Genomic DNA, 144,179 nt, shown 5'->3' on the forward strand with positions numbered 1-144,179 from the left:
AAACTACCAGGACGCACTCAAACATAATGACAGATACTGACACAACAGTCGATGTCATCGACTTTTACACCGAGATGCTGCAGAGATGCATAGGCCTACTTATTCCCCACCGAAAAACAACAAAAGGACATAAAACGGCTATATATATATATATATATATATATATATATATATATATATATATATATATATATATACACAAAATGTTGCCAAAATAATAATAATAATAATAACCCCCACATCACGCATAAATTCCCCTTTTGGTCTACAAAATAATTTCTTAATTTTTCTGAATCGAAATATTAAAATCTATTAAGATAAATGTTATGCATCCACACCTCTGGACCTTATTAAAAAATCGAAACGAACGTGCTGAGATCATTTAGATTCTAAATAAAAGTGGCGTAAGAAAAACCTTATATATCAATAACTTACGTTTAAAGGAGGAAAAAAATTAAAACCATATATTTACTAAACATAGAATTATGTTTATTTAATTCTGTCAAATAATTTTCAGGGTTTTTTTGTGAATAAGAGCCTGTTTTTGCATTGAAGCCTCGACAAATAGACCAAAAGCGATAATTTCTCCTTAGTATACTATTCGCAAGCATCCTTATAGTATTGCTATTATTATGATTATTATGAGAGCTTTGAATGTTGCGAAAAAGCCATGTTGCCATTATTGTGGAGAAGATTATATTAATCTATTGGGGAAATGCACGGATTAATGTGTATTTTTTTCTGAACATATATAGGCTACTATTGTCAAAAATGTTGTTGTACTACAAGTTCGTTAAAAAAATAAAAAAATAAAAATAAAAAAATCATTTGTAGGCTTTTTTAAAATGTATTGCTCAGAGCTTTTCAGCTGCATCTATACCTGCGCAGACTGACATTATTCATTGTCCACCCCTAATTGTTATTATTATCATCATTATTATTATTATTATTATTATTATTATTATTATTATTATTATTACCTCCGCCAAGGAGGTTATGTTTTTGCCAGGGTTTGTTTGTTTGTCTGTTTGTTTGTTTGTTTGTTTGTCTGTCCGTTAGTGTGCAACATAACTCAAAAAGTTATGGACAGATTTGGATGAAATTTTCAGGGTTTGTTGGAAATGGGATAAGGAAGAAATGATTAAATTTTGGTGGTGATCGGGGGTGGGGGGGCCCACGGGGGTGGGGGGGTGGGGGGCACTGATCAGCCTTGGCGGAGGTCTGCGCTCTCCGAGTGCTTCTAGTTGTTATTATTATTATTATTATTATTATTATTATTGTTGTTGTTGTTGTTGTTGTTGTTATTATTATTGCAATTACACAGTATTTTTATGTGATTATTTTCAGGAGATAGTCTACTACACCATTAATAGGTAATGCTGGTTTTTCCAACGTGCGGAAATGAGGGTTGACCTTCCAGACTTGGTGATGATCATCTCGGTGCCCAGCTCGTGGAACTTGTCCCACAGCTCCTTGGTCTCGAGGCTACAAGAGATCTTGGCCATCTCCTCGCTGGGGATGCCGGGATTGGTGGGGATGAGCGGTTCTGTGCACACGGCGAGCGCGCTCCCTCCGCTGCAGTCCCCGGGTCCGTGTGAGTCCAGAGTGGACAGATCCGCCAGAGCCTGCTGGTTACACGACGACTTCTCCACGAACTGCTCTGTTTTATTTTTATGGGTGAAACACACGAAAACAGGGACACAACAGAATATGTAAGTAGGATTTATTTTAATGACTTTTAGATAATAAATAATATTAAGTCAAAGAAAGAGCTCAATGTGTAACCATCAGCACGGGCTAATATTTTAAACTGATAAAATTGTTTTATTATTTTGATTATTAAAACAGTTATTCCTATTAATAGTCATAAACTTATGAAACATTTTAATAATGTTTGTCGACATTGTTCATCCTTTATTTGAATCCTCACTAGTTCTGTTTCTTGTCATTAGAAAGAAAAGGGAATATTAACATTATTAAAATGTGACGTTTATTTAAATTTACGGTGATTTTTAATGGGGATAAACCTAATCTTTTCATATATTTTTTAACAATGTTATAGTTTCAAATGTATAAAAACTTATATTAATTGATAAAATCTCAGTTAAAGCAAAGAAACCATCTTTAAATATATTATTTCTACATATAAATGCCACAAAATGCAAACGCCATAGAGTTTTGTAGTTTTTAAGACGACGATGAAGAAAAAAAAAGAACAAATAACATAATGTTTAGTATGGAAATTGTTTTTGTTAAAAAATAGAAATCACTCTCAAAAAATCCCTCCCTACATTAAAGGATTATTATTTTTCTTTTGTATCCTATATGAGCAGAAAGTTCTTTTCTTTTCTTTCTTTTTTTTGTTTTTTGTTAATCTATTTCATTTTTAACCAAACTTCCTTTCAAATACTAAAAACGACGAGCTGAAGCGACCAGGAGTTGCATGACAGAATGTTTAGCTCTTGTCACATTCATCTGACTATTCCTCTCTGCCCTGCATATTTTAAATGGGCATGTTTATCTTGTTAAAGCACATGTACTTTTACCATATTTGCGCTAATATGACCCGTTTTTTTCCACCGCGTTTGCTCCAACCCTCCTGCTTTCCGTGCCTCCCACAGTACTTCTCCCTTAACTCTACTGTGCGCTTCGTAAAACTTTCACTTTTATATTTTTACGCACTAGTAAATCAGAATTACGTACTGTATTTCCCCGACTTTGCGACACTTTTGGAACTCACCGAGAGGTTTGATGGTGTTCTCCTCCGACTCTTTCTCCTTGGGCTTCCCGCTGGACATAAGGGCGGCTATGGAGAAAGCGTTGGCCCGGGATGACAGCTGCGGTTTCGGGGATGAAGTGTACTCCATGTCGGTAAGAAGATATATTTATATGTATATATATATATATATATGTATATATTTATTTATTTTTTTTTAAGAAGAAGAAGCCGCTGACCAAAATATTCCCTCTCAGATAAAAACAAAATCCTCTGCTGCTGACTCCCACCGGAGGGAAGAAAGAAGGGGAGACAGAAAACGGGCAAAAGTTGTCGCTCTTTACGCACAAACAGTGTTTCTTGTGGAGCGTGCACTTGTCTCTAACGGCGTCTTGTTGGACTTGTTGGATTCATCGCTCAAGTCCATCTGAGAAGTAATGCCAGATATCCGAGGCCGGCTGGCTGCTGTTTGGGAAGCTTCAGTCCTGCTTGCCCTCCCCTTATATTATTTCACTGTGCCCTCCAATCACTGCCTCGGCTTCCACGTCACGCACCCCCTGTCCCGCAGGAAAAACGGGAGATCTCATACTGGAGCAGCCAATTAAATATCCCGGAGCTCGCAGTTTTTGGGTTGTTTATTTTTTTAGTGCCAAAGACCCCAAACTGAGACATCTAAAGGAGAATATTATCAGGTGTGTGGTGTGATGGGAGATAAAATATTTAAGTTGTATTACTAGCACAAAATAGATTTTTTTGGGGGGGGGGGATAATTTTTGAGACCTTTAAAGGATTCCTTGGGGCCCCAGTCCACACTGACAATGTTAACAGCAGGAATCTGATTTCCATGTCGATGTATGCCCAATAATTTGCAATATCATTTGCGTCATACATGGAGCCAACTATTTTAGAATTTTGACACTTAGAGCGTGTTTATAAAATTCAGATTTCCCAAATGTAAAAGGTAATTTCCAAATATCACAATTGAACAGGAGTTGAATTACTGAATATGTTGTATTTCAATGACAAAAGCGCATGGCTTAAATGCCACAATTAGCCCAAGTGTTTTTGCAGAGAAAGGAACTGCTACCCACATATTTTTCATCCTCATATTATGAATACTTGCATTTCTGCAAAATTCTACATGATGGTCATTTTTATTTTTCCAGAAGGGGAAATGTTTTATGTACTAAGGATAGCATAGAAATAAAAGACAACATCATTAATAATAAAGCAAAAAAATGGCAGAACATAGTGTAAAGGACAATTCGAATGGATTTATTTAGCATTAAGGCACAGTGACCATTGATAAATCTCTGTATAGAAATAAATCAAGATGTAATAAACATGATGAATTCCAGCAAAAACATTAAAAGTTTATATATATGTGTGTGTGTGTGCGTATATATATATATATATATATATATATATATATATATATATATATATATATATATATATATATATATATATAACATTGGATGAAACAAAAAAAGGAACATTCAAAATACATGTTCCTCAGCAAAATTGCCTTCAGTTCAAACAGGCAGAAAGTGTTACATGGGAAGTCAAAATAAATATCAGACAGACTGAATATGTCAAACCTCTCCTTTTTCCATCATTATGTGATGTGAAATCCACTAGATCCTCAGTGACTGTGAGAAATGCCATTGCAACACACACACACACACACACACACACACACACACACACACACACACACACTCACTCACCACACACTGCCCTTATTGAGTACAGGGGCAGCAGTCTTGGGTTAATCCGTTCTATGACACACACCAGTGAGCCCCTAATCTTTCCCTCTCTCACACACATGTTGTGTTTCCATGGGTAGCGCTGTTCATTTGTGGAAGACTTAAACTTAAATTAATTTACATCTTACTTTACTTTAACTGTAAGAAACTCTTGACTTTCAGGTTTAGTTTATGAGGACTACATTTTTGACAAAATAATATATTACCTGTAAACACACTCACTGACCAGAGGCATGAAGTTTTTTATTATTATTTTTCTAACTGGACTAAGTGCAGCTGTGTTGGTTGCTGCTGGTGAAAGTGGTGACAGCAGAACAGGCTGCCGTCTGGTGCAGTGTTTCCAGGTGCAGGGCTTCTGTTTTTTCATCTCATTACGATCCTGAGTCAGTCATTCATTTTGATATCAAAGAAAAAAGCTTTCAAGACTGATTAAAGAAATTTCTTTTTATATCCTCTGCTTTTAAGTTGATAGGGTCTAAAATCCGGTCTGGATGTCACCTAAGGCAGAGTCTCTATCAAGACAAACTGTTTTTCCTTCCTCACTCAGTGATATGACAGACATACACAGCTTGATTCATAACAGCCAATGGAAATAAACCACCTTGACTACTGAATGCTGCGTCCTGACAGCAGCTTTCACAGTCTGAAAACCGAATGGGCTTTAACAAGGAACACCTGAATGCATCATGTTTATAAAGTGCTAACTTCAGCGATTTTGTGGATGTGTGTTGGACAGAGGGGGGCCTGCTCTCATCCTCAATAGGTCACTCTCTCTCTCTCTCTCTCTCACAGAAAAACAGAGCCAGAGATCGGCCAAGCCGCTAAACCTATTAGGAGACTCCTGAATGCAAATCCGCTGCAGCAGATATTTAATAAGAGACCTGCATTGACGAATTAGATTACCTTGCAATTGCCAGTGGATAATGTGCTAAAAGCTTTCCCACTTCAGCGTTACCCGTTACTGAATATTATTCACACTTTGAGGGGCTGCTGGAGCCTTAAAGAAACAGCTAGTTGGAAGGAAACACTGTGGTTAGAGTTGGTACCTTTCACTCCTGAACACTGCATGAGTCACACACAAAACAGTAAAGCAAAGAAAGAACATTTTTTCTGATTTTGGGCTGAGGCCATTTTTTTTTTATGGTTTAGAACTAAATGACATGGGAATAGTAGCAGGTTTACTGGGATTATTTGAGCCTTAAACTCTAGGTTAGTCAATTTCATAAACTGTGCAGAATTAGTGGACGAAGTCTGTGTGACAGCAACCACTGGTAGATGGCTTTTTGGCATTCACAATCTTTTTTTTTTTTTTTATGACAATGGAGACCATGATTGGGTGGAGCTGGAAGAGAGCGGGGACTGAAACTTGCTAATGTAATGCTTCCTTACAGAAATCATCAACCCAACTCAATTCAATTCAGTTCAATTTAATTCAGTTCAATTTTAGTCAATTTGTAGAGCCCTATATCACAACAAGGTTGCCTCACAGAGCTTTACAGAATCAGTTGAGTATGAAAATAAAAAACAGCCAAATCAACAGTAGATGAAGAAAACTGATTAATGTCCCGGGCATCCTCTGTCCTTAGATCCTCATTGGCAAGGAAAAGCTCCAAAAACCCAGTAGGAAAAGAGCAACCTCAGGGAGAACCACAGTGAAGGAGAGATCCACTCCCATGGACGGACAGGCTGTAGATGAAACCAGGACTGATGCAGATGTAGTTCTGTAAAGATGCAGTAGGGTGGGTGCACATGAGGGGGTTCATCTGGTCAGTTCAGGGTGAGGAGGTCCATCCAGACAGGTGAGAGTGGGGGAGGAGGTCACAGGTCAGGACAGGGCACAGATGAGTCACCTCAGATCCCGTCGTCATTGGGCCCCAGGTGGCTACATCTGAAACAGTAGCCACTCCCCCAGAGGGGAGTGGGGAAAAGGGACACTGGGTGAATAGTGATGAACAGACTAAGTAAACTATACAGTATATTGGAAATTATAAGTACAGACAAAAGTGGTACCATACAGACAAAGTAGGGCCAGAAACAGGTCAACTAACACTGTCATGTTAACCCTTAGATGCATAACTGAGTCAAAAATGACCAAATGAGGTTGTTTTCTTCCAATATCATTGTAAAAAAACATCATGCCATTTAAATTTTTAATTTACCTTTTGTAGATTTTATGAAATTGCAGTTTTTGTATTACTACCCCAAGCTTCCATAAGTGGGTCAAAAATGACAATCATTTTCAATGGAATTTCATCTAAAGTTTTGATTCATCCTACATTCCACACTCATTCATTCTACATTCATTCTACATTCATTCTACATTCCACAGCAAGACCAAAGGAGGAGACACCGTGGATCAGATGGTTTACCATATTATAGCATATGAGCCACTACACTTGACATTGGCACCCTGAATGCCTATACTTTTTTCATGGCTCAGCACTGTGAATTCACGATTGGTACCACCACTGCACAATGACTCTTCCTTAATAAGTTCTCAAAGGAGCTTGTCACATCGTACATGAGAAGGCCACTGAAAGTTGCCCCAACTGTAAAACCCGATCACTGAAGGGAAGGTGGGAAGGTGTGGGCTGATAAAAGCCACAACTCAGCCACAGAAAAGCATCAGATAGAGTCAACCAAAGAGAAAGAGATGTCAGATCTGCCCAAGTTACAAAGATGGTAAAGTCAGCGGTCGGTATGGGAATGCAATGTACCTGTGTGGAATGATCACCAGAAACAGGTAGTTTATCACAGCTGTATACAGTGGTGAGCAGGGCCCATTTTAGCCAGTCATATTAGGGTGGGCTGGTTGAAATAACAGGTGGGCAACTTGGTTGGTACGTACAGATGATAGCGAAGCCAAATAGTGGCCCTTTTCAAACCATGTGTTTAGCTGTTTGTCAAGTTGTCATCTGTTACTAGTTACACTGTGTTAACAGATGTGTAATAAACATGTGAACTGAACTGAACTGGAGGCTGACAATTTGAATTGCAGTCCTGACGGCACTGAAAAGAAGTGGTTTGGGGGTTTATTTATGTATAAGAATCACTTTAATGATTTCCAAAGAGAAATTCAATTGTCGGGCAGCTCATCTGTGTTCATTTACTCTTTAATATAAAATAAAAATGATTTTAAAAGTCCTTCATGAATATTTATTTTCATTGGATGAGCTTGAAAGATAAAAGAATGAATACTAAATACTAATAAAATTAATTATTCTCACTATGGCCAGAATTTATACAAGAAGAAGGCAATCCACTCTTGTTCAAACTCAGACTGAAAAGTGACACAACAGAACAATTGCACAAACAACTGAAACTTAGCCAAAAGTAAAAAATAAAATAACTAAATTATATTTTTTTCATATTTCACAAACCAAAAAAAGTCTTATTTAAATTCAATCTCAAAATTGACAAATGACAAAGAAAACAAAAAATCTTTCTTTTTCCATCTGAAACCCTAAACTTTAGACTCAAATGTCAGTAGATCTATATACATATAAACCAACCGGACAAAATTATTAAAATGATTAATACAATTTAGTGACGGAGATCTTTTGCCCCACACCCGGTTTTGCCCTTCCTTGGGCAACGATTGAGAGACCATGTGTGTGTTTCACTGGCGTTGTGTTGCCCAATGTGTGTGTTCTACTGGCGTTGCTTTAGTCAGTTTGTGCAAATATAAGGTGATGCCGCTGCACCGGGCCGACTGCTCTGCAGGAACACAGAGACGGTGCTCAGCTCAAGAGAACGTCAAAAAGTCACAGATACAGTGAAATTCTGATAGAGAGAATCGCGGTATTGAACAGAAACCCCGACAGGTGCAGCAGAGACCGAGGAGGGTCGTTTATTTCTCCGCAGCTCAGAAACGGATGACAGTCCATGAGCTGCAGTGTGAACGAATGAAGCGCTTAGGGAATGCAAAACAACGATGACAACCAATCACTGACGGAATAGGGCGGGCTGTTGGCTGCCCACCCATTCGCAAATAAGAGCCAATAGTAGTGTAGTCTGTTATACATATATATATATATATATATATATATATATATATATATATATATATATATATATATATATATATTTTTTTTTTTTTTTTTTTTTTTTTTTTTTAATTGGATAAACGTTTTCCATTAACTTTCGATTGGGTGGGCAAGACGGACATGGCTACCGCTGGCCTCGGCGATGAGAAAGAAGGCAAGAAGAGAGAGAGGAACTGTACAGTGTCTGCCTGTCAGTCAGTCAGTCAGTCAGTCACTCACTCACTCATATATTATATACTATATATATAGTTTCAGTGGTGTAGTCTAGTTTATTCTAGTGGGTATACTCTGATTTTTCCCCTCCCAGCCTCATACACCCCCATCCTGGAGCAACATCTGTACCACAGCACCCCTCCCAGAGCAGCAGCTACTCCAAAACGGCCCCACACAAGAACCACCACACTCATTAATGCATAAAGTATACATCCACACATAAGTGAGATCATGAAAGACTGGTTATGTATTATCTAAATGTAAATGTAATGTAAGCAAGACAAGATGTGTAACTGTCATTAGCAGCTGGACTTTAATTAACTATTCAACAGCCATAGATGACAAGACATAGATGTTTCAAATCAAGAAGAGTGAATGAATAAATAATATAACCTGGAGGTAAACAAAAACCTGGAGGTAAACAAAACATCAGTAATTAACATTAAGTATAACACAAGTTGTCTTTTTTGTATCTATGTTAGCATTAAGACCTACTGAACAGGGTCAAAACCTATTAGTGAACTGTTTACAATCTTCAGCCATGTCTAAGAAAATGCATGAAAAATAAACAACAGGAGGCAAAAATTCCACTCTTTCAAGGGCTCGAATTATGTTATTATCTAACATATCAGTCATTTAATGGTGTACATGGTGTCTTAATTAATGGACTGTTAAGATGCCAAAGGGGCAAGATCAAGCAAAAGTGAACATCAGTGTCATAAATTGAAGTTTCACCTATCATTTCTTAAATAGGCTCATTTTTACTACAATTCTGATTGATTTCAAACTTGGTATACAGCTTATTTATGATGATGTCAACAAAAGTTAGTGAAATTATTTGGATCCGCATCTGATTCTGGATTTAGTGCGACTTTGAAAAATTTCCCCATTACAACAGATAGGAAGCGGATCAATGCAATAACTCAGGAAAAATATAAATGATATCAAGTTGAAATTTCTACAGTGTAGCCCTGATGGGAAGATGACCAAAACATAATGGCCACATGCTGATCAGGATCTTCTTCTGAATCTGGGAACTTACGGAAAATTTAACATGGGCTCTTATGGGGAAAACATTTTAATCGTCTTATTCTCCGCAACTACTGTTCTGATTGACTTCAAACTTGGTATACAGCTTCTTTATGATGATGTCAACACAAGGTATTGAAATTATTTCAATTCAGATCTGATTCTGAATTTGGTGCGACTTTGAAAAATTTTCCCATTTTAAGAGATAGGAGGTGGATTGATACAATTAATCAGTAACTTTCAATGATATCAAGTTAGAATTTGAATTGTTTACAGATCTGATTGGAATATGACCAAAACATGGCCTATTTCTGTAATATAATAAATACACATAACTGGGTGATAATAAATGGCATCTGGATACATTTCCCAAAGCTTTTAATTTGGCCGGTAAGCTACAGGGTCATTGGTCCTATTTTTAACTTAAGAACTCTAATTTATTGAACTGTTTACAAAATTTCAGTATCACTTGTAGAAAAAAAGAAAGATAAAATCAATATAAAATTAACCTAAAAAGGACTAAAATATGTAAATGCACTATTAACTTTAATAATATTTGTTCTTGCTTGTATCAGTGATATTTTAAGTCTGTAAATCTGAAGGAACTAACAATTCAACAGTACAATAATATAGAAAGGCTCAATCAAATTAGTCAAATATGCTCTGCTATTATCTGTATATATCACTACAGTTGGAATATGTATGTAAATAAACGTTTATTAGCATATTTGTAGTGCTTTAGTTAGTTTAGTTTAGTCTTGTACTCTGACTACCGAACAAAGGTACAAATTGATGTCCCTGTGTCACAACATACTAGCATTCATAAAAACTTGTCATTTCAATATTTTTATCCAATATTGATTACAATTGTACTTCAACATCATAGCTTAAGCCCTATGATTCATTTAGGATCCATTTCTTATGAGACTATCATGTTTTGTACATACGTTTGTGAAAGGTGAAAAAAAAAAAAACATATTAATTTTGAGTCCCCATGTCACACTCAGTAATTTTAAGTATTTTTACCCAAAATTTTCTTTATGTAAATTACAACATGTCATGTGAAAGTACGTACTCAGACCTATTCATACATGTATTAAACATGGAGATGAGTTATTTAGTTTTCAACACAGAGACAATTGAACAGGAAATGTGTCCCTGTGGCACAGCTGGCTCTAGTCCAATGAATTAATTTAATTTTTATTAACAATTTTATGAATTAACTATATTAACATTTGAATATAGCATTAACTTTGTACATTTACATGGTTTCTACCAGCTTTATATGTTGTCTAATATTTACCCAACTTTCCGTGAATTCCCTTACCTGACTCTCACTCCACAAGGATGACCAGGTCCAGTTTTCATCTACAACACACACACACACACACACACACACACACACACACACACACACACACACACAGAGAGAGAGAGAGAGAGAGAGAGAAAGAGAGAGAGAGAGAGAGAGAGAGAGAGAGAGAGAGAGAGAGAGAGAGAGAGAGAGAGGAGAGAGAGAGAGAGAGAGAGAGAGAGCAGCAGCCGCACCTCATTGATTTCAACCAAACCACCAGTTAGCTAGTGTTCGATGTAATTCAATGTGCCAATCACTTGCTGTTACAATAGCTTTTACTATTTTTATAATAACATACATGAGTTACACTTACCAGGTAGGACGATGGCGTCTGCAGACTGTCCTTCTGTACCATCAGGTAAAGCTGCTGTGGCCTCTGCAGTCATCAGGCTCTCTTACAGTAATACTAGCATTAGCAGCAGCCACAGCACAGCTGTACTGTCCCCTGAAGCGGCAGTAGTAATGGTGGACTTACTGAAACAGTGTCATTTGGCTTTGTTTTCTTTTCATTTTTTTCAACACAATCCTTCACTGACTAGTGTTAGACCAGTCGTTCCCGCCGTACAATTTGACTACTTCCTTAGTAGTAAATGTCAGGTAATGTTACGCTTGACGGAAGCCCCATATGGTCCAAAAGTGTCTGCTTTGTAACACAGAGAAGTGGAATTTATGAACGGTAAAGTGAAAGTTATGTCACAAAACTGTGCCGATACATATCTTTGAGCATTTTCAGTGGTTATACAGAAATTTGGGACCTTTTGTAGTGGGTATACGGTGTATACCTGTGTATCACATAGACTACACCACTGTATAGTTTGCTTTTCAAACTTTCCAAAAAAAAAAAAAAAAAAAAAAAAAAACCAAACATTTTTAAATTGTTAAAAATGGCAAAACGTAAGAAATATATTTAAAACATGAAATCATTCTTTTGTGGACCAAAATATAGTACAAATGATTATTTTTAACATGACAGAATGACAAATTGCCATTAAAATACATTGATTTTTCATTTTTGACCCATTTATGGAAGTGTGTAGGGCAGTGTTTTTCAACCTTGGGGTCGGAACCCCATGTGGGGTCGCCTGGAATTGAAATGGGGTCACCTGAAACTTTTAGTAATTGATGAAAAAAAACTCAAAAACTTACTACTAAAAAAATGTATGGTGAGTTGAGAGAAACATTCACAATACATAAAAGACATGACACAACTGTGAAGCTGAAACTGAAGCACTGTTGTACTGTTTATCTTTCAAATCTTCATTGTGGCTGGTTTAAGATGCTGCAGCTCTTTCATAATTCATAGTTTAAGATATTGTTTGTTCAGTATTAATTTGCAGCCTTGTAAATCCAAGCTGGACTGACTGTACATAACCTGACCAAGGAAAATAAAATTCTCACTTTGTGCCATTATCTGAACCTGGCATTTCTGCCTCCGTCCATAATAATATGCATTATATATGCATTATATACTAATGACGTCTAAAATTAACATTTATTTGCAGCATAGTATAGCAAAATATTATATGATCAAAAACAAATAAATTTTTGCAAAAAAAAAAAAAAAAGTCTCTGTTTTGAATGTCTGGGGTTGCCAGAAATTTGTGATGTCAAAGTAAAACTGGGAAGTCAATTGTGTTAAAAGGCTAAGTAAAATCAGCCAGTCACATCACCGCATTTGGTGGAACAGTGAACTACATGAACCAATCAGATGTATCATCTTGTGACACCTGATTGTTGTTGTAAATAGTTGTGTGTAGTTTTCTGAGTGGTAATAATGATTCATTGAACATGTTTGTCCGTCATATTGTGACATCAGGTTGTTTTGTATATAGATGTATAATAGTTATTACTATTATAATATTACTATTATAATAGTATATAGCTTTCTTAAAAAATGCCTCAGGCCTCTTTTGTGAGATTTTAGGTTCAGTGTGTTAATACGGGATGTCAAATGGAAAAAAAAAACAAAACTGTAAAGTCACACAGGTGAGGTTGTGCTGAGAAAATGATACCAAACAAGGCAACGTAAACAGTTTTGTTTAATAAGAAATATAAAGGCAAAATCAAAAGTGTTTAAAAACAGCCTAAATACAGTCAGACTCCTAAGGGTTAATTCTAAAATTAGCTAATTAGCTAAATTACATTAACAAAAGCTGTATTGTTATGAAGTATTGTTAAATGTAATGAAAACACTTTTAATCATCTTTAACTGTAAAAAAAAAAACAAGAAGAAGAAGAAGAAGAAGGAACAATTGTGATCCAAATGCAAAACCATTGCCCCATCTTCAGAATTCAAATGACAGGATTTGAATCTGCTCTCCAAGTGGTTGACAGGTCTTTGCATACACAGACAGCAGCCACCTGACAACATCTAATGCATTTTACAAATGTGTAATCATTTGTTTTTGTTCTATCATGTAGTCCATTTGCAGTTTGCATTACAGTTTTTCTGAATCGTTAAAACACTAAACCCCATTCTCTGGCTCAATTACTTAGTTACGCAAACTCATTTATCAAATCAATCACTCTTTTGGCACAACTTTAAGATGATTCTCATATTTACACACTTGTAACACACTTTTTGTACAACTCTGCACACATTCTCACTCTCTACAACACATTTCTCACTGTGATGCCCATGAGCTATAAAATAGTGAAAACAGGAGACAAACAATAAACACAAATACAGCACAGTTGTCAACAAGTAGACTCAAAATTGAAAACATTACTTTCAAACCAACAGCACATAATATAAGCCACTTCAGAGTGCACCGGACACCAACAACGGATGGAAACAACCTGAGAGGCAGGGGATTCTGTCAGTGTTGCGATTTGGGACAATGTTCAGATACAGGAGTGGTTCAATATCAGCCAGTTTCCTAAATGTATGCCTTCCACCATACAGCCCTTTCCTGAACAAATAGAAGAATGTTTCTCTGCATGGCAGTGGAAGGCCTATGACCAAAACCCATATACCAAATCTGTTACAACTAATGGAGATGGCCTGTAGTGACATAAGTGTGGAGTGTTGTTAAGTTGTTAAGACTCATCTCCATCCAAGATGAGCCTGACTATGGTGGTATCATCCATAAATTTAATGATGGTGTTGGAGGGATGGGTTGGTGTGCTGGCGTATTTATACAGAGAGTACTATAAAATACTCAAAAATCTTGTACATCTTCAAATTAAACTGATGACAGATTAATTCTGCCTCAACATCATGTCTTTGTGATTAAGGCTGGATCTGGATTCCATTGTCTGGAAAAAGACTATATAGCCTGTGATATGAATGTAGTCCTATGGCCAGATAGTGCACAAAGACTGAGGCTGAGGCTGAATTAATCTGTCATAGTAGTAGTATTAGTAGTAGTAGTAGTGTAGTTTTATTTCGAACAGATAGAATCATCAGCTAACAAAGAATCATACAACATGGTGAAACAAATTTTTTCTGCACTCGAAAAGGAGTGAGAAGAAGTATAACTTATTGAGTCCCACCTCTTTTTTACAAACTAATAATTACATTAATTCCGCTTCCTTTGCTTTATTACAGTTTTTCCCAATTGCTAAAACACAAAACCCAATTCTCTAAACCAAATGACCAGTCCTCTAAACACATTTATTAAAAGAAGCCCCTGTTTGCCAAAACCATAAACACATTTCACATGAAAACACAATTCACAAAACACAATCCTCCTTTTTTCATAAATCTAAACACATTTTGTCTTGCTAAAACACAAGTTGCAAAAAACTGCTGAAATTCTCAAATTAAAGCTCATGTGATGCAAAATACTTGCCACAGTCAGCACAATTTGAACACAATGAACACACCTGGCTTCATTCATTAAACACAACGACTCAAAATTGAAGACACTTGTTGCAAATGATGTGATTACACCTATAAAAGCCAGTTCAGAGTGCACAGTTTGCTGAAGGTTCAAACAAACACAATGGACAGAGGCAGAGTCAGAGGAAGAGGAGTTCCAGTGAGAGGAGGGAGAGGAGCAGGCCCGGGAAGGAGAGCAAGACAAACTCACACCACCATTACAGACGAGATGCGAGCAACAGTCATTGATCATGTCATTGTCCCTGGCCTGACAATGACTGAAGCAGGACTAAGAGTTCATCCAAACCTGGATATGTTCTCAGTGGCCACCATTATCCGGGCATTCAGAGAACACAGCAGATATTGTACTGTATTGCTGTGTTGGTCACTACAATACATTTTTACAGTATAGTGGACAATTGGTTTCATTTCAGTTGCTATATTGCAGAGCATGTCCACTGATGCTTCTACTGATGTAGATGCATGTTTTTTTTTACAGTAGAGTACATACAAGTCAGTACTGTAATGCATGTTTGTTTCTCTAGAGTTGAAAGAATGCCACATGGAGGTGGGAGAGTTGCCATATTTACACCAGCACAAGAAACCCTCATTGTGGATATGGTACAGGAGAACAACACTATCAGACTCCGAGAAATCAGGGACAGTCATTGCTGACAATGTCAACTCAAGGTGTTTTTCCCACTTTTAGGGTTTAGGAAAGGACTGCATGGTGGAAGGCAAACATTTATGAAACTCTGGTTGATACTGAACCACTCCTGTACATTGTCCCAAACCACAGTATAGACACAACCCTCTGCCTTGTAGTAGATTGATTACATTCATTTTGTCGTTTTCTTATATTAGATTAACAATTCTTCTTTGCGACAAAGTTAGTAAGGATGACATAGTCGAAACATGTCAGCAACGTAAAACACTCACCCTTACTAACTTTGTCGCAAAGAAGAATTGTTAATTTAAAATCCTCTGCATCTCAGGTTGTTTCCATCCACTGTTGGTGTCTGGTGCACTCTGAACTGGCTTATATCATATATAGTTGGTTTGATCACATCATTTGAAAGTAGTGTGTTCAGTGAGTGGTGGTGTGTACTTGTTGACAACTGTGCTGTATTTGTGTTTAACGTTTGCCTCCTGTGTTCCCCATTTTGCAGCTCATGTGCACCACAGTGAGAAAAGTGTGTGAAGTTGTGCAAAAAGTGTGAAAATTGGGTCTAAGTATGAGAATCAGCTTAAGGTTGTGCCAAAAGAGTGTTTGATTTGAAAACTGCATTTAGGCCACTGAGAATTTGGTTCAGAGAATGGGGTTTAGTGTTTTAGCATCTGAGAAAAACTGTTATATCAAAACACTCAGGCAGTTAATCACATAATAGACCCACACACGCTAATGTTCTACATACATAGAATTTACAAACAGTCTATGTCTAAAAGGCACAGGAAAAATGGCAGTTTTAGTACACTGCATTTGTTGTACTTGGTGTGTTATCATCAAAGAGCCTTTTTTTTAATCTTATCCTCAGTTTAGTAAAGCCAAACGTCATGAGGTAAATCTAGCACTGCTACTTTGTGTTGATCCTGGTGTCATGTTCATCACAATAACCGTCTGTGTGAAACACAAACAGCAGAACCAGTGATTAGTGGCAGCAAAATTAAGGACAGGAATTTTCAGTTTATTTAAATTGTAATCGAACAATTTTTTAAGCGATTCAAGTCGATTAATCGAAGACTGGGAACATATCTCCTGAATTATGTAAGTATTAGCTAAATTAGCTCAAATTAAAGCTCATGTGATGCAAAATACTTGCCACAGTCAGCAAAATTTGAACACAGTGAACACATCTGGCTTCATTCATTAAATGCAATGACTCAAAATTGAAGACACTTGTTGCAAATGATGTGATTACACCTATAAAAGCCAGTTCAGAGTGCACAGTTTGCTGAAGGTTCAAACAAACACAATGGACAGAGGCAGAGTCAGAGGAAGAGGAGTGCAATGACGTGATGCCACATAATATATGTGTGTGTGGGATAAATACTGTAAATAAACAAGAAAAGCACTCAGAGAGCGCAGACTTCCACCAAGTCAGATCTAACTCCCCCCATGTTTGTTTGTTTGTTTGTTAGCAAGATAACTCAAAAAGTTATGGACAGTTTTTCATGAAATTTTCAGGAAATGTTGATACTGGCACAAGGAAGAAATGATTAAATTTTGGTGGGGATCAGGGGTGGGGGGGTCCACGGGGGGGCCCCACCGATCTGCCTTGGCGGAGGTCTGCACTGTCTTTTCTAGAAAAGCACTTGGAGAGCACAGACCTCCGCCAAGGCAGATCGGTGGGGCCCCCCCGTGGACCCCCCCACCCCTGATCCCCACCAAAATTTAATCATTTCTTCCTTGTGCCAGTATCAACATTTCCTGAAAATTTCATGAAAAGCCATCCATAACTTTTTGAGTTATCTTGCTAACAAACAAACAAACAAACAAACAAACACGCACGCAAGCACATAAAGCAAAGCGATCACAATTTTTACCTCCACTAGGAGGTAAAAATATCACACCCTGAACATTGTTTTCAGTGAGTATTGTTGTGTGTACTGGATCCTCTGTAGTGTTTGCATAGAGTTGTGATACAGTACAGTAGTGTACATACTGTATTTTCTGTAGATTTACGTACTGTTCATATGAAAAACATCTACGAAGGCCCAATACTTTACAGTGATATATTCTGACAACAGATGCTGTAAGGTTTCTAAAAATATGCTTTGGCAGTTGTGGGGAAAAAAGAGAACATTCTTACACACTGAACACTGTGTTTTCAGTTGTTTTTTTGTAGTGTGTAATGATGTGTACAGTGTTTAAATTTTTGCAGGCTTGAGCAGCTGTTTTGAGTGAAAGTTTGAATTTTGAAGAGAGAAGGTGTAGTTTTATTCATGTAGCTTTAGAAAAGTGTGCTGTGTTTAGAGTTTTGGAAAAATGGAGGAAAATTTTGTGAAATTTGTTTTAGCAGTTGAGAAAAACTGTAATATACAGTATGCAAGAAAAGGAAATGATCTCTTACTGGTGCAAAAACTCGAGAGCTAATATTCTTATGACGGATTTTTGTTTTTGCAGTTGTCCATTACTCTAACTGATGTACCTTAATCCAGTTTTTCTCTCCGATTGGCTCTGAAAATGTTGAAAACCTCATCCTTTTTTTCTGAAAACACTTCGCAGCAAATGATGATCAGGCTTGCATCTGCTCTAGATTACAAATCTATAAAAGCTAAATTACACATTACAATCAGCACATTTAGTAGAATAATAGCACAGAGTACTGTTGCAGCCATACATCAGTATTTTAGGAGCAGTGGGAGATAACAGGATAGTTCTAATGGCCCACTACACTTACAGCCTACAAGGCCCAGCACTCAAGGATATGACGATGAAACGATCAGAACAATTATTCCCCGGGATAAATGGCCACAGTGTGAAAAGGTCAGCGACAAATGACAGCCAATTCCCAGCAGAGTGGAAACAGAGGGAGAATAATCGCCACTTGATTGAATTGAATACTGGGACATTTTAGCCACAGTAATGAAATGGCTGTTGTTGTGACCCGACCCTTGCACCTCCTTGGCAATTTTTTACCAGATTACAGAGCAGACAGCAAGGGCGAATATTTGCCTACAGGAATATATTCCACACATGTGCATAGGTTTGTTTTGCCAATGTAAATCCCCATTAGAACAGCTACTTGTGCATATTACATGGCAGTGCTCACCTGCAAGGCTGACAGGGCAACAAATGCATGTTTTCAAGCAGCACTATTTAATAGAGCTCCATGTTTAAGCCTGTTGTACTCGCTGCTCCTCAAATATGCAGCAGTACAATTTGCTTTAACTCCCAAATTTTTAGTACTAAAGGCAAGCAAACAAAGGTCAGAGGTCACAAAATGTGTGCAAGTTTTAGTAAGTCAAAATTCCAAAATGAAATGTCTTTCCTCTAAGAGTATGTGCTTGCAGACTCAAAGTAAAATTCAACAATATAAAAGCTCATTGAACATTTGTCAATGTTCACATTCTCAGTCCAATATTGGAAATTGAATTGTCCTTTTAGCTGAAAGAAAAAATGTTAATAAATTGAAAAAGTGATTACAGTTTTTACAGGGCCAGTGGACTAGCTTGGAAAACCAGGAGCATCATAAGCTCACGTGGAGTGACCTGTGGGAGATGGAAGGAAGCCGGATCAGCTTCTTTATCAGAGCCACCTACGATGTGCTTCCTTCACCCAAGAACCTACACCAGTGGCTAGGAGCGGATCCATCATGTGCTCTCTGCGAAACCCCTGCAACACTCAAGCACATTCTCACCGGATGCGAAACCAGTTTGTCCCAAGGCTGGTACACCTGGAGACACAACCAGGTCTTACGACAACTGGCGATCTTCCTGGAAGGAAGAAGAACAACTAACAACGCCCTTCCTCCTCCAGTGCCCGGACAGCCGAACACCATCCCGTTCATAAGGGCAGGGCAACTCTCAGCAACAACAGCTGCTGACTTAGAGTGGAAACGACCTTCCTGGCCAATGCCCGGGATTGGAAAATGCAGGTTGATCTAGACCAGAAGCTCATCTTTCCACCTGAGATAATTACAACTAATCTCAGACCAGACCTGGTCTTATGGTCAACATCGCAGAAGTCACTGCTCATCATAGAACGGACTGTACCATGGGAGGCTGCAGTCAGTGAAGCATACGAACGCAAACGCCTGAAATACTCTGACATAACAGCAGAGGCAGAACAACATGGCTGGCGTGCCCATGTGCTTCCCGTAGAGGTCGGATGCAGAGGCTTTGTCGCTGGATCCACAACCAAGCTTCTGAAGGGGATGGGAGTGCGAGGACAGGTCCTTCAGCAAGCCATCAGATCACTGCTGGAAGCCGCCGTGCGCAGCACCAGCTGGCTATGGATAAAGAGGAAGGACCCTCGGCTTTTACTGGGGGTAAAAGCCGAGGGGGGCACACCAGGGACGCTTGGTGTCGCCGTTGAGCCCTGTGGAGATGTAGTGGGCCTATCAACGAAACATAAGTGAAGCAGGGTGCCCACCTGAAGACCCCAGTGAAGCTTTTACCCCTACCCCACTCATCACCAAGTGCCATTCAATCAGGGATTGTAATACCAAGTCCTATGTGCTCAACAGATCTATGCATGCGTCTGTCAAACCGCTGGGGCAACTTTTTTTTTTTTTTCTTTTTTTTCTTTACAGCACCATCAACCCAAACCGCCATCAAGGCAGGTAAGTATTCTCCAACAACCCAATCAACCCAAACTGCCATCAAGCCAGGTTAAGTAGTCGCCATCGATCCAAACCGCCATTGTGCGCCTATCAACGAAACATCAACGAAGCAGGGTGCACACCTGAAGACCCCAGTGAAGCTTCTACCCCTACCCCACTCATCACCAAGTGCTGATCAATTAGGGAGTGTAATACCAAGTCCTATTAGCTCAACTTTTCTCAACTGCTAAAACACATTTCACAAAATTTTCCTCCATTTTTCCAAAACTCTAAATACAGCACATTTTTCTAAAGCTACATAAACAAAACTACACCTTCTCTCTTCAAAATTCAGACTTTCACTCCAAAACAGCTCCTCAAAGCCTGCAAAAGTTTAAACACTATACACATCATTACACACTACAAAAAAACAACTGAAAACATAGTGTTCAGTGTGTGAGAATGTTCTTTTTTTCCTACAACTGCCAAAGCATATTTTTAGAAACCTTACAGCATCTGTTCTCAGAATATATCGCTGTAAAGTATTGGGCCTCCATAGACGTGTGTTTCATATGAACAGTATGTAAATCTACAGAAAATACAGTATGTACACTACTGTACTGTATCACAACTCTATGCAAACACTACAGAGGATCCAGTACACACAACAATACTCATTGAAAACAATGTTCAGGGTGTGATATTTTTTATTTACAGTATTTATCCCACACACAAATATATTATGCGGCATCACGTCGTTGCACTGGGTCAGGCCACAGGACCTCATCTACATCACAGGCAATATTGTCCCTTGCCAGGCAATGTGGGAAAAATGCCTTGAGTTGACGTTGTCAGCAATGACTCTGTCCCTGATTTCTCGGAGTCTGATAGTGTTGTTCTCCTGTACCATATCCACAATGAGGGTTTCTTGTGCTGGTGTAAATATGGCAACTCTCCCACCTCCATGTGGCATTCTTTCAACTCTACAGGGTGAGTCAGAAAAAACGCTCTTTTCATTTAAAGAAATTGTACCACTGAAATGGAAATGCTTATTTTTCTTTTGATCATACAGTCATATTGATGTGGTCATTGAGCATGTCTGGCGATTGAATCATTGATTTATGGCATAGCATAACAGAGGGAATGTCCATTGTTTATTGTGCACCGAAATATCTGCCAACACAGTTTATGCCACCGTGAATAAAATTGAAATTGTCAACCACTACAGCATGTTTACTCACCATCAAAATGTTTTGTCTCAACGAAGTCGTCCGGCACGACTTTCAACCTGGCTACCATTCAGATTGATGCAAATCTGTGCTCGTTGTCGCATCTCTAACACAGCTCTTCTCGCCATTCGTGTTCGTCGTAGGGCTTGGATTTCTCTGCACATCCGTAAATTGTGGTCTTGCCATGATGAAAACTCCCTGGGCACTGTCATGTAGGCCTATGTCCTGAGCGTGAAAGCAAAGCCCCGACTCCTGTAATTGTTGTCAGTTTCAAGTTTGTTCACTGTGGCATACATTGTGTTGGCAGGTATTTCAGTGCCCAATAAACAATGGACCTTCTCTCTCTTATGCAATGCAATAAATCTATGACTACATCACCAGACATGCTCAATAACCACATCAATATGACTGTATGGTCAAAAGGAAAATCAGTGTTTCCGTTTTAGCAGTACAATTTCTTTAAATGGAAAGAGCGTTTTTTCTGACTCACCCTGTAGAGAAACAAACATGCATTACAGTACTGACGTGTATGTACTCTACTGTAAAAAACATGCATCTACATCAGTAGAAGCATCAGTGGACATGCGCTGCAGTATAGCAACTGAGATGAAGCCAATTGTCCACTATACTGTAAAAATGTACTGTAGTGACCAACACAGCAATACAGTACAATACCTGTTTTGTTCTCTGAAAACCCGGATAATGGTGGCCACTGAGAACCTACTCAGGTTTGGACGAACTCTTAGTCCTGCTTCAGTCATTGTCAGGCCATGGACAATGACATGATCAATGACTGTTGCTTGCATCTCATCTGTAATGATGGTGCGAGTTTGTCTTGCTCTCCCTCCTGGGCCTGCACTGAAAAAAAGAACATGTTGGATTTATTTAATTCAATAGTGGACATTGGTTGCACACAGATGCTTTGCTTTGGCAGCAACTTAAGTAAATAAGTTAAATTAACACAAGTCATTCATATTCAATAAACCTGTTTATTTTGTGTTTATGAAGTGTGATTGAAACATGCTTTGATAAAGTAATTTGAGCTCTTGGAACATTTTAATCCTTCACAATTTTATTACTTTATTCCAACACTATTCAATACTTTTACTCCAGTACTATTTGGTCACTTAAATACTACATGTTATTTTCGCATTACATGTTAGTATTATATTCTAGTGTCAAATACTAAATTTTCCAATGGAGGCCTTAAAAACAGATTGTTTGTATTGTTCTCTTCCAAGATGGTTGCCTGTAACCACTAGTAACCTTTCAAAACAAAATGTCTAATTTCACTGCAGTGACAGTAGGTAAAGAATTGAACTGACATTACTGCTCTACTGCAATACAAATCATCAGTGAATAAGTAATGTCAGTTCTTTAGTGTTTATCGACTCAGTCATGGCATAGAAATTAGACCCTTTCTTTTGGAAAAGGTTACAGGCAACCATCTTGGAAGAGAAAAATACAAACATTCTGTTTAAGGCCTATATTGTCAAGATTAAATTAAATAACAATTGTAATTGTAAACAATTTCATGTAACTATTGAACTGATTTGAAATGCAAAAACATTAGTTACCATAGACATTAAAATAAATGATTGCTGGAATGGCCAACACCTCTTTATTAACTTTCTTAATAACTATCATTACCCATTTTTACCCCAATTAATAAAAATAAACAGTTGCATGAAAAAAACCTTTATTCAAGAGCCACAGGATAAACAGTGACACAATGAGTGTCAAAAATTCCAAAACTGACCTTATTGTGACATCTTGGTTCAAAAAAGCATTCTTAGAAGCATTCAAAATTCTTTACTCTAACTGAAATAAACTAATCATCCCGTTACACACAACCCTGATAGGACTATTTAGACTGTGCACAGTTCTCCATCTCTTCACTTGTAAAGACAAATAGAAACTAAAACTGAAGAATGCTGCCCATCAGAGAACTTGCAGCAGAAGAGGGGAAAAAACTGTCCCCATCCACATGGCAGTTACAGATTAACAGTTACAGAATAAACACTTAACAAAGAACACTATGGTTTGTTGTGGGTTGCTGATTGTTCATCTGGAAATTCAACCTCCAAAATGCAGGAGAGCAAGTGTGAACTTTAAATGTCATCTAACTGGGAGCTAACCACCTCACATGCACAATAACAGTGTGCTCTCCTTACTGAAGCAGTTTTGTCTTTAAGGTTTGGGCTTTTCTCGAGAGTTGAGTCGCATCCAACTCCATTACCACCTTTTGAATCACCTCGAAAGTATAGCGGAGCTGTGATGGGTAGCTTATGTTCAAGGAGTAAAAAAGTCCAAACAGCATGGCTGTTGCAAGGGCCACATTATCCAGATCCTGAAGAACCACCACACCCTTGATGATGATGCCAACATCAGAAAAGTCACTGCCTGGCATCTCTCTGGTGACATAGATTCCCACTGTTGTTTTCTCGATGGCACTGAGTGCAGTGGCTTCAGTCATGTCCTGGTTAAAGATAAAACATTTTTTGAAGATTTCTTTTTTAAACTGACCTCTTTTGAATGCAGTAATTCTAATGCTATGGTTTATTTACACCCATTTAAGCAGCATGGTAGATTACTGTACCCATACCCTGCCATGCTGCCATTCATGGTCTACTGTATTTCTGAGAAAAAAACCAAACAAAACAGAAATAACGTCTAGGTAAAATGAAGAGGTACCTTCAAGCTTTACATGAGTTTTTGTTTGAAAAACACTGTCCCACCAGAAGCCAGGTTATGCCATTCAGAAGATTGACTGGAAAAAGCAGGCTGCATCTGGGGGTCATCAGGTGGCCCCAGGCAGCCTCTTTCAGCTTCACAATTTGGATAGCACAAGTCTGCTTCTGAGCCCACTTGAGCCCACGATCCATCAGCTGACTCCAGGTGAAACACGGACTGGAGTTTGTCTGTCAATCTGCAGCAAAACGGGAAAAAAAGTAGCGAGGGAGAGGACAGAGACAGGGCAGAAGGAGAGGGGGAGATGAAGAGGAGGCGCGTGGTAGCTAACTTAATGCTACCGACAACATTAGCAGATGCTATTCATGGCTAAATCTCACTAACGCTACGGTGCAGTTAACACACAATGTAACCGAACAGTCAGTTGCAAACCAATTCAAACAGAGGACCAAAGTATGCTAGGAGCGCCACAGAGTTAAATGTGACATTAACAGCTCCTGCTCAAAAAAATAAATTCAAATGAAATACGGCGATAAAACAGCGCGAGCAAATACGCTTATGGTACTTGTTTAACGTTAACATTACATGGTGACTCTCAAGACATTAATGTTAGGACTGATGGTACGAGAACCGGACCCAGATGCAAGACCCACAGACGGAAATACAATTAAAGGGGATTTATTGAATACAGTCAGAGTAAATAATTCACACAGGAAAGTAATGGATCTTTCTTCAGTGTGGCTGTGGTGGGGAACCGTCTCGGCTTCGGATTCCAAGAGAACCACTTTACAGCCCTGGTTGGGAGCACACGAGGGGAACCCGACTAGGAAGAAACACAGAAGAGTCAGGGGACAGACCAGGTCATACACGGGTGGACAATCAGACAGGCAAACGTACATGGGGATAGGCAGGCTCACGTACCGATAGTCCAGGCAGGGGTCGAAACCAGGATAGGGCACCGAGGCGGATGAACAGACAGGGGTCAGGCGAATTCTCAGGTGTGATAGACGAACCAGGTCGAAGACAGACGAGCAGGCAGACGAGGGACAGGCAGAGACGGTGGTCGAAGGGCAAAACGGGTCACAACAGGCAGGCGAACAAGCAGGATCCAAAAAACGCTGGTAAGTTAACACACCAAAAGGAGGAAAACGAACTGGCAACAAACAGGGGAAAACACAGGGTTTAAATACACAAGAGGGCGGGAAGACAATTGGACACAGGTGGAGACAATCAGGGAGGAGTCAGGTAATCAGAGCAGGTGGACACAGTCAGGGAAGGGAAGTAAAAACACCAGACATGACACATGAGGGAAACTTAACAAAATAAAACAGGAAGTGACACACAAGACAGACAAAACAAGAGAAAGTCCGGGGACTGATATGACAATTAAACTACATTTGGCAGAGATTTTGACAATATTCAATAAATAAATAGAAAATCAAGACTTTCCACCCAAAATAGCTAGGTACTGTACCGAGAGCCGTTGGATTTGAATGAGAATGGTTGCGTCCCTCTACCAATGATGCAGAGCGCACAAGACGAAATTGCGTGCTGTATCACGATAATTAACATTGCTACATTACTGACTCGCATCAGTCCGATGTAACCTGAACAAATTCATGTACCTTCTCTGCATATCATGTAGGTTTTACACTATACAGTTACACTTAAATGTAGAACATGAGGCAATTGCCTTAAATGCACCCAAGATGCTTACATAAATCCAAGAGACGGCCAGTCCCCCTTTTTTCAGTGTGCTCCTCTCCCTCCTCTCACTGGAACTCCTCTTCCTCTGACTCTGTCCATTGTGTTTGTTTGAACCTTCAGCAAACTGTGCACTCTGAACTGGCTTTTATAGGTGTAATCACATCATTTGCCACAAGTGTCTTCAATTTTGAGTCGTTGTGTTTAATGAATGAAACCAGGTGTGTTCATTGTGTTCAAATTTTGCTGACTGTGGCAAGTATTTTGCATCACATGAGCTTTAATTTGAGAATTTGAGCAGAGTTTTGTGCAACTTGTGTTTTAACACAACAAAATGTGTTTAGATTTATGAAAAAAGGAGGATTGTGTTTTGTGAATTGTGTCTTCATGTGAAATGTGTTTATGGTTTTGGCAAACGGGGGCTACTTTTATTAAATGTGTTTAGAGGACTGGTCATTTGGTTTAGAGAATTGGGTTTTGTGTTTTAGCAATTGGGAAAAACTGTAACATACAAAACAAGGCAAATAAGAACCACTGTTTTGTTTTACTGATCAACTTTTTAAAGTTATAATATATTACATTTCTGCATTAAAATATATAAAAATGATGAGGTCCATCGTGCTTATTTTCATCAGGGCATTACTGTAAAAGATTTTAAAGCTCAGTAAGTATTTCCTGGTTAAATAAAAGTTAAATAAAATATAAAATATGTTTTATTGGCCTAACATACTGTAATTACTTAAAATGTTTCCAAATCTGCAAATTTTGACATCTGTAAATATGACCGATTTCATTTGGTCACTTGCTGAGTTTTTTGAAATTTTAATTTGCTTTTCTTTAACTTAGACTGTTTGTTTGTGTTTGATATTTACTTATTTTGAGTTTTATGAGAGCATGAGGGGTTTAATTTTAATAAATGGACTAGTTTTAGTTGAGTTTGTCTTTAGTTTTATGTTTTATGAAGAAAGTCTTAATTTATAGAAGCTGACAAGTCACATGAAAGACCTAGATTTCTTGTTCACCATGAATTACTACCTTCAGTGGCTCATGTTGCATTGTCCTTTGGAGTTTTAACTTCACTTTCTGTTTTTCTGAAAACAGTTGTTTATATTTGTTTTTGTAATAACAATTTGTAATTATTTAATGGATATGCTATTTTGACTCCAAAGAGCTTTCATCGCCATGCAAAACCACACAATAAGACATGGTCACTTTGAAACTCACTACATCATGTAACACTGACATATAAAAAATTAGGTAACAGAAAATTTTGCACAAAAGTAAGACAAATGAAGCAAAGCAAAGAATAGAATAGGTTAGAAAAAGGTTGAAATGTTGAATAAGTAATGACAAATGAAATCAAATTAAATTAATCAAAAAATTACAGAATAGTTGTATTACAATAGCACTGATATTAATTAATAGGTACTGGTATAAAGAGGCAACATATTGATCCAACAAATTCATCCTTGAAAAATAAGAACAGATGTAACAGTAAACATTTATTTCTGAGAATACTTGAATACAATGTGAAAACAAACAAAATTGACAGAGGGATCAAACAATGTAAAAACATATAGAAAAATTTAAAATATATACATGCAGATCTACACATATACAAACCACTCTACCGAATTGGTTGAAATTGCAGTCCCACAATGAAAAACACATTATAAAAAACAATTAAAGGTGGGGTCTGAGATGTTTTCCTGGAGCATTTTTTACTATATTCCTTAAAATCCCCTTCACACCCTGATTACAACTAATTAATTAAATGCTCTAACACAAAAATAAAAAAAATAGTCACCTGTGGAATGGACAGGACTGAAAAAACACCATCCAATCATTTTGAGCGCCCACTTGAAATGATTGAACGGTGATATGTCTATCAAACTCAACTGCTGTTCGCCCCTCCCCCCTTCCCCCCTCTGTGTGTACCCCTCTTCGAGCATGAATCACGTGTTCCCAGAGGCTGGAAGCACTTGTACTGGAAACAAAGCCAGAACCTGGCTATATTAGTTATATTAGGATGGAAAGTTCACTGCCAAACTGTTTTGTCACTAACATAAATCACTAGGAAATGTAATGTTAGTCAGATAGATACGAACTGGGGCTCCTCTGTAAGAGCGGATGTGTTAGAGGAGACTGAATGAGGTATGCATAGATATGCGAGCCAGAGCCTCAGCCAGGGCTGTAGTTGGCGGTGGAGCCTGAGGCGGGGCCGTATGGGACCGGAGCTGGGGACGGAGCCTCAGGCGGGGTCGAATCCAGAACTGGGGCCATAGTCAGAGCTTCAGCCAGTGTTGGAGATGGAGCTGGGGCCGGGCCGGGCTGTAGACGGCGTCGGAGCCCAAACTGGAGCTGGGGCAGAACCTCAGCTGGTGAATTGTTGCTGTGCAGCGCTTGTGAACCCTCAGGAACAAGCATTGCGCGTGCCAGTACTCTGGAGGCATGGCTTCGGAGGGACGTCTGAAGAAAGGGGTTTGGACTTTTGAATTGAGTATTTTCAAAATGTACCTTGCTTGAACCATTTTTCTAAGATCTCATACCCCACCTTTAAGTATTCAGACTTTACATGTGTACAAATATCATATTTTGGTCTAATTAATCACCATACATTAACTGAGGTAATACAAAATTGAATATATTAAAAATAATCCTTTATATGTTACTTCCTATGGGAAGGTGGCCGTCCCAACCTCTAACCCCAGACTTTCAATTGATGAAAATAGTACTTAAATGATTTTTGCCACTTTCCTAAATATTGTTTTTAAATACATCCATTTGATTTCTTTTATAGGGAAGTTGAAATAATTAGATTGATTTTGTGGATTTTTTTAAAATTAAAAACTTAATATCAAAAATGCTATCCCATGTTTTCATGTCACTACCGAAACACAAAGGGCCTGATTTACTAAAGGTTTGCACGTGTAAAAACGTGTGCAAACTTGACTGTGCACACAAAAAAACATTGAAGCTTATCTACAAACAGGACGAAGTTTGCACCTGTCAAATGGGCAAAATAGCTTGCGCAACCCATTTAGTGTGTTTGCCCTGATGAATATGCAGTATGGGCGTTTCTGCCAGAGCAAGCCAAATTATTGGGAGGAGTACATGCAAATGTTTATTTAGTATGTGCAATGTGATTTACAAGACTTGAAACTGATTGTGGTGGCTGATTTTGCGTCTGTATTTAACGCTTCTGAAAGTCAGGTTTTAACTGGCCCAGCTTTGCGCAAAACTGGCTGCAGTTGTTGTGGCGAGGAGGCGGCATGGGCACAACCAAAGGCAACGGAGAGAACAAACTCATTTATCTTACCAATCCTGGGCAGGTAAGTAATTTAAATTGTTTGTAAAAGGCATTTCTATAGAACGCTGTCATAATGCCACTATAAACATCTAAGTTTTTCTTCTTTCTTCTTTGCATTTTGCACCAACACTATTCATTATGGTGAAAGTGTTGCATATGTTATTATTATTTATTTATTTATTTATTTATTTATTTATTTATTATATTTATCAAAGACATTTTGTACACTAGAATGGACACTATTGAGAGACACTGCTGCCAAATAACTGAATGACTTATCGAACCTGTTTACTATTTGCATGGTTTCATAAAGTTTTGTTAAATATGGTAAATGCGTGGTTTGCGGGCACCACTGTTGGTGTTGAAGTTGGTTTCTTATAGTTCAGCTACTCCTCTGTAGAGTGGATTAGTATGAGCCCCTGTTCCCTGTTCTGAGTAAGGGTGGGGGACTTGGAGTCTTATGGGCCAATCACAGGGTTTTGTTTTGTTGTGTTTTTCTTTTCCTTATAAGAACTTCTATGTATTTTGTGTTAATGCAGCATCAGCAATGGGTCTTCGCACATTCACACCACGGAACAAAAACTACCACTTATGGAACAAGTCAATATCCAGAACGTATCTGATATAAACAGAGCCGTCGGGATGACGTAGGCAAGGTAGGCAGCTGCCTAGGGCCCCCTCACTGAAGAGGGCCCCCGAATGGCCGCATGGTCATTTGTCTGTACAACTTATTAAAAACCATCCATTGTAAACAAACCACCACAGTGAGGCAGCACTAACCCTCTCCTGTACTGTTTTGTGACTGGGGCCCCCCAAACTAGAGGGATTCCCCCTATGCAATGACAAAGGCTATGAGGGTCATGTAGAAGTGACCTCCATCCTCGCGCACCCCCCATCCCATCCCCCACTTGCTGTCAGTGGAGGAACAAACGGTCTGTCCACACTGACCACGGCGGCGCGAGCATTTAAAAAGAACACCAATGATGAAGCACTCCTACCCTTCAGGGTTTGCAAAAAGACACAAAAAAAGAAAGAAGAAGAGCAAAAACGCCAATGACAGCGGTAAGTATTAAGTAAACCATTGTTTTCTCCAAATAGGCTACAACTGTGTGATATGTTTGAAAGTGTGCAAACAAAAGCCCTCACATCAGTGACCAAACACACAGATAGATGTTAGCATGAGAGGGAGAGGATTCAGTTCAAGAACTAATCATATACACACAACACAACTGTGTTCTGTTGGAAGAATTTAAGGAGAGAATAAACACAACTTCTCCATCGCCCTTTTCTACTGTTGTACAGCGTTCCAAAACTTCTTTGGAGCTAAATAATTTGGATGTGGAGGACCAAAGTACGACAGCATTAAAAGTATTTAGTCATGAAAAGCCAAAAGCTAAGCCTACTGAAGTGTTTTCACTTACTCTGGACGGTTGTCTGCTCCTGCTGCGGTCACCGACACAACTTTATTCCAAAAAAAATCGTCTGGTCCTTTGAATCCCATCCAGTTTGGACAAATAATCCATCCAGTTCAATGGAGATTTTCGATTAGCTAGCAATTTCTGTTGGTGATCTGTCCATCCCATTAGGAGAAAAATGTCCCTTTTCCATTGTGTTTGTCCATCTCATCCATACGTATGTTCCTTGTGTTGCAGCTGGTTTAGGCACAGAAGAGGATTAGAGTAGGCCTGCAGCAAAAGTTTGTATTTTCAAACCAACATTTGTTCCAGTCCCTCACATCAGCTCTGTGCCCTCACTGCATAACCGAGTTTTTTCTTCACATTCAAGGCAAGCACACATCAACAATACATGAGGTGTTCAGGAACAATTAGAAAAATTGGGAAATTACAACACTTTTCAAAATCATCAAATATTCAGAATATTCAAATACAACATCAAAAAAAATGAATGGCAGTGTCTGTGAACCATGTCTGTGAACCATGTAATCACAATCCTACATTTTAAACTCTAATTATCTATATTTCCCACACTTGCCCATCAACACATCACAACACTTTGCCCCATGTGCTCAGGTAGTTTTGCCGATGAGGTCTGACGTTACATTTTGGTGCATTATGGGAAGTGAAGTTCTTCTCCTGCAAAGTTACTATCAAATCCTCCGCACTTTAATCATATACTTCTAGAATAAGGACAAAAGTAAGCCTACTCACCAAATGCCTTTTTTCCCCCTTTTTTTTAGGTGCTTTGCTTAAATTTCTGTCAGTGCCAATTAATAGTGCCAATTTGTGTCATTCCCATCAACAATGCCTAATTGAAGACACTGTGTCCTTTACTACACTCTCGTGGAAACTCTGTGTTGCGTAATACAGAGTAATTCATGACTCATTAAATGCACCAGAAAACAGGAAATCGCATCTGGATTTTATTTTTCTTCTTCGGTGATTCGACCACCACATCTTTGCATATTAGGGGCCTCACTTTACTTTCTTGCCTTGGGCTCCCAGATATCTTGAAACGGCCCTGGATATAAAAATTGTTACGGTTTGCACCGGTGTTGACCGCCAGCTCCTCCCTCCCCTCATTATTTCTGATCATATTCACCTGTTGTGCGACGTGCGGCTGCGGCTCATCATCAGTTAGCTATTTAAGGCTTGGGGCTGCAGTCGCATGTCACTGGTCCATTGCTTCTCCTCCACCCTTTCCATAACCATTTCCACAGACATTTGCTGACTCAGGACTCTGACCTTGGTTATTGTTTATTCCTTGTTTTCATTGTAATTTATGTTAATAAATTCATTTTTTCCCTTCAGCACCGTGCTTTTGAGTCCACTTCTTTCCACCATCTTGTCAGAATGGACCAGCCATACCTGAACTCAGCCGGTGCTGAAGGGACCTGTTTTTGTTTCTCCGCTTTTGAGTTTTTTATCCCTCGCCTCATTTGCCTTTTTCTGTTTCTCCCTCTGTGCCGTCGCTCAGTGCTTCCTGGTCCCTTACGCAGGCTTTTCCGAGACTTACCTTTGTCTTCGCCCTTGTTCTCAGCACCGGCGGCTCAGTGTCCTCTGTGCCGGTTGGTTTGGGAGGTCCCGGAGCTGTCAGGTGCACACCCCAGTTGTTTTTTCTATCGGTGCATCTGTCTCCCATTTGTTTCCAGCCTCGTGCATCCTGCGTTCCCATGCCATGTGGGGACCCAGGCCATGTGGGGTCCTGCCTCTCTTCCTATGTCTTCTCCCGTGTGTGTCCATTGGTTTCGGTGAATTAATTGGTTCTTGTCTGCCTGTCCATGTGTTAGTTACCCTCTTGTTTTAAGTCTGTTTGATCTGTCTGTTTTTATCGTCCCTCCCTGTCTTTCTCTGTTCATGTGTAAATTTCTCCATCTATGTGTGTTTGTTGCAGTCTATGTGCATTTTTCACAGTTTTTGTGTGTTTTATGTTCCCTGCATTTCTTCAGTCTCTACGTTCTGTACCTTCGGTTATTTTTGTCCTGTTATTCCTTTGTTCTTAAGTTCACTCGGTTCCTGTCTTCCTTTTTTTCCTGCCCTGTTCCCTTTGGTCCTTTTATCTTGTAGTTTTGTCATTTGTTTACTGTTCATGAGGTTTCTATTTTCATGTCATGTTATATCTAATCCTATGGTCTGTTCCATCTTTTTGGTTTTTTTCTTCCTGCGTTCCTTATGTTCTCTGTTTGGAGCCTTTGTCTCGTATCGCTCCAGTCTGTCTGTCATTTCTCTTGGTCCTTTATTTCTCTTTAGCTCATGTCTTTAGCTCATGTCTTTAGCCCATGTCTTTAGCTCATGTCTTTAGCTCATGTCTATAGTTTTTGTCTTTAGCTAATGTCTTTAGTTTTTGTCGTTAGCCAATGTTTTTAGTTTTTGTCTTTAGCTCATGTCTTTAGTTTTTGTTGTTAGCTCATGTTTTTAGTTTTTGTCTTTAGCTCAGGTCTTTAGTTTTTGTCTTTAGCTCATATCCTTTAGTTTTTGTCGTTAGCTCGTGTATTTAGTTTTTGTATTTAGTTTTTGTCTTTAGCTCATGTCTTTAGTTTTTGTCTTTAGCTCATCTCTTTAGTTTTTGTCCTTAGCTCATGTCTTCAGTCTTTGTCTACAGTTCTTGTCTGCAGTTCTTTTCTTGAGTTCAGCTCTTTTCTTCAGATCAGCTCTTCAGTTTTTCCCTTCATGTACTTCAGGTCAGTTTCATCCTTCTGTTCAGTTCAATACTTCAGTTAAGTCCTTCATCTGTCTTCCTGTGTCCCTCCGTCTTCTGTGTTCCTCAGTTTTCCCGTGTTCCTTTGTCTTCCTGTGTCCTTTTGTTTTCCTGAGTCCTTCTGTCTTCCATTTTCCTCTGTTTTCCCGTGTTCCTTTGTATTCCATGTCCCTCTGTTTTTCCAAGTCCTTCTGTCTGCCCATGTTCCTCTGTCGGGCCTCAGTCCGGCAGATTCCTGAAGTCCGGTTCCGTCCGGCAGATTCCCCGAAGTCCGGTTCCATCCTGCAGATTCCCCAAAGTCCGGTTCCGTCCAGCAGTTTCCATGAAGTCCAGTTCCGTCTGGCAGTTTCCACAAAGTCCAGTTCCGTCCTGCAGTTTCCACGAAGTCCGGTTCCGTCTGGAAGATTCTCTGTTCACGGTCATGTTTCTCGCGTTCCCCGTTTACAGTTGCGTCTCTTGCGTTCCGCATTTACGGTCATGTCTCTCGCGTTCCCCGTTTACGGTCATGTTTCTCGCGTTCCCCGTTCATGGTCATGTCTCTCGCGTTCCCCGTTCATGGTCATGTCTCTCGCGTTTCCCATTCATGATCATGCCTCTTGCATTTCCCAGTCTCGGTCTAGTCTTTCATGTTTCCCTGTCTCGGTTTCCTCCCGTGGTTTTTTCTTGTTAGTCCAAAGTTCTGCTTTGTTTCAGTCAGAGTCCATAATCTTGTCTGCCTTTGTCTCAGTCAGTCAGAGTCATGGGTCCAGCCATAAACCAGTTTCAGCCCACGTCTGTAGTCCAGCCATAGTCCTGTCTGCCATAGCCTTGGTATTCCATGAACCAGGGAATTGTTTCATGTCCTGGTCCGGAGGTTTTTTGTCATGTCCCGGTCCAGAGGTTTTTTCATGTCCGGAGGTTTTCATGTCTGGAGGTTTTCATGTCCAGAAGTTTTTTTCATGTCCAGAGGTTTATTCATATCCAGAGGTTTTTTCATGTCCGGACGTTTTTTCATGTGTGGAGGTTTTTTCAGGTCTGGAGGTTTTTTTCATGTCTGGAGGTTTGTTTTCATGTCCTGGTCCGGAGTTTTTTTCCACGTCCCGGTCCTGAGGTTTCTCCACATCCCGGTCCTGAGTTTTCTCCACGTCCCAGTCCTGAGGTTTCTCCACATCCCGGTCCTGAGGTTGCTCCACGTCCCGGTCCTGAGGTTTCTCCACATCCCGGTCCTGAGGTTTTTCCATGTCCCGGTCCTGAGGTTTTTCCACATCCTGTTGCCAAGAGGCTGTCCATGCCCCATTGTCAAGAGGCTGTCCACGCCCCATTGCCAAAAGATCGTCCACGCCAAGAGGTCATCCACGCCGCCCCGTTGCCAGATTGCCCATGTTGCCAGGATACCCTGTTGCCAGGCTGCCCCGTTGCCAGGTTGCCCTGGTCCTCGTGGGTGCACTGGTCTTCGTGGGGGGACTTCTTCTTCAAGGATGTCAGGAGTGGTCCCTTGAGGGGGTGGTCAACACCACCAGCTCCTCCCTCCCCTCATTATTTCTGAACATATTCACCTGTTGTGTGATGTGCGGCTGCAGCTCATCATCAGTTAGCTATTTAAGGCCTGGGGCTGCAGTTTCCCGTCGCTGGTTCATTGCCTCTCCTCCCCCCTTTCCATAACCCAGACATTTGCTGACTCAGGACTCTGACCCAGGTTATTGTTTTTTCCTTGTTTTTGTTGTAATTTATGTCAATAAATTCATTTTTTCCCTTCAGCACCGTGCTTTTGAGTCCACTTCTTTCCACCATCTTGTTGTAACGGGCTAAGTACAAAGGCTGAACCCAAAAGCAAGACCACAGAGTACAAGTAAAGTTGAGTGTTTTTATTAAACACTTTAACAAGTGAAAAAATACAACACAGAGAGAATAGTATTTCTGTGAAGCCACTGAGTCCGGGGATAAATGTCTGGGCTGCGGGTGGTAATGGCTGCCGACCAGCAAGGCCGAGCTGGGAAAACCCCAACGGAATCCCAACTAGGAGCAAACAGAGGGAGGTCAAAAAACAAGCCAGGTCATACACAGGGGAGCAAACAAAGAGGCAACGGTACATGGGGGACAGGCAGAACTCACGGTCAGTAATCCAGGCGAATGGTCGAAGCACAGGTAACCGGTGGAGGCAGAGGTAACAAAGGGAGTAGGCAGAATCAGAGTTGGGTACACAAACCAGGTCATTGATGAGCAGGCAGGATAGGCACAGGCAGAATCAGTGGTCGAGGGACAAAAACGGGTCAAAACGGCAGACAGACTGACAGGATCCAAAAACGCTGGTGAGTGAGCACAACAAGTTGTAGAACACAAACTGGCAAACAAACAGGGGAAGACACAGGGTTTAAATACACAAGAGGGCGGGAAGACAATTGGACACAGGTGGAGACAATCAGGGAGGAGTCAGGTAATCAGCACAGGTGGAAACAATCAGGGAAAGGAAGTAAAGACACCAGACATGACACATGAGGGAAACTTAACAAAATAAAACGGGAAATGACAGACAAAACAGAAAAGACAGAAAAATCCAGACACAGTCTGGGAGCAGACATGACAGTACCCCCCCCTCTAGGGGACGGCACCGGATGGCCCAGGAACCTCCGGGTGGCGCTGATGGAAATCCCGGATCAGGTCCGGGTCTAGGATGAAGGAGGCGGGCACCCAGGAACGCTCTTCAGGGCCGTATCCCTCCCAGTCCACCAAGTACTGGAACCCTCCCCCTCAACGACGGGCTGCAATGAGCCGGCGCACCGTGTAGGCTGGGTCCCCATCGATGAACCGGGGCGGTGGTGGTGGCTGGGTGGGGGAGACCAACGGACTCTCTTTTGCCGGCTTAACTTGACTGACGAGGAACGTTGGGTGAATTCTCATAGTCCTGGGTAATTTAAGGCGCACAGAGACAGGATTACTAACCTTTGAGATAGGGAAAGGGCCCACGAACCTGGGTGCCAGTTTTCGGCTCTCCACCCTCAACGGGAGATGACGGATAGACAGCCACACACGCTGGTCACGCTGGTAGACCGGAGCCGGAGTCCTGTGCCGGTCCGCCACTGTCTTGTAGATGCCAGACGCCTTTAGCAGAGCCTGTCCGGCGCAAATCCAGGTCCTCTTACACCTCCTTATCAGAGCCAGGGCTGACGGTACACTGACGTCCTTTTCCAGGGCTGGGAACAGAGGAGGTTGATAACCATACACGACATGAAATGGAGACAGACCAGAAGAAGCACAGGGTAAAGAATTGTGGGCGTATTCCACCCAGATCAGCTGACGACTCCAGGACGCCGGGTTGTGGGATGCCAACACTCTGAGACCGGCCTCCAACACCTGGTTGAGCCGTTCGGTTTGACCATTAGATTGGGGATGGTAGCCCAAAGACAGACTGACAGAAGCCCCGATGAGGAAGCGAAAAACATGCCAAAAACGTGCAACGAACTGCGGGCCCCTATCTGAAACAATGTCTTTTGGGAACCCATGCAGACGACAGACATGAAATAACACTGCCTCTGCGGTCTCCTTGGCAGAGGGGAGCTTTGGCAACGGGACAAAATGGACCATCTTAGAAAATTGGTCCACAACAGTTAAAACAGTGGTATTACCTTCAGATGGGGGCAGCCCCGTCACAAAGTCTAAAGACACATCAGACCAGGGTCTACTGGGGACGGGTAGTGGATGTAACTGACCAACCGGGGGTTTATTGGAAGTCTTGCACGCCGCACAGACGGGACAGGCTGCGATGTAATCCGCCACCTGCTTCTCCATGGCCGACCACCAAAAGCGCTGTTTAATGACAAACAAGGTCCGCTGGACTCCCGGGTGACAGGACAGCTTGGAGGTATGGGCCAAGTGAATAACCTGTGGGCGGAAGTTAGGGGGAACAAACAGACGGTCTGGCGGGATGCCAGCCGGGATGTCACAATCCTTTAAGGCATCAGAAACAGTCTTTTCAATCTCCCAATGCACCGCCCCCACCACACAGGACTTAGGCAAAATAGCTTCAGGCTCAACATTGGCTGTATCAGGTGCAAACAGTCTGGACAGGGCATCGGGCTTCACATTCTTGGAGCCCGGCCGATAGGAGAGTGAGAAATTGAAACGGGTAAAGAATAATGCCCACCTGGCCTGACGAGAGTTGAGTCTCTTGGTGGTCCGCAGGTACTCCAGGTTCTTGTGGTCAGTCCATATTAGGAATGGCACCTCCGTTCCATCTAGCCAATGTCGCCATTCCTCCAGAGTGACTTTTATGGCTAGCAGCTCTCTGTTGCCGATGTCATAATTACTTTCCGCCTTAGATAGTCTTCTGGACAGGAAGGCGCAAGGGTGGAGTCTGTTGTCCTTAGGAAACCATTGCAAGATGACCGCACCAACCCCCCGGTTAGATGCGTCCACTTCCACGATGAACTGAAGGGCTGGGTCTGGGACAGACAGAACGGGGGCCGAAGTGAAGGCTTCCTTCAGCCTTCTAAAGGCTGTATCAGCTTCGGGACTCCATCTAAAAACAGACTTTGGAGATGTTAGAGCATGCAAGGGGGCAGCCACGCTGCTGAACCCCCTAATGAACTTTCTGTAGAAGTTGGCGAACCCAAGGAATCTCTGGACATCTTTACGACAGCTAGGAGTAGGCCAATCCCTGACAGCACTAACCTTATCCAGGTCCATCTGCACACTTCCCTCTGCAATGATGAACCCCAGAAAAGACACAGACGGCCGGTGGAATTCACATTTTTCTGCCTTTACAAATAACTGATTCTGAAGGAGTCTCTGGAGTACTTGGCGGACATGTTGGACATGTGACTCGACATCCGGGGAAAAAATCAGGATGTCATCTAAATAGACGAATACAAAAACACTGAGCATGTCACGCAATACATCATTTACCAGGGCTTGGAAAACAGCGGGGGCGTTGGTGAGACCAAATGGCATGACCAGGTATTCATAATGCCCGCTAGGGCTGTTAAATGCCGTTTTCCACTCGTCTCCCTCTCTGATTCTGACCAGATGGTAGGGATTACGGAGGTCTAATTTAGTAAAAACTTTGGCACCATGTAAAAGTTCAAATGCAGATGACATGAGTGGCAATGGGTATCTGTTATGGACAGTAATATCATTTAAGCCACGGTAGTCAATACAGGGGCGGAGACTCTTATCTTTTTTATCCACAAAGAAAAACCCAGCTCCTGCTGGAGACGATGAGGGCCGAATTAAACCAGCTGCTAATGACTCGTCGATGTACTTTTTCATGGCTGCTGTCTCTGGGCCTGACAGGGAATACAACCTTCCCTTAGGGGGGCAGGTACCAGGGCGCAGGTCTATGGCACAGTCATACGGTCTGTGGGGAGGCAAAGAAGTGGCACAGGCTTTATTGAAAACTTCCTTAAGGTCATGATAACATTCTGGTACCTTATTCAAGGCAGGAAAATCAGTCTCAGGTTCCCTCAGGGCCTCCACCGAAGCCACAACAGACTGAACGGGAACGGATGGGAGATCCCGGGACCAGTTCTTTCCCCCATGGTCCGCACGACCCTCACCCCAAGACAGAACCTCTCCTGTCTTCCAATCTACCTGAGGGTTATGAAGTATGAGCCACGGGTGACCTAAAATGAGGGGCTGGGTATCAGAATGATATATATGAAAGCTAAGCTTCTCCGAATGGCCATCTTGGAACTGAGGAGAGACTGGTTGAGTGCGCAGCACCACATGACAGATGACATGATTGTCCAAAGCCCGTGCCTCCAGGGGGGCGCTGCACCGGCACCAGATCCAGGTTTAGCTGCTTCGCCAGTCTCTTATCCATAAGGTTAGTGTCTGAGCCAGAGTCTATTAGGACGGAATGCTGAAGAGAGACAGAATCAGAGGACAAACAGACCATAGGCTGCACCCAAGATGTGTTAACCATACACACCGTCCGGCTCAACAGTGAGCCCTCACCAACCGGGGTCTTCGGCTTCAGCGGACAGCTGACGACCCGATGTCCCTCTTGCCCACAGTACAGACACAGCCCAGTAGTCAAACGACGACGATGCTCCTCTGCCGACAGACGTGTACGGCCCAACTGCATCGGCTCCTCCCTCGAGCCTTGGCCAGGTTCCGGTACAGGAAATGGAGGATCTACAGACTTCTTGTCACGACCAGCTGTAGGTGACTGATGGACCCCAGACGGTTCTGACTGCCATAAGGCCCATTGGTCCGAGACCAGGATAGCAGCTGAGATGACGTCATCTAATGAGTGGAGTTCCTGACGAAGTGCCATCTCATGACCAATAGAACGATTCAATCCTGTCTGAAAAGCAGTGATTAATCCCCTCTCGTTCCACCCTGACTCTACTGCCAATGAGCGAAACTCGCTCACATACTGTCTGACAGGACGATCTCCCTGCCTCAGCCTCATTAGTCTCTGTCCAGCCTGTTGTCCTCGTATAGGGTGATCATAAATCCTTTTTAATTCGGCCAAACAAGACGCCGACTGAGCTAGGGGAGAATTCTGCTCCACAAGGGAGTTGAAAAAACTTAGCGGAGGTCCTTCCAATAAACTAGCAACATATGCAATTTTAGCAGACTCACAGGAAAAACGTCGAGGTTGAGAATCAAAAATGAGTCGGACCTGAGTACAAAAGCTTCGACAAGTATCCAGGTTACCTGAGTACTTAGTGGGGGGAGGAATATTGGGCTCCTCCGGGGCTCTCTCAGGTGGTCCTGTGGTAACGGGTTCGACCGGTGGACTCGGGGTGGACGCCTGATTACTGGAGAGTTGGGAAAACTGGGTGGCGAGCTGAATCATTCTGTCCATTAGGGAATGCAGAATCTGCTCATGTCCCCCCAGGCATTGCCCCTGGGAGCAGACTGCTTCCCGGACCTGGTCTAGGTCTGCTGGGTTCATAGTATTGGCCAGTTTGTACTGTAACGGGCTAAGTACAAAGGCTGAACCCAAAAGCAAGACCACAGAGTACAAGTAAAGTTGAGTGTTTTTATTAAACACTTTAACAAGTGAAAAAATACAACACAGAGAGAATAGTATTTCTGTGAAGCCACTGAGTCCGGGGATAAACGTCTGGGCTGCGGGTGGTAATGGCTGACGACCAGCAAGGCCGAGCCGGGAAAACCCCAGCGGAATCCCAACTAGGAGCAAACAGAGGGAGGTCAAAAAACAAGCCTGATCATATACAGGGGAGCAAACAAAGAGGCAACGGTACATGGGGGACAGGCAGAACTCACGGTCAGTAATCCAGGCAAATGGTCGAAGCGCAGGTAACTGGTGGAGGCAGAGGTAACAAAGGGAGTAGGCAGAATCAGAGTTGGGTACACGAACCAGGTCATTGACGAGCAGGCAGGATAGGCACAGGCAGAATCAGTGGTCGAGGGACAAAAACGGGTCAAAACGGCAGACAGACTGACAGGATCCAAAAACGCTGGTGAGTGAGCACAACAAGTTGTAGAACACAAACTGGCAAACAAACAGGGGAAGACACAGGGTTTAAATACACAAGAGGGCGGGAAGACAATTGGACACAGGTGGAGACAATCAGGGAGGAGTCAGGTAATCAGCACAGGTGGAAACAATCAGGGAAAGGAAGTAAAGACACCAGACATGACACATGAGGGAAACTTAACAAAATAAAACAGGAAATGACAGACAAAACAGAAAAGACAGACAAATCCAGACACAGTCTGGGAGCAGACATGACACTTGTCAAAAATCACAAGTTGGAACATCAGGGGACTAAGGATATTGATCAGATTGAAGCAGGTTCTAAACAGGATCAAACAGTTTACATCTAAAATAATTTTCCTTCAGGAAACACATTTGACAAAGTCTGATGTAAAACTTGTAAAGAACAGATGGCCTGGTCAAGTGATACATGCATCATATAATAACTATGCCAGAGGGGTACTTATTCTGATCCACATAACCATACCATTTCAGATGACTAAAACAATCCAAGATCCTGCTGGGAGGTATGTTCAGGGTAATATTCTCTCATTCGCATTAAATCTAGTGAGCATATATGGGCCAAATGAAAATAATCCTAAATTCTTTGAAGACCTCTTTCTTACAATATCAACACTACAAGGATGTTACATAATTAGAGGAGACTTTAATTGCACTCTAAACTCAACTATAGATCATTCAACAGGCTCAGACATTTATAAAGCACAAACTAGACAAGTAATAAATCAATATATATCATATATTAACCTGGTAGAAGTGTGGAGGGAGCCGAATCCAGACAAAATAGAATTCTTCTGTCAATCTGGTATACATTAATCACAATCTTGTATAGATTACTTTTTGGTCTCAAGAGAACTCTTACCAAGGATCAAAAGATGCCAGTATGATAGCATTGTGATTAGCGACCATGCAGCGATTTCATTGAATATTCACATAGAGAAATTTACCCATAATCCTCTTAACTGGCGATTCCAAGCAAGACGGTTACAGAACGCTGACTTTGTTAAATTTGTAGGGGAGAAAATAGATAACTACTTTGAGTTAAATACAGATCAAACTAGTGCCTCAGTGAGATGGGAAGGATTCAAAGCATATGTGGCATGAGAGAGATGGAGGATGAAGTTGGGGGGACAACGCCACCTGGGGAATTGCACCCCAGGAAATTAGTAGGAGGCTCACAGGTTCGAATTAGAAACAATACCACAGGGGCACAGACGGTTTACAATTAAAACAATTTATTGAACAAAATAATTATTAAAAAGACTGCTATTAAAAAAACGAGTAATTAAAAAGCTAGCACGTGGCCCATACGGGTGAACAGGGCCGGGGCTTACCACTATGGCAGGGATCCAACAAAATATAAAAGAAGGGAACCGCAAACCAACACCCGTGAACTGCACACCAACAAAACTGGAAGCTTTGTGAAGAAAATTCCACCACCAGGGATCACGCTGCCACCCTAGGCCCACAGCACCTGTTCAAAAGAGAAGAGAGAACAATTAAAAAAAAAAGAAGGCCACGTGCTGCCCCCAACCCCACAACTAAGGTAAAGAAAAAAACAATTAATCAAACTATAATACAGAAAATTAAACAAAACACAACAACAACTAAGAACAGACAAACACTAAACCAAAAGGAAAAAAATATAAACTAGAAATTCAACTAACACAAAACTTAATAAACAAATGTTACTAAACAAAAAATGTAGTATAATAAACAAATTAACCATACAAAAGAGAAAGGAACACAATAAACCAGGATTCAATGAAACACAATATAACAAATGGAATACATACAGTTATAATAAAAAAACAACCCAATAATACGCTAACACAAAACAAATAAAGATAATGTAACAAAAGATTCAATGGAACTAATTCAATATAACACAAACAAACGAACAAACGAACAACCAAACACACTTAACACAACGGAATACAAATCAACCAAATGAAAAAAAAAGGAAACGCCGAAGAGGGGGGGTGGCGCATCCGTGTCGCTCCACACAGGGATGCGAGATTAAAATAAAATCATAAAATCAGTCAAAACAGCCAGAACAGCAGTGCTTCGGAGGGTGAAGGAAATGGCGGTGGTGGACTCTGGGAATGTCCGCCGGCTCCACAGTCACGTTACGTGCAGAGTGGAACTCTTTTCCTTAAACCCGGCTTCACCACACGGTGTACACACACCCGATGAAACGCCAACAAGGAAACACGCTTCCACACGCTGTTCAGGAAATCAGTTGCACTTCTCAGCCTTGCCGACCAGCCACCAGCGTTGCACTGGATTTTAAAAAGAAACGCCACACAGCCAACGCTGCTGCTGATGAGGAAGAGCGAAAGGGGAGAGAGTAGTTTCACCTGCGTATATATACGGCAGGTAGCGCCTCCCTTCAATCAATGCCGATTTGGCACACGGGGGGAAGGGAGGAGCAAATCCTCCTGCCACACATACATTAGAGGTGAAATTCTCAGTTTCACGAGTACAAAGGCCAAACAACAAAAGAAACAGATGGAAACTCTGGACAAACAGATTAAAGTTTTGGAAGTAGACCTAACCACTGACAATGACCAATTAAAACTAAGTGAACTATTGCGTTTGAGAACTGAATATAATAAACTATCCGGTGACACAGCTGCAAGAAAGTTACCGTGGCTAAAGCTGGTAAACTCTTGGCATGAAGAATTAAGAAAATGCAGAGTGATAGAGTGATTAACAGTATAATTACATCTTCAGGGAACTTAACAGTCGACCCATCTGAAATCAATGATAGCTTTAGAGAGTTTTATCAAATCTATATAAGTCAGAATGCCCTGAAGTTTCGGAGGAATGGGAAACATTCTTCGACCAACTCCAATTCCCGACCCTAGCAGAAGATTCAAAAAAGGAATTAGACAGAGATTTAACTGTTGAAGAAATATCACAGGTCATGAAATATATTAACAGTGGTAAGGCCCCTGGGCCATAAGGATTCATAATTTAATTCTATAAAACTTTTCAAGAAAAATTAATAACCGCACTCTTTAAAATGTTTGAAGAAGCTTATCAAAATGGAAGTCTCCCACCCAATCTGAGACTGGCAATGATCAAACTGATTTTAAAACCTGGTAAGCCGCCGGGAGAATGCTCTTCATTTAGACCAATAAGCCTGATGGGGGTTGATAATAAAATACTCTGTAAAGTCTTACCAAAAATATTAGACCCCTACATCTCACAATTGGTTCATAATGATCAAAATGGCTTTGTACAAAAGCGTCAAGGATTCCAAAATATTAGAAGAGTTTTCAATATAATTTATGAGAAATTTGATGCTAAGGCTACAGCTTTGCTATCGTTGGATGCCTGTCAGGCCTTCGATTGGATAGAATGGCCATATTTATTTAATGTTCTGCTGAGATTCGGATTTGGAAGCAACTTTCTTCAACGGATTCGGAATTTGTATACAGGACCCACGGCCAGTATTTTAACAAACAGTACAGTTTCAAAGCCTATCACATTAGAATGCTCTACACTCTAGGGTTGTCCATTATCACCAATGCTATTCATACTGGCTATAGAACCCTTGGCCATGGCCATAAGAACACAAACAGACCTGTCTGGTATCCATTTAGGAGAACAAAAACACAGATTGGTTCTGTATGCTGATGATTTGATAGTCTTCTTAACAAAGCTGTCTACTAGCATATCAAACCTAATGCAACAAATGGAACTATTTTATTCTCTGGATATACTATAAATGACTCAAAATCTTCCATCCTATTTTTAAATAAGGATGAAAGGCTAAAACCAATCATCCAAACCCCGCTTATTAATGCATACGAAGGATTTATGTATCTCAGAATTAAAAATTTCCCTGACATTAAAACCACAGTTGCAAGAAACTATGATCCTTTGATCAGCGAAGTGAAGGAGACTTTAGATAGATGGATGACAATGCCCATCTCAATAATTGGCTGAATAAACATGATTAAGATGAGTGTGTTACCAAGGTTTTTATACCTCTTTCAGTCACTCCCTCTTCCACCATCAAAATTATTGTTTGATGAATTAAACAGTATCTTTAATGGGTTCATTTGGAATAACAAAAAGTCCAGGCTGAGACTTCGCTTGCTGTACCTGCCATATGAAAGGGGGGGGCTAAAACTTCCAAACCTGAAATGGTATTACTGGTCTGCGCAGTTACACTCAGCCATGTTTTACTTTTCAACTGAGACACCCCCAGCCTGGGTAAATATTGAACAAATATCAGTTCCCAACCTTCCATTAAAACTGTATCTGTACTCTGTAAATCCCAAAAGCCTGAAAAAAATGACAAACAAGCCTCTCCTTAAAAATACCATAGACTGAGGGCTGAGGTGAGGCGGAACATGCTGCTGTGGGGAATTACCGCGAGACGGTGCGAGATCTAAGATGGCAGCGCCCTGCTGCTAGAGTAAACAGCACTGTTGCTTTTCATCCTCCGAAAATCATTCCCTTTTTTTCTGTTTGTTTCTTTTTTTTTTCTTTTCCTTTTTTCCTATTTCTTCTCGCCGTTACATTTTATATTTTTTCTACATACGAAACATACTCAACCCTGGAATCTCTGGAATCGCTTGAGGATTACATAAACCACTACTACTCTCTGTGCGTCATGGACCATGATATCACATCAGCCAACAATGACTCCACTCCTATCAACGACAGAAAGAGACTAACGAATATCTTCATCTCCTGATTCAGGTACCACTCACACAGACAACCCCCCCATTCCCTCATGCTTCCCTGACATTGCCGGCATACTCAGTGCAATCGAACTCAGACTAACCGTTATGGACAATAGGATCTCTCTCATCGAAACACTACTCCGTGAATTCTCCGCACTCCGCGAAAGTTTGGAATTCAGTCAGGCACACATACAAACACTCACCCACGAAAACAAGTCATTAAAAGAATCCGTTAACACCCTCACTGAGCAGCTCACAACAATAGCCACAGATAATAAAACAATGAAGGAAACGATCTTGGACCTACAATGAGGGACAACCTCGTCTTCACTGGCATTCCGGAACAACCGCCTGAGGACACAGAGAAACTGGTAAAGGACTTTCTGGCAACACAACTCAAACTCCCAACAGTGACAGTAAACTCCATCACCTTTCATTGCGTGCATCAGATGGGACCAAAATACACCACAAATGACAATAAACGACCCAGGCCAATTGTCGCCAAATTTGAACATTACAAACAAAAATTGCAAGTACAACACCAAGGCAAGCAATTGAAAGGAACCAACTACGGACTCAACGAACAGTACCCAAAAGAAATAATGCAATGCCGGAGCAAACTTCAGCCTGTACACAAGGAAATGATTGGAAAAGGATAGAAAGCCATACTACTTATGGACAAACTGTATATAAATGGACAACTATACTGCAATGCAGAACCAACCCCATGGCTCTATTAACTTGCCCAATCTATCTTCATATCCATGATGTAAAATAAACATATCCTAGACAGATATACACACTACATTCTGATTCACATATACTTATGCAAGAACTCAGCTTTACTCCCCCTTAATGTTTTCTATACATACACACACACACACACACACACACACACACACACACACATATATATATATATATATATATATATATATATATATATATATATATATATATATATATATATATATATATATATATATATATATATATATACACATGTATACAGGGTGGGGAAGCAAAATTTACAATATTTTGAGGCAGGGATTGAAAGACAGTGTATGACCAATTAGTTTATTGAAAGTCATGAGAATTTATTTGCCACAAGAAAATTGACATAATAGAAAATGTTTTTATTCTATGTGTCCTCCTTCTTTCTCAATAACTGCTTTCACACGCTTCCTGAAACTTGCGCAAGTGTTCCTCAAATATTTGGGTGACAACTTCTCCCATTCTTCTTTAATAGTATCTTCCAGACTTTCTCATAATAGTTTTGCTCATAGTCGTTCTCTTCTTTACATTATAGACAGTCTTTATGGACACTCCAACTATTTTTGAAATCTCCTTTGGTGTGACGAGTGCATTCAGCAAATCACACACTCTTTGACATTTGCTTTCCTGATTACTCATATGGGCAAAAGTTTCTGAAAAGGTATGGATAATAGTGTTAGGTATGATTTTGACATCAATATATGTTTGGTTTCAAAACAACTGATGTAGTGCCTGCTGAGAAAAAACAACTAAATGTTCACTGTAAATTTTGCTTCCCCACCCTGTATGTATATATATATATATATATATATATATATATATATATATATATATATGTCAGGGTAGAGACTGCAATCTGGTAGGATCGGCGATTCTACCAGTAGAGACTCCGATCGTAGTCTCTACCAGTAGAAAGTCCGATCAGAGTCTCTACTGGTAGAAACTCCAATCCGAACCCTAACCCTAACCCTAACCCTAACCCCTAACCCTAACCCTAACCCTAACCCTTCTACTGGCAGGATCGGAGTTTCTACCAGTAGAGACTCTGATCGGAGTTTCTACTGGTAGAGACTACGATCGGAGTCTCTACTGGTAGAATCGCCGATCCTACCAGATCGCAGTCTCTACCCTTACATATGTCTATAAATAAATAAATAAATAAATAAATAAATAAATAAATAAATAAATAAATAAATAAATATATATATATATATATATATATATATATATATATAGTTTTTGTTTTGTTTTGTTACTTTTTTTTGGCAACATGGACACACTCCAGTCTCCTATCAACGCCACCCCTTCTGAACATGGACTATAACACCATTCTTCCCTGTCCCCCTAATCCCCCCGATTACTTTATCTCAATATCACTCATTTTTTGAAATGCACTCTAATTGGTTTATATGTTCTATCTTAGTTGACTCATCTTTCTGTCCTGGTCACACTTATTTCAACCCATATCACACAAACACATGCACACACAAACACAAAATTCATTAACACTTGTCACATGGAATGTGCATGGCATTAGGACACAAACAAAAAGAAACAAAATCTTTAACTATATTCATCAATTAAAACCGGACATATGCTTTCTACAAGAGACACACTTAGCGAATACAGATTTAAACTATCTACAATTTAAAGATTTCACCAATCATCACTCATCCACCTTTAATAGCAGACAGCAAGGAGTATCAATTTTAATACATAATAGACTACTATACAAGCATCTCTCAACCATAACTGATCCGGAGGGGCATTATGTTATCATCAGTGGCAACCTATCCAATCACAACATGACAATAATTAACATATATGGACCTAATAATGACAATCCATCTTTTTTTCATAACATATTTTCCAAAATAAATGAAACATCCAATATAATTTTAGCAGGAGATTTTAATACAGTGTTAGACCCAAACCTTGACCATTCACATACCACTGGAAGTAACAGACACTGGCACTCCACTGACATAATAAAACAATACATGCAGGAATTCGGGCTTGGAGAGTGTCCCATCCATACACAAAACAATACACACATTTCTCACAGGTACACAACTCCTCCTCACGAATTGACTATATACTTTTGAGTAATACTCTTATATCAAATGTAAAAGACACCAAAATTCACCCCATTTCCATCAGCGATCATGCACCAGTTAGCCTCATAATTCAGTTTCAATCCACTACCAAACCCTCTTTCAGATGGCGTCTTAACACCTCACTTCTTAAAGATCCAGTGTTCATTCAGATGATAGAGAGAGAGTGGGCATCCTTCATGGAGCTGAATGATTCCCCAGAGACCACAGCAATAACATTATGGGAAACAGCCAAAGTATACATAAGAGGGAAAATTATTTCATACTCAAGTTATAAAAAGAAAAATCAAACAAAATGCCTGCTTAGGTGGCAATGTGCACCTGTCCAGAGGTTTTGGCTTCAGGTATGTGAGGACCTGTAAACATGGCTCAGATGCAATATTCCAGCCCACCCCACACTGTATTTACTAGGTGACCTGGGCCACACCAACATGGATACTAACACCTCACACATGGTCCTCACTGCTTTATGCATTGCAAAGAAAACTATCCTTGTGAATTGGAAAACAAAAGCCAATCTGAGCATTAACCAGTTTAGGAACCTTCTATTAGATCACATCAGTAATGAGGCAATATCTGCCTCTTCAAACAATCAATTGGACCAGTCTCATTCTCTCTGGACCCCTGTGAATAGCTCTATCACATCACTCTGAGTGTTAGGAGGCCAGCAGGAGGTGCCGCAGGGCTACGGGTTACTAGTGGTCCCTTGGAGTGGGGGTCTGGACTGCCCTGCTCTGGGGGCGGCTAAGTGTTTGTCCCTGTTGGGGCGGGGATGGACCCGCTGCCAGGGTTGCCCTGTGGTGGTGGGGTGGGGGGCTCCAGGTTGGGCCTGAGTCGGTGGCTGGCGTCCCCTGGGTCGGGTGGCTGGACTGGTTGGGGGTGGGGTTCCTGGTGGCTGGTGTTGCCGCTCTGGGCTGCGGTTAGCGCTGGGGCTGCACTCGTGTGCTGCGCCTTGGGGGGACTCGCGGCAGGGCTGCTCACTGCCGGGGTGGGGTGGCGGCGCTCCGGATACACGTGTCTGGTGCGTGCAGGTGGGTGGGAGGGGCTGTTGATGGGTGTGGGTACGTGTGTGTGTGGGTGTGCATGTGGGTAGGTGGGTGTATGGGCATGGGTGGAGGTGTTTGTGCGTGTGGGTGTGTAAATGGTCGAACATGTGGGATGGGTGGTGTGTATTTCTGGGAGTCAGTGGGTGTTTGCGCATATGCTTGTGTGGGTGAGTGAGGGACTAGAGGGTGTGTGGGGTTTGGGGGTAGGGCTTGGTGGGACAGGGGGGAATGGATGGGGGGGTGGGCCTCTGGGCCCACGGGGCACCTGGCCGTGGCATCAGGGTGCGCACCGGCCCGCAGCGGGTGGCTGTCTGGGCCGGCTCGGCTGCCCCATGTGCTGGGTGGGACCCCCTGCCCGGGGAGACGGGTAGCTCCTGGGCTCACGGGGCTTGGGGTCCGGCACCTCACCTGCCCCTGGGTGGCCGGCCCCCGGCAGGGGGAGTGGCGGCTTGCGTCCCTGCCCCCCTGGGGCCTGTGCTTGGCTGCTGTGGGGCCTCTGGCAGGGGCCTCCCTCGACCATCTTCGGGGCGGGCACACTGTTGGCTCTCGGGGGGGTGGGCTGGATCCCCCCTCTCTGTGGTGTCTGCTGGTTGGCCGGGCCTTGGGGCCCTCTTGGTTGGTCCCTGATCCTTGGAGGGGGGGTTGGTTGTGGTTGCATGCCTGTGTTCTTCACCTCAGTCTGTTTGCCTCTCTCTCTCTCTCTCTCTCTCTCTCTCTCTCTCTCTCTCTCTCTCTCTCTCTCTATAAATCTATCTATCTGTCTGTCTCTCTCCTTCTCCTTTCTCCTCATCTCACTCAGCTTCAGCTACCTAATGACTGTATTTGGTAATATCCCTGACTTTTTTTTTCTTTTATTTCTTTCCTTGTCTTTATTTGATTTGATTTGACTTAATTTGATTTTTATTTATTATTATCATTATTAGTCTTTTTTTATTTTTTCTTCTTGAGAAGTCCACATCACAACAGTCACACCACATACACACCTTACACACTGCGCTACACACAGAACATTTACACAACCAGGATAGGACATTGATCTTTACTATTGACTGACATGTGTTTCTTTTGAATATTACATGCCATATATCTTAACCCCCCCACACACACACATTATGATGATGTAATGTAAATATTGTGTAATACTGTACATAATGTCACTTGGTGTCGCTTCAATAATGTCATGTCTGCTCCCAGACTGTGTCTAGATTTTGTCTGTCTTTTCTGTTTTGTCTGTCATTTCCTGTTTTATTTTGTTAAGTTTTCCTCATATGTCATGTCTGGTGTCTTTACTTCCCCTCCTTGATTGTTTCACCTGTGTCTGATTGCCTAACTCCACCCTGATGTGTTCCACCTGTGTCTAATTGTCTTCCCGCCCTCTTGTGTATTTAAACCCTGTGTCTTCCCCTGTTTCTCTGCCAGTTTGTTTGCTACACTTGTTGTGCTTACTCACCAGCGTTTTTGGATCCTGTCAGTCTGTCTGTCTGCCTGTTGTCAGTGGTCGGAAGACAAAAACGGGTCGTTTTTGTCTTCCGACCACTGATTCTGCCTGTTCCTCATCTGCCTGCTCGTCTGGTTCTGACCTGGTTCGTTCATCCGACTTCCGATTCTGCCTTTCCCCTGATTACCTCAGCCTCCAACGTTTTACCTGTGTTTTGACCCTCGCCTGGACTTTGACCGTGAGTAAGCCTTCTCCTCATATCCTGTTGCCACCTGATTTGCTCTCCTGTGTATGACCTGGCCTGTTTTTTGACTGTCCTCTGTTTTGCCCTAGTCGGGTTGCTGTCGGGATTTCTCCGGCTCGGCCGTGCTGACCGCCCGCTGTCCCTGCTCACAGCCCGGACGTCGAGTCCTGAATCACATGCCTTCACAGACGTGTTAATAATTCTGTGCTGTTTTTTCTCCTGTGATTGTGTTTAGTAAACACTCTCAATTCTTATTCTGTGTACTGGTCTTGCATTTGGGTTCAGGCTTTGTACTCAGTCCGTTACAAATAAAGGTGGGGGGAAAAAAAAAATACCATAGACATTTGGTATAGGACTCATCAGCATGTTGGAGATATTCCTCCTGTCTCTCGTCTTTCCCCTGTATGGGGCAACGTATGCTTCAAGGCAGGAAGAGCAGATGGAGGTTTCAAAACCTGGGCAGATAAAGGTGTACAAAAGGTGGCAGACCTTTAGAAGGATGGTAGTTTTCTTACATTTGACCAACTATGTCAAACATGACATTCCAGAGAAACATTTTTTAAAATATTTACATGTAAAACATTACATCGTGTCAAAACACAAACACATTGTATGTGAACTTCCGTTATCAAATTTGGAGAGTCTCGCACTCCAAAACTTAGAGAAGAAAGGTCAAATTTCTTTATTTTATGCAGCTCTGTTGGCACATGATAAGGAAACCACCACAGATGGGCTGGATGCATAGAGATCTGACCTTCAAGAGGATATACATGAGGTAGACTGGGAAAGTGCATGTTTAAAATCCCAAACACCATCAATTAACACAAGGATGAAACTCCTCCAATATAAATGGTTGATGAGAATTTATATCACTCCAATCAAACGGAATCGTTGGTCACCCAACATCCTGGATACCTGCAACAAATGTCTAGAAGGAAAGGGTACTCTGTTTCACTGTCTGGAGCTGTCCAAAATTACAGAAGTTCTGGAAGTCAGTCATACAAACTTTGTCCAAGATTGTTGGTGCCTTTTCAAGCAAAGATGTGTGTGTTGGGTATATTTCCAGACAGCTGTATTTTTACTTAAAGTCAGTCAAGACTCATTGACTTTGGACTCCTGCAGGCCAGGAGGATGATATCTTTATACTGGAAGAAAATGGACATACCCTCAGTACATATGTGGGTGAGGGAGATGGCATTTTGTATGGTATTGAAACAACTCAGTTACATTGTTAGAGGAAGGGGAGGGGATTTTGTGAAAATACAGTCACCTTTAACTGAGTTTCTCAGATGTTATGAGACCAATTAATTTTGACAATGGTGCTGATTTATGGAGCTGTAGGCTGTTTATTTATGCTTATTTAATTTAATTTATTTATTTAGCTCTCATTCATTTATTTATTTGGGTGGAATATGTTGCTTATTCTTTGCTTAATATTGAGTGTATTGTTAATTGTGTAATATAAAGTTCAATAAAGATATTGTTTTAAAAAAATAATAACACATTTCACCACTGATAAACAACAACAGAGAAATACCTATTCACCCCTCTGTGTCGAAAAAGAGCAACTTCATATTTATAAGTGCTGGGATATCCCAGAGCAGTATTTACAGCGCACTGTCTCCATGACGACAACCAGTAGCGCATGCAAAATCCTCATTTAATTAGGGCAGTCTCCAAGACTTTGCGCCTGTTGTCATTTGCGCAGGCAATCTTAGTTCATCACCAATGACACGCAAATCAATAGCATGCAGAATTTTTTAGCACGAGCAAGCACATTTGCGCCCGTTATTTGTGATCTTAGTAAATCAGGCCCAAAGAGTTTTAGTCCATAGGTGGACCCTGGTTTTAACCACACCCTAAATCCATCATCAAGAAACTGGCACTGGCTTGCTGATCCTCAGTTGCCACCTGATGAGTTTACATCAGTCTGAAGTAAATGTCTTCCAAAGTCTGAAAATCCATGTGTGGTTTTAAGGATTGTCACTACCGAACACAGAATTTCTGTAATTAATCCCTTTTGTTTTTTAATGCTAAATATTATGTTTTATCTGTGTACACCTGTTCAGAACTGTGTTTGCTAGCCATTATTAGCCTAGCATTGTTGAGTTAAGCTAAAAACTAGCTAAAAGTATCACTACCGAAACAGTCACTACCAAAACCAATGGTAATGTTTCGGTAGTGACATGATGGTTTCGGTAGTGACAAAAACATATGTTCATTCTTTTGATGCATATTATTATTATTATTATTATTATTATTATTGTAGTAGCGTGTTCTGACACACCACTACTGTGGTGCTTGACTCCCAGGAATGACCTGGTTGACGCGCTAATAAGATCTCACCATATGTCCGTGGTTTTAATGAAGAGTCTTCAGGCTCGTCTCAGTTGTGATGCATATTAAAAACAAATGATTTATTTTCTTGTCCACAACGAATACATAATCCCAACTTTTCATTAACGAAACTCATAACTCATTCCATTGTCTTCTAGCCACCATAGCGGTCAACAACCATAAGCCCTTCCGGGGTCAAAACACACAATGACAAGGTGAAGTGACCTGCCTAAATACCTGTGCTCTTGGCGACAGGACAGCGACACCCAATGACATGGCATAGTAAATACACCCTCAGTGACAACAATAATTAGCTGAGCGAATAGGACTTGGTATTACAATCCCTAATTGATCAGCACTTGGTGATGAGTGGGGTAGGGGTAAAAGCTTCACTGGGGTCTTCAGGTGGGCACCCTGCTTCATTGCTGTTTCATTGAAAGGCCCACAATGGTGGTTTGGATTGATGGCAACTACTTACCTGCCTTGATGGCAGTTTGGGTTGATTGGGTTGATGGAGAATACTTACCTGCCTTGATGGCGGTTTGGGTTGATGGCGCTGTAAAGAGGAAAAAAAAAAGGTACGCCGGCGGTTTGACAGATGCATGTATAGCATGCGTAGATCTGTTGAGCCCATAGGACTTGGTATTACAATCCCTGATTGAATGGCACTGGGTGATGAGTGGGGTAGGGGTAAAAGCTTCACTTGGGTCTTCAGGTGGGCACCCTGCTTCATTGATGTTTCGTTGATAGGCCACTACATCTCCACAGGGCTCAACGGCGACACCAAGCGTCCCTGGTGTGCCCCCCTCAGCTTTTACCCCGGTGGTCACTTTGCAGCCCAGATGGGGTCCTTCCTCTTTATCTATAGCCAGCTGCTGCTGCGCTCGGCGGCTTCCGACAGTGATCTGATGGCTTGCTGAAGGACCTGTCCTCGCACTCCCATCCCCTTCAGAAGCTTGGTTGTGGATCCAGTGACAAAGCCTCTGCACCCGACCTCCACGGGAAGCACATTAGCACACCAGCCATGTTGTTCTGCCTCTGTTGTTATGTCGGAGTATTTCAGGCGTTTGCGTTCATATGCTTCACTGACTGCAGCCTCCCATGGTACAGTCAGTTCTACGATGAGCAGTGGCCTCTGCGATGTTGACCATAAGACCAGGTCTGGTCTGAGATTAGTTGTAATTATCTCAGGTGGAAAGATGAGCTTCTGGTCTAGATCAACCTGCATTTTCCAATCCCGGGCATTGGCCAGGAAGGTCGTTTCCACTCTAGCAGCTGTTGTTGCTGAGAGTTGCCCTACCCTTATGAAAGGGATGGTGTTCGGCTGTCCAGGCACTGGAGGAGGAAGGGTGTTGTTAGTTGTTCTTCTTCCTTCCAGGATGATCGCCAATTGTTGTAGGACCTGGTTGTGTCTCCATGTGTACCGGCCTTGGGACAAACTGGTTTTGCATCCGGTGAGAATGTGCCTGAGTGTTGGAGGGGTTTTGCAGAGAGCACACGATGGATCCTCTCCTAGCCACTGGTGTTGGTTCTTGGGTGAAGGAAGCACATCGTAGGTGGCTCTAATAATGAAGCTGATCCGGCTTCCTTCCATCTCCCACAGGTCCCTTCACGTAAGTTTACGATGCTCCAGGTTTTCCCAGCTAGTCCACTGGCCCTGTTTGGACTGTGAGACTGCCTTTGCACATTTTGCTGCCTCTTCCTGCTGTCGAACCTCAGCCACGACCAGCTTTCTCCTCTGGGTAGCTGTGGCCTTGGGCCATGTGGGTCGGCTTGTTCCAAGTCCAAACCCACTTCTTCCATGCTGCACCTGCCCTACAATGTCTCCATGTCTGAGCACTGATTTTGCTTGCTGGATGGCCTCTGATGGGATCCATTTCCTGCCAGTTGCCAATATGGGGGCAGCTGCTCGGATCGTGTCATCCTGAGACTCGTTCAGGGTCATGTTCAACCTCCCTTTGGCATATTTATATTCCTCCATGAGGCTCGAGACAAGCAGTTTCAGGGCCCCGTGCCCATACAAGCCGATATTGCTGAGGCAACGGGGAAGACCAAGCCACTTCTTGATGTAAAAGCTGACTGTTCTCTCCAGCTTCTCAACTTTGGTCATGGGGATCTCATAGATTGCTAGAGGCCACATTATGACTCTGCACTTTATGAATATGGCTCTTACAATTATTATCATTATTCTTATTATTATTATTATTATTATTAGGCCACTGCTGAGTAAAGCCGGTGCGGGGCCTATTGAGTCTGCAGTGGGCGCATGGGGACGAAATCGCCAGTGACGCGGTCGCCTTTCACCACTGTCGCCACTCTCACACATATTCACATCCATGGCACTGAGACCTTTCCGTAGGTGTACATGACGTGAACAAATCGCATATTTACACCTGCTCAGAATGAATAGGAGTCAATGGGCCACACCCAGTCAGGGTCAGTCACGTGGGTGTAAGTGCACGACACGTGACATCTGACCCCACAGACATGTGGGGGACCTCGAGAGCTTTCAAATAAAGCCAAATATGTGGTTGCCACGGAAACGGCTATATTGTTCTTGCTCAGATTATTATTAGGCCCAAGCCAAGTAAAGCCGGCGCAGGGCCTATTGAGTCTGCAGTGGGCGCATAGGGACGAAATCACCAGTGACATGGTCGCCTTTCAGCACTGTTACCACTCTCACACATGTTCACATTCACGGCACTGAGACCTTTCCGAACATGTACATGACATGTGCACAAATCGCATATTTACACCTGCTCAGAATGAATGGGAGTCAATGGGACATGCCCACTCAGGGTCAGTCACGTGTGTGTAAGTGCATGACACGTGACATCTGACTCCACAGATGTGGGGGACCTCCAGAGCTTTCAAATAAGGCCAAATATGTGGTTGCCATAGAAACGGCTATATTGTTCTTGCTCAGATTATTATTATTATTAGGCCTGAGTCGAGTAAAGCCGGCGCAGGGCCTATTGAGTCTGCAGTGGGCGCATGGGGACGAAATCGCAAGTGACGCGGTTGCCTTTCGCCACTGTCGCCACTCTCACACATATTCACATTCACGGCACTGAGACCTTTCTGAAGATGTACATGATGTGCACAAACTGCATATTTACGCTTGCTCAGAATGAATGGGAGTCAATGGGACATGCCCAGTTGGGGTCAGTCATGGGGGTGTAAGTGCAAGACACGTGACATCTAACCCCACAGACATGTGGGGGACCTCGAGAGCTTTCAAATAAGGCCAGATATGTGGTTGCCATAGAAATGGCTATGTTGTTCTTGCTCAGATTATATTTATTTATTTATATTTTTATTCTCCTGCTCTTTCAACTCAAATTTGACCCCCTGAACATTTACGAAAACTCACCAAAGTTTGCCCAAAATTCAGAAGTGCGAGAAATTGAATTTACATATAGGTTTCCTAGATGTCGGTAAAGAAATGTTGCGGCAGCACCCCCTTGAAAAGTGGAAATGCATTACGCCAAATGTGAGCACGTCCAACTTAAAGTTTGTCGTAGAGCCATGAAAATCAGTACACAGATTCATCATGAGGAGACAAAATAAAAAATATTACTATGGCCACGCCCCTAAACCAACCCTTAGTCAGCCATATTGGATTGAAATTTCCAAAATGCTGAGTCAGCGTTTTCGCTGACGTCGTATTTTAACTATCTCCTCCTTGGGCGTTTGGCCGAATGAGCTCAAAATTTGTGTACAGTATCTAGAGAAGTGGAGCATCAAAAGTTAGCCAAATTTTTTGGATCAGTTTTACCGTTTTTGTGCAAGGACGTCGCAAAATTTGCGAAGTTTTTTCAGAAATTTGCCTTTACAAATCTTGCTTCAGTTTGGTCATACAATCACCAATTTGGCTCAAATTTCAATCAGTTGTCAATCTCCCAGGCCTGCAGCCATTTATTGGAAGAAATTAAAATTTTACACTATAGCGCCCCCTACAAAGTTACCTTTACAAAAATTGCTTCAGCTCAGACATACAAACACCGATTTGGCTCAAATTTAAATTAGTTGTCAATCTCCCAGGCCTACACCCATTAATCTGAAAAATTTGAAATTTGGCTCCATAGCGCCCCCTGCAAATTTAATTTTACTAAAATTGGTTCAGTTTAGACATGCGATCACCTATTTGCCTCAAATTTGAATCAGTTGTCAATCTCCCAGGCCTACACCCAAGGTTTGAAAGTTGCTGAAAAACCCCATGTTTTCAGGGTTGAAAAAGTAATTTTCAGGGTGGGGGCGGGGTGGGGGGTTGTTTGGGCTTGATTTGAAATTTTTTCACATTTTTGTATTCCCAAGACATGGGAGCATTAGAAAATCTGGGCTAAAGTTGAATCTGAAAATTTTCCTGAAATAAGCCCCCCCCCACTTCAATTTCTTCAAAGGGGGGAAATCCTTCCAGTATGCTAAAACATTTGTCCACACAGCATGCAATTCATTTGGAGGACTGCCACTTGTTTGATACGCTACTTAGCAACACTAGTGAATCTAGCAGCAGAGCAAACACCAGGGTGTCATCTGGGCCCGGTTCAGCAACAAACATCCTGCCCCCTCAAATAAAAGTTTCCAAAGGTAGGAAAAAGGAAAATGAGGTGCACAACAGTGGGAGACATAGAGGAATTAGTAAAGCGTTTTAAGTTTCACTTTCACTTTGTATGGTCATATGATATGGTGTGGCCGCCCCCATCACCGCTTCCATCACTCGCATGTGACACCTCAACTTTCCTGATTGCCACCTCATATATGACTATCTGGAACTGGACCCGATGTCATCTGTTATTGTTATTTGTGCATACTGTATATGTTATATTTTCTGTGCAGAGATGGAAATATAAAAGACAGTTAATGCAAACACATCCATTTGTAGTCTTTTATTCCCTCACCCAATGAGAATCGATAAGAGAATTGATAAGGAATCAGATTGATAAGCAAAATCAATAATGGAATTGGAATCATTAAATTCTTACCAATTCCCATCCCTATATACAATATCTACATATATATGTACATTATCATTTCACTTGAATGTTTAATCCAGACAAAATTAAAGGCAAAAATCGAAGGGTTGCTCAAGGATATACGTATATTTAAAAAGAGGAGGAAAATAGAACAAGAGTAGATTTAAACTGAATAAAGTGAATACAACTCAGACACTAACACAGTGCAAGCTTTTAGATGGTGAAAACAACTGATGCATTGCATTTAGAATTGGTAAATATGGACAAAAAAAATCTTGATTCCCCCCCCCCCCAATATTATGGTTTATTTACAGTTTTAATGAATTGTTTTCCGATGACTTGATAACTGAAAATGCAGACAACTGGTTTAAAACATAGAAGCAAAATAAGGTAGAACAGTAATAACCCGGTAAAATTAGACTGTTACATGAGCTATGAAACTGACTGATGGGTTACAATGCACATAAAGCCGAATGTATTATGATGGTACCTATGTTTTGGACACAACCTCTAGGATTTCTGTTGTTTCGGGCATACATGACATGAAAATTCATGTCATTCGTTAATTTTTAAATTTTTTTTTTTTTTACAAAACCCTTTTATATTTTAATACATTATAAGAATCAAAGGTTATATTTAGAATTTTTGTTTGGCCTGAAAGGAATAATCTGGGTTTTGTGATTTAAACACTTTCTGTGATTTTTAGAAAGCAAAACCTTGATTAGTCAAATTAATTGGATATATTGTCCAGTCCTAATTACATTTCCACGATTCTATGCTACTTTACGTCATCAATATCCATGTTTTGTTATTGTTTTGATTGATTCAGTCTATAACTATTCTGTAACAAAACCAAACTAAAAATACCAAGAGAATCACATCTGTTACTGTTCAAGGCCACTTTATGAACAAATGCAAAAAGTAGAAAAACATGAAATCAAGTCTTTTTGAAACACAGAGAGGAATGTTTTCCATTTATTTCAGAAACGGATCATATCACATCACACGTTCTCTGAGAGCAAAGCTTTGATCTGAGGCATATCTTCCCCGACGTGGACTCTCATTCACCTGCTGCACACTCACTGAGTCAGACACACACATACATCCTGCACCCCACTCCCCTCCCCTCCCCCCCCCCCATGGTAAAACCCCCTGAGAGACCTGAGGCATGCAGTGGTTGGTCTGTTGCCTCCGTTCATATGACTAATTAGACCAGCTTCACACTGTGCCGTTCTCTTTGATGCGAATCTCTGGTGCTAATTGCTGTGTCAGTCTCGGGCCATGGCCAGGTTAAGTTCAAATGCAGGACTCAACTCATCTCCTTTAACAAACACATTTATCACAAATCAATATTTTTAGAGTACAACTTCTCTGTGTCTGTATCACCTCTGTCAATAACAATACTTAATTAGTCAAATGTTGAGAATTTGTGTTAAAAGACTAAAACAAAAGTGACATTGTTTTTTCCAGTCAATGTAAAGATACTTGTTTAAAAAGAGACTGTGGTAAAAGTAGAAGCAGCGATTCAACCTCCTCACTACTTTTAAAGTCCAGGCACTGAGTTGTACTGAAGGACATTCTAGCAGCTGAACTTCACCTCCTATTAATAGAATGTGAAGACTATTAACCATTCTCATGTGAAATCAAATCACAAAGGTCTTGTCCTGTATTTATATACAAAAACGTCCAGATTTAAGAGGATTTAGGATGATTTAACTTAATTTTAAAGGCAATGTATGCAACATTTTCCTTAAAAACACCATATAATCTCAGATAGGTCCCTAATCCTAACCCCCCCAAATCCTTATTTCCAAACCCCTGTCTTTGTCTGGGGGTATATTTACCTACAGAAATCCTACTGTCTGCCTAGATTTTCTTTTCCCTGTAGTTTTGCTTTGTTTGGAATGCTTCTGGGCATCAGCCTTACCCTTGGTCAGTCAGTTTGTACCTCCAGCTAATAACAGCATCATGCCACATGTGGGTGGAACACTATAAGAATGAAATGACTCTGGTTCTTTGGCTTTCTCTTCTTTTATGCTCATTTCACTTAGTGCAAAATTTTCTCTGAGAAACAATGCTTTTGGAATTAATGTACATCCACATAGACCTTTCAGCCTCTTGCAAATCTGTTGGCAACATATAATTGAAATGAGGACGCTTGTGTTTCATCTGTTGTCTCTACCGTGTCTGTGTGTTTATTGTATGTGTCAGGAAATATCTTTTTTTTTGGTTGTTTGTTTTTGCTTTTTCCCAACTTTTTTTGTACTCCCTCCAATCAGTCTTATGGTCATTTGACAGCTGCTCTCTCCCTCTCGTTCACAGAGTGGAGAGGAAGCAAAGTCTGAACAGTTCTGTCACAAGCATGAGCCAGAAGTTTACTTTCACTGTCCATGTTTGAGATTGACAGAAATTTCTGAGTAATCTGTGTATTTTCCTTGACAACAAAGCAAAAAGGCTGAAAACCAAACTACAGACTACAGGCTGAAAACCAAACTTCCCCCAACTGCGCAGCCCTAATCAACAACCAGTGTTTCCAACTCCTCAGTAAGCAAAGTATCTATTGTCTGTCCTAAAAGTTGCTAGAAGTTGCTAAAGATGTCATCACCTATTTTGCACAATTGGAAATGTACATTTTATTGTAATGATGATGATTGTAATAAATGATGTAGGACAGCAAAATTACATTGTGGGAAAAAGTGAAAATAAAAATACCTTAAATATGTTAAGAACTATAAATGAACTGTACACTGTCAATTCTATTTTTTTTTAAATGTCCCAGTTCCAAACCTCCTCCTTTATCCAGGCTTCAGGACCGGCTAAAGCGACCCAAAAGAGACACTCTGGAGGACTTACTCAGGTTATTTATTTATTTATTTATTTATTTGTTTGTTTATTTGTTTATTTATTTATTTATTTATTTTCACTTTCATTTTTCATTTACTTCAGTTTGGTTTGGTTCTTACCCTCGGCCACACTGGCCGCAGGGTATTGTCATCAGTCAGTCATCCATCTGTCTGTCTGTCTGTCCAGTATGTGCAAAAACTTTGGCACGCACCAGCGGTTCTCAACTATGGGGGACAGCAGATAGTCAACAACAAGGATAAGGTGAGGGGAGCTCACTTCCACTGTCGAAACATTTTCCACATACAGGTCTAGGGCTGGGTAAAAATAAAATGATCTTAGATTGATTTTATTTTAATTTTGCATTATTGAGTAATAGTGGTTGAGATCAATTTTTGCAGGACCACGAGTACCTGACCAAGGTACCGCTGGCACAGAATCGTTCAATTAATACTGAATCAAATCGGATCAAAAAGAATTGTGATTAATCGATTCAGAACCTTATGAATCAAAATGGAATCAATTAAGGAAATTGGCTGTGATACCCTACCCTATACAGGTCCATCACATTACTTGTTGAATTATGTACTGAGGTCTGGATTGAGGATGAATTGAGGTCCGTGGGGGGGGGTTACCGTATGTGCAAAAACTTCCAGTGTGTTCTGAAGGCTATGGGTGTTCAAATGTGTGTACGCTATGTTTAATCTTACACTCCACTTAGAAATGGACAAGTCACAGTAAAAAATTAACATTTTTAACCATAATTTTTTGTTTTGTTTTAAGTCTACATTAACAATCTAAACAGACCAAAGAGAATTAAAGCTGCAAGCAGCATTGGGCGGGACCTCGCACCGGGCGTTCCACCTCCCCCGCGATCCACCTCCCGTGACCGTCGACACCTCAGCTCCACTCACACCTCTCCGTCCCGATACCAGTTCCCACCCTTTAGTGTCTGTCCTCCTTACATCTCTACAGAACAGCAGCAACCCTCTGCTGAAACCACCATCACCTTTAAATGAGACTTTTATTTTGGAAACCCTACTGTGTGTATGTGCGTTTGTTTTGTATGTGAGAGAAAGAATCAGTTTGAAAAATGAATAGAAATTGTATGAATAATTGAGCATAAAAGTGATGATTTATCACATTTAAGGCTATTATTTTGGAAAAACCCTATTGTGTGAGTATGTGTGTCTGTGAGAAAGAGTACTTTTTAATGAAGAAACATTGTACAAACAGTTGAGCGTTTGGTCACAAAAATGAAAAGAAGTTATTTACTAGACATTATTTATATTTTTTAATACGGGTTTTATTTTGAAAAAATGTACTCCGTGTGCTTTGTAATGTGTGCAAAATGTCCAATATGCACAATACAATGCAGCAAAACCTGTTTTAAAATGTGAGGGGGGGAGAAAAAAAAAAAAAAAAAAAGTCCTTGTTTTGGGTTTGAACCCAGATCCTCCTATACACTAGACCACTGCTCTCACCCCTGGGCCACTCTCAGACACACCCTGAGTGGCATTACTAAGCGTTATATAGGGATTTTGTCATGTGACAAAGCGAAACTACACATACTCTTCAAAAAATCGCCATTATTCCATAACCATAGGTCGTATCTGAAAAATTCTTTCAGTTTTGGATTCTGCAGACTTGTGGGCATTTAATGAAGTACATGTTTTTGTCAAAAGCCTGAAATGAATAAGCAGTAATTGCAGAAATGTAGAGTAACTTTCAAAGGCAGATTGCCAACTTCCAGTTGGAGCTAGCTCATAGGTGTCAGCGCATGATTTGTTGGGCTTGATTAAACGAAAGTTTTGGCATTGGTTTCCTATGTCTACAACATTCCTACTGGAAGTTTGCAATTTGAGCATTTTATTTTGAAAGGCAAATTCTGAACTTCCTGTTGGAGTTAGGTCATGAATGTCAGTGCGTGATTTGTCGGGCTCGATGAGATGAAAATTTTGGCATTTGTTTCATGTTTCTACGACATTCCTACTGGCTGCTAGGGCCATTTTTGTGTGTGTATGGGGCACTAGAGAGCTCATTTTGGCACCTATGGGTATAATTTTTACATTTTATAAATTTTTTCGCCAGACCTGACATGTGTGCCAAATTTGATGCGTTTTTGAGCATGTTTAGGGGGTCAAAATCCAGTTCAAAATGGCGTTGGGAAAAAAATATATATATATAAAAACGAACGAAAAACAATAGGGCCTTGCTTGCAGGCAAGGCCTCTCACTGTGTGAGAGGGCCTTACCTTTCGGCTCAGTCCCTAAAAAAAAGAAAAGGTTGCTTGGGTAGTCTGAAAAATTGCTAAATCTAACAACAAAAGTGTTAAGTTGGCATCAGTGTCAACAGCAATATCCTAAAAATAATTCAAAATAAATCAAACTTATTTACAGCAACTGTGATGAAGTGAGGAGGTGCATAATGGAACAAAACAGCAGCATGTATGACAAAGCTGCAACATTTAATCAAGTGCAGAATACAGTCAGTAGCAGATGTGAGCAATATCACGGATTGTAAATTTACTGAATCTTGTGTGCATGTGTGCATAGTGAACATTAACTTCACTCCAATTGTAAATCAGTTTTCACTATCAGCAGCAGAGCTCAAAATATCAGGACAGCCTTTCTCTAACACATTTACTCGCTTTTATCTGGTCACCTCATGTTGCATCCTTTGTTTTTGTCATGTTTCACTGTTTTTGTTTTGTCGTATCTTGTAATATCTTATCTTGTAATCAATTTTTATTCCATTGTTTAAGCTGTTTTGTTCTGTCTTTCAAGTCTTGCTTGGTCTTTTATATCGTTTCAGTCTTGTTCAATGTTCTTTTACATCTTGCTACATCTTTTTATTTATTTCATTTATGTCATTTAAGCCTCTCTACATCTTTTGTTATGTTTTAATCTTTTATGTGTTTAATGTTAAAATACAGATATCTGAAAACTCTACTCAAGATCAGTAACTGAGTATGTGTACCTCAGTACCTCCTACTTCTACTTCTGGAGTACAGAGCGACTTGCTCTGTAGTACAATTAATTTATGAAACTTAACATAACAAGAATGAAGGGTAAAAGTATGCTGCTCTTATAAGAGCTAGAATTAAAACTTTGAAATGAAACCTGAAAGAGCTACAATGCTGAATCTATGACTCATGAATGAACAGAAAATAGGTGCTGGTTGTGTTAAACTTTGTTAATTTTAAGATCACAGAACACACAGCTGTATATGCAGGATCAAACCTGTGACCTCTGGATGGTGGAACTGCCCCCCCCCCCCTCTCAACTCTCCATTCTGTTTTGCCCAAAGTCAATGGGATTATACGGGGCCTTGGTGAATGATAGGTCAAATGAAAAGGAGTTGGAGGGGGTGGGGGCTGGAGGTTACAGAGGAGAAGGATGAGGATATGATGGATCAGGGGACCGCTGAAGCAGAAACACAGTGGTGGTGGTGTGTGAGAGTAAAGAGGAAAGACGGTGTTAAACACAACCTCATGACAGAGCTGTTACAAAGTCACCTGCACACAAATAATCAATACACCCTGGCAGCCATAATGAATTTCTATTCAAAATAGAACATCAATTAAAAGATACTGAGGCAAAGTGAAATTAATATGTAGTGGATTTTGTGTTCTGGGTTTGTGTTACATGTCATGGTAAAGTTTAGTTAATTTATCTTCAGGAGTCAGCAAATCATAAACTTCTATTTAACAAAATAAATCACACAAGATTTTCACATTGACAATGTTATATTAATGACTGTATTTCATATCTAGTTTATAAATAATCTAGATAGTAAATATGTTAGTGAAGTTAAAACACACAACCTAGCATTAGAGTAGAGATAAAGCTTGGAAACTATCAAGGAGGTTACTACAACTGTCATGGTGCATTATTGCTGACCCCTCCCTCAGATTGATTATCATTTTCTCCTGCTGGCACCGCACCTGAAGCAGTTCTCCATCAGAGCCCCATATAAGTGGCTCCTCTACTCCAGTGTGGTGCCAGATCATTGCCACCGCTTCTTCATACACTCACCCTGACTCTGATTTCATTCTTCACTGCCATAACCCGGACATTCAGTTGCGTATGAGTTCAGTCATTCACTCCGTCTTGACAACGTTTTATAATTTATTACCTCTGCCAAAGAACAGCAGAGGGTTTGTTTGCCTTTTTGTTTGTCTCTTAGCAGGATAACTCAAAAAGTTATGGATGGATTTGGATGAAATTTTCAGGACATGTTGATACTGGCACAAGGAACAAATGATTAATTTTGGTGGTGATCGGGGGGAGATGGATTTTTTTGTTTGTCTGTTAGCAAGATAACTCAAAAAGTTATAGAAGTATTTTGGAACAAATGATTACATTTTGGTGGTGATTGGGGTGGGGGTGGGTTTTGATGAGATTTTCAGGAAATGGTGATACTGGCACAAGGAACTGTGACAGTATCAACATTGCTTTTCAACAGTGCTTTTCTAGTTTATTTATTAACCTTTATTTCATCATGAAAAAAGACTCATTGAGATAATAAATCTGTTTTGCAAGAGTGCCCTGGCCAAGACTGCAGCAGTAGAAGTTACAGACAATATTAATTACAGTCTTACAGCCACACTAAAAACATCCATAAAACACATAATAAAATTAAGTTCTAAAAACATATATAAAACACTAAACTAAAAATATACATATAAAACACCATCAATAATTTAAACAGTACCAAAAGTATATAACAGTGTCGCTTAAAACTATCTCAAAGCAGAACCCTATTTAGTCAGTTTAAAAAATATATATGTCACAGTAGAGATTGAAGTCCAGTAGGATTCCTAATCCTACTAGGACAGATAGGAATTGTAGTTTGTCCTAGGACAAACTAGGACAAACTACAATTCCTATCTGTCCTAGTAGGATTAGGAATCCTACTGGACTTCAATCTCTACTGTGACATATATATTTTTTAAACTGACTAAATAGGGTTCTGCTTTGAGATAGTTTTAAGCGACACTGTTATATACTTTTGGTACTGTTTAAATTATTGATGGTGTTTTATATGTATATTTTTAGTTTAGTGTTTTATATATGTTTTTAGAACTTAATTTTACAGGATTACAAATCCTACTAGGATTACAAATCCTACTAGGACAGATTGAAATTTTAGTTTGTCCTAGGACAAACTGAAATCCTACAAGACATTAGGATCTGAAGATTGGAATTCCAATCTGTCCTAGGAGAATTTGCAATCCTACTAGGACAGATTGTAATTCTATTTGGAAGTGGGATCTGAAGATTGGAATTTCAGTCTGTCCTATAGCAAAAATATAAGAATTCTGTCAGGACAATCTCGAATTCTATTAGGAGAATGTCAGATTATATCAAAATGTATGGAAAATAGACTGAATCATTTCACAGCCAAAACCTTTAAGTATTAGAAAAAAACAACTGACAAAACCTCTATAGTATTACTTGTTTGAAATTTTGAAGTTAGTACTATAGACTAAGGTTATTGTCACTTAACAAATGAGTAGTATGCAGCACATTTAAGTCTTAGAAAAAGTCTTTGAAGCTTAGCTATAGAATATTAGATTCAAAGTCTGTGTGAATTCTGAATAAAATCATGGTTTGTAAGAATATTGTTGTTTCTTTTACTTTTAACCCCACCATCTAGAGCAGGGGGCAGCAAAATGTCAATGCCAACTTTAACATTGTACATTTTCTGAATGGCTTGGCAACAATTAGATAATAATAAAATTGTATGTTGCCATGGCAACGGGTTGTTTACAGGTACGTTTTTCAAATTCTACCGATTTCTGAATACAAATGTGTCTCATTTACATACCAATGACAGTTACAAACGGCCATTGAATAAGGTTGGACCAGATAGGACAGCTGGCATCCTGGTTACAATGTGTATTGACCTAAGGGCCATATACTGTATCTAAGATATGAAAATAATTCAGCTGGAATAGTGATGGCGAAATCGTAGGACAGACTGAAATTCCAATCTTCAGATCCCACTTCCAAATAGAATTACAATCTGTCCTAGTAGGATTGTAAATTCTCCTAGGACAGATTGGAATTCCAGTCTTCAGATCCTAATTTCTTGTAGGATTTCAGTTTGTCCCAGGACAAACTAAAATTTCAATCTGACTTGTAATCCTACTAGGATAGATAGGAATTTTAGTTTGTCCTAGGACAAACTACAATTCCTATCTGTCCTAGTAGGATTAGGAATCCTACTGGATTTCAATCTCTACAGTGACATATACATGCCGACTGATCCTTTTCCCACTCATTTAAAATGACTTTGAATGTATTTTCAGAGCTCATGTCCTTCATTTTGAGCTCCTTCTATAGGTTGTTCCAGGCAGTGGAATCAAAACATTTAAAAGCCTTCTTTCCCAGTTCCCAGAGTTTTGGAACATGTAGATATAACAGACCCTGTCACAAAAGGCCCATTTTATTCAACAAACTCAAACAAATAAACATAAATCTCAAGTTTTCTACTGTACAAGGCAAACTTTGGAGCCAGCTCAAAAATGAATATGGCCTCTTGTTAGTATCAAAAACAGACAGTAGTGGCTGATTTGGATATGAAGTGGGGTTTCCCTTCCCTCTGATGGACCAGTTGACTCGATCTCGGTCAATCAGTGACAGTTGAAGTTGCCTTTAACCATTCCTGGAGATGCACAATGTTGGACTGTTGGCTGTTCAGTCCTCTGGAGCTCTGACAAGACTCAAACAGGCAAACTGCCATATTATTCTCTACTTATGTCATCCATGAATTCTTTGAGTGTCTGATCTTCCTGCAATGTGATATCATGACTTGCGTAAATATACACAGCATTTTTAATTGGCGTGTTTTCTGCACACATTATAAGCTTTCCCTGTATATGTTCATGCCATGTGAAATAACACACACTGAGGGTTAGGGTTAGGGGTTAGGATTAGGGTTATGTGAACTGGAGAGCTTGGCGTGAATTGAAACACAATCCAATGGCATTGAATAAAATGCATGCATATTGCATGCCAAATATCATAAGAACTGGCATGACATACAACGCGATTTCATGAGATTAGTCTCACTTCCTGACAGTACATGAATTTCAATATACTTAGAGGTTAGAGTAGGTTAGTGGAAAGGTTAGTCTTTTTTTTTTTTTTTTTTAACTTTATTCATAGAACTTTTCAACAATTATAAAACTTTTCATTTCACAAGTATGACATTTATAATTTCAAGTAATGTATTCATAATACAAAGATTGACCATGGACATGATAAACAGACAAAACCCAAGGCAAAACAAAACAAAAAAGGCAATACAAACAAGACATGCATAAAGACATTCAAGACAGTGCATTCTGGTACCATCAAAGGAGGAAATAGATAGATAGATAGATAGATAGATAGATAGATAGATAGATAGATAGATAGATAGATAGATAGATAGATAGATAGATAGATAGATAGATAGATAGATAGATAGATAGATAGATAGATAGACAGACAGACAGACAGACAGACAGACAGACAGACAGACAGACAGACAGACAGACAGACAAAACAGGTCAATAACAAAATAAACACCAAAAATGTTTTTAAAGTTCCAAGCCAGGCAACATATTCACGCAGTGTAAAAGAGTTTCCCATATTTTGTAAAATTCATTGATAGAGTTATTTAGGGTGCACCTAATTTTTTCTAACTTTATATTAAGCATGATGTCTCTAATCCATTGATCGTGTGTTGGAGGTGATGAGTCCTTCCATTTGGAGAGAATGGTACATCTAGCTAGTAAAGATGCAAAGGCCACAACTTTTTGTAGGTTAGCTGAAGGAACTGAATCATCTGTGCATGAAATGAGACCAAAAATAGCAGTAAGGGCCTTGGAAATGAAATCAAAAAAAGAGTTCCAGAAGGGGGTAAGTTTGGAGCAGGACCATAGCATGTGGCATATTGTTGCTGGGGCCTGCTTGCATCTGTCGCAGATAAGGTTTATGTCAGGGAATATTTTTGCAAGTTTAACTTTAGAGAAGTGCAATCTATGTAAATCTTGAATTGAATTAAGGAATGTCGTGAACAAATGGAGGAGGAATGGACCCTAAGAAGTGCCATGTCCCATTCCTTGTCTGAGAGTGGCATCCCTATGTCACTTTCCCACTGTTCACGAAGGTGAGATACAGACAGACTCAGAGCCTCCAAAATCCGAGCATAAGTCATTGACACTCTGCCCTTGTCCATCGTATTGACCTCTAGGACATTATCCAAACCGGATAGAGGGGGTAGATTTAGAAAATTGGCAAATTTCTTTCGAACAAAGTCCCTGATTTGTAAATAGTGATAAAAATGAGAATTACTTAAAGAATATTTTTTAGAAAGCTGTTCAAAACTAGCAAATGTATTATCTATGTACAGGTCTTTTATTCTGTGAATGCCCTTATCATACCAGGTCTGGAAGCCTTTATCCATCCAGGATGGTTGAAAAGGTGGTTATTCATAATAGGGGAATGAATAGACGTGGTTTGGATACCAAGATGTTTTTTGAATTGTTTTAAAATACGTAGTGACTGGGTTACCATCACATTTCCATGAACAATATTAACTGTTAATGGTAAAGGTGTACAGAGCAGCGAGGGCAATGAATATGGACTACTAGTGGCCATTTCAATCTGAAGCCATGCAGGGATGGTGCCATTCCAATCTTTTATCCAAAGGGAAATAACATTAAGGTTGGCAGCCCAGTAGTATGAGCAAAGATTTGGGAGAGAGAGTCCACCACAAGTTTAAGGTCTCTCTAGAAATTCTTAGGTTAGTCATTTTTGACCAATAAAACAAAAATACTGTAGTTTTAAGTCCAGTACTGCTTTCAGGGGTTCATAACAGCTCAGATCCACTTTCTCTTTCCAGTCTATTTCATGTTATGTGTTATACATTATTTTTGTTTTGTTTCATGTTTTATGGCTTTTGCATGTTTGCCATTAAAATGTGTGGTAGGTTTTGTTTTGTCTTTTATAAAATTTTTGCTTTGTCATTTTTTTTTTTTTTTTAATGTTTTTGTCACATTCAATCTTTTACATCCTTTAGTTCTCCTTTATATCAATTTTGTCACATGTCTTATAGTTTTTTTTTTTATTATTTATATTTTTCTCAGCTTTGTTTTGAGTCTTACATTGTTTGTATATAGTTTTTCTTTTTTTTAAAATACTGAATCTGTGATTATTAGTGTGCTTTAACATATAAAAAACCCAGTGCTAACACCCCCCCCCCCCCCCCCCCCCCCCCAAAGTGAACATAATAATGATCACAGTGTCCTTGACTTCTGGTGATCCAACTCTTCAGTTCAGTGAATATTTGTGTTAAATTTGAGATATTCTGTCAAACTCTTCTTGGGGATCAACAAATCAACCAAGCCGAGCTATACAGTGGAAACCATCTGATGAAGGGTTTTTTTTTTCCTTTTCTACTTTTGTGGAAGTTTCCAAATTAAGTTCTCTCTCTGTTTTACCTTTCTTAAGTGATTTATTACCAATTATTAAAATATTATCCTCTATAGTTTGCATTTTTAATGCCAATCATGTATTTTCCTGTATTTAATTCAGAGATCATGTAGATGTTCATGAAAGAGTAAATTCAGAGTAAATTCAATGGTTATTATATCAAAATAGAGAAAACTGAGGAAAAAGTTTCTTTTTTCAGCAAAGGTATCAATAACTGAACATAAAAACAAGCATCTACAACCACTGTCATTTGTCAGCCTCCATGGGGTTTACTGGTGAATCAATGTTGTAGAAGATGACAGTGTTTCCACGTTCACTATAGGAACCTCTGAACATCCAAGTGGGTCATATCTGATGAAAGATGACAAACTGCATTTTACACCAATTATTTACATGTATTGATAGAATTAGTGGTGCAGAAGTCTATAAACATTTTAGATCAGTAGATGCTTTTGCTTGGTGGTTTATTTTTGGGTCTTTATGGGTTAATGTACATTACTGTAAAGAGCTCACTAAATTAAGAAAAGCAACTGTGTTCTACATCATAAATGATCTAAAGCCACCAGGCTTAAAAGGCCATGTTTGTGAGGCTGTCAGAAACATTATCATGTACTCCATGTTCTCTTCACTCTCAGTCATTCATCTGCTCTTTCTGTCTCTACATGACTATCAGACATTCAGCTGGTCAAACAAGTGTAAGATCTTTAAATGGGGATGTTTGACTCTGCCATACTACTGAATAATTGAGGAACTTGTTTCTTAAAAAATGCACATCTACAGGCTTCCTGAGAGTGTTTTGTCAGGGAGAGAGCGCGACAGACACCGACAGCAAGAGGCTAACAACACTGTGACACCTGAACCCTTTTTGCGCCATAGCACAGACAACTATGAGGATTTTAGCGGCAGGGGTGTAGTGCTAAAAGCTAACAGTGGGTTTTAGCAATACAGCCTGCACAGCCTGCACTTCAACCCCCCTTGTACATCTTTTTAAGAGCGAGTGCTGTAATTGTGTTGTGATTCTGCAGACCGGATTGACCACGCTTGACCCCCCTAGGGAGGCTGTTTCTGAGATGTGCCAAGAGTCACATCTCTAAATATGGCTATAGTCAGGGGGAAACATGCCTGTATGTTAGACTGTGGACTTCACCTTCATGTCCTTCTATTAGTTTGACCTCAACTTCAGGACTCCACACTTCAGCTCCACAGATTTTCACTTTGGCAAGGAGAAGGAAGGAGAAGGATTTCACAGGGAACTTTCTAGATGGAAAAGTCCAACACAAAGTCAAAAGCTATAGTCATGTGTTCTTTAAAATGAGTGACATATTTATTTATTTTTTTAAAGGTCTGAAAAACATAATTATCTCTTCTTTATTACTTCTTTATTAAGACAATGATAGATATTAAAAATACAAACATATATCCAGAAATGGTAGTCTGTACATTCACTTCACTGAAAAAAAGTCTAAAGAAGTGTTTTCACTGACCAACTGATTCGTATTTTGTAAAAAACAAAAAAAAACAAAAACCCAAACAACTAAATGTGGAACACACTTGTAAAGCTGAATGATAAGTAAGTAAGTCACACATGTGCAAGTCTCAAGCAAGTCTTAACCTTCAAGTCTCAAGCAAGCCTTGAGTCATTCTGTTAGAGTCAAGTCAAGTCAAGTCAAGTCAAGTCATAGCTTAGGTCAAGCAAGGCACAAGTGAAGTCATAGAAATATAATAAGCTGGAGGACATCCGACTTAAATTGCTGGACTTTTATTTGCAACAAATATTTCAATATGTCACAAAACACATTGCATCAAAGAATGAATTTGAACAAGTATGACTTCTTTGTTCATTACTCCATTCACATACTGTATTTTAGTCAAATTGTCTGTTATTTGATAAGCTGAATCAATGTAAAACTAAAACATCAACATGATTCAAACTTGATGTGGTCTGTTATGCCAACAGTGAGCTCTTGGCACTTTTGACATATAGTGATGGAACATTAGCTAATGTCAGGTTAAAAAGAATGGTATTACATTACTAAGACATTACTTACTTTTCCTTGTGTAGTCTGAAATGCCGAATGAAATTCGAGGTGGTGCTGGAGGTGTCCAAAATTTTGGTACTGCAGACCTTGCACACGCCTGATCTTTTTTTTTTTTTTTTTTTTTCAATAGAAAAGGCTTTGAAACCAAATTTTATAATTTTGGGAACAGCTGTGCCTGCAGCACCTTCCATCTTCCAAGCTCTGGCCACTCTACAACCTCTACGGTTGCCAGGTTCACCCACATGCAACAGGAAACATCGAAATATATATACAAGGTGGGGAAGCAAAATTTACAATGAACATTTAGTTGTTTTTTCTCAGCAGGCACTACGTCAATTGTTTTGAAACCAAACATATATTGATGTCATAATCATACCTAACACTATTATCCATACCTTTTCAGAAACTTTTGCCCATATGAGTAATCAGGAAAGCAAACGTCAAAGAGTGTGTGATTTGCTGAATGCACTCGTCACACCAAAGGAGATTTCAAAAATGGTTGGAGTGTCCATAAAGACTGTTTATAATGTAAAGAAGAGAATGACTATGAGCAAAACTATTATGAGAAAGTCTGGAAGATACTATTAAAGAAGAATGGGAGAAGTTGTCACCCGAATATTTGAGGAACACTTGCGCAAGTTTCGGGAAGTGTGTGAAGGCAGTTATTGAGAAAGAAGGAGGACACATAGAATTAAAACATTTTCTATTATGTCAATTTTCTTGTGGCAAATAAATTCTCATGACTTTCAATAAACTAATTGGTCATACACTGTCTTTCAATCCCTGCCTCAAAATATTGTAAATTTTGCTTCCCCACCCTGCATATAAATATATATATATATATATATATATATATATATATATATATATATATATATATATATATATATATATATATATACACACATATATAATACCTATATTTTAAGTTTGCTATTATTTTGTTCAGTGACAGTTGCCTCAGTCTGCTGTAAGTAACCACTTAGACATACTAGCATGAATGAATCAACATCTCATTCAAAGTTGTGTTCCTCCCTAGTAGATTTTAACGGATTCATAATATTACTGGTTGCATCAGGGGTTGATTGTGAAATTAGCATGTGATACTCAGAAAAGGACACACCAAATGCACGGAGTTGTAACTCCAGTACGTCACACTTGTTTACCCTGAATTTAAAAGCATGCACTGTACATACATTTGCTCTTAGGAATGTGTAATCTTGTGCGTCTATCTGTAAATGCACAAATGTGATTAAGTTTGTGTGGCAGAGTGTGGGTGGTGAAAGTCAGTTGAGGGATGCTGAGGGCAGCAGGGTGCTAACAGCTGGCCCAGTGAGGGAAGCAAAGGCGCCTCATGTGCAAAGAGCCCCTGTTAGTAGAGCTGACTTTAACCTTTATTCACTTAAGGACCCTGAGATCCCCCTCCAACCCCAGCCTTCATCCTCACTTTCATCCCTCTCCTTCCTGTTCAGATGCTTCATGAGGATTGTGGGTGGTTACAAGCAATCCTCAAATTAACATGTTTTCATATAGTTTTCAATTTTTGTCTTAAATTAATTGAAATCCCATTCGGTAAATTTATAGACCAATGTCTCCTGAGGCCTGAGAACAAAGTTGAATTAAATAGGGATTAGTTCTAAAGGAGTTATGACCTAATAATAATAATAATAATAGATTAGATTTATATAGCGCTTTTTTGGTTACTCAAAGCGCTTTACATCATTGACCCATTATTCATTTGCTCTCACATTCTCCCTCTGGTGGTGGTAAACTACATATGTAGCCACAGTTATCCTGGGGAAGACTGACAGAGGTGTGGATGCCAATTTGTGCCAACGGCCCCTCTGACCACCACCAAACATTCATGCGCACTCATACACCAGTGTGGGTGGCGCTGGAGGCAAGGAGGGTGAGGTGTCTTGCCCAAGGATGCAACGGACTGACTAGGACAGAGCGGGATTTGAACTGCCAACCCTTTGGTTACTGGACGACCCGCTCTACCATCTGAGCCACGGCCACCCCCACCTAAATAAGTAACATGAATTTATAAAGTTCTAACAATTAAATATACGTTAATTGATTGATTAACTGCATATTTCAACGGGAGTTGGTGCAAAATAAAGTCTGAAGAGCTTAAGTAGTCTCCTACAGTAAAAACTATGGGGCAAGTACTGCAAAAATCAAATGTGAAGCCAATGATGCATCCTAAAATGTCATACCACTGACAGCCACTACATGTTATTCCATTAAGTTACAATGTACTGTTTCCCTTGAAAATCACTTTTTTCCCCAGGACTCATGCTGGTCTCATCGCTAATAGATGCTCTGGTCCATACCTAAATTACTATTGTGTTAAAAAGATTTTATGATGAATAGAAAGCTTAGATTTCTGCTTTTCGGGCTCTGATTGACAGGAGTGATTAACAGTTCACTTGCCTTCTTGTTCATCTGTTCGGTGAACAAGAAGAGCCATAAGTTTAATCTGATGCATCCAATATCTTTGCATCATAAGCTGTTTCTGTAAAATGTCAGGAGAATTTGAAGTAGACTTTTGGAAAGTTGGAAAATCGAAATAGAAATTTTGCGCATTTCCAAAAAGTAGCTTGAAGTGAATAATGTAGGCTTCGTTGTGTCATCAACAGGAGGCACTGTTTTTACATTTTATGACTAATAAATGGAGTAGAAGAAACAGAAGAAGAATTGCTAAAATGCCTGTAATGGCATAGGTGAGAAAGCGGTATAATTCTGTCCCATCACAAGGCCATACTACATTTTTTTTTTTTTTTACACCTCATCAGAATGTCTGGGAAGGCACATTTAACATGAGTTAACAGCTTGCTGTGTCTTATCTTATCTTATCTTATCTTATCTTATCTTATCTTATCTTATCTGGGGGGAAAAATACAGCTCAAGTGAACAAAATGACATGTGAATTTCAGGAAGTTTTTTTTTTTTTTTTTTCCAAAGCAAACATAATAATGGACAGACATGAGGTCACAGTGTCCTTGACTTTTGTTGATCAAACTCTCAGTTCAGTGAATATTTGTGCTAAATTTGAAGATATTCTGTCAAACTCTTCTTGGGGATCAATAGATTAACCAACTGACTGATGAACCTTACAGAGCTATACAGTGGAAACCATCTGATAAAGCATATTTTTTTTTATTGACACACAGCTCAGCTGTACATGTCAAGTAGTTAACTTAAAAAAAACAATGAAATTATTTTTCATGCAAATGTTTATATTTGTTGACAAGTTAACTAATAGTTGGAATGATATTTTACATTTAGCGTATTGACCCGTGGGGAACCACAGGTTCGAAATGTGGTAGTACTAATGCAGGGGGGAGCTGACTTTTGTGAAAAGATCTTCCACCTCTTCGACTTCATCATTGTCAAAGGGTGGGATGCCATAAGGGGGAGTGTTTTTAAAAATCCACATCCCAGTCCCCCAGCATGGATATTTGTAGTGTATTCATGCATGCTGTACCACATTTGTCCAGCAGTCACTGCCAAAGTGTAATGTTATCCCATAGTTCTAAGCACAGGCAATGTGATTTTGGGCATAGCAACGTGATTGTCAGACTATTGTGTTCCAAAATTACTAGTATCTCCCAAAATATTGGTCCTATCAACTTGCTGTTTTTGCTAGTGTCTTCCTTGACCAGAAATACATAAGTATGCCAAACTGCAGCAGTCAGTTCTTTCCGGATTTTGTGTGATGCCAGAGAGAGAGATACACACATGCACGCACGCGCGCACGCACACACACACACACACACACACACACACACACACACACACACACACACACAAAACCCCTGAAAGGATATATCTAAAAACAGAAAAAGACTTATTAATAAAAACTGTGAAAATAAGATACATTTACTGAGCTCAGTGTGTTTTGGTGGAAAAAAAAAAAAAAGGGGGGGGGGGGGGGGGTCAATTTTGCCTGTTTTAAAGTGTGATAGAAACATGACTTTTATGTGCATGATTGAATTATATTGCTTGACTCAGACAGAAGTCAGACATATTGGCTGATAAAAATGAACAGACGTTTTATTTGTGTTGGGAGTTGGAAGGTCAACAAGTGTGAGAGTGTGTATTTGTCATCAGAATGAATTACTTAAGGATGTGTGTGTAGCTGTGCCGGCAGATGGGTGACCATTTAGAGGTGCTATACTGTGTGCATAGTCTTTAATCGATTTTAGCTGCAGTGTGTGTCTGCTGGGCATTACTCAGTTTTTAGCAGTCAGTGCATCTGTAGGGATACATGCACTGGTTCAGTTTTTACACATTTTTTATGGATCTTATGGCTTTAGATTATTTATGATGTGATGATTTAGTGAGGTCTTTACAATAATGTACATTAACATTAACCATAAAGGCCCAAATATCCACCACTGACAAAAATCATCTTCTGATCCAAAAGTTTCAATAACTGTTGATCCACTAGTCCTATCAATACATGTAAATAATTGGTGTAAAATGCAGTTTGTCATTTTTTCATGGTCATTGGATATGACTCATTTGGACATTCAGAAGCTCCTTAGTGAACATGGAAACACTGTCATTATCTCCAATTATGATTCACCAGTAAAACCCATGGAGATTGATCAATGACAGTGAATGGACACACTTTTCACTTAATGATATATTTTGTTGAAAAAGTCACTTTTTCCTAAATTTTTTCTGATTTGATCAGAATTAATTAATTAATTGTGATGTGAAATCTGATCTTTTAGAGTTGAATAACAAAATGTGTAAAGATATTCAAAAGGAAGAAAAGTGTGTTACTGTGTTACAGTGCAGCTTGCAGTGCCACTTCTCTCACACAGTTGTGGTTCATATGGTTTCAGAATGTGATTGCATTTGAGTGTTTGTTCTATCCACATGCAGAGACATTAAGAGCCACTCTCTTGGGATGGCAGGACTTCTTAGCAGCTCCTTGGTGTTTCTGTGACACCTTTTCAGGAGTGCTAATGCTGGAGAGACAACACGGTGGTGCAGTGGATAGCACTGTTGCCTCACAGCAAGAAGGCCCTTTGTGTGGGTTCTCTCTGAGTACTCCAGCTTCCTCCCACAGTCCAAAGACATGCACTAATAGGTTAATTTATTAATCTAAATTGCCCATAGGTGTGAGTGTGAGAGTAACTGATTGTTCATCTCCATCTAGGTTAGCCCTGTGATGAATTGGCGACACGTCCAGGGTGTACCCTGCCTCCACCCATAGGTAGCTGGAATAGGCTCCAGCACCCCTGTGACCCTCTCGAGGACTCAACGGTTCAGAGGATAAATGAATGAATAATGCTGGAGAGCTGTTTAATAGCTAAATGCTTCTCCTCTCTGCCAGCAAACAGTTCTGGATGGATGGGCACTGCCTGTGGAGTGACTGTGGGGTTCTGAGAAGCAGTGGTAAGGAAGGGCATGAGATGTTGTTGGGGGGGGCAGGGGGTTCTTTTCCCTTCTTTTCCCTTTTCCTTTCTCTGCCGGCTCTCCTGCTGAGCTGGTTGAAAGCCCCCTGACCAGCCGTCGTCGCGGTAACTAATTTGCTGAGATTTTCTACTTGACTGGAAGCACGAGGAAAAGTCCCCCCACACACCCTATCTCCACTGACTACCACTTTCCTCTCATCTCTCCCTCAGCACTTCATTATGCATCCTCTTCACTTTCAAAGAATGTGTCTCAATAGCACAATCAATGTCAATGTCAGTGTGTTTCAAAGAGATAAATGTCTGTTTTATCATGTCTCCATTACAGTTAAACCTACAATATACAGCTAGGAAGTTTCATGAACTTCATTTTGTACTTGAGATATTTGATGATAATTTCTAAGGCAGCTCAGGTGTTGTCATATCACATCAAAACAGCTAGTGGTGCAGTACATTTTTGCTGACTACAGATCAACACGTATTTAGCATCAAATGGTCAAAGGCTGTGAACCACAACAGTATGAGACTCCCAGTTTAGGGACTGTTTCCCCAGAATACCTTTCTCTCCAATTCCTCAGCTCCCAGTGCAGTAGCACTGCAGCTCTGATCAATTTTGTGAAATTAAAGATTAAACAAATTAAGTTGGCTATTTACCATTAAGAGTTTAATACTTTCTTTGTTTTTGCATGCTGTTGGGCTCACCAGCTCCTTTCATGAACAGCTTAAAAGGGTAGCTAGCTAGTTAGCCTACACACAATCAAAAGATCTAAAATTTCTTAAAATAATAATAATAATAATAATAATAATAATAATAATAATAATAATAATAAGTTTATTCAGGTCCTGGGTGCGATTCCAGCCAGGAATCTTTCTGTGTTTAGTCTTCATGTTCTCCTAGTGTTTGCGTGGGTTCTCTCCGGATACTCTGGGTTCCTCTCACCATCCAAAGACTTGCATTGATAGGGTAATTGGTTAGTCTAAAATTGCCCAAAGGTGTGAATGTGAGAGTGATTGGTTGTTTGTCTCGTCGGCCCTGCAATGAACTGGCAACCCATCCAGGGTGTATCCTGCTTTTGCCCATAGGTCGCTGGGATAGGCTCCTGCACCCCCCCACGACCCGAGGGAGGATAAAGCTGGTTCAGCAGATGAATGAATGAATGAATGAATGAATATGTCTGTTCATGTAAACCCTAATAATCACTTCAAAATTAATTCATTCAGACTACAATGATATCTCAACAGTAACACTTTAATTACTAATTTTAGAAAAGAAAAGAAAAGAAAAGAAAAAAATAGAAAGGAAAAGAAACAAAAAAAAATGGCTCACTCCACCCACTGCATGATTCTGATAACAGCCACGAAGTCAGGAAGGGGTTGACATGGAGGTGATCACTGTCTGAATTTTCAGGTGTGGATGTGGAACATTAGTAGTTCAGCGATATCCAGATCATAAAGAATCCCACACCACTTATGCAGAACCATATGAGTTTCTGAAAGGGTTAGAATGAGTTTCTCTTCTGGTTTTATCACCTAATAAATCTTTTGCTTAGTAATCAATATTCATTTATATTGACACTAGATTTAGAATCTTTTCACTGCTTTTTATTGTTGTCATATAGTCCCTTACCACAAGGATTTAAAGTCTTGAAATCCTCTTATCTACCTACCTAAGTACAAGAGTTACACCACAAAAAAGCTCTTCTGCAATCTGTGTTGTTGTGTGACAATGGAGTCATAATATGTGTTTTTTTTTTAGATTCGTACTAAAACAACTGTAAAAGTATGACTCTGTCATGAAATGAGTGGGAGTTTTCAAACAGGAGATACTTGGGAGAGAACATAGACGCATTTCATTGTGTGAGTCATATCACTTAAAAAACTAAACGGCCCAAATAGAAGATTTTTTTTTAAAGAGAAGGCAGAAAGAGGGGGAAAGCATATTTAAGGTGTGTTTATATATGTGCACAAGTCCCAAGTCCAGCTGAGAAGGTAGTCCTGGGTACAGACAGTGTGGACTCCAGTATGGTACATTGCAATGTGAAAGCAATCCATGCCCAAGAACAGACATGACTTGAATCACTACTCTGACAGTGGAAGTGACTTAATCACCACAGGACTATAGATGGCGCTCCTGTTGTCACCTGAAAAAGCCTTGGATCTATGCGGCATGGGCTTGCCTTACTGACCGAACCACTCTGTGATATATCAAGGACAACGAAGGTCCCTCTTCTTCACTTTGCCTCAAACAGGCTAACACATAGAAAAGCACTGCCTGTCTTGCCGCCATTGTGGACAAATGAACAGAACAGTGGTTTGGCTGATGATGTAAGGGTTTGTCTTCTTCCGCCTTTGTTGGATAGTGACAGATTTCCTTCCACACTGCCACCTACTGTTTTGGCCCTGTAACACCCACTCCTACTCAGGTGCAGGCCATGGTACGTACTTGTGAGTGCAACATCTGTGGGAAAGATGTGAGCATATCCAGGTACGGCACGGATCCGGGTACCCAGTGTGAAAACACCCTAACAATCTATAGTATCGCCTTGTTTAAAGTTATAACTTTATCACATAATAAGTTGCAGTTAAAAGTTTTGGTGCAACAGAAATTTCATTTTATGTGGGAATGAAGTGAAAAATGCTCCTTGCTTTAAGGAGAGGTTTAAATGCAAACTTTATTAAGCTAGTTTTATTGGTTGGTGCATGCTTGGTGTTACACAGTGATTTATTCAAGTATAAAATTGTTTGTTGGTGAAACCCAGCCACCAAAAACATTCAGCAGCCCCATTCCCTTTCCTCTGTTGGCCATTTTATAGCCACATCATCTTAATAATATTCTCTAATCACTGCTGTGATACCCTTTAGGGTGGTTCAATTGAGGTGACTGGCAAAAAGCCATAATCCCCTTGTTGAACTTTGACCCGCAATGGCCATTTTAATGGAGTCAAATACAAGAAGTGAATCACATCACATCCTGGCCAGCACTGCAAAAACAGTCTGTGACATATCTCCTGGACATGAGGGGGACAAAAGCTTTTTACACCTTTTACACTCTGGGAATTCAGCAATTATGTACCTGGAGTGGATAAACATGAGGATTAAATGCAGTAAGATCAATAATATTGATGGGAACACAACAGGGGAGGTGATCTCTCTATACGCTGGCTGAAGTACCATTCGAAAAAACCCACAGACATGCACAGATTATTAGCAAATGTATGGGGACTGTGAGAAAACTGCACAACTAATAATCTGTGGCTTACAGTGTGTTTGAATGTGCAGGCTGTGGTTGTGCATATGACTGTGTGTGTGTGTGTGTGTGTGTGTGTGTGTGTGTGTGTGTGTGTGTGTGTGTGTGTGTGTGTGGTGCTGTAACTAAGCACAGATAATTCCAGGCAATAATAACACTTGGACAACAATAGACCTTTTCTTGGGGCTGTTTGGCTCTACTCCAGTTTCCTCAATGTTATTTTAGCAGTGTTGCTAATCCCACCTCTACCAATGTTCAACTCTCTTGCAGCCAAGAGGAACAAAGGCCATGAGACCGAAAGATTATGGCTTATAGATCATTTGAGTCCCTATAAGTATGTCTGACAGAATCTGAAGGAGAAAGTTTCTGGATATTGATGCAAATCATGTGGAGAAAAAAAAGGCTAGTAAGTAGTGTATAAAAGTGGAAAAAGATGTGGTTTGTTTTAGATGCAGTACTTAATCCATGTCCAAAGATTTTCCTAGTTGACCAGAAGTTATCTTAATATTTTTAAAGGGAAGTGGACTCTGTGTGTGTGTGTGTGTGTGTGTGTGTGTGCGCGCGTGTGTGTGTAGGTGTGTGTGTGTGTGTGTGTGTGTGTGTGAAAACTTAGTAAGTATAGATCTCCAGTACCTCCTGAAAACAAATGTAAAGTAAAATAAAATTAAAGAAAATACATGGTTAGCGAGTTATTTCAGTTCTCATTTAAGATGATGTTAACAATCCATACAAATCACAACAACATTTTGAATAAATAAAAAAAAATATGTGTCAGTTTTCCAGTATCTTGCAGTACTCAGAGAAAGCAGCTGTGGAACAAGAGTGGTGAAAGAAAGATGTGGCCAGACACTTCTGTTTTTGAGTGACCTCTGACCCCATCCTTCTTCTGTAGCAACTGGCATGACGATGGACAGTGGCGGTTGCCCCTCATGCACATGCTCTCTAAAGCAGGCGTACACAGACACAAATGACAGATTTATGCAAACATGAGGACAAAGACATATAAACATACACTTAGCTTTGCAAGGCTGTGGAGGTACTGATGGTACAGAGTTCAGGAGTAAGGGTGTGTGTGAGGATTAGCTCACAGGCAGACAGCCTGTCCCTGAAGCCTCAGGACTCCTGCTGTGACCTCTGACCTCTCAGCAGAGCACTGTGGAGATGCGCAGCTGGATCAGTGGAAGGCAAAGAATGAGAGTCAAATATAAACTGAATGTTAACACCACATCATTCAGTCTGAGTCATGTGAGGGTGGCCAATTGGATGGAGTTTCCAGAAGAGAAAAACACAGAACCATTAGAAAATATAATACTATGAAAATTTTATTACATTTAAGATGTTTTTTTGTTGTTGTTTTTTTTTTGGGGGGGGGGGGTGATGCTAAAAATAAGACATAACATGGAATGCATCATTCTGTTATTCTGAACATTGATTGCAACTTAACACTTTTGTTGCTAGATTTAACAATTTTTGAGACTTCCCAGGCTACTTTTTCTTTTTCAAACGCTCATAGCAACTAATTTAGCTCATTTTAGATTGAAAACTTTTACCAGTTTCTGAAAGTGACTCAAACGCTAAAACACACACATTTTCTCTCTTAATAATACGAAATGATTTTCTCTGTCACAGTCACAAAATCTGTCTGCCTAGTTGTAAAAGTCAGTGTTGACAACTTATCCACCTTTTTGGTCTATTTAATGATTTTTCAGACTCCTCTGACGTGAAAGCATGTCTCTCTCATGGCTCTTTTTGATCCATTTAGATTGTTAATATAGACTGAAAATTAAAAATGATGTGGTTAAAAATGTTCGTGTTTTACCATGACTTGTTGTAGGCTCCTAAGTGGACTGTAAAATTAAAAATCAAACCAAACTGAAGAAAATCAAGCCAAAAACTAAACAAAAACAAACAAATTAATAACTAACCTAAGTAACACCTCCAGAGTGTCTCTTTTGGGTCACTTTAGCAGGTTCTCATGCCCGGATAAAGGAGGAGGGTTGGAATTGAGAAAATGAAAAAAAACAAGAGTTGACTGAATATAGTTCTTTCGTTGTTCTAGACCTGTTTAGGGTGTTTTTATACTCACTTTCTGTCTCTCCCACAATGTTACTCCTCTCTCCTGCATCATTCATTCCAACTACATGTACATTTACAATTATGCATATTAGGTGATGATGTCATCTAGCAACTTCTAGCAATTGTTAGGACAGACAACAGGTACTTTCACTACTGAGGAGTTGGCAACACTGATTCTGTAAACTAAAGGAGGGCATTTGATGGAAATCAAATACAACCTCAACAATAGATGTGTGTATATCAGTATAAAGTGTCAGCCCATAGATAAATGATCTCTACAGTCCATTATTGAGCTAATGAGTGAACATCTTCAATTAGTGAATGAAACCTCTCACTCTGTCTGTATCAGGATACCACTGTGGTCTGTCTCATATCTGCTGTGTATGTCCATTACAAAGACATTTTTAGCGGAGGAGTCAGTTAATGTACAAAATGTAATGGCCAATGTAGCCAAATATTTGGACTCCCACTCTTCTTGGTCAGGATGTGAGGTTGTAGCTTAAATAAACCCAGAGGAGCATTTTATAATGTGCTATGTCACCACAGAAAATGTCTTGATAATGTTATTACAGTTAGGTTAGGTTTAACAAATGCTGTGATGAAAATGGATGCCAAGGAATAATGACCTGTCCAAAGGTGATGAACAGTCTCAATTTCTCTATTTCAGTATGTGATGCTTAATTTGTGGAATAAAAATTCAGTTATGTATAAACTCTAATCTCTTTGTCTTGGATGGTGGAGAGGTGGTTAGGGTTAACAACTCATGCATGCAAAAAGAAAAAAACAAAACAAACAAACAAACAAAAAGATTTGTTGGATAAAAATGTTATCATAAGCTGCAGCCTTACACAACACCCTTCATTTATATATTGAAGTGAAGATGTCACAGATAAAAATGTACAAATTTTGCACAGAATTTACAGCTACTGAACTTACAAAAATCACTTTTCAATTTTGAGAATACTTCATGAGAAATATAACATTTATGAGATGACAATTACTAGGTGGTTGCCTGCATGCTATCAATATTCATCAAAACACCTCAAGAAGTGGAAAAACTTAAAAGAACATTTTGATGGGAGAGTAAGATAACACAGATCCCAACAAAATGCAGCAAGTCATTTTTAATTTGCTTGACTTTTCTCAAGTTAAGCTAGCATTTCCAAAAGCTTGTTGCAGTGTTAGCAACTCATTCAAGATGCTGATGAGGCTTTTAAAATCATCAGCTGATCTGTTTGTATGCTTTGAGTGGTATGTAATGCTCACTGTTAAGGTGCTGTTGTCTTCTCACCCTTTCCCAGGGAGGAGGGGGTCCCTGGGCCATGACTGGGAGCCATGAACATGTATATGGAGTGTTTATGACTGAAGTGTGTACAACAAGGGTTTACAAAGAAAAGAGAAAGTGTGAGTATGAGTCAGTCCATATATTGGAGACCCTGTGTATTGAACTATTCTTATCATTGTTTGGTGCCTTTGTGCACATACATAGCACATACTGTCTATGGACTGGAATCTAGAGTTCTGGTCCACACTGGTCTGACTGTGATGGGGTCTAAAGTGCTAGGGCCTTCCATATTTGTACATAGTTAAGAGTGTCAAGATGCAGCCAAGGAGCCAAGAGATAAGAAGGACGTCTGGATGTGTGTTTTAACAGACACTGTGTGTTTGCTGAAGAAGGAGGAGGGGGTGGGTGTGAATGTGTGTGATTGTGTGTGTCCTTCTCCGAATTGTCATATTGCTGCTTACTTTGGTTACAGAACATACTGTGCATTACGGTCATATTTCAGAACACAATACACACTTTAATCTTAATTAACCCTGAGGCTTAGATGTAAACGTTGCATTCCTAAAAGTACCAAGACAATCAGAAAGCAGCCAGGTCAGTCTTCAGCCAACAGAAGTTTAGCTCAACGGGTAACATTTTGGACTGTAACACGGAAGACCAAGGGTTTGATTCAGAGCAGCAATTGTTCTGCAGACTTTTAAACGAGGGCGGGGGGCACAGCGCCAAGGGTACCGGTAGGTAAATCTGCCATTGTCTTCAGTAGCTCCACATTTCTTTAACCTTGCCTTTTTGGCACTACCTGGCCTCTTCCTGCCCGCCATCACCACCGATTGATGCTATTCTGTTGCTATATTTAATTTTACCGCTCCAAAAAAGATGACTCATGGGCCCAACCAACTTAAACATTTGGGAGGGAAGAATTCCCTCAAATGGTAGAACTCATCTAATCTACTGCGATGTAGGGGCTGCGCTGTCAGATTAATGGAGACTGAATGCATAGTTGAATGGAGAATGAATGCAAGGAGAAGATTAGATAAGTGACAGATAAGTGTCAAAATTATTTTTCCCATCCAACTGGCCCAAACTCGAGATTGACAGGAGACGGCCCATTGGGAATCCTCCCAAATCTCCCAATTAGCTACTCTGGGCCTGACGGTTCCACACTGTTGCAGTGTTACATAGAGTTATCAGCAGTACTGTGGTAAAGTGAAAATAGATAGTAAAAATTCTGTATATAATATACTCACTGTCAAAAGTGAGGAGCATATCTAAGTGAAAAAATGTGAAATCAGTGAAAAAAATTCCACTAATATAGCCCAAAACCATTCATCCTGCTGACCATTTCGCAGACTGTGAAGGTAAATCACATTTTGATTGACACATTGCTAAGCATGTTAGCAGTCCTGAAAGTTAGAAAACTTTATGTAGAGAGAGCCAAAGTCCCACTCTTTCTAGTCATGCCCAATACAACCTAGGGTGACCAGGTGTGGGACTGCACAGCATTATTATTATTATTATTATTATTTATTTATTTATTTATTTTTGTTCCCACGTCCTGCAAATTGAGACAATGTCCTGCATTTGATTGGCTTTGTCTCTCCAAAGTGCAGCGCAGTCGCCTTCCTCCAAACATGACTTTCATGGACACAGCCGCTATCACCATTGGCTGTGTCTGCTGTCAATCAGCCCACATACATGTGGGGTCAGGAGTCCATCAACCTGTCACTGGCGTCCTCCTGAACTCCGCCCACTGACGCACAAAAAACAAAGGACAAAGCCTCAGACACATGCAAATATTGGTTGAAATCATGGAAATGCCGCACAAAAAAAGAAAACGCAGCTACAGAAAAGACATCGGCGAAAGTGGTGGGGGATGATTCAAAGAGGGTATTCTGAGGAACTATGTCAAACTTACTTCTCCATCGTGCATGGAGGCGAGTATGACTTGAAGCAACACACTGTATGCATGTGCTGTTTGGTTAGATTTGATCCATATTCCCTTTAACTATTTTTAAGTTTGGAGTTTGATCTGAGAGACTACAGTAGAGGTGACAAAATATGCTTTTGTTATGTTTGTGGATATTTATTTTTTGACAAAATTCCACAGGATATTTACTTTATCTTATTCTATTTTTATTACCGTGTCAGAATGCTAAATGTTTGACTGTTCTGTGTTTGGGTGCACAAAGGTTTTAGGACCAAGTAATTTTGGGTTGGCTGGAAGTGGAAACAGCTGTTAAAATGTTGTCAGTTATGCCTTTTTGTTTTATTGCACATAGATTAGTTTACCTTTGAGGGTTGAGAACATGTACTCAAATAAAAAAAAATAAAAATAAGCTGATTCTCTAAAAGTGTTTAATTACAATATTTTGAAACTTGAGTGTTCTTTTTTCAATTTTGTTTTGTTTTTTAGAAGCAAAAAAAGTTGTTGAAACCAGTGCAAAAAAAAGCAAAAAATAAATGCCCAGTGCAAAAATATGCATACTGTGTGCAACTAATATTCATATTCATATTTATAAGCTGGACAATAAGATGCACATTGTTTAAAAATGTAGACTTAGTTTCAGCATTACGGTTATGTGTCCCACATTGTCCCACACAACCACGCTCCTTGTCCCACATGTGGGTCATAAGCACCTGGTCACCCTAATGCAACCTCATTTCAGAAAAAAAAGTATTGTAGTCAGTGGTGGGAGATGAGTCTTTTTTTTTTTTAATCCTTTTTGCATTCCGTCATCATTTACACATATGATATTTCTGTTTAAAGGATAATTCTTCAAATCAAGAAAATCACAGTTTGTTGTGTAAGACCATAAGAGACTAGGGCAGTTACATAAGACTAACCAGTAATAAGAATACAACTGGGAAACACAGTATTTTTTCTGTCAGTGGGGAAATGACCTAACATGGACCAGAGCACTTATTATATATGAGCTTAATAAAAATAATTGAGGCCAGAATGACTACTGGAAATAAGTGTTTAAATGTAACATCTAGAAGCCAAAAACCACAGAAGTTAAAACCCTCTCTCTTCACAGTCTGTTCACAGTCACTGAAGTTGACCAGGCTTGTTGTCATTTCCACCTCTCTTCCAATCTCTCTCTTTTTATATATAGCATATTGTTCGTTGGTTGTTGAGAGGACCCGGTTTGGGGACTTTGTATGATTGCCATCATAGCTTTAGGTAAAGTTGATGTCACAAGGACACACAAACACCAACTCCCTCACACACATACCCACAGTATTGGGTTAATAACCAGAGATTACAGGAACTGGTCTTAAATGGCGGAGATGGAGCCTGGTTAACTTATTTACCCATCGGGCTCTGCTTCCTTAACTGTTTTTTCTGTTTTAAAAGCTTTTCAGAGTGATAAGCCCTTCAGTTGTCGCTCCCTTGGGATGAAGGCTGTTGTCATGGCAACCTTAAGACAACCTACCACCTCCAGACGCATGCACTTCCTGTACCCCCCCCCCCCCACCCCGTTTTTTTTTTTTTTTTTTTTTTTTAATCTAGTGATGTCATTGAAGACATGGAGACAGACGACAGGACACAGCCACAAACACACTGTATACACAGTTAAAGGCACAAAGGGAGGACTTAGTGTGATGGAGCCGTGGTGGGACAGTCAGAGGAGGTAGGCTGATAAGTGGGTCTGGGTGAGGGTAACAGCCTCACCCACACAGTTAGCTGATTCCACCTAAGCACACCTCAACCAAATATTGCTGCCTCCACGTGACCAGTCCGCAATAGAAACCTAATAATTACATACAAACATAGAATCATCATCTTTATGTTGAAGTAAAACATATTCACTCTTATGTTCAAAGTAACACAGAATATGTAGTTGCCTAAATTGTCTTGTAATCACTTACATTACTGAACTGTCTGTCTGTCTGTCTGTCTGTCTGTCTGTCTGTCTGTCTATCTATCTATCTATCTATCTATCTATCTATCTATCTATCTATCTATCTATCTATCTATCTGTCTATCTATCTATCTATCTATCTATCTATCTATCTATCTATCTATCTATCTATCTATCTATCTATCTATCTATCTATCTATCTATCTATCTATCTATCTATCTATCTATCTATCTATCTATCTATCACATTGTATAGTTAACATAATCTAAACCTCTGTTTCCTCTTTTTCCTGATTCACACAGAATAACCACCGATATCAAGTACTGACACATAGCTCTTAAAATCCCAATATTGGTTAACACTCCCATAATGTCTGCAGGTCATTTACCAGCTTTCTCTTGGATGATAAGAGTGTCCAACGCCTGTAAACGGGAATTCCTGTAACAGACAGACCTGCTGAGATCTGTTGTTTATCTCACTGATAGAACAGATTCCAGGAAGCAAATGTTGAGAACGCTGTTGCATTCTCATTTCACACACACACACACACACACACACACACACACACACACACACACACACACACACACACCATCATTCACACACAGAGGACACTACAGTGATGTCACATTGGCCAGCAGGAGGTTGTTGATTGAAAGCAGCACATGAGAGTGTCACTGATCTAGAGCAGAGCCACATTTGGCCACACTCCCATTTGTTTTGAGTGTTGTAAACCATAATGGCAATAAATTTAATTTTAGTCCAGCAAAAAGTATACTCCTATGTTCTGACACATCAGTCCAATAAAAAAACTAAATATATAGATAAATGATCCTAATCATGCTCAATGCATTCATATGGAAAAATGTTATGAGAGCTGCCATTTTGCTTCTCTGTGGAACCCCCAAGTAGAGCAGGAGAGTCACTTCTGACAAAATATGAGCAGAGATTGGCATTTAAAAACTGGCAACCCCCCCCCCCCCCCATCACATACCCCCCCCCTCCCATCTGAAAACACAAAATCTTGTGTCACAGGATACATTTTCTACAGTCTGAAAATCATTTTGAAGAGGTCAAACATTGAAAAAGAGGTAAAACACTGTTTCTCTATTAATAATATCCATCTTATCTGCCAAGAATAACATAATTATTTTCCCTTCTGTTTTTCATTTTCCATATTTTGCGTTATTGTAAATTTTACACAAAACAGAAAAGAACAGTAATTATAAAAAATACTGTTAATCTGAAGTATAGGTTTTTTTTATGTTCTCTCACATGCTGTGTGTGCTCTAAAATGGATATTACTGTTAACCAGATAAAGTACATAATTTTAATTGTATTGAAGAGTATTTTAGCTATAAAATGCATTTATAAATTATTTAGCATTTTAATTGATTTAATTCAACTCAACATTTTTTCAACCAGATGAATTGTTGGTCCTTCAGAGCAAATTAGTTCAGAAAACCTGACGATGAATAAGGCAATAGTACATACAGTGTAATTCAATGAATAGATACACCAGCCTTGCATCTAAAATAAATAGAACATGGTGACACTGATGATCTTATTTTCATTTGTAAGCACTGTCTTTCTGTCATGTGACCATCTCTGGAGGACATCGACCTTGATGACCAGCTGTTCATTCAACATGGATTGCATGAATTGCAGGCAAGTCTATCGTTGTTGCCTTTCTAGCCTTTGTTGTGCATTTGTTAAATTGTGTTTTTATCATCATACTAATGACTGCATTCATGGCAACAAAGTTGTTATTTGATCCATACCAGATCAATAACCCACTAAACATTGGATGTTGGATAGAGGTGCAGATCATGTCTATTGGGTTGGTCAGTCCATGACCAATTCTGGACATCTATTTGACTTCTAAACTAGGTCCACTATTTGGACGTCCAACTTGGACATCATATTGACGTTCAACATTTGACCTTTGAACTGGGTACATTTTTGAATGCCAATTTGACGTTTATGATAGGTGCAGGAAATTCACATGACTAATAAATGTGGTCCATATAACGCTTAATTAGATGATATTTTTCAATTTCAAAACATGAAAATTGGAATATTAAATTGAATTGCCTGATATTTGTCTTTTTGTTCATCAAGTAAATACAAAAGTAAGATTTATTAATAATTAATAATTTTTAAAATTTCGTCAATTGGGCACACATGCATTCGTTGGAAACACAAAAAACTGGTGCCAAGTCACACATCAAACCAGCCCTGGAACCAGTTTGGTGGAAAAGGGGTATTAGCACCAGTTACTTATGCAGGATTATAAGAAGCTAAAAGACCACAACGGTCACAGTGGATCCAACTGCCAACTGTATGTACAGTACAGGCCAAAAGTTTGGACACACCTTCTCATTCTTCGCATTTTCTTTATTTTCATGACTATTTACATTGTAGATTCTCACTGAAGGCACCAAAACTATGAATGAACACATGTGGAATTATGTACTTAACAAAAAAGTGTGAAATAACTGAAAACATCTCTTATATTCTAGTTTCTTCAAAGTAGCCACCCTTAGCTCTGATGACTGCCTTGCACACCCTTGGCATTCTCTTGATGAGCATCAAGAGGTAGTCACCTGAAATGGTTTTCACTTCATAGCTGTGCCTTGTCAGGGTTACAGGGAATTTCTTGCCTTATTGATGGGGTTGGGACCATCAGTTGTGTTGTGCAGAAGTCAGGTTGATGCACAGCTGACAGCCCTATTGGACAACTGTTAGAATGCATATTATGGCGAGAACCAATCAGCTAAGTAAAGACAAACGAGTGGCCATCATTACTTTAAGAAATGAAGGTCAGTCAGTCTAGAAAATTTCAAAAACTTTGAATGTGTCCCCAAGTGCAGTCGCAAAAACCATCAAGCGCTCCAACGAAACTGGCTCACATGAGGACCGCCCCAGGAAAGGAAGACCAAGAGTCACCTCTGGTGCTGAAGATAAGTTCATCTGAGTCACCAGCCTCAGAAATCGCAAATTAACAGCAGCTCAGATTAGAGACCAGATGAATACCACACAGAGCTCTAGCAGCAGACACATCTCTACAACAACTGTTAAGAGGAGACTGCGTGAATCAGGCCTTCATGGTCAAATAGCTGCTAGGAAACCACTGCTAAGGAGAGGCAACAAACAGAAGAGATTTATTTGGGCCAAGAAACCCAAGGAATGGACATTAGACCAGTGGAAATCTGTGCTTTGGTCTAATGAGTCCAAATTTCAGATCTTTGGATCCAACCACCATGTCTTTGTGCGACGCAGAAAAGGTGAACGGATGGATGCTACATGCCTGGTTCCCACCGTGAAGCATGGAGGGGGAGGTGTGATGGTGTGGGGGTGCTTTGCTGGTGACGCTGTTGGGGATTTATTCAAGATTGAAGGCAACCTGAATCAGCATGGCTACCACATCCTGAAGTGACATGCCATTCCATCCGGTTTGCGTTTAGTTGGACCATCATTTATGTTTCAATAGGACAATGACCCCAAACACACCTCCAGGCTGTGTGAGGGATATTTGACCAAGAAGAAGAGTGATGGAGTGCTGCGCCAGATGACCTGGCCTCCACAGTCACCGGACCTGAACCCAATCGAGATGGTTTGGGGTGAGCTGGACCGCAGAGTGAAGGCAAAAGGGCCAACAAGTGCTAAGCATCTCTGGGAACTTCTTCAAGACTGTTAGGAAACCATTTCAGGTGACTACCTCTTGAAGCTCATCAAGAGAATGCCAAGAGTGTGCAAAACAGTCATCAGAGCTAAGGGTGGCTACTTTGAAGAAACTAGAATACAAGATATGTTTTCAGTTATTTCACACTTTTTTGTTAAGTACATAATTCCACATGTGTTCATTCATAGTTCTGATGCCTTCAGTGAGAATCTACAATGTAAATAGTCATGAAAATAAAGAAAATGCAAAGAATGAGAAGGTGTGTCCAAACTTTTGGCCTGTACTGTATATCTGTCAGTAGTGTCAAATATGCCCTTGACAATGTTTTTGTAGTAGGTCAAGTTCGTTCCATGCTGTAACAGTAGTCAGCGGCACATCAGCTGTTTAGTCAAAAGTTGGGTTAACCTAATGCTAATGCTTACTGGTCAATAGTCTGACACTAAACCTAAATCAGGTTTAGTGTATTCATGTACACTGTACACTGATGTATTCATGTTGTCGCCATGAGCGGAACACTGATTTATTCTTTATGTATTGTAATTTCCATGGGAAATGGACCAGACGGACTTCTTCTTTTTCTGAACCTGCAGCTCGTTTGTGCCCTGGTCCATCGTCTACTGCTGTTTCTAGCGGCCCAGGTAAGACATTTCACATGCCACATAATACTGGTAGGAATCTGTCATCATGTATTGTTATTCATTTATGCATTTTTATTACTTTTCATGTAGGAAAGCGAAAAAGGGAGCAGGACCATGGAGTTCCAGATGGGCTGTCCTGGAACAGCTGGTTCAGACCTTGGTCCAGAAGCCCGAACCTTTCAGATGGTTTATTTCCCTTTTAGTCTCCAGGCACCTTTTTTTATTTTTTATTTTTGCACCTTTGTTTTGTTTTAATTTTTAACAAAACAAAACAAAAAATTAAAAAAAAAAAATTAAAATACATAAATAAATAAATAAAAAAAAAAAAAAATATATATATATATATATATATATATATATATACATACAGGGTGGGGAAGCAAAAGCAAAATTTACAATGAACATTTAGTTTTTTTTTTCTCAGCAGGCACTACGTCAATTGTTTTGAAACCAAACATATATTGATGTCATAATCATACCTAACACTATTATCCATACCTTTTCAGAAACTTTTGCCCATATGAGTAATCAGGAAAGCAAACATCAAAGAGTGTGTGATTTGCTGAATACACTCGTCACACCAAAGGAGATTTCAAAAATAGTTGGCGTGTCCATAAAGACTGTTTATAATGTAAAGAAGAGAATGACTATGAGCAAAACTATTACGAGAAAGTCTGGAAGATACTATTAAAGAAGAATGGGAGAAGTTGTCACCCGAATATTTGAGGAACACTTGCACAAATTTCAGGAAGCGTGTGAAGGCAGTTATTGAGAAAGAAGGAGGACACATAGAATAAAAACATTTTCTATTATGTAAATTTTCTTGTGGCAAATAAATTCTCATGACTTTCAATACACTAATTGGTCATACACTGTCTTTCAATCCCTGCCTCAAAATATTGTAAATTTATATATATATACACACACACACACACACACACATACATATATATACATACATACATATATATATATATATATATATATATATATATGTGTGTGTGTGTGTGTGTGTGTGTATATATGTGTGTATGTATATATATGTGTGTGTATATATATATCATAATTATTATATAATATTGTCTGTTCATTTACAAGGTATCAAAATATTAGTAGAATATAAGTACTTTTATAAGTAATATGCAGTCAAATTAACTGCAGGCATTTGAGTAAATCTGTATGACTTAAGGGTTGAACCTGGAGTATTTCTATAAAACAATAAAAATGATAAAGAACCATCCATCACACTTAAATTTAGATGTGATTTAGTTTAAGGAATGAGAAGTTGAAAATACATGTTCTACCATTTTTAAATAGAAATTAAGGATAAGTAATGATGGTTAACTTCATTTAAAATGTATTCCAGATGGATTAAGTGATTCAACAACCAGCAAAATGTTAAACCCAAACCGTCAGCTTAAAGTACTGTGCCATTTTATTGTGCTAGAGCTTAGTTTCTGAATGTACATGAACTGTACTGCAGTTTCTTTTACTGCTCTCTTATACATCATCAACCTGAATTGAATCAATTAATCTGTACTTTGGGGTGGGATGGAAACCAGGAATTCTTTTACCCAAATAAGTCCCTGGTAAATAAGTTCCTGGTAATAGAGTTCCTGGGATTTTGGTGGAAAGTACCTCTAGTACCCCGAACTTACCACAAACTACAACGTTTCATTGTCCTTGATATGTCTGATGCCATTCAATAAAGATAGATATGGGATACTGAATTAGAATTTATTTGTGTGTAACTGTAGTTCCATACTTTGAGAGTGGAGGACATGTTTTCTGTCCCAGTTAATTTTGCTGTAGCTTTGTTTGACTCAGCAGCTAGTTTGAACTGTGCATTACACTTTTTGTATGAGTCTTCAATCTGCTGCTGAGAGAATCAAATGCAGTTTTTGGAAAATGATGAAGTCCCATTTCAGAAGATGGCATCTAGAATTAGTCAAAATTTGATGTTTGAAAGATATCCATAATGACCACATTTGGACTATAAATAGCCCTTACACAGAAGTCCCTCAGATGTCAACATTAGAAGTTCGTTAGATGTTGGAAAAAAGACGTCACCCGGTGTTACAAAACAACCCCTTCAGTGGACTTAAATCGGACATCCAAAAATGAATTAGAAAAGACGTTACTTCAACGTCACATTGCACAGTGGGATAAACATTCGTTAGACGTCGGAATAAAGCCATCACCTGACATTACAAAATGACCCCTTCAGTGGACTGAAATTGAATGTCCAAAAATGACTTAGAAAAGACGTCCCTCTGAAGTCACATTACTCAGTGGGAAAGATGGAACTTGCACCTCTTAACATTCACCAGGTCATCGCAATCCACTTTAGTATTAGGGTTACAGTTAAAGTGTATTTAAAAATATGCTGTTTAAAATGGGTTTGAGTTAGGGCATTAACAAAAAAGCCGCTTTGTCGACGGGTCGAAGTCTGTGGCACAAATCGACGTTACTTTGGAGGAGTAGACTAGTCATGTGTTATTCTCTCTCTTGGCTGCTGCGGTCTTAACCTTTTCCCACTTATGTTTTTCACTTAAATTTAAAAGAAAATTCCAGGTATTAACCTATGTTTTGTTTTGGTTAAAACGTCTGAGAAGGACTGTTGATGCTTGTGTATTGCTGACTTTTATTCTGCTTTTTACTGTACATTGTTAATGTTCCAGTGAACGTTAATACAAGTTGCTCATTGTTGAATGGCTGTGCGTCTGTGGTGTTCCTCCACTGTCAATGTGATGACGTCATCACATGACTAGTCAACTCGACATCGACTTTATTGACAAATAAGTCAATCTGAAAAATCTGAAGTCACTAATGCCCTAGTTTAAGTTAGTTTTAAATACAGAAACTGAGAGATGCATGCTTTCAAATGAAACATAATAACATGCATATTGGACAGTTTTTCTGTTTATTCCTAACCTTATTTTAGGCTTAGATTTAGGGTTAGGGTTGGGATTCCAATTAAAGAGTGGAAATATTAAGTTAAAGGAATCAAACAGAGACAGATGAAGAAGATGGGAATAGGACAGAAAAAGAACAGCAGGGACAGTGTGTTTGCCTGTTGTCTGTCTGTCTGTCTTTGTGTGTCTCCATCCTGAAGGTGGAAACAGCATTGTGGTTTTTCCCACACTGCTGATAGAGCTGTCTATCTGTGTGATTCTCAGTCATACTGGCATTGCAGCCCCCCAGTTCCAGCTCCAGCTCCAGGTCCAGTTAAACCTAGGCTCACAGGCTGTCCACTCCTCTCCTCAGGAGGAGCCAGCCAATAAAGATAAGCTTGACAGAGGAGCCAGCCAATAAAAGATAAGCCTGCTAGGAGCCAGCCAATAAAAGATAAGACATGGGGCATGTCTGTGACTTCCTCACTGATCTTGCTTTAGGAGTTACAAGGCAGCGTGCTGATATGCCTGGCGTCTCATTGGCATCCACACAGAAACTGAAGTGTTTACTGAGTGCTGTCCAGACCAATGACAATATGTCTACTGGCACGTAACCTACACTACAATATGGACATTTTATTTTGATTATTTAAGAATATCATTCACACAGTTTCAATCACCAACTTTTATGAAATACAAATCTGCAAACTAGAAGTTATTTTGACTTCAATACCTGCAATATCCCTGCAATGTCAACTGTGACTTTGAAATCAATGAAGGTCCTTAGACATCAGAAAGTGATGGACCAGGTGACATTGTCAAATCCCTGACTCTGAAGTAGTCAATTTGATTTTGGTGGAACACCAGAGTTTGTGCACACAGGAAACCAGGGTTTCTGTCCCATTTCATGCTGTTCATTTTTGTGTCTCTATATTTTTTTATTTTAACCCTATCCCTGACACTGTGGCTGTGGCAATGTCAAGATATCTTTCACAAAAAAACCCACACATCAAAAATACTACTGACACCATACATCCAAATGTGACAAGCTGGCCAAGCGCTAGTATGTGATGACTCAGGAGTGAGAAGTAGGGCCCCACATTAATCTGTCTAAGGCTACAATGTAAGAAATGTTTGTGAAATTGACAGGCGAATTCTGTAAAATCATGGCAAAAAAAAATTTGTAAATCAAACAACAATAATGGTTTGTTTTAATTACAGTAAATATTTGTATTGTAATAAACCAAACATAATTGCAATTTCTACAATAAAAATGTCAAACATACCATATGTATTTGTAGAACTTACAGATTACATTATTTTAACATATAAAATATGTAAAAACATACTTTGTAACATTTTACAAAAATAATCTTGGTAAATTTTGCATTTAATAAATGTGATACATATTGTAAAATTATAAAGTTGTTTAGCAGGTTATTCATCTGATTTTACATGAAGCTTGGAAATCTTAGATGACTATATAAAAAGAAAATGCGTGAGCTATTCAGTTAACCCTTAAAACCCTAAGCCTAAAACTGTTAGCCTGGAATTTTTTTTTTTTTTTTTTTTTTCTTATTTTGACAAACTGAAAATATGCTGTGATTGAGTCAGTTTGCCCACTGTGCCAGAGCATTTTTGCCCTGATCTTTCAAAATCTAGCAATCATTTACAATTTATGGCATGTTATAATACTGCTAAAACAGCTTAGCTTAGCAATTGCATAAACAGTGAAAGAGTTACAACCTTCTAAATTGCATATGCAAAGGGTGTGTCAGTGATGACACATCAGGTTGTAAAGAGTTACAGCACCATCTTTAATGTGAAATGATGCTGAGATGACTGTTTAGGTTTGTTTTCGGCAAGTCAGTCAAACACTGCTGGTGTCTCATCTTTTTTGCTGTCATCTCTGGTGTCTTCATGCATCTCAAGATTTTGACCAAAGTGTGACATATGAGCCAAGCTGTTCAGTCATCAGCCAACACCTTAACAACATCTGAAGTCCCAACTGTGAAAGCACTTAAAGGTACAGTATGTAACTCCCATACCCTAGGTACTAGTAAATACCTGAATCAGTGCAAAGACAGCATGATTTCTCTGTTCTGGTGTAGCGCTTACCTGACGGCAGGCACTTTGGGACAAAACCCCTTGGCTGTATGTTTCGCGATTTTCGAATACTTCATTTCCACAACCTGCCCAAATGGCGAGCACCTCAACTTCTCTGTCAGTGGAGAGGTAAGTGTAGAAAAATAAAAACATTCATGAACTGAACATGAAAAGATTTAAGATATCATTCGTAATGTGGATGTCTTAAAAGAACATGATTTTGGTTATTCTAGTTCTACCATTTTTTGTGATGATTCTGGTCATTCGTATTGCTGTCATTACCTCCGCCAAGGATGTTATGTTTTTGTCAGCGTCGGTTTGTCTGTCTGTCTGTTTGTCTGTGTGCAAGATAACTCAAAAAGTTATGGATGGATTTGGATGGAAATGTTGATACTGGCACAAGGAACAAATGATTAAATTTTGGTGGTGATTGGGGGTGGGAGTGGGGGAGTTCTAGAAAAGCACTCGTGGAGTGCAGACCTCCGCCAAGGCCCCCCACCCCCACCCCCAATCACCACCAAAATTTAATCATTTGTTCCTTGTGTATTTCCTGAAATTTTCATCCAGATCCGGGGCACTGATCTGCCTTGGCGGAGGTCTGCGCTCTCCGAGTGCTTCTGGTTTTACTGGCAGAAATAAAATCTCTAAAGTTACGTCTTTTGGACCAGTGATAAGGACCAGTGTTGGTCCTTATCTTGAGTTTTTTTTATAGTGTGACCCACGGCAGAGGAGGAGAGAATGTCGGACTTACAGAGAATTCAGTGTGAAAGAGTGGAAGATTGTAGAACAATGTATAATATTGTCTTTGAACAATTGTCAATCATCTTCTATTATCACGTGGGTGGTTTGGACCCAAATGCAGAACGCCAAACTCCCGAATCAGTTCAGAAACATCTACAGTCACTCATGACAGGGATCAAGATAAAGGCGGCCATACACTGTGCGATTATTTCGATCGTTGCACGCAGCTCCATCTCAAACTGTGCGAATCAGTCGTACAGTCAGGCTCACGATTCATGTTCTCACACTGCATGGACCGACGCTCGTATGCGACCTGACTGCTCACACTGTAGGACCATACACCACAGGACGCACCACACATTCGAGTGTTGTATCCGGAAATACAATGTTAAAATACCAAGGAATCCGTAAAAGTGCATAGACGATTGTGTATTGGCGTGAGCCACGAAATGGTAGTGCTAAACAAAAACCAACGGGCTGCTTTGGTAATATGTGCCATTATCTGCGGGGAATCAAAAAAGAAGAAAAGACAACGATGTGTTTGGTGCAGGCATTGGTTGGCCAGACGTGGACAGTATGGGCTATCAATCCTAGAGCAGGAACTAGAGGTAAGCTGCAACAGCCAAACTGCACTAGGACAATAGCCAGCTACTGTTAGCTTGTACGCTACTGTACGCGTCTGTGTTCGCGCATGCACAGTGTGAGAATTTGAGGCACATCGGTTCGTGGCACTGCTTTGACAGTACGATACACTCACGAGGAGCGAGCAGGATTTCAAACAGCTCCGTTTTCGTTGTGAACACACGATTGCTGGTCGTGAGGTGGTTGTGAGGTGCTAATCGCTTCTCTTTACCCCATGTACACTGCACGAAGCACGACACACGATTAGAGGCACATCGGGCCCAATCCCAGAAATAGTCGCACGAGTGAGAAATCGTCTCTAAACTCGCACAGTGTAAGGCCGCCTCAAGACAAGACAAGACAAGACAAGACAAGACAGGATAAGATAAGATAAGATAAGCCTTTATTTGTCTCACAAGGGGAAATTCCAGGTTTACAGCGGCAAAGTTACAAGAGCACATAAGAGCAAAAGAAGTGCAATATCAAGATCGTCACAAAACAAGAACACTATACACACTATTGACAACTGAGCAGATTGAGTCTGGACCAGAGTTCATCTCTTGCACAGCGCTTTAAAGCCATGTGCTGGGAGCTCACCATGGTGGCTGAAGTAGCGAGGAATCCACTGGAACTCATCTGCTGAATGAGCCGAGGAGCCGGTGAGGGATGTGTAGGCGAATGAGTTGGGGACAGGCATGGGATCCGAAACCAGATGAGCCGATAGAAACCGCAGAAGAACAACCTGGCAAAGAACTGAGTGCAGAGGAGTCAACATACACTGGCAGCCTGATGAGCTGCAGCTGTGTTCACAGGTGAACAGATTTGGGCTGATGAGGTGGGTGTGGCTGAGTGAGTGAATGAGGAGCAACAGAGAGACAGAGATGTGACAGAACCCCCTCCTCAAGGGACGGCCCCTGATGTCCCAATACCTGTCAAGCCAAGCTGGGTGGGTGGGTGGAGGGGGCCTGGAGGAGGGTTAGTACTCTTCAGACTCCATCTCCTCTTCTGACCATGAACTGTCCTCCTCAGATGGAGGCCCCACCTCATCATCATCGTCTCCTGGCGCTTTGGGTTAATAGGGCGGTCAGAAATCAGCATCATTGCCTGTAGTGATTCACTTGGCATTGTTGGACGGCTGCTCTTGATGCTGGTGGTGAAAATCCTGGACCAAAACTAACCAAATGGCAGTGTCCTGTGGGGTCCCCCAGGGGTCCATCCTGGGACCCCTCTTGTTCAATCTTTACATGCTGCCCCTGGGCCAGTAGTAATGCAGTAATAATGTGTCCTACCACAACTATGTGGATGACACTCAGATTTTACATCTCACTGACAACAAGTGAACATGGGCCCATATATGTTTCTGTCTGGTATATGGTATATGTCTGGTAAATGGTATATATGCGTATATATATATATATATATATATATATATATATATATATATATATATATATATATATATATATATATGTTTCTATGCGGTTTACTGCTGGTTGGCTGGTGGATGGCACATTGAGGATGGGGAGTTAACAGTGACCTGGATGACTAAAAATCCTGCTCCTCAAAGTGTTTTGCGGTTCGTCCACTACACTTGCAAGCAAGGCAAATGTGATACAGACAAGTGTTCCTGTATGTCAGCAAGACTGTCTTGCACTGATTTGTGTAGGTCCCAGCACTGTGTGAATGTTCAGAAGGAAACAGAAGATATAGCTACATGGGATGATGTTTCTGACAGTGATGGTGATGATTACACATGTTATAGAACCATAAAACATCATCTAAAAAAAAAAGCATCCATTGAACAAAAATAAAAATTGACAGTGTTCTGTGTAAGAAAAAAAAAAAAAAGATCGAGATCTATTAAAAAACATGTATTGTTACATGACATCATTTTTAAAAGAAGAAAAGAAACCCTGCAACTGTTAAGCACTTTAAATGTCAAGCAATGCTGTTACATTGATATGTGTGTGTGTGTGTGTGTGTGTGTGTGTGTGTGTGTGTGTGTGTGTGTGTATGTGTGTGTATGTGTATGTGTGTATGTATAAATGTCAATTTGTGAGAGATTTTGTGTTGCTAAAATGAATGTTGATAAATAAAACAAGTGAATCTAGCATCATAGAATTTTCATTTTTTAGTGTTATATTCATATAGATTTATGGCTTGTGACAAAAAACTGCAGGACATATTGTGGAGAACTTTTAACCCAAAGTCCATGAGGGTACAGTACAGTCTAAACAAAAATGCATTTAAAAAGTAGTGCCCGGACATGGGAACAAAAATCATTCTCTAGCCACTTTTCATGGTTCACCTTATGGCCTACTATCAGAAATAAATGGTAATTTTTATTTATTTATTTTTGTATTTATTTAATTTTTTTTTTTTTTTTGGGGGGGGGGGGGGCAATCTGGTTTGGTGTTAATGAATTGGTCCTTCTTTGCCGGGGCCGAGTTCATGTGAACCCAAGAGTCCTCACTTCAATTTAGGATCTTTCAGTCACAAGTAACATAATGTATGAATAAGGATTTCTCCATTCAGCCCAACTGGTTTAGCTTTTTTCAAGAGACTTCTTCAGTTCTGAACCGGAAGAAGTCTCTCAGATGAGACGAAACATTTTCAAAAGAGCTAAATCAGTCCAGTTGAACCGAGAAGAACTACCAAGAAGAACAATGACCTGGGGAAATGAGACCCTACACAGATGTATGAATAAGGAGTGAACTCATAAATATAAGACATGGCTTGTAGTGAAATCTCACATTAGAGGTATGTTCAAGGTTGTTCATGATCACGTTTGAAGTGTGAGTAAATTTTAGTTTTATGTTTCTGTAAACAATCGGTAAAAATTGTCTGTGCAAGAGATTAAATATCTCACTGACTGTTGGATACATTCAAGAGAAAAAAAGTTGAGACCATGTTTTTTATGTTTTGTTTATGTTTTGTTTTTCTTTTTTTATTGAAAATTTGGATACTTGTACAGGATGTGGAGTAGATACATTTGCAAACTTGCTCTCATCTGCAATTAATACCAAAATTTTTGTTCCAACCACACAAGATATCCAAAACACATTTTAAGGAGGTCTTTATCCTTGATGTTTATCTTTAATTTCACTTTTTTGATTACTATTTTGTTCTCTTCTCTATGTATTCTTATCAGTTACTGGTGTGGTATCAGTACTATGAGGTGAATACATTTTGCAAAAGCTAATTACCTGTCACACCTGCAGCCAGACGTTAGTCTGGTTTTGTCTGTCTTTTATGTTTTGTTTGTCACTTCCTGTTTTATTTTGTTAAGTTTCCCCTCATGTGTCTTGTCTGTCGTCTTTACTTCCTGTTCCCTGATCATTCTCACCTCTCACCTGATTACCTGTCTCCGCCCTGATTTGCTCCACCTGTGTCTAGTTGTCTTCCCTCCCTTTTGTGTATTTAAACCCTGTCTCTTCCCCTTGTCAGACGCCAGTTTGTAACTCCAGTAGTTCTTACCAGCGTTTTGACCTCGTTTGTTCGTTTGCCTGCCTGTTTTTTGACCTGTTTTTGGATTCCTCGGTTTCTCGTCTTCTGCCTGCTCCCTGTCTGGTTTTGTCTGCCTCTTCTGATACCTGGTTTTGACCTTCTCGCCCTGACTACCGGTACGTGAGTTTTTGCCTTGTCCTTATGTCTTGTTGCCCGATTGTTTGCCTACCTGTGTATGACCTGTTTCCGTCCCTGACCTCCCTTTGCTTTTCCCTAGTTGGGAAAAACACCCCTAACACCGCTCGGGGAGACGGGCTTTCGCCCTCGATCCGGAGGACGAATCAGAGGAGGATATCACCAACTATTATCCTCAAGATTCTGTCACTGATCATTATTTTTCACCTGTGTGTGATCAATAAACCTTTTGAACTATATTTTTGGTGTTTGAGTTCTGCATTTGGATTCTGTGTTTGTACTAGCACCATTACATTACCTGGTTTGGTTTTTATTTATATTTATTTAGAATTGTCATACATTATTTAATTTTGAAAGTACTGCTCCAATAAAATTTCCATTATCACTACTATTTTACACATAATGCTTGAGTAATATTTGCAAGAAAATGTAGTCAAAGGACAGCTTTATTTTGTGGATTTTACAGTTACAAGATGATCATTTAGCTGGTCTTTTATGTAAACTGTAAAAGAAACAAAAATGGCTTGTAAATCAGACTGAAAAAAATAGTTTAATGACAAGAATTGCATGGTTATTCAACAAAAATTGGCTGTTGGGCTTACAGTATTAAAATGTAATTTTGAATATCAATTATATAGTTTTTCTGTGTGGAATTTACAAACAATTTTGTAAAGCTGTTTACATTGTATTTGTATTTTTTTTTTTATGTATGTATATATTTATTTTAACAATATTTCCTCTGGTAACTACAGCTGGCCTTTTTTTTTTTTTTTGTCAAAACATCAAGATTTATTTATTTATAGTGTAGGTGTACATGTAGCCGGGTATTTTGTAAAATGAATATTTCCCTCTCTCTGTTTAAAAAAAAAAAAAAAAAAAAAAAAACCCCTCCTGCACACATGACTGTTTTCAGAAAAATCTTAATTTACATGGCCTACAAACTACTTTTCTGATGTGCCAGAGTGGATGAAAAAGGGTTTGAACTCTATTGAGGCGAATCGTGTTAGTTCTGAAATCATTAACAGCTGCGGTCTGTTTTTCAGTCATGTTTTGTCTCTAATTCATGAAGACCGCTTTGCATGGAAGTAAATTATTACTTCATTTACCTTCCACTGAATTGAACAGAACAGATAAAGGACTAATTAACAGCATATGAAATATGAAGACGTAGAAACACCTCATAAAGGCCTTTTTCTGTATCAAGTAAATACATGAAGATCTTGTTAAGCAAATGCAGTGGGCAAAAATGCTAACATTAGCTATCACCAAACTTCCTTATTTTCTCATTTAATACTTATAACTTCACTTATCAGCTCCATCCTATTCCTCTATACCAGGCTCTGGCAACAGGTGGACCATAGTCCGAGTATGACCCGAAGAGCCTTTTGTCTGGACCCCCAAACACTTTTTTTAATATACAAACTAGTTATAAGATTATTAGTGTGCAGTGACTTTTGAAGCGGCATGCCGCGGGCAGCTATGTGTGTGGGTCCTTCAATGAGTTTGTACAGCACTAGCTTGACGGCTTGTTTTCTTGGCATACACGCTTTAACATGAGTGCTGTGAGTAATGGCTTTGTCAAATATTAGAGAAGAGGTCTCTGAAAACTATGGTTTTTGAGATGAGTGGACAGTAACTTTACACGTTCATTTTGCCCGGCCAAGGCCAGTCTGTCTTATATGTTTGGAGTCACTTGCACTTGTTAAAAGTGCCAACATTAAGCAGCATTACGAGACAAGACCCAAGCATTCTGACTGAAATTAACCACCAGGGTCAGCTGCTATGACATGGAAAATAAATGAACTAAAAGACCAGTATGAACAATCTACCCTGGTGCTTACACTGTCACTTGCAGCGCAACAACGAGCCTATGAGTGAAGTTCGTTCTTGGGAAGCACAAAAAATCTTCTGCAGACTCACAGATGGTCAAAGAAAATATGGAGGCAGTGGCGGAAATGCTTATACATGAGAAAGAAGGACAGCAACTTAAAGAAAGGGTTTGTCAAATTCCTCTGTCATTCAGAATAACAAGGACAACATCTGTTGTCACATGATGTGCAGTCCCAGCTGGACCGTGCCATTCAGAGTGCCCCATATTAGCCGCTGATGAATCAACAGACCTGAGTGACAATGCCCAGCTTTTGGTGTATGTCAGATTCTATCACAAGGAGAGTAAAGCTTTTGTTGAGGACATTTTAGGAATAACAGCAGTGAAAATGTACACACGAGGAGAGGACATATAATTAGCCATAAAAGAAATGCTGACTCAGAGAGGAATCTGTTTGAAACAAGTTATCTCCATCACCACTGATGATGCACCTTCCATGATGAGACAAGAAAAGGGAGCAGTTATCTGACTAAAAAAGTACGACACAGACCTCTTATCATATTGCTGTACTATCTGCATGTCTGTTTTATGTTGCACACTCTCAGAGCAATACGGAGAAGCTATGAATACAATCACTAAACTTCTAAACTTTCTCCGGTCTTTCTCATCTCATCAACACCGCCTGCTTTTGTGAATTTTTAGCAGAAGTGGATGCAGATACCAATGACTTAATCTTGCACTCCAATGTCAGATGCTGAGCAAAGGTAAAGTGCTGGCACAATTTTGGTGCATAAGACATGAAATAAAACAGTTTCTTGCACAACAAAAAAAGTCACAAGGCCCTGGCATTTTAGTAGTTTTGAGGATGAGAGGAACATGGACACACTGGCCTTTATTGTTAACATCACAGGACACCTAAATTACTTCAATTTGAAATTACAAGGAAAGAACAACTCTGTGTGTGATTTAGGGATAGCTGTTCAGTCTTTTCTGAGAAAACTTAACATTTTAAAACTGGACCTTAAACAGGACTGTACACATTTTCCAACATTAAAGGAAATCCAGGGAAAAAACTTTACTTCCCATGTACAAAAATTGTACAAAAATTCACTGAAAATTTTAAGGGACACTTTGATGGCTTCACGGTGGGAGATCAGCTCATAGTTTTTGTAAAGAATCCCTCCTTGGTGAAAGACAATTATTTTCTCACAGGAGGCTGCAACTACCTACAAACGGGCTGATAAGCAATCTCTGCAAATGCAACTGATTGATTTGCAAGCTGATGTAGTGTTAAGAGAGCTATGTGAAGCTTCTGATTCTGCCACCTTCTGGCTCCAGATAGAACCAAATGTGGCCAGACATGGCGGTGTCTGTTTTGTATTATACAGCCCTATGTATGAGTTAGCTCACTACCAGACTTCCTGTTTTGTTGGTGGAAGAATCCACTTCCAAACAAGGAAGATGCCACTGTGGTCGCACCGGGTCCACTAATTACACCTGCCGTAGGACACTGTTAAAACAGCCTCTGTCAGAAGCATACGAGTAGGCACCCCGCTTGTGTAACTGACACACTTTCCTGGCATTGCATATTGGCCGTCGTGAATGGATGATTCCCACTCTGAGGTGTGTGTGCTGGTAAAATTAATGTTGATGCCCGGTGACTCCTGTGTTGACGTTAAATGGTGTGACCAGGTAAAGCCCGCAGCCTCAGTGATAAGGGGAAGCAGGTGTTCAGAGTGGCGCATTACCCCGACTGACAGATGCACAAGACCTAGTATGTGTGTATTTAAGAATTCATGAGTCCTGTCCGGAGGAATGTGATTCGGTAACATGTGGGTTTTCTTTGTTGTAGGACCAGTTTGCTACTGTTTTGCTGCAAGGTTTAGTTGTGCTTGAATATACTGTGGGAACCATATTCACCTATTTTAGCTACTTATGTACCTAGTATAAAAGAGCCCAGACTGTGAGGCAAACCAACTGTCATTTCTATTTTACTGTTGACTGGCTCTGTGCTCTCCCTCTCTTTCTCACTGTTGTAAACTAGTGTTGATCGACGACTGTACCCCTGGGGGTGCTCGTTTCATGTGTTTGCATGCAGATATTGTTTTACATTTAAAGTTGCTCTGTCTTGTAGTGGGTGTGTTTTAGAACATAGATGAAGTATTGGGATTTACAGTCTGTCTGCATACTACTCCTATTTTATCTCTTCTAGCACTAAGCCAGCTTCAGCCAGGGTTTTGGGCCCTTTTTAATCCATGTTTTAATGTATTTTTATTAACTGCTGTATTAACCAGTATGTCCTTACATTTCTCTTTTTAATTATCTCTGAGAAGAATGGATTTTTTGGTTGTTGTTTTTTTGTTTCTACATTTAATAAATGAAGTAAATGTATATTTTTGTGATATCAATAAATTTTGTAATACTGACTTGAAAATCATGTCTCTGTTCAAATCTTTGCACTGATGTGTATTTGTAGTTATTAAGAGGGGACCTGGGTTTAGGCAGAGGTTGAAGCCTCTTCACTGCTCGGTCCACACAAAGGCTATGTTTGCTGGACTAGTTAAAGTGGCAGTGCGAACTTTGACCATGTTTGGCTCTACATACAGTTGTGAATCAGCCTTCTCTACTGTTAACATAATTAAGAATAAATATTGTTCATAGTTGACAAATGAACACTTACATGCATGTTTAAGGATAGAGTTGACTCCTTTTCACCCAAAATTTTAAACACTAGCTGCAAATGCCGTGCAAATGTCTCTAACTGAACGAAGAGCCAGTACTGTAGAGCAGGGTAGTATTTCTGTATTTTTGTTTGTGTCTTTTACTGTACTTGTTTATCACTCTGGTTATTACTTGAATGTTTTGAGATGAATATTTTGTACCTTGTTCATGTGCAAAAAGTTTCATAAATTCTGAACTGAAACTAATTTTGCACTATTTTGTGTTAAAGGAGTTTTGAGGGGAACTGTTTTTTACCTTGACGTTCTAAGTTCATGTGTAATAACTGTTTAACTAAGATTATTGCATGTATAGTATGTTAGATGAGTTTTGAGTATATTTGTGATGAAATACACTATTTTTACATTATGTCAAGGGATTCTTGAATGTTCAGAATTACACTTGATGATGCAAAGCTAACTGAAAGAATCAGTAATAAAAACTGTGAAAGTAAGCAGTATTATTGAAAAACATGTTAAGAGAGTTAAATAAAAAACAACAAACTGTCATGCCTGCCACCAGACATTAGTCTGGTTTTGTCTGTCTTGTGTGTTTGTCTGTAATTTCCTGTTTTATTTTGTTAAGTTCTCCTCTTGTGTCATGTCTGGTGTCTTTGCTTCCTTTCCCTAATCTGCATCACCTGTGTGTAATTACCTGTCCCCGCCCTGATTTGTTCCACCTGTGTCTCATTGTCTTCCCTCCCTCTTGTGTATTTAAGCCCTGTGTTTCCTCCTGTCTGTTGCCAGTTTGTATTTGCCTCCGTGCCTATACTTACCAGCGTTTTTTGGATCCTGTCTTTCTGTCTGCCTGTTTTTGACCCGGTTTGCCTTCCCTGATTCCTGTTTTTTGCCTAACCCTGTCTGTGCCTCTGCCTCCAACAATTCAACGTGTGTTTGACCAATTCGCCTGTTTAACGGTACGTGAGCTAGCCTGTTCCCTATGTCCTTTTGCCTTTCCATTTGCCTGCCCGTGTATGACCTGGTTCTGCTACTGACTTCCCTCTGCTTTCCCCTAGTCGGACTCCCGACGTGTTCTACCGGTCCGGACTGTGGGTTTTTGTCTCCGGTCCGGTTCACTAACCCTGAGAAGAATCCAGGACTCTGTGTTCACAAGATTCTGTTCAATATCACAATCAGAGAATTGTCAGTTAACTGCGTGTTTAATAAACACTGAACTCTTACTTCTGTCTCTGGGTCTTGCATGTGGGTTCAGTTTTCGTACTCAGACCTTCACACAAACTAAAACTATGGTCAGTTTATTTTTATGTTTAGACTTCGAACGGCTTGGCTGATCCAGTTACTGGACCTCTTGCTTATTTAGTTGGAAACCCCTGCTCTACACTGTATCATCATATGTGAGGTGGTAGAATATTTCCTTTGGAAACTGTAACATCCGTCCCAGAGTCCCTGTTTTTACTTTTACCTCTGTTTGCACACAAATGTGAGAAAGCAGATTTGCCAAAATCTTTACTTCTATCCTGAATAAAATACATCCTGACAAGGTGTCTAAGGATGCGGCTTATTTCCAGGCCCTCAAGGAGCAGCACTCAAAACAGAGCATTTCCAATCTTTTCACTTGGAAGGTGAACCGGACAGAGAATGGGTTTGTGGCTTTGTACAACATCTCTTTATTAATAGCAAAGTCCTTCTCACCATTTACAGTGGGGGAGAGGCTGGTTGTTCCTACAAAGATCTCCACTGTCATAGAGCAAGACCTAGCACCAGTGCTGAAGGCCATCCCGTTTAGTAATGAGAGTGTAGCATGTAGGATTAAAGAGATGATGCTTTAGTTAAATAGCAGTTAATTTAAAAACTTGGATTATGTATAGCCCTAGGTATAATTGAGTGCACAACTGAACACATGTCAATATTGGTCAATTGAGGCATGTTGTTCATGAACAATGTTTCAACGGTTTCAATGTGCAAATACCTACAACAGTTTCAAACCATCTTCAGTTGAAAGATACAGCTTGCGGATGCGCTGGGACACATCATCAGTGTTGTTACCTGGGGTCATTGGGTGTTTCGGGTCTTTCAAACATCATACACTCTTGCCCAGGTGACCTGACAAGGGTTGATCAGACTCCAGCCTGTGTCCCAGCAGCATACAAGTCTGCCCTCCTTAATCCATAGCCACCCTGTGGCTTTTTCTGCGGCTTCTGTTGTGGATCCTATAGCCCTCTTTTTCGCCTCCCCAGTGAGGCCTAGCAGCATGAGTGCTTTACACTGACCTCCCAGCAAATCCTTGAAAACCCACCTCCAGAGGTTCACAGTACATTCTCCAGCCTTGCCTCTTACAGTCATCCACCAGCTCCTGGTACTTGGTACGTTTCCTCTCATTAGCCTTGTCCATGTGCTCTTCCCAAGGAACTGTGAGCTCCAGAATGATCAGCTGTTTGGTGGAATCAGACACGATGATCATGTCTGGTCGAAGCCACGTTGGTGTTATCCTGGCTGGGAACTTCAGCTGTTTCCCAAGGTCCACTTCCATTCTCCAGTCAGCAGCAGAGGTGAGGAGGCCTGACTTTGCCCGTGATTGTATGTTAGGCTTCTCTCTGGCTCTGTGGAACGCGATGGTCTTAGGCTTGATGGTACTGATGACTGATGATGGTACTGATGACTGTGGCTTTGCTGTCAGCAACTGCCCTAAGCACCTGATCATGGCGCCAGCGTCTGCAAGTGCTGTTGGGCAGCTGCAGAGGAGGTGTTCCAGGGATCCCCGTCTTGAACACTGAGGACCAGATGGTGTCTCAGATTTTCCCCAGACTTGGGGGTGTTCTGGACTGGGAAGGACATCATACACAGCCTGGACTAAAAACTTAATGCAGTGGGATTCTGCTTTCCAGATGTTCGACCAAGTGATCTTGTGATGTAAAACATTCTCCCATTTGGTCCACGCTCCTTGTTTCCCCAATCCCACCATCCTGCTTGCTTGTACTTCCTCCACGCCGGCCCGCACTTCCTCCTGGATAAGATGTTGCCGTTCTTTGCCTTTAGCCTTGTCCACCCTTGTTGCTGGTAGGTATCCAATGTCTGCATGCCCTGTTGCTATGAGCCCCACCAGTGCCTTCTGCTTCAGCCTGGACTCGGCCACCTCCAAAGCTCAGTCTGCCCTCCATTTCCGGCCTGTTCGCACATGGATCCCAGTGGATGCCACCTTGGGACCTCTAGATTCCCTGTACTGCAATGCTTCCCGTGTTCTGGATACCATGAACGCTTCAGCGAGGCCGCTGACTGGGAGCTGCAGGATGTTGCTTGTGCCATACAGGGTGGAGCTGCTCAGACTGTGTGGGAGACCGAGCCACCTGCGCAGGTAGCTGCTGATCCTTTTCTTCATGGTCTCAACTGTTGTAATGGGTACTGTGTACACCAGCAGAGGCCACAGGATCTGGGGCAAGATGGAGTGCTGGTAAATCCAGGCTTTAAACCTCCCTGGCAGGCCTGATTTTTCCACCCGACTCAGCCAGTTCTTGAGCTCCTTGCTGGTTTTCTGGATGGAGGCAGAATCTTTAAGGCTACAGTAAAATAACTTGCCGAGGTTCTTAACTGGCTACTCTGTGATGGATGGGATGGTGACTCCAGACAGTGAGAAGCGGAACTTGTCCACAACTTTTCCCCTCTTGAGCACTAGGGACCTTGATTTTGCTGGCTTAAAACTCATCCTTGCCCAGGTGATGAGCTTCTCTAGGCCTTAGAGGATCCATCTACTGCCTGGGACAGATGTGGTTGTGACAGTCAAGTCATCCATAAAGGCTCTTATTGGGGGCTGGCGTACTCCTGTTTTCATCAAGGGACCCCTGCATTCCACCTCTGCTGACTTGACTATCATGTTCATGGCAAGGGCGAAAAGGATGACTGAGATAGTGCAGCCTGTTATTATGCTTTTCTCCAGCCTGTGGCAGTCCGATGTACCTGACCCAGCAGTGACTCTTAGCCTGAAATTGTTGTAATAATCCAGTATAAGGTTTATGATTTTGCTGGGAACATGATGTCATTGAAGGGCGAGCTCTACCAGCTTGTGAGGTATGGAGCCGTACGCATTGGCGAGGTCCAGCCACAGTACGGTCAGGTCTCCTTTTCCTTCACGCGCCTCCCTGATGAGTTGAGATACCACTCCTGTGTGTTCCAAACAGCCGGGAACTCCAGGGATCCCACTCTTCTGAAAAGAAGTATTGATGTAACTATTCTTCAGAAGGAACTCCGTTAGTTGTCGTGACAAGATGCTGAAGAAAATCTTGCCTTCGACACTTAGCAGTGAGATGTTTCTAAACTGACTGATGTTCTTGGAGTTCTCTTCCTTGGGGATCCACACACCCTCTGCATACCTCCATTGGTCTGCAACTTTCCCCCTGCACCAGCTCACCCTCAAGATCTTCCATAGGTGATGGAGGAGTTGTGGGAAATGCTTATACACAGTGTATGGAACTCCACTGGGGCCCGGGGCTGAAGCTGTTCTTGCCCCCTTCACCACCTCCTGAACCTCTGTCCAACTGGGCTCCCTCATTGCAAAGTCCACTACTGGGGGTTGCGGACTTATGAGGGCCCTCTGTGGCCTGAGCTCCTGATCTCTCTCTGAGTTGCTCAGGGTGTCATGGAGAAACAAGTTTGCATCCTCAGTTGAGCACATGAGGATGCCACTGTGCTTGTCCCCCAGTAGCCTCTTAGTGAAGGTGAAGGGGTTGGTGATGAAGGCAGTGTGCTTCCTTGCTCTTTCCTTCCCCTGCCTTCAGTGCCACTCTGCCCGGCGCAACATCATGAGCTTCTTCCTTAATATTGCGAAGCTCGGCAAGTGGTTGTTTCTCCTCTTCACAGGCCACCTTGTGCTGTTTTTTGAGGCTTCAGAGTTCTAGATGCAGTTTGTGAATCTGGGTGGCTCTGCGATTCATCATGTACCTGGACTTGCTGTTCCTGCTCTTGACGTAGCCAAACTTCTCAGCTGCATAGCTGACTATGATTGCCGTCATAGTCTCAAGCCACTGGTCCACCTCCCCCCTGGCTGTGGTGTCCAGGATTTGGCTTATGTTGGCATTGAACTGTGACCACGCTGCCTTGCTGTTTTGCTGGGGGCCACTTGATCCACTTCTGTTGGACTACTCTGCTGGGGTTCGAAGGCTGTGCCACTTGGAGGGACTGGGCTCTGTGGGGTGATTCCTGGCCGGGCTCCTCCTGCGTCTCACCAAGATCAGATCCTGTGCGTTGTAGCATGTTCTCCTGCTCCCTGCACTTCATCCTGGCCAGATGTATTTTAAGGCCACGTGAGTTCTTCCACACTTTTCCGCAGCTGCATCTTGCATTCATGATCAAATTTCTGTTTGCATGGGTAAAAAACGTTTGGTCCATCTGCTTGGGGCTCTCATCCTCCCCCCCCTCGGGCTCCCCTGGGGGTATATCTCAGAAGGCTTCTTCGTAGCAGTTCTCGGGTTTCTCCCTCATGGAAGATACAGGTTGGGGTGCTAGCCCTTCCTGTCCTAGATGCCGTCTTTCTGAGCTGTCAACTGTCTTTCCAGTCATCACCAACCTTTCCTTGGTTTCCACTCAGTCTTTTCCTAAGCGTCACTGGCTTGCCAGATTGGAAGTTGAAAGATACGTCTTGCGGATGCGCTGGGACACATCATCAGTGTTGTTACCTGGGGTCATTGGGTGTTACGGGTCTTTCCAACATCATACACCCTCGCTCAGGCAACCCGACCCAGGTTGATCAGACCCCAGCCTGTGTCCCAGCAGTGTACGAATCTGCATAGCCACCTTCTGGCTTTTTCTGCAGCTTCTGTTACGGATCTTATAGCCTTCTTTTTCACCTCCCCGGTGAGGCCTAGCAGCGTGAATGCTTTTCAGAGTGACCCCCCAGCAAATCCCACCTCCAGAGGTTCATAGTACGTTCTCCAGCCTTACCTCTTACAGTCATCCACCAGCTCCTGGTACTTGGTATGTTTCCTCTCATTAGCCTCGTCCATGTGCTCTTCCCAAGGAACTGTGAGCTCCAGAAGGATCAGCTGTTTGGTGGAATCAGACACAATGATCATGTCTGGTTGAAGCCACATCGGTGTTCAAATACTGAAACAATATATTTTTCCCTCATTGCTTTTAATTGTAGCTTAACTGAAACGGGTAGACCACAAGAATGAATTTACAATGAATTTGATCATGGACAAAGTTCCATAGACCTTGCAACTTTTCAGCAGAATAGCCTAGGCCAGTGTTTCCCAGCCTTTTTGAGCCATGGCACATATTTGGACAACATGGCAGATCATGAGGAGCACGCGGATTATGAGGAGCAACTAACTGATGAAGGAAAGAACCCAGAGCTCAGCAAACAAACAAACAAAAATCATTACTCACCTCAGGGAGGACAACCACAGACTCACCGAGGAACTGAGGCCAAAATTGGAGTTGCTGTCCTCCTGTATGGATGTCACCCATGAACAATCTCTGTATTTCACTTCACTCAAGGCAGCCCTCCAAGACACGGTTGTCTGGGACCACACCAGCCCTCGGCCCACCTCCAGTTCTACACGTAATGGACAGCCGCTTTAGTCCAAAGTCATGGTCCGTGGCAGGAAAAAAGAGACTGACAGCAATATCTCATCAGTTCGTCTTGTCCTCTCCAACCACTTCGAGGCCCTGTCATATCTGGGCTGACCTCCAACCACCATTCTGTGCCAGACCATAATCGACAGTGACACTGTAGCCTCCTACTCCACCCAAGCTGCTGGAACTCCCAAGGCTACTACACAGGTACCCAGTGGAGTCCCTAGGGGTTCCAGAACTGAACAGAACTTCCAGAGGATTAAGCGGCCTCCCCTCTGGTTTCGAGTAGTATCCGGGCGCTGCCTGATGCCTGTGTGGGGCCGACCTGCGCACTGGCGTGTGGTGGCATCTGGGCGCAGCCTGGTGTCGATGAGGGATCTCCCTCCCTGCTGGCATCTGGCGGTGCACAGTCATCCCGGCAAATGTCCTGACCACCACTCCACATCCCGAACATCGTCCTCAGCCTCCCATAGGAGACTACTGAGAGAGGCAGTCCGCAGGAACTCTGCCGGGCCTGCTACCTCTGCATCGCGTCGTGATGGCATCTCCTGTCCACCTGTTCAACATGATGGTCCCCACCATGAATGCCCAGGAGCCCTGCATCCACAGCCACAGCCTCCTCCTGTAGCTAATCATCCTGGCCGTATTCCTGCGAGGACTCCACCTGTCTTCCACAACCCTTCCAAGATTACGTCCTCACATCCTCCACCGCATCCACTATTTGCTCCCACCACCCTGATAGTGGGCGACAGCATCATCAGAGGTATCCACTTTTTTAACGACACTACACACTGTTATCCCAGAGCTACTGTCACTGACATCTCAGATAAAACACCGGGTCTCCTTCGGTCTCTTTGTTTCAACATCCACCGTACTATAATCCATGTTGGCTTCAATGACACTTGTCATCACCAATCCAAAGTGACGAATAAAGACTTTAAAGTTCTCCTCGACTCTCTAAAAAACTGTGGAGACTTACTTTTATGAGTAGTCGGCTACCAGCGCTGTCTCAGAACACGGATCACTTCAGCCGTCTCCTCAACCCGAGCTCCTGGCTGCATTCACTTTGTGGTGCATGTGGCATACATTTTATTGACAATTTTAATCTTTTTTGGAATAGGCCACCACTCTTTCGCAATGATGGAATCCATCCTAACAGGCTTAGCAGCTCCATGCTAGCAGCCAACATCCAGCATGCTGTACACACAGCACCACATGACTGACTAGTGGTGTTTACCTCACACAGCTCCTCCACCGATTCCCCGCTGCCTGCCACTGAGCCATCCATCAAAAACGCCGCCCCCTGTCCACCTTTGGTATCCGCCTTGCACTCCATTCCATCCATCTGGCCCCACCGTACTCCTGACAGTGGATTACATCATCACAACAAATAGTAAAACATGAATCTGACCAATCTATGCTCTCTTCCCAGGAACACACATACACCCTCTGATACACATCATCCGCACTTGGCCCTGTTTAACACTCATTCTCACACCAACAAAAGCCTCATCCTTCATGAATTTTTTGTGGACAATAACCTGGACTTCCTCTGTTTAACTGAAACATGGCACAAACCACTGGACTATTTTTCACTTTTTCACACCCACAGGATACAGCTACATTGACAAACCCCACCCAGAAACACGCGGTGGCGGTATTGCTGCAATCCATAAAAAGGACCTTAAAGTCACTACTGTCTCCACCCCAGCATTCTCCTCTTTTGAACATGTTACATACAAACTCCACTCCTTCTGTTTACTGCTGTCATTTACCACCCACCCAAACCAAACCTGGATTTCCTCGCCGACCTGTCCAACTTTCTCAACCAGCTCTGTGCCATCTCTCAATCCATCCTCCTTCTTGGTGATTTTAACATCCACATTGACAATCCCAGCTGTACACAGGCCACCGAATTTCTTGATATCTTGCAGTGCTTCAAGTTCACACAACACATTCACTTCCCTACTCACAACCGTGGCCACATCCTGGACTTGGTCTGCTCCACAGGTCTCCAGATATCATCACCGTCATGCCTTCACATCTTTGATCACCTGTTAATCAAAATGGACATTAGCATTCACACCGCCCCACCCAAACTCAAATGTACCATAACTTTCCGTAACATAAAATCCATCACTCCCTCAGCTTTCCCTACTGCTCTCTGCCATAGCCTAGCCACATTCCCCCCACCACCATCTGACAATCCCTCTGATCTTGTCACACGCTACAATAACACCGTCTCCTCCTGTCTGGACCTACTTGCCCCCAACAAAATCAAAACAGTCTCATTCATGCACTCTGACCCTTGGTACACCCCTGCACTTCACCAAATGAAAGCACAGAAACATTGACTTGAACGACTCTACAGGAAAACTGGACACACTATTCATCTTCAAAATGACAAAGACCACATCCAAAACTACAGAAATGCTCTCATTTCTGTCTGGTCAACCTACTACTCACATATCATCCACTCTTGCTCCAGCAACCGCAAGACACTGTTCTCCAACATCAACTCCCTGCTGAAACTCCATGACAATATTGCCTCATCATTCACATTCCTCAAATGCCAGAATTTCCTATCATTTTTTCAATCCAAAGTTGACACCATCTACTATAGTCTCCACACCTGCACCCCCTGCCCACCTCACCTCCAATAACCTCTTTGAAACATCTCAATTCGGTTGTTGTTTCAAACAAAGCACTGAAACAGCTCTTCTCAAAATATCAAACGACCTCCTCTTCTCTGCAGACTCTGGCCATATAAGCAGCCTTATCCTGCTAGACCTCACCGCTGTCCTCGACACCATCAACCACTCCATCCTCCTCTCGCGTCTTGAAAAAACACTCCACATCACTGGCTCAGCAGTCACCTGGATTGAATTCTACCTCTCAAACTGACAACAATTAATCTACATAAATAACCACTCCTCTTCCACTGCTCCCCTGTCACAAGGTATTGCCCAAGGTTCGGTGCTTGACCAATATCATCCGTCTTCATGGCAATATCATCTGTCTTCATGGTCTTGAATTCCACTGCTATGCTGATGATATTCAACTTTACATATCCTCTGAATCCATCCCTTCCTCTAACCCTCTCAAACTGCTTCTCTGAAATAAAAACCTGGATGCAAACCATATATCTCAAACTCAACTGTAATAAATCTGACCTCCTAATCATCAGCCCCAGATTACCCAGTCTCACCACAACTTACATCTCACTGTTGACAATTCATCCCTGACTCCCTCTCCTCAAACCCATCGGAGCCACTTCACTTTCACTTTGCAAAGGGAAACAGGAGACTGCTGTGGTAGAGTGGATCATTGGCGCGTGCAGTCATATGTATCTATATTATGCCACTCACTTAGAGTACCAATCAGGTGAAAATGGATAATTTTCAATGGCACACTCATGTGCCGCGGCACAATGGTCAGGAAACACTGGCCTTGGCTACCCATTTGAGGTCTTTCCTGTCATGGTCTACTTCGGCGTGGCCACCAGCCCCTCCCTCTCCAATCAGACTCACTGTCATATCCACCTGCTGTGGGCTGCACGGCCCTAGCTCTTCATTCATTAGTAGCATATTTAAGGTTCATTTCTGTGGCCGTGCAGTGCTGTTCATTATATTTCATCACCATTCTTCTCTCAACAGACTGACTAAATCTGTTTGTGTAGTTTATGTTTCTGTTAATAAATCCGTTTCTCCCTTCAGCAACATGCATTTGAGTTCATCCTTTACACCCCATGACAGAATGTTCCAGCCATACTTGGACTCAGCCGGTGCTGAAGTGAACCGTTTTCTGTTTTTCTCTTAACTGAGTTTCTCTCTCCCCCACAAGTTTTTCTCCTCTTTTTTCGTTTTACTCGTGCTGCTTTCCCAGCTTTCTTCTGTGCCGGCGGCTCATGTTTTCAAGCTGAGTGGCCACATGTTCCTGAGCTGCCGGTTGGCGCTTCCTGGTGCTTTTCCGAGTTTCCTCCTTTGTCTCCGTCTCTGATGTTCTCAGTCCTGGCAGCTCAGCATCCTCTGTGCCAGCTGGCTTGTGAGGTCCCTGAGCTGTTGGTCAGCGCTCCCTGATGCTTTCCCAATGCGTTTCTGTGTTTTCCATTTTTTCTGTTCCCAGCGTCCCGTTCCCAGTGTTCTATTCCTTGTGTGGACCTGGGTCTTATGGGGACCTGGGCCTGGTTTTTGTCCCGTGTCTTTCCCTCTATTCCTTCTCACTTCTTTGTGTCCTTCTGAGTTCCTTGTGTCCTTTTCAGCTCCTTGTGTCCTTCCCAGCTCCTTGTGTCTCTGTTTCTTGCATCTTCTCAGTCCCTATGTTTCTTGGTCTTCATGTATTTTTTTTGTCCTGCTATTCCTCCTTCATTAAAGTCCCTTTGTTCTTCTTCTACTCAGTCTCATCCTTCCGCCTTTTTGTCCTCTTGTCTTTTGTCTTGTGGTCTAGTCATTTGTTTTTCCATCCCTTTGGTTTCCTGTTTTCTGTCTTCCTGCCCTACTGTCATCTTTCTTCTTCATCTGTCTTCTTTCCCTTCGTCCCTCATTCCTCTCCTCCTTCAGTTCCGTTCTTCAGCTCCTCAGTTCAGTTCTTCTCTTCAGATCTTCTCTTCGGTTCAGTACTTCAGGTCTGTCCTCGTGTTCCTCAGTCCTCGTGTCCCTCTCTCCTCATGACCTCAGTCCTCTTGTTCCCTTGGTTCCCTAGTCTGGTCTTGTCCGGCAGCCATATCCCTTAGGCCGGTCTTTTCCAGCAGTCTTTTCCTTAGCCCAGTCTGCTCCAGCAGTCTCACCCGTAGTCCGGTCTTGTCCGGCAGTCTTATCTCATAGTCCAGTCTCATCTGGCAGTCTCACCCCTTAGTCCAGTCTCGTCAGGCAGTTGCATTCCTTAGTCTGGTCTCGTCCGGCAATTGCATTCCCTAGTCTGGTTTCATCCGGCAGTCTCCTCCTGTAGTCTGGTCTCGTCTGGCAGTCTCCTCCTGTAATCCAATCCCATCTGTTCAGTCTTTCCTCGAGCTCCTGTCTCTGTCTAACCCCACGTTCCTCATTGTTCCACACTATCTGTCTAACTTAATTTTCACTTAAAACCAATAACGTGGTTCATCACCCTGTCACAGTCCAGTTTCAGTCAGTGTCTGCAGTCCTGTCTCCCGGGAGATTTACAGTCCAGGAGGTTCCCAGCCTGGGACATTCGCAGCCCAGGACATTCACAGTCAGGGACATTCAAAGCTCAGCTGTTTATCACGTCCCAGCTGTTTCCACGTCCCAGCCCAGAAGTTCTCAGGCTGTCTGCCCAGAGGTTTTCAGGCCATCTGCCCGGAGGTCAGTATGCCGTCCACCCAGAGGTCTTCACGCCATCCACCCAGAGGTCAGTATGTTGTCCACACAAAGGTCTTCGCGCCGTCTGCCTGGAGGTTTCCACGCTGTCCACCCAGGGGTTCCCAATGAGTCCCAGCGAGTGCCTCGGCCAGCGTCTCCTGTGCTCCAGTCCAAATGCCCCATTTCCAGATGCCCCGTTTCAAGATGTCATGTTTCCAGATGCCTTTTTTGCAAATGCCTCATTTCCAGGTGCCTGTGGGGGCACTGGACTTGCCCCCCCTCCACCCATGGTTGCTTACCCAGGTGACTGGGGGGGGGGGGGGGGGGGGGGGGGTTGTTTATCTTCTGGGACATGAGGAGCCATCCCACCACCTGCTGTGTACTGCACAGCTGCACCTCCTTAGTCATTAGGAGTGTATTAATGGTAGCAGTGCTTGAACATTGTTCATCACTCCTCACCATAACTCAGACTTCATTCATCACTATTCCAACTAAATCTCCAGCAGGTTTTTGTTTGTGTAGTTATGTTTCTGTTAATAAACCTGTTTCTCCCTTCAGCACCATGCATCCTATGACATTTCCTCAAACATAGCCTACATTAGTCTACTCATAAACATTTCCAACACTAATACCCCTTTTCCACCAAAAAGAAACTGGTGCTAGTTTGGTGCCAATGCTAGAGCCAGTGCTTAACTGGTTCCAACCTGGTGCCTCCAAAGAACCAGTTTGCTTTTCCATAGGCCAAGAGCCAATCAGAGCCAATTCAGAGCCACGTCATCATAAAACTTGATCACATGACTGGGTCCAGTGCGGGAGACGCTCACCCAGAAGCAAGGGCTACTCTTGTGTTTACAAGCTTATATTGTAATCCACAGGCAAAAAACACAAATACTCACTCTGTGGCATTTGTGATAAATGTAAATATGTGGGTTCCTATATTACATGCGTAGAAACATTATGTAAGGATAGTCTGTAAAAAGATGATTAGTAAGGTCAGCCGAGCAGTATTGTTACCCAAGTTTATGTGAGGCATGGGAAAACACGGACAAAATTAACTTTATGCATTTCAAATGGGTTTGTTCACACTGGGTTAAAAAAATAAATAGGCTCAAATAAAAAAAAATGCTTTAAAAACTTTACAAAAGGGAAGAAAAACCCAGGTGCCGTTGCTGTGAATCTGCCTCCTCATCCATGGGCAATAACTGTAATACACAAAACAAAGATTCAGTTCAGTTCTACCTTTTATGAATCCACCAAAGAAACATGGTTTTGGAGACAACATGGAAATGTTATTAGCTTGTTGTTAGCATACCAGTAGCTAGCATTTTAACATCAGTAATGTTTGTAGCTTGCTTTAATCTCTAAAGTCAACTTTTTGTGAGCTATTAACCATGCATTTGAGAGACAAATGATAAATAGACTGAACTTATATAGCATGTTTTATACACTTCCATGGTGCCCAAAGCAGCAAAGAGGCTTCACATTCACCCATTCACACACACTTACATACCAGTAGACGGCTGCCACCATGCAAGGTGCTACCAGACCCTACTGGCAGCAATTTAGTATTCAGTGACTTGCCCAGGGACACTTTGACATGTGGAGTGCTGTCAGACCCAGGATTCGAACCACAGACCCTTTGGTCATTGGATGACCTGCTCTACCAACTGAGACACAGCCCTGTGGCTCAGTATTGTTTGCCGCTGTTTAAACCACAGATTCATCCACAATCAAAAGCTGCCAGTCCGTGGCTGCTGTGTCCAAGTTCAGTGCGCTGGTAGTCGGATTCACCAGTCCCCTAAAACCCAGTCCGGCAGGTCCAAATTCAGAATTTTTTTCGGGAGCTGCATCCAAGCTATCTTTTCTGGTCCCTGTAGTCCTTCTTTAACTTCTTTAGTTTGTTTAGAAGCTGGTCCAGGGTCCGGTCGTAGCCATCTCCCCTTACGTTTTTTGGAACACTGGCTTTGTGAGAGGCTCCCTCCAACTGGTCTTGGACTTTGACACAGGGGGAGCGTCATCAGTTGTTAGTTTGGCCCTGGTTTCACCCATCTTGAAGTTGGTGCTTGCCTGGAATCTGTTTGGAACCACTTTGTGTTTCCATCGCCCATGCACAGACCAAACTGGTTCCATAGAACCCGTGCTAAGTCAGGCACTGGCTCTAAACCAGCCCTGGAACCAGTTTGGTGGAAAGGGGTATTAGACAACCATTATTCTTATTCTTGTTCTTATGATCATTATTACTATTATTGTTATTATTATTAGTAGTAGTAGTAGTAGTAGTAGTAATATTACCATCTTCATCATTAGGCATGTAAAAGGGTTCTGTTGGGGGGGGGGGGGGGGGGGGTACAAAAGGTTGAGAACCACTGATCTAAACACTCAAGTTTAAGTGTAGACAAAACAGTTAACAATTCCCTGCAAACCCGATTTTGCAGCAGATCCTCTCCCTCTTTAGACAGCAATCCAGATGATAATATTATCTCTCCAGTTGTAGTCTCCACTGTGACCACTTAACTTTTAATCAGCGTGGTCAAGGTTGTACTAATCAGCATTTACTTTGTAGAAAAGAAAACATCCTCTTTAGCCACATCAGTCTATAGATCACAACTTGTCATTTTTGCAGTTCATGCTCCTACCCCTCCCCCATTTAGAGATAGAACATAGAACCAGTGCTGTTCCAGTTTACAAACCAAATGTATGGATTGTTTCAAGCATAAATAAATTGTTTCAGAACGTGGAACCTTAATTTTCACTTAAAACCAATAACGTGGGTTTTCCCTTGATCCAACATGTAAACACAGGTGTGTGTTGATTAGAAAGAGAGGATGGACGCTAGCAACAAGGTATCTGAAATTAATGGTGGCTGTAACTCCATATTGTGGCACAGGTATTGTTGACAAAGGTCAAGCACCAAAGTAATTCTGACCCATGTGGTTCTATCTGCTAGAGCTGAATGATGGTTCTTGATGCAACATTGTCTGATGAATTAGGGATCATGGTGTTCAGCTTAAAGTTGAACCCTTGCGTTCCTATTTTTCTTAGAGGAACATTGTAGTCAAACAATTGATCAGTAGGCCATCTTTGTGCCTAAAGAACCAGACCATTCCTGGATGCTGCTTTTGGACAAAATTAGAGCCAACCAGCATTTTAGACTTAATATTTCTTTCTTAGTGACTCAAACTAGGTAAAGTTTCACTACTTGTATTCTGGAGGCATTTTCCTTGTAAACCAGTTTTACCCAATGGAAAGATCCGAACAATTTGCATCATTAATTTCAGGGTGACAATATATATTGCCATAGTGCACAGCCCTATACGCAAGGAATATGTGTAACAGAAGGTTTAACCAATGCAATGACTTGTCTCTGTACATCTGTGACATTTATAATAAGACTGAAAGCCGATGCGTTTCCATTGGTTTTTAAAGTTCAGTTTCATTAAATTCATTTGACATGAATCTTGCAGAGTTCATATATATATACTATGTCATGTGAAAAAGAGGCCTGGCAAAGGAGTCTTCAGAACATTTGATAATCTGATAAATGTTTAATAGAGGCATTTTCAGTTTGCTCAGATTTCTTTTAATGGACACTAATAGGGAGTAGACACTGGACATTAGCACATGAAGACAGAGGAGACATCTTTGACCCAACTGAGATAAACTGTCTCTTTCCTCCTCAAATGCACTCACATAGACATACACCTCAATCCACCCCTAACAGCACCCTTGGCGAGCCTCCCTGTTCCCCAGCCACTAATGACAGACAGCTGAAGGCACACTCCTGGGGCGCCAATCAAATTTGCAGGACTGTAATTGGATTCCAGCGGCTGGGGGGGTGGGGGGCTTTTATCTCTCCCTCTCGCTTTTCTTTCTCTCTCTCTTGTTTGTGCTCTTGTCTGTGGGTGAATGATGGACAAAAGACCAGCCTGTCAACGTAACGGAGCATGTGTGTGTTCTTGTGTGCGATTGTCATGAGTGTGAATCCATTGCAGACAGTTGCCCAGTGTATTGACATGACTGCATATGCTTGTGTTTTGCCCTTTATGTGTGTCTGATACCTATATCTATGTAAGTATTATGTATCTGCTTGTGTATTTATTGCATATATTTGTGTGGATCTGAGGCAGGCAAAGAGCTAAACATCACTTAGCTCATTGCCTCGTCCCTGTTGCCTTTTCACCAGGCCTCAACACTGAGGCAACACAAAGGCTGCTGTCACCTGGCCAAGTCTCCAAAAGCAAAGAGATGACAAATTGGAAACAGCCACTGTGGAGAATCTGATGACTGAAGATGCTACTGAAAAAGAGTTTTTGCTTTTTAAAGGAGGGCAGACAGGCCTCTTTCCCGAAAGTTTATTTACTTCTTTGATCATAGTGGAGTGCAGTGAGATTGGAGAGGCTAAATGCTTGGTTTTTACTGATTTTCCATAAGGTGAAGACTTTGATTAAAGTGATAACGTATTTGCCTTTCTGCTGAAAGATGGATAGAAAGGGAAAGATTGTAACAGCTTTACATTGCTGATTTATACATATTTGATAGTACACAAAAGAATACTTTTGTACAATTTGTTTAGTGTGTATCCAGACCAGAACTCTATGCTTGTTAGCACTATGCCAACAGTGGTAATAGGTCTGGTATCATCCACTGTTCTTCTATACACTGTAAGCCCAGATGTCAAATATACTTAAGAAAAAAAAATTGGAATGCACTCAAAACTATGAGTTTGATGATATTACTAGAAAATATTAAGTATAGTTAACTCACTTGTAGATATAGGCGAATGTGTGAATAAATTTAAGTTAAATGGATTTAAATGAATACATTTTAGTTATGACCACACCTTTTTTTCTTTTGGCCACGTAAATTGTCAACTGCCCATGCATGTCTGGACATGCTAGTCTCAGTGCTTTCGGTCAAAGAGTAGCTGCTATAGGAGTTTCTGTGCTAATCAGCTACAAATCAAAAAGTTCTAAGTGGCTGTTGACTATCGATGATTGTTTGTTATAACCGTGAGAGGAGTTTTTTGTTTCATTGTCGAAAACGTTGTTTTATTGTTCACCAGTTCCATTGACCTGTGTCATGGACATGTTCGTGTCTGCTAGCTGACTTGCTATTCTTTCTCAGTGGGGGAGACTGTAAGCCCAGATAAGTTGAGTTTACTTTAAAGAATTGAGAAAAGTGGTTACCTTAAAAAAATTAGGTAATGATTAATTAAGTTTTTAGGTACATTTAACTTAAAATCTTAGTTAAATGTGAGTTAAATGTACGTAAAAAGTTCATGAGTCATTACTTAATTTTTTTAAGGCGACCACTTTTCTCAATTTTTGAGTAAACTCCATTTATCTGGGCTTACTGGGCAGAAAAAGTTCTCTGGGTTGTTGATTTATCTCTTAAACCTCTTCAGAGAAACACATTTTTGTCCTCTGTAGGAAACAAAAGTTTCACAGCTTTACATAAAAAACAGAAAAAAGGAAAAAAAAAAAAAAAACTGTTGCATTTTGCTGCTTCCAACTAAGACAATTATTTAATATGAAAAAGCCAAAGATTTTGCTTTCCTGGGTCTCAGGACATTAAATGAATCACACTCATTTATGGTGGTATTGAGTGCGGCGGTGCCATTGTAAAATAAGGCAGAATCTCGCAGTACGAGTTTAATTCATACCATGACTGAGCTTGTTGTGCAATTTACATATTTAACAAAATCAATTTTCCCTATTAAAATTTATTGAAATTTAATTAATATGTTCCAACCCAAAATCCTTTAAGGGTTTTTAAAACAGAAAAAGTTCAGTTAGAAAGAAAATAATATTTATGTGATATTTGTATCTCAAATCTCTTATGAGCTGTAACCACCATGCATCCCAATATTTTTGTCCATATAGTTAATAAACATCAATATTTCCATAAAATTTTAATGGGAGATTTTTCCTCTTAAGTGAGATGGTTAGTTGTGGTAGAAAAGTATTTAGAGTCAGAGCATTCATTTATTCATCATCTGAACCTGCTTTATCCTCACTAGGGTTGCAGGGTTGCTGGAGCCTATCCCAGCTACTTATGGGTGAAGGCAGGGTACACCCTGGACAAGTCCCCAGTGATAGTCAGAGCATGAAAAATATTTTAGAAATTTAGAGGTTGGACTTTTAAAATTATAGTCATGGATAAAAAAAAAAAAAAAAAAAAAGACAAAAAAAAAAAAAAGAGACAAAATTAGTGTTTAGAGCAGGGGTGCCCAACCCTGGTCCTCGAGGGCTACTATCCTGCATGTTTTAGATGTATCCCTCTTCCAACCCACCTGATTCAAATGATAGGCCTATCATCAGGCTCTGCAGAAGCCTGATAATGACCGTCAGGTGTGCTGGGAGAGGGATACATCTAAAATATGCAGGATAGTAGCCCTCGAGGACCAGGGTTGGGCACCCCTGGTTTAGAGAAATTAAGAAAAACCAATCTCTGAGGCCTTTTGGTAGCAAAGATAAAAATTTTAACAAAATCAACGAATGCAATGCAATGATATTTATCACAATATAAAACTGTAGGGTGTATGAAAAAAACTATAGAGGGTATGCATGTGATGTCACTGCTAGCGGAAGTCACCGCGGTTACGCCCACTGAGTGGCAGAAAGAGGGAGATGAGTAGCAGGGTTCGGTTCAGTACTGTCTAAACTTAAGAACAATATTTAATTTTAAAAAATGGGGAAGAGCTGTGGTGAAATTGATTGTATGAACAGGTTTGAAAAGCAGTTGGAGCTATCGTTTTACAGGCACCGAAAGACAAAGAAAAGAGAAGTAGATGGATCCACAAATCCAGGAAACCAAAACTAGATTTGTGGATCCCGTTTCGTGTCAGGTAACATTAATTTATGCTGTATTTTTGGGTAAAATCATATGTTAAATTATGTGTTGTTTTGGCTAACGCTACTTCTTAGTAAAGCTCTTGGTTTCATGATCAGATTTTTCATGGTTTTTGTCTTCATTTTGTGATTATGAACCTTGTGCTCCTAAATGATTTGTAAACTAACTTAAACTGAGGCTAACCCAGTTTTTAAAATACGGGGGTACTGGAGCATAAAGCTATGATGGTGTATTAGGTCCACATAAGAAAATAAAAACTCTTGTCACTACAAGTATAAAGTCATAAAATATCAATATAAAACCCGTAATTTTATGATAATAAAGTCAAATACAAAAAGAATCACAATATTATGAGAATAAAGTTGTTATAAAAAAACTCAGTTTAACAAAAATGTCATTCATTTATGAGATTAAAGTCGTCATATTCCAACAATAAAGCCATAATATTACAAGAATAATGGAATTTAAAAACGGGTGGGAAAAATATCATAATTTACAAGAATAAAGTCATACCCTGCTCGTCCACATCAGTTGTATCTGTGTTGTATAAAGTACTTGATATTAACTGCATGTAAATATCCTCAGTACCAGTAGATCATGCATATATTCACTGGGGTCAGTACACAGTCTACTGTAAATGGACTATGGATCACTTGGTTCTCTGCCTCGTTTTAGACTCTGGTTGTCAGTAATGATGAAACCACGTATATTTGTTTCAGGTAAAAATAGCGATGATCGCCTACACCCTGGATGTCAGGATACGCGATTTGAGGCCACATGACAATGTTCAGAGACCACTTGTTCTTTGGTAGCTCGTACGGATCCATGTCAAGTCCAATTGTCCTTAATTTAATTTCATATTTCACATTTTCCCCATCTCGCTGTGTTTACTGGTATACTCCGTCATGTTGAGCAGGTTGGTTTTTGCCACTCAGTCTGACTTAGAGGAGCATGGCCCGGGGGGAAGTGACATATGTGCATACCCTCTATACATTTTGAAAAATCACCCCCAGTTCTGCATTTGATAATTTTTGGGGTTAACCCTAACCCTAATCCTAACTTGGCCTGTCCTCATTGACATTTTCAGGCCTAAACAAGTTGAATTAACTTTGAAAGGCAGGAACAGCTGCCATGGGTAAAGAAATTAAATTGACATGGTGGCCAAAGTGTTAATGCTGTAACCTGGCAATTTTGTGGAAAACAAGATGGATGCCCATTGTCCCCTCCCATGACCTTTGATTGGATTTAAATCCCACTGCTACTTTGTGCAAACCAGTTTTAACTTGGATTGTGCAATTTGCCCCTGCTCACTCATGCATGAAAACCTGGGTCTGTAAATTTGGACAAATATCCACCAATCCCCTACCTACCGACATACATAAAAGAAAATTCCAAAAATTATCAAATGCGGGGTAATTGGGGGTAATTTTTCAAAATGTGTAGGTTTTTGTTTTGTTTTTTTTGATACACACTGTATATTACGAAATTTGTCATTATTGTTTTGTAGCCCAGACCCCTGTTAGAAAAGAAACACCTGAGGTCAACATGTCCCATTACTTTTATCCTTACAGTGTATGTTTCAGTAATGGTACATATAGAGGCTATATGTGTTGTAATGTTTTAACTCCCTATCAGTTATCAATTCCAATTTGATATCAGTTTAAACTATTTCTGTTGTAGAGTTTAATCCTGACAAATGTGTTTTACTTGAGACTAAAATGACACTGTCCATTTTAAAGGTTCTCTATGTAAGCTTTATGGGGGCTTTTTCGGGTTCTCTATTTGTTCCCCATAACAATGCCTTTTAATACAACATGTCAAACAGTACCAAAATCTATACTCAGCCCTCCTGTTTGCACAAACACAAATTTAATCACGGGCCTTTTTTTTCCACAAATAGATGTTAACCATCTCCCTGGTTGTAGTGCAGAGAGCCAGAGGGGGTTAATCAGAATAATGGCTCGATAAACTCACCACGGCTGACACACAGACACACCCCAGGGCTCCTCACACTAACACACCACTCCTCCAGCACATGTGTGTCCTGTCAGCATGACACTAATGATGACATCTGAAAAACACTCACACGCGCGCACACACACACACCTACACATGCACACACACATACACACATGCATACACATAGGTGCACACACAAATTTATACTAGCATCAGCTGATCTACTTTTTAACAGTTCAAGTTCAGTTTGCTGTGCATCCATTGCATCCATGTGTCTCCCCCTGCTTCCCCCTTATCCCCCTCTGCCCCAGTCTCTCTCTCACTCTTTTTCTCTTCTTTTACTCTCTCTCTTTAATGCCAGCTGGTCAAGGCAGAGGACCATCGTCCAGGAGTCAGGGTCTGCTCAATGTTTCTACCTGAAGTTTTTCCTCACCACTGTCACCAATCAAAAGTGTTTGCTCCTGGAGGATTCTGTTGGTTTCTGTAAATTGGCTTGAGAGTTTGGTTTCGACCAGCTCTACACATAAAGTCTCATGAAATAACTGTTGTTAGGATTTGGCACTATATAAATAAAATTTGATTGATTGATTGATACACACACACACACACACACACAAGCGTTATGAAGATCCAGGTGGGCCCTTGGCCAAGCCTTTACCTCGGAATGAGTGATACCATAAATGACAGTCATACCGGCTTGGAGTGGGAGGAAAAGAAGGCAACAGTGTGCCAGTAGTGATTGGGGCACCTGAAACAGTAACACCCAAGCTGGGTGGATGGCTCCAGCAGATACCAGGAACATCAGAGATCTCTGTCCAAAAGAACGCAGTCTTAGGAACAGCTAAGATCCTGCACAGAACCTTCAGACTCCCATATATAAATATATATATATATATATATATATATATATATATATATATATATATATATATATATATATATATATATATATATATATGTATACTCCTGTGATTAAACCCAGTCATTACCACACAGATGAGGGACCTCAGTCATGAGGGATGCCCCCTCAACATCTCCACATAGCCAACCACTGTTTGACATCCCTGCAGCACAACCAGAAGCTCCAATGTTCTTCTGAAGGAAAAAGCACCCCAGATCATAATGCCCCGCCCCCCCACTGTGCCGCCTGGAAAACATCTCAAGTGAGATCTCCTTGTCATGCCAGTAACGTTGGAAGCCATCAGGACCATCAAGGTTAAATTTTTTCTCATCAGAGAACAAAACTTTCTTCCACCTTTCAATGTCCCATATTTGGTGCTCTCTTGCAAAGTCCAAATGGGCAATTTTGTGTTTCCAGAGAGACAAGGGTGTTAAATACATGAAGACCTGAATTCGATTCTACTGCTTCACCTTTCCATAGCATCACGAAATGACGTCAAAAACATCTGTATTTGTATTTAGTCTTTTGTTTTGGACAGAGGAGAGAGCTGCAGAAGGACAGGGAGTTCTGGTGTTTTGTTACTCTGATCCAGCAGCTTTAATGAAACCTCTGCATACTGAAATATGAGTTGGTTTAATAGCTTATCTGCTGAAATTGTAGCTCCTCAGTTCATACAGAGCAGTGTTGTGGTCAGCTCTGCAGCCTGACAATAAAAAGTTCCTGGGTTTGACCTCCACTTGGTGCAAGACCTTTCTGTGTGGACTTGCCAGATATCCAGCTACATGTAAACGTAGTCCAGGATCCTTAGGGAAGGATGGCTCCTAGGTCCCATAGGTCTGAGACTCTGGACTCTATGCATGGACTGATGTAAAGTCACCTGTAGCAGCAGTTGTTGCATATGGTAGTGTCCTTTCTATGTTAACACTGGGTAAAATGGTGTGATTTTATATGTCTGTTTAATATGGATGTTTTGATGGAGGTTTTGTGTAATTTGCTGTTATGATTTTGGAAAAAAAAAAAAAAAAAAAAATCACTTTTGAGGAAAAAATAAAGTGAAGTCATTCCACTGTCCTTCAATAGCCCCTTTTCCACCAGCAACTCCCAAGAACGATTATATTAGAAGGAATTTATTATTTAGCTGAATGAAGGAATTCCTGGTGTCCTGAGTGTTTTGCATTTCCACTGCGTCTCAGAGTTCCTGGAAATGTATTCAGATCAGGCTGTATCATTTGAGTTGCTGACCCAAAGTCCTGCTAAATTTCTTCTTAAAAATACATTTGATGAGGTTCAAGGCCCTTTGTGTGATTAGTGCATTTCAATCATCTGTCAATCATCTAGACAGAGAGATGATTGCAATACACTTCTAGGAGTGAGCCAAATATGCTCAATTCAGGTTCAGCTGAATATGTGTCACAGGTAGGAATGTTTCACTTCATTTGCATAGTACGATTTGAAGTGTTTTCCTTGATTTATTTGCATGCTTTAATTTATGATTGGGATCTGTCTCTTACGTATAAAAGAGATGTTTTTTCCTTGGATTTTGTTTTGTGTCATATTTTACCATACCCCCACCAAGTGAAGCTGATAGACATTGATGAGCGATACTTCTGACAAATTATAGTGGTTTGGGATTAGTGGACAGGGTGCACACTGCTAATCCTGAACTAATTTGAGGCAGGTGTGCATGGAGAGGATGCTGTTAAAAGGGAGTGATGGAGGGCACACTGACAGAGCAGGACATAGAGCAAGACAGGAGAAAAAAGGAACGGCGAAGCCAAATGGAGTGTGGTCGGAATGGGACAGGGATTGGAAGAGAAGCCAGTACACAGAGGAGCAGTGTAACTGAGGACAGCAAGAGACTTGACTCAATGTGAACAAAACGATAAGTAAAGGAAAGCGAGCAGAGTCAAAAGTAAAGAATCTGTGTGAGCTGTCTAGTGTTGAATGCCCCCAGCCTGAGAGCGGCATATGCTTTGTGTTTCCTACAGCGTGCGCCGAGGCAGGATCCAGCAGCAGGACCAGGATGGAGTAGCTGACAGCCATAGGGCCCCCTCCCCTTTGTTTTAAAAGACTGGACTGTTTTATTTGCATTTTTTTTTTAAATTAACTATTCTTACTTGGCTTTCTTTTTAAAGCCATTGCTTTATCAGTAACACCATTTTATAACTCTTACATATCTGTCCAGTGCTTTTTTTCCTCAACGGTAGTATTTACTGGTATATTCAGACTTCACACTATTGTGTGACATATGTTCAAATGGACCTCATCATATGGCCACATATCATTTGCAGATGTACACTGGCTTAAAGTGGTTGAACATGAGTACAAAACACTGCAAGTGTGTTCCATTAATCATTCTTCAGCACTCAGCTCCACCCCTCAAGAATTCTGGGGAATCTGAAAAGTCCTACCTCCCTACCCTCCCTACAGAGGAAAGCTTTTTACTGGGTTGGTTTTGGTGAAACATGGTAAAGGGTATATTCTTTAATAAACACCTGCAACCAAGTAGCATCTCATTACTGACTTCAGATTGCAGTTCATATTGTGATAACGTTAGTACAGGCACTGAATCCAAATGCAGAACTTGGACACAAAAAATAAGATTCAAAAGATTTATTAATTACACACAGGTATAATAATAATAATAATAATAATAATAATAATAATAATAATAATAATAATAATAGAATCTTGAGGATAATGGTTGGGGATTTCCTCCTTAGATTCGTCCTCCGGATCGAGGGCGACAGCCCGTCTCCCAGAGCGGCCTTTGGGGTATTTCTCCCGACTAGGGAAAAGCAAAGGGAGGTCAGGGACGGAAACAGGTCATGCACAGGCAGGCTATCAATCAGGCAAAAGGACATAAGGACAAGGCAAAACTCACGTACCAGTAGTCAGGGCGAGAAGATCAGAACCAGGGAATCAGATGAGGCAGACAAAACCGACAGGGAGCAGGCAGAAGGCAAAAAACCGAGGAATCCAAAAACGGGTCACAACAGGCAGACAAAACGAACAGACAAGGTCAAAACGCTGGTAAGAACTACAGGAGTTACAAACTGGCGTCTGACAAGGAGAAGAGACAGGGTATAAATACACAAAAGGGAGGGAAGACAACTAGACACAGGTGGCACAAATTAGGGCGGAGACAGGTAATCAGGGGAAAGGTGAACACGATCAAGGAAAAGGAAGTAAAGACGACAGACAAGACACATGAGGGGAAACTTAACAAAATAAAACGGGAAGTGACAGACAAAACATAAAAGACAGACAAAACCAGACTATCGTCTGGCTGCAGGTATGACACATATAGCTTCAATTGGCAAATCTAACATAACAGTTCAACCAAGAAACAACAGGCAGCTCAAAAAACTTGACAAAATGTACTCTGTATACACAGTATACAGCAGCTCATCATCCAATGAGGACAAAAAATACTGTTAAATGAAAACAACACTGAAATAACAGCTATGAGTTTATCATCATTTTGTTTCACAAAGTAAAAGTTAGAGTAACTATATGAAATGATAGAATTCAGAAATGTGTAACTATTTTAAAACATTTAGGGCCGGACCTACTAAAGGTTTGCGTGTATTAAAACGTGTGCAAACAGTTTGGGTCTGTAATTGCACACGCATGGCTGTGGTTTAGGAGACATTGAAATGATGAAACAAGATGCAAAGAATGCATTTTTCACCCTTGCGTGAACATTTTTGGAGTGACGGAAGAAAAAATAATTGAGACATACGCGCCCCCCCCAACACACACACACTTTACGGGACTCTTTTCCACTCCCGATGACTGTGATTAAAAATACGCAGCGACATTAGACTACAGTGTATCAAAATTATGTGCGCCTGATAGTCATTCAATCCAACTACACCCCCCCCCCCACACACACACACACACACACACACCTTTAAAATGAAAAATGAATGAATGAATGAGTCATGCAATACCTTCTATGACTGAACTCCTCCAACGTTCCATTTCCGTGTGTCTAGATCATTCAGCGCACTGTTACCATTAATGCTGGTGTATCCCAGACAGTTTTTACAGCGTATTGTCTCCAGTAGTGCACGCAAAATCTTAACTTAAATAGGGTGGTCTCCAAGACTTTGCACCCGTTGTAATTTGCACAAGTTAACTTAGTAAATCACCCGCAAACCACGGTTCAACCCCACACACAAAATTCGAGATTGCGCAAGCAAATTAGTACATGCAAATTGGGATCTTAGTAGATTGTCCCTTAATTGTAATGTAACATTTATAATATAGTAAAACAACCTCTTAGTTTGTTCCAAAAGTGACTAAGTTGTGTTGTAAGTCTAGAAAAGTCCAAGTTCATACTAATGAATGTGTTAAATGGTGTAAATACTAATGCTGATGTATCTAAAAAGTCACTGAGTAGATGCTGATTGAGCTGAAGTATCAGACTAATCTTTTCCTCACTAGTAATGTGAGGGCAGTTTTTGAATATGGTGCTGAAATGTGGGCTCCTCAATGACTCACAGCGGGCATGCTTGTCACCCATCATGCTGTCACTATGGGTGGTTCTGGAGACACTGCATGTAGGAATATACAGGAAAAGCACTCCTTATCAGCACTTTCACACTGGCTCCTGTCGCCTAATTCAGCTGACGCCAAACAAGCAGCCAACAAAGAGAGCATCACAGTGTGAAACAGAACCGCTAACTCACGTTGCTGGGTGATTAATGGTTTGAGCTTGAGGTCTGAGCTTATTGATTGACTCCAGTCTTATAATAATTTGGGGCCTGTTTAGTGCTAGAGTTTAGTACCTATCGCCTACTAATTTTCATGTTTATACATTGCATGAAATTGACAACACAACTGTATGACTTAATGCATATTATGTGGCTAAAAATGTTGGTAATGTTTAACCCACAAAGCCCCAAACAGTCACTGGCAACCAAAACCATTCACTGTTATAAAATGGTTAATACATGTTGATCCGCTAATCTTATCAACATATGTAAATAATTGGTGTAAAATGCAGTTTTCATCTTTTCATGCTCATTAGATATGACCGATTTAGATGTTCACAGGCTCCATGGTAAATGTGGAAACACTGTCATCTTCTACAAAACTGATTCATCAGTAAAACCCATGGAGTTTGATAAATGACAGTGGATGGAGACACAAAAACACTCTCTAAACCATCTCTAAACCTGATGAAGACCAGAGGTTGCAACGCGTTGGCTGTCATGGAGTATTAAAGGCATTTTATTTTTACACAAATCTTACAGTGTGCCTTGGAATATTTTTTGAAATCTTGCATGTTTATGCAGATTTTTTTTTTTTTTTGACTACAAAAACATTCTCTGTTTCTGATATAATAACCCTTACCTTTAATCTGAGCTTTTATGAAAATCTACATGATTAGTGCATTTGATAGAGGAAAACACCTAATTTTCACTGACAAAATGACAACTACGGAGGATAATATAATGATAAATCATTGATGAAAGGTTAAATGGAGAGAGAAAAATTAATTTGGCACATAAAAGTAGCACTCGGTCTTTATGAGTTAACAGCAGTGCGGTCAGTGTTTTCATCAATACTACTTTACTGAGGCATCAGCTCATCTTACCCTGACTTTACTTTACTTTGCTGGTTTTGGTAATAGCAGAATAGAAATATATTGTGACATTGTCTTCAGCTATTTTTTCAATTTATTAAGACAGAGACATGAGAATTTGCTCCAGTATTCTGTCTGGCTTAGTATGACACATACATATTAACACAGTGGCATTTATGAACAAACCAATCTGTGATCTCCATGATTTCATGTCATGGTAATGATCACTTTGGCTCATGACATCAGTGAAGACGATTCAAGAAATAGTACCTGAGATACGAGCTGGAAATACAAAAAATGCCATGCTGAGATGAGTTGAACAGATACTGTCAGTGGAAAGTATTAGGTAACAGTAGATCATTGAGTCTGTCTGCTCACTCTTCCCCAGCTCCACCTCCTTAACCAGATACAGCCACTGTTTCTAAAACAAGAGAGTGATGGCCCTCTCAAGGCTTTGTCCGATGGGTGACATCACATGAGCTTCATCTGCTATCATACACGCTGCATATTCTTTATGGGTGTAACAATTTGTTGCATTTCCATATCCACTTTCCAAAACCTTGCTCAGTCCAAGACACAGTCATTGCTTGTTGCTGGTTCATGTTTTCACTCTAAACACTTCATGGCTCCAATCTACCACTTAGATTAACAGTTGCTTTTGTCAGAACTTCAAACAGATTTTATTTTTATCTTTCTCAAGAGATTTATCATCATGTATTGTAATATTATCCTCTACATTTTCCAGTGAAATTCTACTCAGAGTAGATTCAAAGGTTATAATATGAAAACAGAGAAAAATAAGGAAAAAGTGACTTTTTCAACAAAATATATAATTAACTGACCATAAAAACAAGTGTCTCCATCCACTATCATTTATCAAACTACATGAGTTTTACTGGTGAATAGGTGTTGTAGAAAGATGACTATGTTTCATACCTGATTTTATTTCAGTTATTTACATGCATTGATAGGATTAAAGGATCAACAGTTATTTAACATTATAGATCAGAAGATGTTTTTGGTAGTCAGTGGATCTTTTTCTTTTTTTTTTTTTTGAGTTAAAGCTATACCTGCCGATCTGGCATTTCACACAACACTTAGTAAAGCTGCGGCTCCTGTTTCATTCGGAGACCCTGTATTTAAGGGTCAGGTCTGGTCTGTGCAGCGCTGGTTCATTGTCTTCACTGCACCTCATCCCCTGGATGATAAGATGCCCAGGCGATGGGCGCGTGTACTGCGAGCGCGTGGACTCCACAAATTTTTCGTGGACATTTGAGGTTTCATAGTCCATACATTTATCATCCTACATCATCCTACATTGTGTGACACCATGTACATGTATGCAGAGTCCCGGGGTCATAAAACTTTGGCTGGACGTGTCTGTGGAGTCAAGTAAACCCGACTCCCGGACTTTATCTCCATCCTTCTTTCACTGGACTCTGACTGCTGCAATCAGGTGGTTCTGTTTGTTCCCCTTGGTTGTTTTTTCTGTTAATGAATTCGTTTTTTCCCTTCAACACGTGCATTTGAGTCCTATCCATCCACAGCCTAGACAGGAGACTGTGGTCAGTGACAGGAGGAGCAGCGTGAGTGAAATGTCACATTCAGTGGTACCGGTGGTAATGGATGACTGACAGGAGGCTCAGCCAGGCTCAACCAATGCGGACCAAATAAAATGATTGGTCAGACTTTTATCAGAAATATATGAGAATTAAACATTTTTGAGTTTCAAAACCTGGTGGTTTTCTTTTACATTGTAGTTTGACACTTATTAGGAGCATTTTAAGATATACCGGGTCCAAGGGTTTTCCAGTATGTTTCAGAAATATACCAATTGAACATGCATTGATTTAAAAAAAAATGTATATATATTAATTTTTAAATTTATTGTGTTTGTAAAGTTGTTGCATTCTTGTAACTTCAACCTCCTTACATTTGAATTTCTTCTGAAACACACCTACATAAAACAGCACTTGAGTGGAAACTGTAGACAGATTTTACTGGAGAACATGCCTAAAGCAGCTGGCAGGTACGCTAACTAGGTCAAAAAGAGAGAGTGAGATATAAAGTGTGTGTCAGCTTGTACTTAGCTGTGATTGTGTGCATGTACACGTCTGTATTTACATGTTTGTGTGTGTTTGGTTTTGTGCATGTGTGTGAACAAGGGACTGTAGACAGGGTGTCTGGATGTTGCTGAGAACTTCCAGAGCCCAGCAGCAGAGTGCCTGTTCCTCAAACACACCAGCTCCAAAACACACTCAAGACAAGTTAATCCTCCAGAGCTCAGCTTTATCTGCAACCACCCACCCACCCATATACCTGCCCAACCCTATGACTCCTTCACTCCCTCTCTCTCCTCTGGTCTCCACTACAGGTCTTTGCCCACACATTTCCTTCGTCTTGGGCCCTTCCCATCTTGCTCTGTGATTGATCGCCTACTTTGCTAGCATACTTTCAGCCCTCGATTTGTTTCCATCAATTTCTCAAACTGTCTGCATCCACTTCTCCCAGCAAACATCTTTAGGTGGTGAACAGAGAAGGGCTTTCAGCTAAATATTAACAGAGTATCTAGAGAACAACCAGTCACAACAATCCAAGTAGCATTTTTGATTAAAGAAAATTCAATTTAAAATGATCCTTTCACATTTTCACAGAAGCTTTTTTATAAAAATTTACACATAAATGTCACATTGACGTAATATTAAAATGCTAATTGACTTGTGTTTCATTTTCAACTATATGTACACAGTATCTTGTCTGGCTGGCTTCATTTAAATTGTAAATATACATTCATTCCTCATATTAAGGCTGCAACACATTCAAGAAAAAGTTGTAACAGGAGGATTTTAGGACTAAGAATAAAGCAGGTAAGAGTAACTGCAGTGTTTCCCCTAGAAATGTTTGTAAAAGTGGTGCTGTGTTGGTAACCTAGCAACATTAGGGGGGTAGCATGCCCCTGGAGGAAAATTTTGCAAAGTAACCCTTTAAATTGTGACTTCTGGTAAGTTTTGTGGAACGAAATTGACAAACTGCAATGTACCAATCACCAGATTCAAGTTATCTTGAACTAGTTACCTCACTCAAATACCATCAAAACCAGTTACCTCAGAATAAAAGCTGACAGCTAGAAGTTCTTTGGCTGTTTTCAGACCAGCCAACCAAGTGTTGGTTCCCGCACCAGTTACACTGGGAACTGAAGTGCTTGCCCATGAACGGCCCACATTCATACCATTATGCAAGCCCATAACATTTCATTGACAGAGGGCATTGATTCGCCACCCAAAAAAAGAAAGAAAACAAAAAAAGAGAGATGTCATGTTGCTACTATTTTGTCCCTCAACACTTACCGTAGATGTAGTAGGACCAGTGTTCAAATTACGTTGGAGCCAGAGGGAGCTCAGCTCCCATAGAGTGAGGATATGACTCCCATGAAAGCAACAAAGTCAAAAATCTGTAGGGGTCCTTCAAATGTCGAATTATATTTTGATCATAAATAAAACTAATTTTATATCCCTGTGAGATATTATCGTGAAAGATGTTAAATCAAAATGTAGGATTATAAGGAACATCAGTAGGCCAGTTCTTCGGGATGTCACAATTTGATCTAAAGATCCAGATGCCAATCTAGCTTTTTTTTAGAAGATCGGTCACATGATCTGGCATTATCACCGCAGTTCTTCTCGCTTTTCTCTCAATAGTTATCAGCTTAGTTATGACTCTCTTACTATTAACAATCAAGTGAAATATCTGCAAAATAAATAAATAATGTATCCTTTTTAATATAACCTTAAACCAACATGAATTGGCTGGTTTTCTCTAGACTCAAAGAAATTAGTCTCAGCAAGAACTGTAAGGCTGAAGAGAAGCTGAATGTAGAGTGAATGCTGAATGAAATGAATGTACACTGAATGCAGAACCCATAGAATAAAAGTTTTAGTTCTTACCTGACAGGGCTGGACTGGGACAACAATTTGGCTCTGGTCCAGACCAGCCCATAACAACCCAAATGCAGGTGCAGTACTGACTCGCATCGTTTAATGTTCATACACTCAAGCCCTTACTACCACCAATTTACTGAACAATATCCCTTTTTACTGTTACAATAATATTGTAACAGTAGTTAATCAGTGCTCGACTGATGTGAACTGTATAATGTGATAATGTTGAAAGCAAGCCCGGATTAACCATATGGGCAACTGGGCAATTGCCCAGGGGCCCGCAACCTCTGAAGGGCCCTGGGTAGGTCGGGCATAACGAAAATATCTGGTTATCTTTTGCTTATAAATGAAACTGTCCGCTGCCCGGAGCCATTGCACTGCACAGAAACCCTGCTCCTACTGTCTGTGACCGTGAGCTGAGACCCTCTCCTCATTGGTCAGTCCAAAAAGCGAATCAGCGGTGACGCAAATCAACGCGCGTGCACTGAGCGGGATGTGAGACATCAAGAACTATGCGACATACACGACGTACGCGAATCAAAACATTGCAAACATGGAGAAGCAGTGAAGTGGGAGCGCCAAACAAAAATTAAAAAAGGAGAGGGACATTAAAAATTAGAAATTTAAACATGCACTTCCCCATCATTTAGAATACAAATTTTTTATTGGTCAGATAAGTATTTCTTTGAGAGAAATTAACGGTTTTCCAGATGTTTATTGTATTTAGTATATGTAGTATTTAGTATTAAAATTTTTAACCCTTGCCTTGACATGCCTTGAATTGTGATGTATTTTCTGTTTAAAAGTTAAACTGGGACCAAAATGTTTATTTTAGCAGATTATACTGCATTATATTTATTTTTTCCTTGTGGTGGCTCCATGAAAATGTTGAGATATGTTTATTGTTGAGAGAAAGCAGATTTCAAGATGTTTACATTGCACTTACTTTAACTCTCTTGTTGAATTCTGAGGTGACAAGGGGATTTCTGTTTAAAATTCATATCTGATTCTATCAGATTATGTTTGTGTTTTGTCTGTGGGCTTTTTCTGATGATTCAATACATTTGTTTTGGCAAAAAGTGTTCTTAAATAAATACTGGATACTTTGGAAATGGTTTCTTATTTATTTTTTTGTGAAAATGGAGGACACTGCCCTCTCTTTCTAATATAGTGGATCAATTTTAGATTATACTGATGCTAATGTGTTTTATTTTCATATCAGCATATGCAAGTGAGTGGCCTTGACAAGAGGCTATAGTGGTGCACTTGTAGTTCTATGAGCATTTACTCATTTGTACATCAAAATGCATTTGATGATAGTTAGATATTGAAGTACGGGGTATATTTACATATATTCCTGGAACTTATTCTGTATTTTGCCAGATTATAGGGATCCTGGGGTTGTGATGATGGGGCTCTTGAATATTGTTGCCCAGGGTACAATGAAGTGTTAATCTGGCCCTGGTTGAAAGTAATATGTGTTATTCATCTTACCACAACATCACCGCCTCCTTCACATGGTGGAACGTCTGCCTCAACATTTTGTACCTCAATTAGGGGACCACGTTACTGGTGGTTTCACCGTCTCCATCCTGATCAGACTCACTGTCAAACTCATGCTGGCCCCAGACCACCTGCTGTTGCTGTGAGAGGACAGGTAAAGCAGCAGCCACCTTGCCCATCTGCAGCAAATATCATCAGACATTTTTTTTACTTGCTGCAGCCTCAGCTGCTAGAGCTTTTGTTTTCTTCTTCCTCAATTTTGCGGCACTGCCTTGCATTTTTTTTTGGTCACCTTCTCCATTTTATGAATTTCTTTTTGTTAGTAAGATGATACCACTATCACTCTCTGATAACTCTCTCACAACTTTTTTCATAAAGGTGACTGGATGAGGGGGTGGATGAGGGCCACTGTAGCTTCTTTCATAGGGCCACTGGGCCAGATATTCTGAAAACAGGCAAGCCAGTGGACCAATGGTCACCTCTATGCTAAGTCTGCAGCTCTGTGGACCAGTGCCATTATGTGTCTATCTCCCTGGGCCAGAATGGTTACCGTACCACACACACACACACACACACACACCTACACACACACACACACACACACACACAAAGACAGCCATCCATTTGGCCCCAATATTGATTGGCCCACCGGGAAAACAACTGGTATATGGCCACATGGCCAGTTCAGCCCTGTTACCTGATTTTTTACATGTAAAATAGAAGTTACCTTATAGCTTATTTATTTTTTTATATTTAAGATCTTATTTTAAGAGTTTTTTTCAATTATTTTTTTATAAGCGGTATAATATACCACAAATACTGGATTGGATTGGACTTGGTTCCTTATATGACCTGACTTAGTGTAGGTTTGTTAAATGGTTATGTTATGAAAAATAATAAAAACCTTTGGGTAATACTTTGATTGTATTTGATTTTAATGCTAGGGAGGGCTATTTTGATGTTAACCATTTAACAAAAATTCACATTTATTATAAAATCAAAATTTAATAGTAAAAAGTATCAGCATCGGATTGGTTTCGGTAAACTAATAAAAAAAATTGGATCGGAGATCGAGAAAAAATATAATTCAAACCCTGAGTAGGACTGATGCATGATGGGATAGGTTGCAGGAGAAATATCGCATGTCTGCAAGTGAATATACAAGCAGCAATAAAGATGACACAGAACTCTCAAAAGATATGTTTTTTTATTTAATCCAACACAGAACATTTCAACTTGGTTTCTCAGCCATTTTCCACACATTTCTTGCTTTGTTTATTTTTCTGCTTCTGACCTGGATCAGCCTGGTGATGTCCACTCATGTTGTCCAGTTTGCTTAGAAAAACCAAGTTTTACTTGGTGCCCATCGGGAATCAAATTTTTAGTTCCTGAACACTGATTTTTGGTGTGATAACGTCGGCTGGTTTGAGATTAGGTGTGGGAACTGGTACGGTGCTCTGTCGGTCTGAAAATGCTGCTACCATATGCGCCTGGTTCTACAATATTTCTTTTCCATTATATATGGATTCCAGATCATTTGCTTCAGTAGCAAGAGGGTAGGGAGGGAGGAGGTTGCATTCTGATGCCGAAAGCAATAGCCAAATTGGTTAAGTAGCGGCTAAAAACTTGTAATAAAATTTAGCACATCACATTACTTCAGTCAGTGTTTTTTTTTTTTTTTTGTTATTGTGATCTAGTCCAAAAGCATGATCTTTGAAAGGTCTACTCCTCTAGGAGCAAAGATGGGCTGAGGACCTCCAGTTTGACAACAAATGTGTAAAAATTGTAAAGCCAGTGCTCCTCAAAGAAAGACAGGAAGGAATTTGCATAGGGTGACCAAACATCCTCTTTTGCCCAGACATGTCCTCTTTTCATGCCCTGTTCCGGGCGAGGTTTATAAATTAGTCAAAACATCTGGGTTTCAATGACTCTAACTCTGTCAATGTTTGTGCAATCAGAGAAGCTCCAAATCCAGCTGAAAGAAAATACTTTTTGCTTTCCAGTGATATATGGGACATTACAGAAGTGAAAGGCACTGATCCACACCAGCCTGTGGATGTGGGGATGGATCCATAGATGCACTACTGCAGGGGTGTCAAACATGTTGCCCGCCAAAGGTTCCAGTCTGGCCCATGGTATGAACTTGCAAAGATTAAAAATTATACTTAAGTTATTAAGAGTCAAAGGTGTCAAACTTGTTTTAGTTCAGGGGCCACATTCAACCCAATTGTGATCTCAAGTAAAATAATAGCATAGCCTATAAATAATGACTCCAAATCTGCTTCTTGGTTTAATGTGGAGAAAAAAAAATTATGCCCATAAATAATGCAAAACATAGCATTAAATTATGAACATTTACAAACTATCCTTTAACAATTAAATGTGAATAACCTGAACAAATATGAACAATCTGAAATGTCTAAAGAAAATTAAGTGCAATTATAACAATATTTTGCCTGTTACTAAATATTTTTAGTCTATGTAGATCTGATCTGAAATGCACATGTATAAATGATAAGTTGCCTTATTCAGTAAAAACCTATAAAAATTCAACTCTGTTTTTTTGTTTTGTTTTTGTCTGTTATTCCACCCTGTTATGCCGCTTAAAACACACAGTAAAGCAAAACCTGATCTTGCCAGATCTTGAAAGTAGAAGTTGTCTTGACAAAAAGGAAACAGGTACATACATACAACCGCTTTTATGACACTTCTATAGCTTGAAAAATAAAATCATTCTCAGCAGCCTGTTTGAAATATTTTCTCTGGGGGTATAGGCACTTTGCACAGAATTCTACGGTACTGACTAGGCCTGTAACGGTACATGTACCGAACCGAACCGAACCGTTTCGGTACACACCTGTTCAGTTCGGTACACAGCTGTAACGAAACGGCACAGTATGATGAGAAAAAGAAAAAGGAACGAAAGGCGTCGTTCGATGTGGAACTTTAAATCCGCCAAGTTTCACACGGACATATGGAACTAGCGCACAATGACTCAAAATATGAAATAGCTGCTTCCATAAGGTTAAAAAAAAACAACAGATATGATGTGAACCTGAAGGGAAGAGACTGAAGACCCTCCACCATCATTACAATCCTGTTTTGGATCAGTACGGGTTCAGGTGAAAGACAACAACGAGGAAAGAGACACTGATAAGACGGACGTTGTTTGGCCCCTAGGAACTACGGTAGTTCTAAAACACTGACACTAGCTCTCTCTCTCTCTCTCTCTCTCTCTCTCTCTCTCTCTCTCTCTCTCTCTCACTCACACACATATGCTGTATAATAGAGGAATAGAACCCCGGGAGTTGGAAGTTGTAAAGGAGTTGAAAGGATGTAAAGTTTCACTTTCGTTTCACGCCAGCTTTAGTTATTGGAGTTATGGACCGAACCCCCACGTATAAATACCCCCCCCCCCCCCCCCCCCCCGCCTCCAACAAAAAACAAAACAAAACAAAAAAAAAGAAATCTCCCCCCCTCTGTGTTTTTGACAAATCGCACCCTACACACACACACACACACACACACACACACACACAAACACACACACACACAAGTACACAAAGTGGCCTAAACAGTTTATCTGTCCTAAAATAAATAATTAGGTTAATTTATTTGTCAAAGTTGCTCATCAGTTTGTTTAAACAGAATACCAGTTTGCTCTCTTGTTAATGTTGCACTTCATGTGGAATTTTTTTTCTTTTTTTTTGTTATTTTAAAGCAGAATGTGAACTGACAGAAATGTGATTAGATTTTTGTTGCTTGTTCAAAACTCCCTTTCAGGGAAAAGTGTAATACTAATGTTTAAAATACATTTAGTAATATCTTATTTTCTATTTGATTTATAGCAGCAGAATTATATTATTCCTGTTTTTCTATATTCTATTGTCTCCAAAAATTGGGGGAAGAATGTTCAAAAATTCATAAACGCATTAAAGATATTTTGAGGGGTTTTCTTTCTTCCCATACCGAACCGAAAAAGACCGAACTGTGGCTTTTTAAAACCGAAAACGTACCGAACCGAACATTTTGTGTACTGTTACAGGCCTAGTACTGAC

General features: G+C 40.5%; 1 protein-coding gene and 1 pseudogene across 1 annotated transcript in view; both read right to left on the reverse strand.

The window, feature by feature from the left end:
* tbx20 (T-box transcription factor 20) overlaps nt 1–2,872 on the reverse strand; it is a 13,155-nt gene extending 10,283 nt beyond the window's left edge. Inside the window, exons 1-2 of the mRNA XM_030157625.1 lie at nt 2,741–2,872; nt 1,414–1,660 (exon numbers count right to left, since the gene is read on the reverse strand). Of these exons, the coding sequence (XP_030013485.1) occupies nt 1,414–1,660; nt 2,741–2,867 (374 nt within the window). The 5' untranslated portion in view covers nt 2,868–2,872. The remainder of the gene's footprint in view (nt 1–1,413; nt 1,661–2,740) is intronic.
* Nucleotides 2,873–49,088: 46,216 nt separating this feature from the next.
* Nucleotides 49,089–112,496, reverse strand: LOC115435831 (uncharacterized; annotated as a pseudogene).
* Nucleotides 112,497–144,179: the final 31,683 nt, after the last annotated feature.

The sequence above is a fragment of the Sphaeramia orbicularis genome, chromosome 16 (assembly GCF_902148855.1).
Source record: "Sphaeramia orbicularis chromosome 16, fSphaOr1.1, whole genome shotgun sequence".
Classification (NCBI taxonomy): Eukaryota; Metazoa; Chordata; class Actinopteri; order Kurtiformes; family Apogonidae; genus Sphaeramia; species Sphaeramia orbicularis.